We start from the raw sequence: 144179 nt of genomic DNA on the forward strand, positions 1-144179 counted from the left end.
ATACCATCTATCCAAGGAAACAAACATTCATACGATTATAATAATCGTAGTGTTTGTAGTTTATATGCTGGCATGGACAATAATAATTTAACAGATACAACAGTTACTCCAGAAATTTTGCCTGTTAGTGACATATCTAGCCAAGGAAGAAAACGCTCTTATGATCACTCTAGTCTTAATTTTAGTAATTATAGCATGGATAATAATAATTTAACATCAACTGTTATTTCTGATTTGAATCCTAGAACTGCAATAGACCAAGGTAACTACTTTCAATTAGCCCGTTATGGTTACCATTATAAGATTTATTACAGATGAAAAATATTTTAACTTTTTATTGATATTGTAATAATATGACTTCATATTATATTTTAGCTTGGTTCATTTAAAATACTGATTTTGTAATTTTCAAATCCAATTTCATAGATAATTTAAGACCTTTATTAGAAGATATTAGATCACATTTGATGGCTAACCAAATGATGGGTGATAGACTATGGAATAAATTGAATAATTTGGAAACAGAAATAAAAAATTTAAAATCACTAGCAACATTTCAATCTGCAGCTATATTTTCAAATGATAGTAATGAGGATCAAGAATTTATGAAACAATTTCCTATTTCTAGTGAACAAACATTAGAATTCTGTGAGAATATTCTTAAAACTGATGAAAGAGTTAAAGACAAATTGGTATAGTGTTATACTGTTATCCAACTTTATTTTTTTATAATCATATCTAAATAGTTGTTTCTGTAGGTATATCATTAAATTTTTATTATAAAAAATTTTATTAATAGGGAAATTTATTTCGTTCCATTGGTGGAGTTGATTATAAAAGTCATTCTAGGAGAATTTTTTCCAAACTGTTTACAAATGAATTTGCTATACATTGTAGTTGGACTGGTAGAGGTTTTGGGAAAAATGTTACTTGTGTGAAAATTAAAGGAAGACAAATTATATCCATCATGCAAGGTATATTTTAAAACAATATATTATATAGTCATTTTTATTCATAAAATAAATAAAACTTTAATTTAGATGTTATAAAAAGTACTCACAAATGTACTGACACAGAATTTGAAATTTGTCTTCAAACGTGGTTCAAATCTGCGAATACTAGATTTAGCCGAGAGTAATTATTTATTAACTCTCCCTTGTATATATACAATAATATAAATATTATAGTGGTAATTATAATATAATAAAAATTATAAACTATTAATACTATGACAATAAAAATCAAAAATAAAACTTTTAGTGTTACAGAATCAACCACTTATCAAAAGACAAAAGAATATAGGATTAATTTCTAACCGTCAGTTTCATAGGCGTGTTGAAACTGAAAAAAGACATTTTCAGTTTTCACATTTATCTAAAGTTGTAAAAAATCAAGAAACTAAATGTTCAAAGGACCTCCCTTTGATGGAAAAAGATAATTCCAATAACATAACCGAAACAATTATTTCAGGAAATAATATTATTTCCAGTACTATGGCTGTAAGTAAAATATGTATAATTTTATAAATATATTTTTATTTTAACTATCATCGGACTTGGGGCAGTTTTGAAATTAAACTGTAAATAACTTTAAGATTAATTAATCTAGATGTATTTTCATTGCAACTTTTTTTTGTTAAGTTTGGTTCTTTAATTTTTGTTGGATTTGAACCATACATTTTTTTATTGTTTAAGGTGGGAACAATAATGGAGAATCTTCTATCAACATTTCTAATGTTAGCTATGAAAAGAAAATCTTTTATGAATTTAAAACTGAAAAATAGTTTGAAAATTGTCAAAAATTAAACTTTATATCTTGCTTTATATGCATATAAAAAGGGGTCTAAAAGCTTGAACAATTAATAAAAGTTTCCTCATAACTTGTTATAATATCAATTTTGATACAATGAAGATTTGTACAAAATTAGTCAATATCACGAAAATTTGGAACTCATTTTTTGGTTACAAATTTATAAAATATTAAATTTCTATTGCTAGAGATTGGAAATTTAAAACGATATTTCTCATCAGTGGGTAATATTAATATAACCAAATAATATAAAAATATATATAAGCACAGTTTTTATTATAGTAATTTTAAGTTGAAACATGGGCAAAATTAGATGTTTTAACGGAAATTAACAATATTCGTTATTTCATTACTATTAGTAAAATAAATTACTTAAAAACTTAAATAAATATTGAACATAAAATTAATTAGTAAGAATTAATAACTACGTTTAAAATGTTATACTGTGACACTACCAAAGTGGTTTTAAATATTTTTAAGATTACAACACAATAATTGTTTTACATAAATTAATTTATAAGAGATGACCGGTGGTGGTATAACTAAAAGATAATATATTTGCCGCCCCGTTTGATGATACTAATATGCTTTAAATACAAATAATAAGCGTTTATTTCAAAAATATTTTTTTTTTTTAGAAATTGTTAACTGCTAAAAATGCTCTACAAATCGTGACTTCTGATCATTGTGCACCACCAATTAAGACAAGCACTAGCACAACATCTGTATTTTCCATTGAACAAATTGAAAAAAACATTTGTGATTGGAAAATTGTTCATGGTGTAACCAGAAATTGTGCAAATGATGTATTGAAAATTTTTAAAAATGCTGGAATTAATATTACCCAGGATATCAGAAACATTCTTAATACACCAAAAAATCAACAAATCACAGAGATAGAAAATGGTACTTACTTAAACTTAGGTATTTTATTTATAATTAAACCACATTTAGAAAACATTATTCAGTTATTACCTTATAATATAACTCTTAAACTGAGTTTTAATATTGATGGGATTCCATTAGCTAAAAGTTCCAAAACACAATTTTGGCCAATTTTACTATCAATTTTAAATGTTCCAATACTTTCAAATACTATTTTCCCTGTAGGTATATTTCATAGTTTCAGTGGAAAACCAAAAGATTTAAATCAGTTTTTAAAACCTTTTTTAGATGAATTAAAAATACTATTAATAAATGGTATAATTATTGAAGATAAGCAAATTAACTTTGATTTATGTCAAATTGTGTGCGATGCACCCGCAAAAAGCTTTTTGTTAAATGTTAAAAATTTTAATGGTTATTATGGTTGCAATTCGTGTGAGGTCAAAGGCAAATCATCAGACTCTAAAATGTGTTTTTTAAGTACCAACGCTGCTTTACGAACCAATGAATCATTTAGAAACAAAACTAATAAGGAATACCATAAGGATGATGCTGATTCTCCTATTGTACAACTCCCAATAAATATTACTGATGTTGTTGTTTTAGATCCAATGCACTGTGTTTTCTTAGGTGTTATGAAACGTTTATTAGAGTTCTGGATGAAAGGTAGAATAGGCGACAGGTCAATGCGTATTTCAGAAGAAAATAAAATTTATTTAAACAAAAAGCTTATACAATTAAGAACTGTTGTACCCACAGAGTTTGCAAGATTACCTAGAACATTAGACGATCTTCCTCATTTTAAAGCTACAGAATATAGAGAAATTTTATTATATACAGGCGTGATTGTTTTAAAAAGTTCTATAAAAAATTCCCATTATAATCACTTTTTACTATTGTCTGTTGCTATTCGTATTCTGTCATCTGATAAATGTATTTCTTTAAATTCCATTGCTTATGATTTGCTTATTAAATTTGTTAACAAGTTTGCTCTATTATATGGACCTGAATATTCCAATTACAATGTTCATAGTTTGATACATTTACCATATTTTGTAAGGATACATGGTCCTTTACATACTTTTAGTGCGTTTAAGTATGAAAATTACTTACAGCAATTAAAAAAATTTATGAAATGTGGCCGATTCCCGCTGTCTGAGGTTTATAATCGTATAATGGAATCTAGAATAAATATCCCGGAAAAATACAAAAATATTGCTTCTCAAAGCTGTGCTATTAAAACATATAAAATTGACGAAAAACTTTCGAATTTTAAATTAATTTACTATAGACAAATAATTTTAAATGACTCTAATTATGTACTTAGTCCTAACACACCAAAAGATCAATATATCATTTTGGAAAACAATGATATTGTTGTTATTCAATCAATTCATCGAAGTTATTTTAATAACATATTTAAATTAACTGTTACAAAGTTTTTTAATGTAAAAAGCTTATTTACACAACCAATAATGTCAAATATTGTAGGCATTTATTTAATTGACCATTCATTAAAATCAGAGCCATTTGATATTATACTAAACAACTTTAAATACAAATGTTTTTTTGTAAAACTGTGTGATAATCAGGGTATTGTTATTCAATTGTGTCATTAACTTAAAATTGTTTTTTTTTGCTATTTTTAAATTGTTTAAAACCAATATTTTTATAGCACCTAGCTATACGAGTATGTTGTATGATTTATGGATATATCAATTTAATCATAATAATTCAGGATATACCTAGCTATATATATATATATTATTATTAAGTACATACAAATATATATATGTGTAATACTTTTATCTATTATTATCAACTGTTTAATATAATTATATTAACATAAAATATTCTATTTCTTAATTATTATACTATGTAAATAATATTGCATTATAATATTATAATATATATATATAATTTTATAGGTATCTATAAAGTAACCTAAATATACATTTTTTTTTTTTTTTTTTGGTTAATAGGTGCAACATGTGTTTATATCCTAGCTGTGTTTTTTTTGATCAATTTATCATCATGTCCATAGCATTAATAGTTCAAAATAGTAATACTGCAGCTATATATTATGTGAAAATAAAAACATTATATAAAATACATTTTCATCTGTGTTATTTTATTGTTATAAACCTATTTATGTTGTATTAGTTTTTAACCGTTATATGTATCTATATACTTTATACAATATTGTTGAAGGATTTTATTATTAATAATTAGATCATATAATATGTGTTGTGGTATACCGGGATTTCAGTATACGCGGTATAACCAACTAGGTAAGTTTTACCCCCGTATTCTCTAGTTAATGACACTCTCTAAAATGAATTAGAATGGCACTGTTACTAGGGAGGTACGATGTGTTTGCGGTAAATCAACTATGCCTTACCCTCGTACTCTTTAGTTAATGACACTCTCTAAAATGAATTAGAATGGCACTGTTAACTAACGAGGTACGATGGTGTGCGCTTGTCGATTCTTCGCGCCTTTATAGTGGAAATGACTCGAAGATTACTTATACTCGTGGTACGTATATCTCGGCGCTGTTTCCTATATAAAGGTAGGAACGCAAGGAAGACTTAAATGATATCCAACTCGGGTTGTCCTGGTCGGAAACACTTTTTTATTAAACTCAAAAACATAAAATAAACAATCAAAAATTCTATTAATTTAGTCCGTACTATAACCGCCGTTTCACACGTGCGATCGTCGTACCTACACTCTCGCCGACTCAGCGACAGCGGGACTCCCCTTGCCCGTGCGTACGGCGGTCTTATATACAAAATTTGTCTTGTCGCCTCAGCTCATTATATAGATAAATAATTAGGTCATCTGTGGAACCGCTGTAGGTTAATATTAATCACTTAATACTTATTTATAAAACGTTCCTGAAACTGTTAAAATAATGATTATGCAATGATACTTTGAAACATAAAAGGTATTTTGGGATTGTTACTGGTGTGTTCAACTAATAGTTACAAAAACATAATATTTACGTTTTTTTGAAACATCAAAGGTTTTTTAGAAACGTTTAATGAATGATCCAAAAAAAAGTTTAAATTACATGTTAAATTTAACAGTACAAATACGATTTTCTGTTGTTTAATAAAACACGGCATATTGTGTTCCTGTTACGATCCAATAACAGTAATGAAACTATTAATGTAAACGTTTCAAGTTTTTATGAAACAACACAGTGAGGTTACATGAACATAAATTTGTCTAGTGGGATGTCCTACTGTCCTAAACAAATGGTCGAAGTACACTTAAATGTACTTATTTTTAATAATTTAATAATTCCAAAACGTTAAATGTCTGAGTTAAAATAATATGTTAAAAATTCTAAAGTTATTTTTGTATTAAGTATTTATTATTATAATTTTTGTTTTTCATGACAATCACATGAGTTTAGTTACCTATATAAAAACACATATTTTATTTTTCACTCTTAGTATGATTAAAAATCTGTGGTGCATATTTATGTTTAAAATAAATAAATGAGTTTAAATTGATGTTATATTGTTAGGTATTTGTATTGATATATATAGACACATAATATATTAGCCTATATTATTATGTACCTACTGTTTTTTCTTTTTTAATATCCGGTCACAATAATTATAATCAATACATTCGTCGCTCTGCTTGGAAACTAAAATGTATTTGTTAAAACTTAAAATGTTATGTATTTTCCGTTGGAGTTGGAAACAAACTTTGTTTTAATAGTTAATATTCATAAAAAATACATCAAGTATTAGATATTTTTCAAATAATTGACTAAATATAATTATAATTATAATTGAATATATTTTTTGGTAAATATAAAATAAAATGCATGCTATTAACGTGGGAGATAACAGTTCAAAAACACACGCGCTTTTAATTCCAAAAAATGAATGGATACGACTAAATAAGATTTTGACTAAAAAGGACGATGATAGAGCTATGGTTGAGATGATGAAGCGATTGAGAGACGAACGGCAAGCTACATCCAAAGCCATAACCGAATCATGGGAAACCACTGTATTAGTACGTACTTACCTAGTTACCTACATACACATAAGCGCCAAGTTTTGAAAATATCATGGGGGGCTCACTACACAGAATTTTAATCTATAGCTCAGTCAGTGATAAAAATGATGATTTTCGGAAGTTAATATCTAAATAAGGGTTTTAGGTGTGTTTATGAAATTTAGATGTGTGTTATTTTTGTTTTTGTGTTTGTGTACAACATAAATTGTCGAAATAATACTTAAATTTCAAACTTCGGGGGTGGTTTCCGATGGCAAAGTGAATATCTTTGGTGCATTATAGAAGTCAAAAGTTAGAATTTTCCAACGGTTTTAAATTAATCGAGAAAAACAAAAAAAAAAATGACGGATAAATAGGAATTTTTACTCAAAATCAGTATTTGACTAAAACGATTTTTTTATATGGTTGTAAGTCAGTGCTGTAATATATACGGCAGTAATATACGCTATATACCTTCTGATCATTATGACTAAACACAGATTACCTTCTTGTTCCCCCCCCCCGTGAGGTTAGATCAAAACCACCAATGGTCTCGTATAGTAGTGAAATAATATAAAATTATACATAGATATATAATATATATTTATAATAATAATTATATATTAAAAAGTATTTAATTAAAAGTTAAAGTAATAATGGTTTTTTAGACTCGTATTTGGCAGTATTTATGTGGTGATCAAAACTGAATAATAGTGATTCATTTGAAACCATTTTAAAAGATATAGCAGAATTTTGGGAATAACATAACGCATAAACATTTTTAATTATATCATTGTTTTATGTATTTATATTATTCAATTTTTTTTTAATATTATATCAATATATCGTTAATAAATAAATATTTTTAATAATAGCACTGTTTTATATTTATTATTATTCAATTTTTTAATTTTAATACATATATAAGTATATATATTTATACGATGTATTTATTGTTATATGAATGGCGGGGTGATAACAAACCTGAGTGGCGGGGCTATAAAGTTTTCACCTGCCACGGCGGGGCTATAACAAACCAGTACCCATGCACATTTAGTAATTTAGATATAAGACATAATATAATATTTAAAAAAAAAAAACAACAACTTTTAAGGAAGTCACCCATTGGTGAAACCTACTAACTTTTATTTGGATTTACGATCATTTAAGAAGATCTCGATTCCAATTACGTTTGAGCCTGCGAGGAGGGTTGTCTGGGATGTGAAAAAAAATTTAAAATATATTTATTCATATGAGATTGAAAATAAAACGTTTTGCCAAAATTTAAAAGTAATAGGTTAAGTATCTAAAATCTAAATGCTGAAATTAAGAACAAACCAACATATATACTTTCTGAATTTACATTTTATTCATCTTATATTAAATTATTGTTTGTAATCAGTGACCTACTTACAAAATATATTATATACATTAAAAACATATAAAAATAAATTAAATTATTAAAACTAAAAATTATCTAAGTACTACTTTGTGTACAACATTCCTGGTTAACCTGTCTTTCGCTAACACGAAGAGATTTGATGGTTTTCCTACACGTGAGCAGGCAACATATAGCTGTCCATGTGAGAAACATGTGTTCAGTAGTTTCGGAGTTTATCGCGAACATACATCGTGACACGAAATTTTTATATATATAGATATTATATATAATAATATAGCTATATATTTAAATATTTTAAATATGATGTACAATACTACAATGTACACTCTTTGCTTGGTTAAAAACTATTTTAAAAATAAAATCAAAAACATAATCATATTAACTTTTTTCTAGAACAAACGAAAGAAAGAATTAGAAAATAAACAAAAATTAATAGCCATTAATGAAGCCAGACAACTAAAAAGAGACGAAATTATAAAACAAAAGATTTTGGAGCGCAGAAATGCTATTGTAGAAAAGGCCTTGTTGAAAAAATGGTCGGATAGAGATTCAACGAAAGCAATAACCAGAGCAGTGCACAAGATGGAGGTACGGCTTGTATATAATTGTAATATAATAAATTACTTGTACGTACTATACTTATTATATTAATAAAATAATAACTAATAAAGTAACAAATATCGGTAAATCAGTAAATGTTATAATATGTATTAATAAAGTGATGAATATGATACCTACTTATAATTATTATAAGGTGAACGTATTCATAGGCATAAGTAAGGCAGGGGATTTGGGTGTTCAATTACCCCCCCCCCCCCCCGAAATTAAAGATAAAACAATTTAAAATAAATATTGTAAATTAAACATATATATATATATCTAAACCAAAAACACCCTCCAAAAATATTTCCTACCTACGCTCATGAACGTATAATATAGTATTCAGTATATGCGACGGCTGCATACGAACTGAGTCCCAGTAAAACCTTTCATGACGAATTGAGCCACGGGTTGTTTTAGGGTACCTATATACCAATTGAGTCCAATGAAATTTTAGGTATAAAACTAATTAAGTCCATGTTTTAATACTAACTGAGTCCTGTCAAATTAAAAAAAAAAAAAACATTTTCCTTCCCATTTTTACAGACTTTCAAAAAATTCTACAGGTATGGTTAAAAATGTTTTTTTTTTAATATTTTATGATATAATTATATAATATTATAGGGGTAAAATACAGTATGAAGAATTTCAAATTTGTGTATAATTTAATAAATGTAGATAATGATAAAATAACATTTTTTATATTGGTAAAAATTTATGGGATAAGCATTGTAGGTATATATTCAAATCTAGTTATTGTGTTTAATTGCAACAGCTGCATTTGATGTTGGATTTCTTTTTCTTTTATATAATTTTTTGTATACTTTGATATTTTTCTTTTTCTAATTTTTATATACGTTGATTTTATATTTTACTCAAAATAATATTCGAACTCAATTCGTATACTATTAGTTTCCTAACCCCGGACTCAATTAGTATATGACCCGTTTGGACCAGGGACTCAATTAGTATATTATTTTTTTCCCCTTCAGGTATAAGCGTATGCGACTATGTAATACATGTTATTATAATATGTAGGTATAATATATTTTTTACATATTTACCTACAACACAAGTTTTAGGACTTCTTAGAACCTCTTCTTAGAGGTTCCAACAAGGGTGCCTCGAATTAATTTTTAAATATATTTTTTTTAATATGTGTATATATTTATACTATTATAAGTTATTAGCCACTATTAACTAAATAAAATCGAAGATACAAAATATAAATATAAAAACACGATATATTATTATTACCTACGTATTCAATTTAGAGAATAGACCATAGCCAGGCGAGCCTTCTGATTTTTAGAAAATAACGAAGGGTGCCATGAATAAAAAAAGGTTAGGAACCTCTTGCTTAGATTGTATAATATCTACCTAACCTAAACTTGATGGTCAAGGAACAATACATAATATTATATACAATTTATAAATGCTAAATATTAAAATATCCAATAATACACACAATATTAGTTAATATTATAACTAACTTAAGTTATCATAATTATGATTTTCCACAACTTGATTGTTATACCATTAAATATATATATATGTTATGGTGGTCGGTCTCTTTATTGAAGGTACTCAGAGAAAGAAATTTACAAATTGTATTTAATAAGGCGGAGAGAGCGAAAGAACTGGAAGCAAATCGTTTATTAAAGATAGAACAAAATTTAGATGCTGAACGATATAAGAAAGATCGATGGGAAGAAAAAATGAAGCAAGCTGAAACTAAAAAAGCTAATGCTGGTTTCTTCCTAAAAGAGTGAGATACAACATTTAAATAATGTAGTTCCTATGTAGAAGTTAAAACACTAAATTAAACGTATAGGTTAGGTTGATAATATATGAAGTTTGAAACAATTTTTTTTTTTGAAAGTTCTGTATTATGTATATAAATAAAACTGCCGACTATTATTTATTTATTTGATTATATAGTTGTACATAATAATCATAATTATTAGAAGATACTGGCGAAATATTTTTTTGCATATTTTTATAAAATTTGAAATGTGTTGCATAATAAACTGAAATTTTTCAAGAAAAAATATTAAAAATAATTTTGTTGGCATTAAATAATAACTAAAATAAATGTATGGTGAATAAACGATTAGATACGATAAACGTTTGTGTCTATCTGTAATCTTAATAAACTATTCTTGCTGTATCTATTGGTTGTATATTTTCATGATTTTTACTGCATATTATATATTTATATGGCATATTTTGATACTTTTTAGCGCATAAAAACCCGAGCTCTATTAATATATGTATTATTTTTAATTATAAGTTATTGTTACTCATTAATTATTATGTTGATAATGATTAATAATGTGATTATGTTATAAGATTAAAAAAACGAGAAGATATAAAGCGTGACGATGATATTGAATTAAAAGAAAAAGGTAAAGCTGAATTACGAAGAATTGCAAATGAAATTAAGAAAGACAATGAGAATAAAAGAGCAAAAGTTATTGATTGTGTTATATCATGTATACATATAATTCTAATGATAATATTATGTCATTGTATTTAAGGTTTTAGCAACCAGAGAAAATTTAATAAATCACTTAAATGAAAATAGAAAAATCGTGGATGAAAACAATAAGCAGCGTCAATTAAAAGATGAAGAAGAAAATGTAATAGTTTCTATAATGGCCGATGCAAAAAAGAAAATGGCTAAAACAAGAAAACTGAAAGAAATAGAAGTAAAATTATATACTTACATGACATAGGTTTATTTTTAAATGTTTTTTTTTATAGATTTTAAAAAAAAAACAAACATTACTAGAGAAGATGATTGAAACTTCTAAGAAAAAAGACAATTATAATAACAATAAAAATAATGAGATTGCACTTCAGAACTATGAAGAGAAAGAGCAGAAGTTCGAAAATTTGTTAAATTTTTAAATATGTTTATAGGTATTATACATTTTTCTAACAGGGTCAATTAATAATTGTTTAGGTATCAAAGAGAAGAACAAGAAAAAAATGATTTAAAGAAAAAAAGAGAAAAAGATTTTGAAGACAATAAGAAGATCTTGGATGAAGAAATGAAAAAGGAAAAAGAACGTTTAACACTGAGTCATCAGTGGGAACTAGAAAGGCGCCTACGTGAGACTGAGATGTTACATTCCCTTGAAGAGTCACAGAGACTAGAAAAAAATAGAAAGATAAACAGTTTTCGAGAAAATCTCAACTTACAATGTGTAAGTATGACGTGGCAAATTCAAATGAATATTTTATGTTAAATTAACTATTTTACTTACAAAGGAAAATAATAGAGCAGCTACAAGAGCTAACAAACAGGTAGATCTAGAACAATATAATGCACACATAAACTTATGGCAGCAACAGGACGAGGAGTTTATGACGTACACTAATAATCTGATAGCTAAGTATCAAAAAGCTGGGATATCTGTGATACCTCTCATATTTGCCATAGAGGTAAATCAAATTTATATTTTGTGTTCAAATCATATTTTATGAAATAAAATAATAGTCTCAACAATCTTGTATAATATTGAGTAATATCATTGATTAACTCTACAGAATTATAAGAAAAACAACAAACTATTGATAAATGCAGCAGTCAACAGGAAGTCCGAAGTAAATTTCTAACAAAATGTATGTATAAAGTAAAGCGTGGTTTTAAGTAAAAATAAAATATAAAATATAATTTAATGTACTATAATATTTTAAAACCTTTACTTTGTCATAATAAACAACTTAATCCTATAACACTTATTTAACTGTCATAATAATTTATTGTAATAGCAGTTATAAATTTTAACCACTTTTTTTTTTTATAGATATTCATGCCGTTTTTTAAACAAAAACACAAACAAATATTTAAAAAATATTTGAATATGTTCATTTAAATAGTTAAATACTTTTAAAAAAAATATCTCTTATAACTTAATGAAATAATTATCAATATGTGAAATGAAATACCTATTGAATGAATATATAACCAGCGAAAATTTAATAAATTACTTATATGAAAATAGAAAAATCGTGGATGAAAACAATAAGCAGCGTCAATTAAAATATCAAGAAGAAAATGTAATAAATTCTATAATGGCCGATGCAAAAAAGAAAATGACTAAAACAAGAAAACTGAAAGAAATAGAAGTAAAATTATATACTTACATGACATAGGTTTATTTTTAAATTAAATGTTTTTTTTTATAGATTTTGAAAGGAAAACATTTACTAAACATTTTAACATTTTAGTCATTTAACTAGAGATAATTTGATTGTGGAGGTAAAATGTCATGATAAATTATTTTGGTTATACCTGAACAAAACTTTTAAATAAAAATTATTACAAAGTTATCTTTAATATTAAAATTTGTTTTCAATTAAGAGTAGCATAATGGATAGGTCCATTATAATAAATTAATAATAACACATAAAAAAAAACAATACAACTATTTCCTATAGATTTCATTTCTTGATCATTGTCAATATTTGTCACACAATTTATTTGTTTCAACAATATTTTGTTGTAAAAATTGAATGCTACTTTAAACTTTTATTAAAATTCATTTTTAACAATTTTTAAGAACAAGTAAATAATATTTTTAAGATGGATACACATTTGAAATAACTTAAATAGAAAATTATAGCAAAAGACCGAGAACAAACTAATATGATTATGATATAATAAAATATAATTTCAAATATTAAAAAGAAAATTTATTATTATTTCAATAAACATATCATTTACCTTAAGTCCTGGTAAGTCTATTACATGTAAGTGGTATGTAAAGAAATATTGATCATGAATATCTCATTTTCAAATAAAGATAGTCAACTTAATTACAACTGGTAAAACATGGTTTAAGGCTGTGTTTCCTAATATCTTTTCAAGAACTAGAACATTTTGCAAAATTCATTTTTCCTGTCTCAACAAAAAAGCCTCTTGTTTATTGTTTGAATCATATTTCATACACGGAATCCCTAGCGTTTGGTAAATAATAGTAAAAGGCTTGGCAAAGCGGTTACAACAAACAAGTACATGTGATATAACTGAATAAACAGACAAAATAAAGTAACATTTAAACTATTAGTTATAATAACATGTATAACACATAAAATAAAATATCAATTTTTATTTTTATTTTTTTCTATTTTGTAATTCATTGTTATTAATACTAACCTATGAGAATCAATTAATTTAATAATACATAGTTAAGATTGATCACATGTGGTTAGGATATAAAATAGAACAACAATGCAATTAAATATACTAAAATCTACAATTTAATACTATTCATTGTGTAATAAATATTAAATTATTTTAAATAGGTAATTTAATTGCAAGCATAACAATAAAGTTGCATTAGACAAAATTAAGTCCATAAATGAGGTAATATTGAAAAAATATAATAATATTAACAATTAAGATGTGGAATAGCCATACAAGCAAATCTAGGAATACTAAATGAAGCAGAATGTAAATCTGGTGAGTAATGCTTTAGTTTGTACTTATTAAGTTCTTCAAGTGTGAAACTATATGCTGGTACCCTGAAATTTACTAGCTGAAATAACATGAAAAATAAATAATGATTCAATTAATAAATAGTAATACACCAAATGTTATGGATAATTATTAATTACCTCATTGTCTGTAGCTAAAATGAAACTGATGTTTCCAGTTGGGTAAGATGGGATAGATATAGTGGCTAGAGTGACCTTTTTAAAGTTTGCGGAACAATCTTTGGACAATCTATTCATTGTATCCTGATCTTCTTTAATCCAAATTGATCCGACTTGGGAACATATGATACCACCAGGTTTTAAAGATCTTTTCAATGATTCAATATAAGTTTTCTGAAATAATGACTCATTCGGACCTTAAAAAAAAGTTAATTTAAATTATACCATTATAAAACTTATTTAAATAACATTTTTACTCTCTAAAAATACTTACCAACAGGGTCTGACGAGTCCGTAATAATGACATCAAATTGTTGGACATTGTTTTTCATAAACTCAAATCCATCTTCAATATGTAGTGTCACCTTATCATGCTTAAAACCACAAGCCATAAATGGTAAAAATTGTTCTGAAAGTTTCACTACTCGTTCATCAATTTCAACAACATCAACGCTAAGAACTTTTGGATGTTTAACAGCTTCACGTGCAACACCACCATCACCACCACCCACCACTAAAACTCTTTCTGGATTAGGATGGCTACAAAGTGGCAAGAAACTTATCATCTCTTGATATGTAAACTCATCATATTCTGTACATTGAATTATATTATCCAAAATTAAAGCTTTTCCAAATGATTTTCTATTAAAAAAATGAAGTAGGTATGATTATTAATACCTAGTTTTGAATTTTAAACAATCTGTCATATAAGTATATATAGGTATAGTTTAGAAACTTACGTTTGTAATACCATGATATCTTGGTACGGGGATTTTTCTTTGTGAAGTACTTTTTCTACTTGTAATGAAAGTCCAGCACCTGGCCATGTATCGGACTCAGTGAACCAACCATGTTGTAAGTGATCCATTGTCTTTATTTAAATGTCTTGATCATAAATCTAACATAATATAATGTTAAGTATAAATTAAATATTTTACAACGATACATTATTTTCTTTTTAAATGTATTAATAAGTTATGAATAGATTTTAACATTGGTAAAACAATTAAAATAATTTGTATATATTTACTTTTTTGTCAATCTATTTGTTTATATTTGTATCACGTTAACCATTAACTCAACTACAAAACGAGAATTAAAACTAACAGTTATTCAATTCGTGTTTACTGATCCGTGGTCGTGATCGGCAAATGAATTACGATAGCAAATTGATCTAAATTCTAAATGTCACGAGTCAATAAGTCCGAACATCGAGTGCCAATAAATTAAACATAAATTGTGAAGTTAATGAACATCTATGATTGTTGAGCACTTGAGCCAACAATTAACGTAAATTAGTATTAACTAGTATTTATTGTTTCAAACATTAGCGGATCGAGATGTTCAATAATTGTTCATATAACATGTGTTTTTTTTAAAATTGTTTATCGTACTGATAACGGTTTCATAGCATCAATACCATCAAAGAACAAATATATATATATATCACCTTGCATAGCATTCATTTTTATCAATTTATCATAATCATATTGGTAATTTGTATAATAATTGTATGTAGCATACTTCTACGATATAATAAATGTACTGATCACGAACTAATCTTAGTTCGTGGTGTACTAATGGTAATATTGATTATAAATACATTGTATACATTTTATTTATAATCAATGGTAATAGTATTCAATTAATATTTATTATTCACAATTCATGGCCCTATAGATAGTTGGACACTGTCTACGGTCCTAGATTACTATTTATAAATGTAGTATATTTATTTATAATTTATGTTTACACATTCTTTTAAAAATATCGTAGAAAAATTCTAGGGATCAACAAATGTGTTTCATAACACCAGGAGATAAAATTTTAAATATTTTTATTTTGCATATTTTTACATATTTTGTCATTATTGCATTAAATGCATATTTAGGTATAAGATAAATTAAGAACATTTAATAATTATTTGATAATATTTGGTAATTTTCGAAATAAGTTCTTAAATTAATTCAGGCAAAAAAAACAAAATGGTGAATTTTTCGTTTAAAAATAATAACTTCATTATATACTAATTTTACAGATTTTTACTATCTAGTATCTGATCGATAAACCGACAAAACTGAAATGCGTATAGGAAGTGAACTTTAGTTGTCCGTCATATTTTATTATTTTAGCGCGTACTTGTTTGATCATAGCGCGCATTGCATGAAATTCAAATATTTTCGTCGCGTAATAATTTCGTCTGTTTCAAACTTTCTTAGTAATATTTTTTTGGGCGATTGTAAATTGCGCCCATAGTGAACAGGTAGTAAAAATAGTATAGTAAATTGCGCCCGGTAATTTTTATGTAGTTAAATGCGCCCATCGTATCTAATCTAAGTACGACTTAACCGTTAATTATTATAATATTAGCGATTTTATTTGCTGACTTTCCTTCGAATATTTGGGCATCAGCTTCGGTAACATTAACACGGACTACTAATGCCTGTGAATCTTTCCAGTCATTTTAGTAAAAGCTTTTATACTCCTCATCTTCATACTTATAATTTTATGGATAAAATATTAGAGTTAGGTACAGTCCGAAATTTACATAAAAATTAATTGTATAAATGTCAAAACACCAAATCAAAAAAAAATTTAAACAATGGAAAAAAATATTCAACAATACAATTAAAATACTTTTACTAGAGCTGAATATTATATAAAAATGATGTTTCATTACTAAGCTGATTATAACTTATAATTTTATTATACTGTTAACTCTACATTATATAATTTATTTGATATTTTAGTACCTATTACATTTTTTTTATTATTACTTACTATAAAAATTAACCTAAAAATATTTAAAACAACTTATTAATCCCATAATATTAAAAATAATGTTTGGAGAATACTGATACTCGCCTCCTCGTGGTGTCCTCTGGGTAACTCTAAATAATTATAATAAAAATAATATTTTTATTGGGCGCAATAATTTACTACATAGAATTTTATACCTAAAAAATACCGGGCGCAATTTACAATTTTTTCCCTTCGTTAGGCGCAATTTACGTTTGTCCATTTTTTTTTCATTTTAAAATGTTATGTCAAAGGAAAAACTGATTTTTCGTTTAAAAAGTTGTAAGTCGAAATTTAGTGATTCTCTATATAAATGTTATAATTCGACAAAATAATAAAATAAAATGGGTTTTCAGAGCATATTTTAAGCGAATATTTCTTCCTAGTAAAGTAAAACAATAAATATAGATGTTTACCGGTAGCAGCCACTAGCCAGTATGTATCTATACTAATTAGTTATTAAAATTTGACAAAACTGTTAATTTTTAAACATAATGATTACCTATTTATTGTATTTGAATTAATTTAATTATCTTATAACAAAAATTTAATTTGATGTTTATTTATTTTATGACTAGAAAAACTTAAAAAAGTAAATAACTAATTTATGAAATATTTATGAAATGTATTCAAATCTATAGTATTTATAGGGTATTATAATTTATAGGTATATACAATGTTTCGGCGCCGCGGAATATTGTGAAAATAGTCGATTTTAAACCAAAAAAAAAAAGGTATTATAAAAAATATACAATGAACCAATATGCCAATGCAGGTAGGTACCTAAAAGAGTAAAAAACTATAGGTATATCTACAAGTTACAACTATCGGCTATGACTCATATAAGTTAGGTATCTATATTACTACTTACTATCTATCTTACTTACTAACCTATAAGATATTACCCATAATTAAATTTAAGAACACGAAGTCTAGTCTGGTGTATAGAATATGATTCCATTAATTTATTATTTGACTCACGATTTTTTTTAGTACATTTTGTTTGTTGTCAATGACAACCAAAAGTGTACTTACACAATCAATGAATTCTTTTGTACATCCAATACTATAGTACTATAGTAGCCAGTAGTCATTAGGGAATACACCTTTTCGATACAAAAGTGCTTTTATAACAACTTTTTTTTATTATTCTCATCAGTCTAAGTATGGAAATTTTTTACGTTGGTCACCGAAATCCTAGTAATCGTGCACTTTTAATATCCAAGAAAGAATGGAACAGATTGGGAAAAATTTTAACAAAAAAAATTGACGATGAGGAATCAATAGAAGCCAGCAAGCGACTAAAAGAAATGCGTCGAGAAACGTCAAAAAAAATGGTAGATGGTTGGGACAACACAGAACTGGTTAGTCATAAATAATAGCTCATCTCATTTTTCAATAATACAGACGTATAGCAACTATAGCAGCTATGCTGAGTACACACTTGACACTACATAATATATTAACATTATAAGACACATGATTATATTTAAAATGATGTTAATGCGTGTGTACAGAACAAGACCAAAAAACTATTGGAACAAAAACGAAAGGCGCTTTCTGAGTTGGAAGTCAAGCGGCAGCAGAGGGATGAGGAGATGAAGAGAGAAGCATTAGATGCCAGAAACAGGATCATCGAGAAAGCATGCAAATTGAAATTCGAAGAGAGAGATGCGACGAAAACATTCTATAGAGCTTTGCTACATTCTGAAGTTATTATCATAATTGATGATCATTACCGTATTATTAAAACTAAACGTAGCATAGACATAATTGTATTGTGTGCTAGTGACCAACTCGACATTTCAGGTGTTCAAAGAGAGGGCGATACAATTAAAGTTTAACGAAGCTGAGAGGGAGAAAAGGATGCAAAAGGACCTCGAGACGGCTCAAGAACAAAACAAGGAAGCGGAACGGTACAAAAAACACCGAGCAGACGAAAAACAAAAAGATAATGAACTAAAAAGATCTAAAGCCGAAATTTTGTTAAAAGAGTAATGTACCTAATTTGGTAGGCTATTTAATGAGTCTCGAAGTAAAATTATCAATATGTTTATAAATTGCAGGCTGAAGGAACGCGGGGATAAGAGAAACGAAGAACAGATTGCGTCTCGTGAGTCTGGTAAGGCAGAACTACAAAAACTCGCCGAAGAAATCGAGGAAGCCCGAATAAAGGCCGCTGCCGAGGTGTGAGCTATATATATTAATTATGCGATACTATATTAGTGCAATTTTTCGTCGAGTATCTATATGAACCGTTTTTAACAATGATATTCTTTACCGGTATATTTGTGACTTATATAGGCACGGGTAGCGAAGGAAAAACTTCAAAAGGACATAGCAGACAACCGCATAATGATAACCAGACAAAACGACATACGTGAGATGGAAGAATGGGAGGAGGACATGGTTACTACCATCATGGCTGAAACAAAAAAGACTTTAGCCAGAGCACGGAGGTTAAAAGAAATAGAAGTAATCATATATCTTTATGGATAACGCATGTATAATAGATTGTTTAAAATCCAGAATTATGTGTTTATTTTATATTTTTATTGTACAAATCAAAATTTCAGAGATTATCTTAGATAGTTAGACGACTTAGATGATTTAACTTCCAATTTCCTCTTTCAAGCTCTAATTAACATTTATGTCTTACATTGTTTTTCGTATAACTGTATGCAAACAATGTAAACAATAATTAGTAATTAAGTAATTATCATTCACTTAAGTTCGATTTTATTCTTTTTAACAGCTGGTGGAAGTCAAACAATTGGCGTTGGAGGAGATGAGAATGAAATCGGCGGCTTGGCCGACGAAGCGAAATGGATGGTCAGAGTCTGACGTGCAGGACGCTATTGAAACTCAGGAAAAACGGTTAGAAAATGTTCTAACAGCACACGTTGTAGAATGCAAATCTAATAAAATCTGGGAAATTATCTTCCATCTACGTAATTATTTTAAATTCCTCTGCCACGTAGCAGTACCTATTGCAGTAAAGTTTCAAATTAAATTTCAATTAGGTATTAATTGATTTTAAGCGCTACTGTAATACTGTAAACTGTATGAGAAATACATTTTGCATATTATTTTAAAATTTCCTTCAGCATAGGTAAATGAACTTGTCACAAGTGTCAAGTCTATACATTTGATTTTATTAAAGTCCGATTAATCATTTTCGCATAACCAAATGATACAAATTCCAATAAATGTCAATAGTTATAAGCTATGATCCATAGCGTATCAATAACTTTTTACAATCTATTTATTAGAAATTTTTTTACCTTATGGTGGATACAGATTTTCACAAAGACACAAAATTGTAAATTTCTATATCTTTTAAAAAATCTATTTCTGATACCTACACGTATATACATGTGTCATGTGTGTATGATGTAAAAGACTCGTTTAATTAATAGTTACAATTCAAAATTATTATAGTTGTATATTTGTACGATTGGTTTAATTATTTTTGTCCAAAGGCAACGGTCGTCCTTTGTCATCGGTTTTTTGTTTTTGGCACTCATACCGTCCACTTACCGCAGGTATCGAGAAGGGGAGCGCAAAAAGAGAGAGCTTGCCAATAGGAAAATAAAACACGTGGAGATTGGCAAAAAACTATGGGAAGAGGAGATCTGTAGGCGACGAGAGCAATCGGAACAGGACCTTCGATCGGAGATGTACAGACGCGAACGCGAAAAAAGGTTGCTGACAGAGTTTGTGGACTTGCGTAGGCGAATGCAATTCGAAAACGCTAAACAATTTCGTGAGGAGCTTGATAAACAGTGTGTGAGTACTTGTATTTGTTGATGTTTCTACTTTTTTACTTTTCAGCTTCTCATGCGTTTTCTTTTCTGTATAACATACTAGTTCAACCGTTGTAATGTTGTGTTTCTCGTTTCGTGGATCAAGCTTAATTTACAAATAGCCCGACATGGGTATTATAATATAGTACTGTTACAATGTGTCTACTGTCTATCTAGTTAGTAACGACATATTATGCTAATAATACAATTAATAATACTAAAATACCTTAATATTTCAATATAATATATAAAATAAGTGGGTGAGCTATCCGAATTTGGCTTACCTAATGGCAAATTAATCATATAAAGTATAAAAATTATTATTAAGACTTAAGAGGACGCCCAATGTGTTGTCTCCGTCTTACATACATACAACATAGCAAATTTTCGTTCAGTGGAATCAATTTTATACCTACTGTTAGCTATAATGATAGAGTAAATTTACCTATTATCAGACTTAAAGGTAAGAACATTATCTAGGGCATCTCATAGGCTTTTATTGATATTTTAATTTTAAGTGAATTATAGTTATGTAAAATATTTAAACTTTAAAATGCTTGTTAAGTCGTAACTCATTTCAAAATTAATGGTTTTGGCGATACCTATGTATTAAATCTAGTCTGACACATCTTGTCTTACAATATTTTTATTTTTAAGTAAAGTTTATAAACAAGCAATAGTCTATACTAAAATATTGGTTAAATAGGTACCATACAAAATTTATCATTAATATTTTAATAAAATTATTTAATTATTTTATAAAGAATTTTAACAGGATTTAAGTAAAATCATTGATTATAGAAATGACCTTTAAAAATTAATGACCTTTATAGTCTATTTTATAATCAATGACAGTGGCATGGTGAACGGTATTTCATAGCACTTTGGCGTCATGGTGGACATTTTTTTTGGTGGTTGGGATGGTTAGATACATAATTTTTTACCAATAACATAAAACAATAATTAAAATATATAGTCACATAATAATTATGTATATTATATATTAAATTAAGAGGATAAAGAGTAGGTAGGTACTGAAATATATGTTGTGCATCATGCCATCATGGTTCATAAGGATTCACCATGCCACTGATCAATGATAAAAGTAAAACCACAGTAATATTATAAAATACTATATTACTTGTAGATGATACAAGGTAAAAAAATAAATAAATAAATAAAATTGATTATGCGTTTTTTCTTCTTTAAAAACTTAAATAATATGATAACTATATTTTTCCTGTTGTTTTGGAGTAGGACGATAAAAGGATTACATTAATGGCCAATAGACAGGCTGATATAGATCGCCACGAAGCATTTGAACGTCAGTGGCAAAGAGAAGATGAAGAATTCCTCAAGTATGCTAAAAATGTGATTGAGAAAAAGAAATTAGTTGGAAATCCAGTTGCGCCACTACTTAACACGGTGAAAGTTAGTATTAATAAAATATTTAAAATATTTAAAATATTTTATTAAAAAAAAATATTCAATTTTTAGGATTACCTTGAAAAGAATAACTTATGTGTAGACAAGGACAATAAGATATCAAAAAAAATTGCAAAAGGTCCAATCTATACGTCAAGAATAATACGCCATGTTGAGTAATAATTAAAAAAAAAATATATGTATTTAAAAATACCAATTGTAAAAACATATTCAAAACATTAAAATATAAGGCACATTTTCAAGTCTTTATCTTTTAAAAATATTATCAACTAGTTAATTATATACAAATATCACAATCAAGGTACAATGGTACATATATGATAAGTTACATTTAAAAATCCTACATTAAATACTTAAAAATGATTTATGTATAAAGTATTATAATAAAATTATATGTATACATATAATTAATCTACTAACTATAATGGCATAAAATGGGAAACTTTGTATTATTAACATTTAATCCATGGCATTTTTTTTGGTAAATTGTAATGTGTTAGATTGAGTTGAGGCTGCGTGAGATCAATTCTGGGTTGTATGTGTTTCGTCGCTATCAATCTCATACGATGAATTGCTATTAAACTAATAGCTACAATTCTAGAAAAAATAATTCAATGAATATACTTAAAATAATTTACATCATATAAGAATTGTTTTTGAACTCACTTGAACTTGGACATCTTTCTCTTGGCACATATTTTTTGCATCATTGTTTTGACAATACTATCATCTAAGTCAGGCCATTCTTGAATGACAAATCTTAGCAACTTGTCTTTACCTCTAGCCAACTTTACTAGATACATCTTTTGCCAAACTAATGAATGGTAGAGGGCTTCTATTCGTGAAATTTGCTGATTACCAACTACAGGCCAATGGTTTTCACTCTATAGTGTATAAATTAATACAGTTCATAGAATTATTTTTTATAAAATTAAATATTTTATAAAATAGCTGTTACCTTTTTTTCCAATAATTTTCTATTTAAATCTTGATTACAACATTTTAAATCTTTAACTTCGTTTTGTAATTTATCCTAAAAAAATATAAAAAAATTAATATTATACAGAATATAAAACTCATCAATGTACTCTTACTCTTGTATTGCAAAGTTCCAAATTTCCCTGGACAATATTTTTTAAATTTTGGCTTGTTAACATAGTCTTTATGTCCTCCAGATGAGCTCTACACTTATTGTACTTTTCTCGAGTTTCTGTTAGTTTTTTTGTTAGTGATACATTTTCAGTTTCCAAATTGAGCTACATTATTTGTAAACATCATGTAAGTTAATAAACAAATAAATATGTCAAATGTATAAAATAAATTATTACAATCATTTTTGAGTATTTTAGCTCCAAGTCTGCAGGTGTAGTTATATCCTGAATATCGATCTTCAATCTGTTTTTATAGTGATCACTTAATATAAGCTTGTTCTGCAATTCTGTGATTTTGTTTTGCAAATGACTGCATTCAGCATCCAGACTTTCAAACTAATAAATAAATAATAATTAATTTGTTATTATTTTATTAAATAATAATAATAATCAAATTTAAGTGTTGATGTTACTTTGTTTTTTATTTCACGGTTTTCATTTAGCAATTCATTATATTTTTTCTGCCATTCAATTGCATTTTTTTCGGCATCGTTCAATTTCAATTCCAAATTATCCTAAAGTTATTAATATTATTATTATTATTATTTGCAATAAATAATAATTAAGTCGAGCTTCTACTTCAGAAAGAAACAGTTTTTTTTTATACATTTTAGAATTTAGATTATAAATAAATAAAAAACAATGAAATTCCTTATAATAGGCTTGGCTTTTAATAATGTTTATAACAATTGATCATTTTTTATTAAAATTTAAAATAATTAACAATTTAACGCAAATTACTATTCTAAAAAAATGTACATCTAACGATATAAAATAAAATCTTAATTTACAAACAAGATTAGATTATCGGTTGAAATAATAACATACATTTCACTGTGTAAAATAAATTTATTAATGAACCGTGTACTATACACTACTGTCAGTGTTTGTGCTATTCCTCAAAGGAAAATTAAATATTTAAAATATTTTTAAATTTTGTAAGTATAACTCGTAGGTCACTATTGATTGGGAACCTATTATCTAAAATAACTAACTTTAGAGGGTCATTAGCCATAGTAGAAATAGACTAGAGTTTAGAAAATCAATCTGAAGCCGACTGTGAGTAATTGGTGCAAAATCAGCTGTTGTTTGATCATGCTCTTAACATGCGGTAAGTATAGACAGAGTTTTAACCAAACCAGAAGAAAACCAGCTGTTGTCTGAGGTTATTATTATTTTAGATAAGAGTACTTATACATTTAAATAAGCCATTTTTAGTTTTTAGTTTTATACATTAATTAGCTACTTAAATTTATTGCATCAAATGTATGAGAAAAACAATCTAGGTAAATCAAAAATGAATACAGATAGATAGAAATAAAAATAAATGTATATGCATACAATATAGCTATTAAAATTACAACTTTTCTAACTTCATGTTAGATGTGATTTGTTAAATGATACTATAGTCTGTATCAAATAAGAGCGCACCGGGCTGCATGCTTAACAATTAGCACAAATCGATTGAAACTCATGCATGATAGAGAGCACAAACAATGACAGAGCAAATAGACTCGGCCAGAGGGTTCTGTGGTTCATTTGGATTCACCAACGGTATAGATGGGTTTTAAATTAAGTAAAAAAAAAAAACTATTTACATTCGTAAAATTAATAATATTTAGATATTGAATCAGTAGATCTATTAGAACAAGTAATTATTTAGTACAATTGAAGCTCATATGGTTAACACAAACTAAAACTTAAAGTAAAATCAATACTTACACTCTTTTTAGAAATCAATTGTAAACCTTCAGTTTTTTTTTCTCTTTCAATCACATAGTTCTTCATAATTTCAAAATCATTTATTATTTCTTGGTACTTTTGTTTACTTTCCTTCAGTTCTTTTTGCAAGTCTAAAAGCTATATATTAAAATGGTTTTAATAAATAAATATTTTAAAGTAAATAATGTTAATTATTTTTTATTACCTTTAACTCAAATAATTGCTTATCTTCATCAGCTCTTGCTTGTTGATCTTTTATAACACTTTTTGCATTATCTAGTTGAAGTTTAAATGCTTCAATCATTTGATTTTTACTTTCTAATTGCTCCTAAACATTATTTATAAAACATATATATTTTGTAAATAACAAAACAATTTTAAATAAATACCAATAAAAGTGAATTTTGATTTTTATGAGTTTCAAGTTCAGTAATCTTTTTATAAGCTTCAACTAAGTGTTGGTCAGTTTCTTCTTTAATGTCTAAAATTCTAGTTAATTCTTTATCTAACATTTCATTTGTATCCAATACTTTTACTAAATCATTTTCCAGTTTCTAAAAGGTTATGTGAAATAATTAATAAATACTATATATTATGAGAAGGTAAAATGTATAATATAATTTACAGCTTAACAAAAATATTACCTCTACCACATTATCATTTGCTTGATGTAATTCCTTGGCCTTGAAGATTTCAATCTTATTTTCTAATTCTTTAATATGATTTGCAAATTTTGTTAAATTTAATTCAAGTTCAGTATTTTTATTCAATTCAACTTGTATTCTATGCCTACAAAAATAATTATTGAGATACTACTTGTATAGAGTATATTATTAAATTTAATCTTACATATAATCAGCAATTTTTACTTCTTGAATTTTCTTTAAATTATTCAAATGCTCTATTTCAGCATCTTTATTCTGAATACTTATTTGGTATTCAGAAGTTATTTTTCGTTGATTTTCAATATCAATTTCAAGTGTTTTTATGTTGTCCTTAGGCTAAATTAAATTTAAAACATACTCTATTATTATCTTCAGTTTTGTCAAAAAGTCTATTTTAAGACATAAAGTTGGACAAAAAGACCATTTTCAGTTTTTATTATCGGAAAATACAAAATATTCTATTATATAATATTGTTTTTTTATAATTAAATAATTTATTAAAATTTTTGTTAGTTTATATTTATTTTAATTTTAAACTATACCTCCCTACTCTAAAATAAGAAAATAGAAAAAAATATTATAATATATATGTACAAACATTTTTAATTTTATTTAAACAAATTAATATCAATTATATTTATTTTATAATATATAGTATACACCTATATAATAAATTCTATAATTATAAATGAAAGATTTAATAGAATATTTAGTACTTTTGTACTTTTTGTCCTAGATTCGTCTATAATAGTTCGAATAGTACAGTAGTCGTTAGATGGGCAAGGGATTTTAAGAACAAATGCAGCATATGATAGAATATAATTTTTGAGGCGCTATTAATATACAAATAAAGTTATAAATCTTACTTGGTTACTCAGGTAAGTGGTAAAGTTTTCCGAATCAAAATCTGAAAATGAACAGGTCACTTCCACTGAAATCAGATTTTAATAAATATTACATATTTTTATCCCACTTATAGCTATTATCTTAAAGCAATTTTTTTTTTAAAAGGCTTACATTCCTTATTCTCTTGTATACCAGACATCAAATTTTGTTGTTCTGAGGCTCTACTAGTCAATTCTTCAATAGTTTTCAATAGTTCCATATTAACTTGATGTTTTTTATTTTGTTCTTCAGCTAATAAATTTTGATATCCAATTAATTCATCAGCATGCAATTCTTCATTCTTTTCCAATTCATTTTTTAAGCGATGTTTATCCAATTTTAAATTTTCAATATCATTTATCAGAGCTAGATTTTTACTTTTCAACGTATCGTATTCGTTTTTCAATTCCTCTATTTTTTCATTGACTTCTACTTTAAATTTTTCAGTATTTAATAGCTCATGTTTTAGTGTCCAATTATCCTGCTGTAAGGACTTAATTTCTTCTAAGTCTTTCTGATTTTTTTTTAAGTGATTACATTCATTTAAAAGTTCATCATTGATGTTTTCTAAACACTCTATCCTCTCTAATTGTATTTTATTACAATCTTTAATTGCAGAGATTTTTTTTTCCAAAATATCTTTCATATAAACTAATGGTTGAATTTCAGCTCTCAACTTTACACCTAATGTTTCAAGTTCAGCCAATGTTTCTTGCTTTTTATCAAGATTTGATAATGCTTCATTTAACTTATCTGTTAATAAGGTTTCATTTTCTACTAAAGTATGATTTTGATCTTTTAAAGCATTTTTTTCTAAATTCAACATTTTTATAGATTCTTTTAATTCTTTAAGTTGCTGATCCATACGTTCTGTATCCTTTTCCATTACTTTTATTATAGCATTTTTTTCTTCCAACTCCAATTTAGTATTGGCTAATGTTGATTTTAATTCTTCCTAATAAATGAATTAAATCATGTAATGTCAATACAACTTTAGTACGGACAGCAAAACTAGACAGGTGACCGTGAAGAACCCAGTGGCTCTTATCGTGAAAACCAGGGATTCTAAAAGTTTTACCAACTATTTTTATGAATGTTCATAAAATACATATTTTACGCGGTACACGCAGTTATAGAAGCCCTGTAGATAATTTGCCACCAGGTGTACAGCGATTATCTGTCTAGTTTCATTGGCTGTACTAAATATTTAAATTAATAATAAAATATTATTCTTACACATATAGAACTGTGGAGATTTGTATTGTCTTTAGTAGTGTGAGATGGAAGACTTAAATTTAACATCGATGGCTCACGAATAGAAATATCTTGATGATTATAAGACATTTGTAAAGAAGGTAAAGTATTGGATTCATTAGGAATTGCTCGACGCATTTGTTCATTTTCACTTATATGCATGTCTGTCCCAATACTTTTAGAAATACTATGATTTTGTTTATTCACTATATTTTGATTCTGTAAAAAAGCAACAAGTAGTCAATATATTTATAATTGTAATAGATAATTAACTAATACAATTGTTAAGACTTTGTTATAGTATTACATACCAACTCTTTATGTTGTAAATTATTTAGCTGAGTAGATAATGTTTCTATTTGAGATATTTTGTTAGCTAATTCAATCTTTATAAAAATAAATAAATAAAATATTAACTTTTATTTTAAATAAAATAAAAACAAATAAACAATAATAATAAATACTTGTAAACTTATGTTTTCTTCGGCAAGACGTACGACTTTAGATTCAAGATTATTTATTGTATTAGGGTCAATATTTTCTTTTTCAGCAAGTTTTGATTCATAAGTAGATAATATATTCTTAAAATGTTTTGTTGAATCTTTTAAATGTTTTATCTAAAATTTTTACTCAGTAAGTCAAAATATAAACATAATTTAGTTAATGTATATTAACACACCTCAAGATTTTGTTCTTCCATAACTTTAGAACATTGCTTGTTTTCTACAGTCATTTTTTGAAGTTTTTCTTGTAACTGGGAGGTGGCTAAATGAACGTTGTCATTTTTTAATACCCTAAGTTCATCAATTTTCATTTTAGCAGAAGTTAATTGATCACTCTTTTCAGCCAATCTTGTTCTCAACATATCTATTTCAGATTCTAAACTCTAAAGTAAATAAAGGTTATTATATTTTTATTAATCATGAATATACATTTGAAAATATGGTTTTACCTTAATTTGTTTATTGAGTTTATTAACTATGTTTTGTTGATCTGATTCATGCTTAAAAATGGCGTCTTCTGATTTAAAAAGTCTGTTTAATCGCTCTTGTAATCTAATGAAAACATCATCTAATGTTGCAACTATACGAGCAGGGGAACTATTTTTCTCAATACTTATTTTATTAGGTAATTCACATCGTTCTCTAAAGGAAAAAAGAAATTATTTGACAAAAGAAATTAAAAACTTATAACATACCTAAAACTTACGCAACAGATATATCCTCAGACATTGGTGAACCACATTCTTCAGTAACCCAAAAAGTATCAAGATCTTTAATTCGTTTAGAAATGGTTATTTCAACATCTTTCAACTAAAACAAGAGTAGTGATAATATAATTACACTAAATATTTAAATGAATTGATTTTCTCACCTGTAACCTAATTTTATTAATAACAATTTCAATATCAGCAAATTCGGGATAATCACTTTGAATTTGTTCTTCTAATAAGTTTTTCAACCGGTTTAACTAAAAATATTATATTTTTACATAAAAATTTAAACATACGTATGATACTTAAATATAATATTTTAAAATTACTTCAGTAAGCATATCATGTTGATTATTTTGTTCCTCTTCTAACATATTAGTTAGTTGATTAATTGAATTTTTTTGAGAAATTTCATTTTTAATCAAATTTTCTATTCGGGTTTCTTTGTTAAGAATGATATTTTTTAATGATTGGATCTCAAGTTTGGATGTATTTAATAATTCTTCAGTTCTTAAACATCTATTCTCTAATTTAATGTATCGTTCTTCAGCTTCAGTCACCACTTGTTCAGTCTAAAAAAAAAATAATATTTTAATATTAGGAGTTAAAAAATTATTTAAAATAAAAATACATGTGATCTAAGATCTTCAGTATCCAATGATTCTCTTTCTCGTTCTTTCAATTGACATTTTAATTTTTCTAATTTATAATCAAATTCTTCTCTTTCAACTTCACGTTCAGCTATTTGATCTTTTATAAACTTTTGTGATGACTTAAGACGCCTATCAGCTACAACTAACTATAAAAAAGTTATTAAAATTTATGAAGTGTCAATAATTTAGAATAACAAACTTGTTGAGCAAGATCATCTTTATCATTTTTTATGTTGTCAATGATTTTATTATATTCAGTAGAAAACTCATCAAATAAAATTTGTAAATTAGGCCAATCATCATAATTTTTAATTAATTCTTGGGCTACAACATATTTATGTATAATTAATTAAAATCGATTTTATAATAACTTTTTTTTTTAATACCTTTTTTTTGCAATAATATTAAGTTTTCATTATCAATATCATAATTGTAATTTTCTTTTTCGTTAACAGAAGAAATTTCTTTTTCAAGTTGCTCTTTTAATGATACATTCTCTTGTTCAAGTGCAGAAGTTTTTATAAACAATTTTTTAAAATCTGATTTTTGTTTTTCGAGCTCCTATATAAAATAATAAATATAAAAATATAATTTTACTACATAAATATCTAATATGAAATTTGATAAAAGAAAATACTTACTTTTTTATAATATTCAATTTTTTTGTCGAAAAATGTTTTATGGCATATATTATCTGAATTTATACAAAGCAATTTTTGTTCATCGTTTATTACATCTAAAAAAATATATAAACAATATTAAAACAAGTAAATATAGTATTGATGTTAATATTATGGAGTATCCTAAGAATTTGAATTATTATACAAAACATTAAATCCTCTGGAAATACTATACAGTGTGTTCATGCTAAGACGTACCACTAAAAAGTGAACATTGAAATAAATAAATTTTGAAATCTCCCCTAACAGATAGTGGAAAGTATACAAAACATATTATCTAGCATATTTGTCTATTTTAAGAAATATAAATTTATTTATTTATGAATTAAGTATGTAACTTCACGAGTATCGAAGATTTTTGTTTATAATGTTTTTTTTCAGTTCAATATTCATCATTGACATCAGGAAATTAGTTTTCTTTAAATCAAATCTTTATTAGTCATTTTTTCATAAGAAAAAATTAAAAATATATAGTTTTTAGAATTTTAAAATTATTTTGCATGTTTGATGTATTTTAGCTCCTATAACTTCTAAAACTAATCTATGAATATTAAAATTATTTTTAATAACCATATTAATTTTGAGGATAAAATTATCTTGACATGGCGGTAATTAACGAGATAATAATATTATTGAGTTAAAAATAGGAATACATTCAATTTTGAAATACAAACAGAAAAAGTAAACAATAGTTTATTAATACTTATTATAGTTATCTACTTTTTAAAAATATTTTAACACCACTCAATATAAGCAAAATAACAGAAAATATTGTACATACCTACTTAAAGTTGGTAACAATTTTTTTTTATACAAAACTTGCACAGTGTTGCTAGAGTAAAATAGTATTAATATGAGTTGACAAAAACACCAGGCAATAGAACACATCATGTAATAGTCTACATTGCCCATAATAAATATTCAACATACCTGATAAGGCAGCAGCTTCTTCATTTAGCTTTTTCAAACATGTATTTAATTTTAAATGATTATGTTCTTCAATAGTTCCTTCAGTATTAGTAAAGTCAGCTAATACAGAATTTTCATCAATTAATGATACAATCTCTTCAATATTTGGTACAAAATGTACTCTTCTAGGACTTCTAGTTCCATCAATAATTTTTTCACAACCATCTGTTGATTCAACCCCATACTTATCACCACCGCCATTTAAAACTCCACCACATTCCATCCCATTCATACGCTCTACAATTGAGTTGTTTAACTCTTCTTGTTTGGTTAATAGAAAAGAGCATAAGTATTTGGATAATTGACGGAGGGTGGTTGCTACTGAACGCAAATCATCTCTAAAATTGATTTTTTAATTTAAAAATATAACTATTTACATATAAGTATACACCATAATTATAATTTTTCTACCTTTCTTGCACAATGTCTTCAAGATCTTTGATTTGCATATCAATACTATCTTGGGATAACACCTAGGAACAAATTAAAAAAATAAAAACATATGATATAAACTATTAATAATTTACAAAATTTATTCTTAAGCATACATAGTCTGAAGTTTCAATATCTGTATCATGTCCATTTAGATTATTTTGAAACAACTTTGGATCAAAAGAATCTATAGATGAAAATCGATCAGCATCGTCAAATGAAGAACTTATTAATGTCTGAAATAAAAAGGTTTTGTGATAATTTGGTATAAAATATTAATTACAAAAATAATTATTACTTTTTTAAGTTTATATATTTCATTCACTAAATATGAAACTATCTTCTTATGTTTTGCTTGCGTTTTTGTAATATCATCTTCAATACGTTTTGTTAATGTATCTAAGTCACAATCTTTAAGATCATTCAAACGTCTTTCAAATTGTTCTTTTAATTCACAAATTTCATGTTCGTGATTATTCTTAATTTTTTCCAATTCAGTTTCAAATAAAGACTTAAGATTAGATACTTCTGAAGAATTTTCAGCGCACAAACGTTGAATCTCATTTCGATGCCGTTGTTCAGTTTCATCTAATTCAATTTGGTGCTTTTCACATACACGTTCCAATTCTTTTTTATAAGCATCATGCACTGATTCCAATTCCATGGTGTCTTATTTTGTCTAAAAAGAAAAATAATCTTTAATATTGGCTTAAACAAATAATATAATTTGCATACAAACAAAAATCACTATGGCAACATAAAATTACTATAGAATTATTTTACTATTAGAAAAAAATCATAAAATTAATTCTGATACTCAATTTATATTAGATAGTAAAATGTTACCCAAACTAGTTGTCGATATAAGTCATCATAAGAGTTGTACATAAATAAAAAATAATAAAAATAGTTGTTAGGTGTATTAAAAATTACATTTTAAAACATCATAAACATTCAATATAAAAAAATAATATGTCGAAAACATAGAATTATATGCAATTTAGACTTTGAACTTAATTAGTTCAAGAAAGAACTCAAAGAACTAAAATTATTCTAAAACGTTGATAAAATATATTTTGTTTACTTTTTACTTATTACGACGATCCACACCGTTTCACTATTTAAAATTACGCAACAAAATGTTTTATCTCTTATCGCCGTTGCTATAACAAAAAGTATAACTGTCAAGTATGGAAGAATATATTTACATCATGGAAGACTATATACCTACTATGATAAACAAAACAATGCCCGTCTTTAGATTTTAGATTTACTTATTTACTTTAACTCGCAATAATTTGATTATAAAAATTTTAAATTGTTCTAATTTAAATAACTATTAATTGTAGAGTAGTATTAAAGTATTTACTAATTATGTCAATTACTATGTAATTTGAAATAGCTGGACGGTTCTACTCATAGACATAATATTATGTCTATGGTTCTACTCTCAAGGGTAACTGATCGATCGGCATTTACCAAAAATATACTTTGAAAATTTGAAATACAAATTATAACCATAAAGACATAAATTTGTCATTCTAATCACAACGATAAGGATTCTTCTAATAAATAACCCGAAAAAACACGGAAAAAATAAACTAGGACAATTTTTTAAAAATAACCGTGAACTCACTGCTGTATATTGTATAATGGTAAGTAGTAGGTATCGACTAACGAGTAAATCTCGTATTCTCGTGATGGCAGAATAATGCTTGTATAAAATAAATACATATACTTGTATTTACTTTTGACCCCCAAAATTACCAACTACATGAGATTTTCTACCAGAAAGCTCACCTTAAGTTAAAAATTAAAATATTTTTATTGCTCCGAAATGTGACGAGACAAAAAAAAAATAAAACACATAATATTAATAGTCAATATTATAATAATATATTAATATCAATAATATAGGTATATACATGGCATATATATATTAAGTACCTTCAATTAATAATAGTATCCAAAATTAGTTCATAAAAATATTAAAAAAAATTATAATATTTGTAAATATTTTAATCGCTCTGTATACTTGAATTTACTCACTAGAGACAGCTTTATAGTTTATACACAATGATATCTCTAGTAGGGACATTTCTGTGTAAAACTAAGATTTACTAACCAATAGTTACGATATAGTACAAATAGCATATCTTGATTAATTACAACTTTCTAGCATTTTGAAATCTTTTTAAATATTATTTGCATATATTTTATTAAGCCCTGGCATACTAATCTCGGGTAGCGAACAACAAAAAACTAGTGATGTATATAAACTAATCAGGTCTTCGGGGATCATAAGCTTTATAAAGCTCAACAATCAATCTTTATTTTAATTTTTAACATACACACCTAATGAAGTGATAAAGACGAAGGATGATATTTGGTCTAAGAAAACTACAGAAGCGTTGAGAAGCCAAACACGATTTTAATTTTGGTTTATTGTTTATAATATGCATTATCATTAACCGTAATTTTGAATTAAAATTGCTGTATAATGCAACTGGAAATTAACTATATAAATTAGAAGTAATTAAAGTACCTAGTAAAACTAAGTAATAACTAATTAAGTTTTTGTTTCCTTTCACTTTTCTTCTGATTAAATTTTTCATGATTAAAATACAATTCTTATAAATGTAGTGCACTTATAAACATTAGACACATTGAGTTTTTGAGTGTACTCGTGAATAAATAGCGCGGACTCAATGATTGAAAAAGACCATTATTATTTATTGTACATAATAAATTTATTTTTAATGAAACAATTCCCTCTAATGGAGAGTTTTCATGTCTTGTAACCACGATTTAAGATGTATATTATCTAGGTATATCTTAAACCGTCCTTGTGACAAACATATTAAAAAAAATAATAAAAAAGAGGAATAAGAATATCAATATTATGAAGATTGGAACTTAGCCACATAGGAACCAGGAAGGTGGATCGTGGTTACGAACGATGAGTCGAGGAAGGAGGAAGCGTTGCGGAACATTGCGGTACAATCAGTACTCAGTAGTCGCCAGTCGGCACATTTTCATGTTATAGAATTCGGAAATCGGAATGCCAGAGAATCGTAACCTCAAAAAACAGCCAGAACAACAACAGCTGTAGCCGTTTGGTCGTGGAACAGAAAACGTAAAACACGTTTCCCGGTCGACCGGCTGACGAGTGTTTACGAACGGAAGAATCAGGAAAAACGAGTATGAACGAGTGTACGACTGGAAAACGCATTTGGCGAGCCGCGGGCCGGCGCTTTCCCACTTTCCCAGTCGCCGACGCGTTTGTTTTTTTCTCCAAGACAATCTTTGCGTGGCTACCACCGTGACGGTTTCACCAATTGGTCGGTCTATACCAAGGTCGGCATCTGTGGACCAATCGCATATCGCGTACTGTCAGCTAAATGAGTGAATTACTTGGAGGGAGTAGCACCGGTGTGCGGCGGTGACGGACAGCGCTGCATGCCGTGTCGAGCAAACGAACGAAAAGGGCACACACACACCGACCGGTCATATGCGTATATTGGACTGCTATTTACGCACACACACATATATGCCTCTTTACACGTACAATTTATATATATATATTGTGTAGTTTTTTTTTATTTTTTCTCCACTGCATTCCCACCCTATAAGGTCTCTGTCGCACGCATACCGCACACTGCTCTCTCTCTTTCCGTCTGCCGCTCGCGTTCGTACACCGTACACGCCACAATCATTTTCTTCGTATTCCTTGCGATGTCTCATCTCGTGTTGCGCGCTCACGTTTCGCGTCGTAACGTATCGTTTGCCGCTCTGCAAGTCGTTGCCGTCGAAGATTCCGCCGCCGAAAGATTGTGAAAAACGATACCATGGAATGGTAGTGTGGAACACCACTGTTACGGACCACCGCCGCCGCCGTCATCGCCTCCGCCACCGCCGCCACGATCACCAACGCGGCGACGACAATGGACAACAGTTCGACCCAGGTACATAGTTCTTTTGAATGCATTTATTTCACCGTACATATCGTGTACACCGTTGTGTGGACGTTTTGCCCCCCACACGAGTGTTAACATGTCCGGCTAGAACACGTGGTACCCCTCGACGTTGGCGGATTCATCAGCTATTGCTGTCACCGCCGCATGACTGTCGAGTAGGCAAAGCATGCGTTTAGTGTTCAAAAGTCCCCACGGTGCTTCTATCGCGGTCGACGCCGATCGTGATGGCCGTGGTGTAAGCCGTAATTGGTAATTTCATCAGAGAATTGCCTAGAACATATGGTCACCGGCGGGTTAAAGGTGATCGATGAATAATCTACTCTTGCTGGCCGGTACATTTCACGTAAATCGTTACGGAATTTATTTTATTTTTTGAGGTTATGACGTATTCGTTGCATTGGTAGTCAGAAAGAATCATTAGTATTTAGTATTGAAAGCTCCTTAAATCGGTTACTAAACTGCTTTTATTTCGAATCTTTGTGTATAGACTTCCACATCAATATATTATCCTACTGAATATCTAATTCTCTGATTTAACTCTTATTGACGCTTGTTGGATAGCAACTCGAGCTTCAAAATTGACAAGTATACTGTCTCACTATCCTCGAGTTCTACCTATACATTGTTTTCTTCTGATATTTAATATAACTTTTTAAATTCTAATATCAACTTGCCACAACTTTTATTGGCTATTGGCCATCAATTACATACCAATGGCTATTGTTCATAGTCATAAAAGTTAATTTTAACTGTAGGTATTTTATATGTACATGCATTAAAAATACTGTAATCTACTACTAGTAAATTTTGTATTATCCGTGTTTCAGACTTACGTTAATCTAATTTCATTATAATATTCAATTTTTAAACTATAAATATTCGGTAGAAATGTTTTTAAGGTTATGTTTTTATAAGTATGTTATAAATCATTGTAAAACTTGTTACAATGTCTGTTGTATGTATATAATTAGCCGATATATAATGATTACCAAAATTTATGGATATAGTTAAATCATTTTTATTTCATTTTTACTCAATATTATGCAATTAGTTTACGAAAATGTTGATAGCTAAAAGACTTCCTACATTTATCTATAATACTATAAAATATTCATCCACATTTGAGTCAGCATTTAGTAATAAAAATTTACTACAAGCGTTACAAAAGTGGTAAACTAAGCTATACTATTTCTTAGGTATCGTTTTGGTATTTGAGAAAGGTAGAAGATTTTCTGACAGTTGACCTTCACTAAATGTGTTAGGGTCAGAATAGCGAAAATTACATTTATTATTATTACATTTTTACTTATATTTGTTGTACAATTAATATAGGTACACTGTATATAAGCTATCTAATATTGTTAAAAATAATACTCATAAATATTGTAAAAATTATAACATTAGGTATACCTACATTTATAATTACTTCTAAGTATTTTTTAATTAAAAAACATACAGTAAAGCATTCCCGTCTTTATATATTTTCTATACTTAGATAGTAGCTTTTAAATCATAAATACCTGATTATTAAGTTGTTAACAATGAAACTGTGATTTCTAGTATAATAGGTATGTGGGTAAATACACCATAAACCAATTTTCTCATTTTAAATTTTTGAACTATTTAGAACAAAGCAAAAATTATTTAATTATGTTGGTACCTATCGATAATAAAAATAAAACAAATTATAATAATATTCCAGTTTTTGTCAGTTTGGTTTTGGTAGTATAGTTATAGAAATATTGGTCATCTCTATGAATATAAGTAAAAATGTGTGCTAGGTTATGTATTTAAATTCAAAGTTTTTTATTTTATCATCTTTAAACTTATTTCTACAAATGTATTTAATTTGTATTTATTTATGTAAATATTTATAAATATAAAAATAACCTATGCCCATCAGACTAAATAAGTTGAATGTTCTAAATGGTTATTAAACAAAATATTGAGTATTGGTATAATAGTTACATTTTATATAATCTATATTCAACTCTTCGTTTTAACCATCATTTTGTAGTTTTTTCATGAAATATTCATGTACTTATAAATATCAATCATGTTAATATTAATATGTTAATTTTAACTTTATGATTACAATATTTTCATTGAAAACTATATAAGTTGGAACAATACATACATTTTTTTTTCAGTTTATTTTCCATGTAATTAATTATAAAAACATATTTGTAAATTTATAATAACTGTATTATACCTATATTGTATTATATTCATTTATTCTTTCAACACTCACTATTTAAATTATAGGTATTATATAAAAAAAAAGTGTTATGAAAGATTCTTTGTATTATATTTTAAATATTATAATTAAATAGGTAAGTTAATATTATCCACGTTTGAGTCAGCTATTTGTAATTAAAATTTAACTATTCAGCGTTACAAATGTGGTATACTAATGATATCCAACTATGTATTATCGTTTTGATAATTTAATAATGGAAAAATTTTCTGACAGTTGATATTTCATTTATCATGATATATCATAATCATGAAAATAACATTAAACTTAGGTTATGTTAGCCAAATTTATATTTTTAAATATTCTATTAAACAATATTTACTAAATATTTTTTCCATGTTGCGTCTAATGTATTGTCACTAGATACTTTTAATTTAAAATATGTGATGTTTTTCTCCTTGGGTTAGATGCGGTGCATCAGTAAATTTCGTAGTATGTCCAAAAACCAATATTGTTAAGAAAAATTGTTTTTTTCTTCAACAGAAGATGAAATATTAATATTAATAATTTTAATTTAATTAAATGGGAAAATTTTTGATAGTGCTCCTTCAGAACTTATAAATAATCATTTAAAAGAAACACATTTCATCTTAGGGCAGAACAAAATTAGTTGACATTGCATCACGATGAAGATTTCTAGAAAATAATTTTAAAAACCTATGTCTGTACTAGATCAAGGTTAGGTTAGGATTAAAAAACATAACTTAAGGCGTCAAGATGCATGTATAGGAAACGGACCTTTAAGTAACCAAAATTTCTTAATTTAAATTTTTAAAAAGAAAAACATTGGATATGCAACATTATTTTTAATATTATTAATGTGAAACAAAAGTTCCTGTTAAGTATAAATCTACTATTTGTACAAGTTATTATCTTTTTAATGTGAAAATTTGGTTGTTTAACTTGAACTAAAGCCCAAATGTATTTTGTTCGCGTGTAATGGATTTTACTATGTTGTACATTTATAAGACTAACAATGTGATGTATCTTCTTGACAACAAATAAAATAAAATGAATTTAATATGCTCTAAATTGTTTAAATTTTGTTGTGCTCATTGCTCATAGTACCTATTTGAGTTAATTTGCATTCTAACTTCATTATTGACAATTTTTTTAATTGTTTAAATGTCTTAAAGTTAACCTGATAAATAGGCAAATCGATATCAGCTGTTAAAGAGTATTATTGGTTAGGTTAGGTGAATTCACTGTACACAAATAGTCATAGATATGTGTTGTGTCTATAACATTTTACTGAAATAGCAAAACACGTGGTTTAATTGTTTTGATTTCTATTACTATTATTATTATTATTATTATTATTGTTTATTTACAAAATAAATTAAAATTTAATGTAGAAGAATAATTAAGCTACCTAACTAGTTTATATGTGTAAAAGTGTCAATTTTTGACAATTGTGTTTTTAAATTTATTTATGTTTTACAATTTTCTAGTACATATTTTAATTTGTTGTAACATTTATTTGGTAAGGATTAACCTCGGGATTAATTTACATTTTTAATACATATTTATTCATTTTGATATTATCAATATGCAAGAAATTCTAAACATTTAAGATATAAAAATATTTGAAGTGGTTTGCTAGTTAATTTTATTACAAATTCTAGTATGATTTCAGAAGTTTAATCTATTAACCAAAGGGGGTATTTGGTATAATTAGCTAAATATATGTCTTATTTTTGTAGAATAGCTATGATTGAATTCCTATGCTAATTTTTTTTCTGTATTTCTAGGAGTTTGAGTTCCTCGATTTCACAGACATCAATGACATGGAACGTGGTCGATTGCTGCATATGCTGTATTCTGCTCGGAACGAGTCATGGGTGTCTGGAGAAGATGGATTCAAACATCCTGATTTTCCATGGACTTTTCGCGGTACTCAACCTCAGGCACTTCCTCCGCCAGGTTTAATGAATGAAGTAGGCAACATTACACATATTTCTGATTGGAATACAGCAGCAGATGAATATGGTATGTTAACTATATTTTCTTACTTTTTTTTCATTTTATTAACTTGAAATACAGTGTTTGAAAACGCTTAATAATAGACTGTGGTTACTCTACAGTTAATGGTGATGCAGAGCCTGAGAATCCTGTTATGATAAATGGTGGAAATTTTGTTCCTGGCCCTCCTCCGCCAGTTTATCAAATGGTGCCAAATCCTCCAGTATATATGGGTAGTGTACCTCCGCCAGTACATGGATATGTACCATCTCAAATGTCGCCATATCAGCAACCAATGTACCCCGGACCAGAACCCCCTATGGACCCAAATCTTAGGAGGCCAAATATTTCCAGGAATCCGAAAGGTATTCCTCCTCTGCCAAATGTGAAACGGAATAATGATATAGCCTATCGACATCCAGACAATATGGAAATGGCCAATTACCAAACACCACCAACATATATTGCTGTCCCTCCTCCACATTATTATTATTCACCTCAAAATAGTCCATTATACCTGCCACCTCATCATGGACATCCAACATATCCTATGTATACTCATCCACATCCTACTTTATACAATCCATACCAACAGCCAGGTCCTCCTATGTACCATTCACCACCAGCTGGTCAAGTACCACAACAACCTCTTTTAGTCGAATCATGCAAACCTAATGTTAATCAAATTCCACCAGTGCATAATATTTATCCTCAAGTACCAGAAAATGTTAATGAGTCTCCAGTTGACCCAGAATTAATATCAATACCTCAAGATAAAGAAGAAGAGTTACAAGTACAACCAGACCATGTGGAAGTTATTGAAATCATACCTGAAGAAACAAAAGATGAACGATTAGTTATTGTAAGTGAAGTGCCTACTGCTGTAGAGTCAATTCCACCGATTGAGTCTTGTGAAAAAATTAAAGAATCCCCTTCTATTAAAACAAAAAAAAAGAAGGAACCTGCCCCTAATATTCCTTCAGATGTGATACAAGAAATCCAAAAGCCTGAGAAAGAAGAAACTAAAACTGAAGATGTTACTCCTATTGTAGAATTTAAAGAAGAAACTCCTTTAAGTCAAGAACAGGCTTCTTTACCTTCTAACCCTCCTGTTTTACCTGAAGTTCAAGACACTGAACCTGTAAAACCTGTTGCAAAAACATGGGCAGGACTATTTACTGGATGTACTAGTACGAGTAGTGATAAAGTTTTTACATTACATGGTAGTAGCCAACCAACTACCAATACAAATACAGAATCTATAATTATGCCATCAAGAATTGTACCTGATAATACAATTCGGACTTCGGTATTTATTACCAATAACAACCAAAAACAAACATTACCAGTTAAACCTAGACCATCAAGCAACAGCTCCATTTCTAATATTGATGATAATACATTGCATTTACAAAGATTAGGTGGTAAGTTACTTTTTTGTTGTATTTATACTATATATTAATATAAAGATCATTTTATTTATTGATTTTTGTTTAGAATTCCTTTCGGTTTATAATTTGGATCATAAAACTGCTCATCTACAACCTAGGGGTCTAACTAATCGTAACACTCGTTGTTATATAAATGCCACACTACAGGCTTTGTTAACATGCCCTCCTTTTTTCAACCTCATGAGAAGTGTGCAATTTAAACTCAAAAATAGGAACAATCGAGGACAACAAAAAACCCAAACTCCAATATTAGAAAGCATGTATGTGGTACATAATATTATAATAAATACTTTTCAAAATAAAAAATAATTACTTAATTTTGAATATCAGGGTTCAATTTATTGGAGAATTTCAACAATTAAGCATTAAAAATGGTAGGACTACACAACAGCAACGTCAAGCTACATCAGTTGCTACTCAAGAAATGCCTGATACTGGTCCAGCCTTTGAACCTAGTTATGTTTATAAGATATTACCAGCTTTTGAAGAAGGCCGCCAAGAAGATGCAGAAGAATTTATGAGTTATCTTCTTAATGGAATTAATGATGAAATGATTGAAGTAAGCTAGATATTTTTACCTACCTATACATTTGTTAATAAAAATACTATTTTCAGCTAATTAAAATGAGTAAATCTAACATAAGCAATGGTGAGACTCAAGCTGAAGTTGATAATATTGATAATAACAACGAATGGAAGGTTAGTACTGTAATTTTCTTCATAAATAATAGTGTGCATTTTTACATATTTATATTTATGTACATTTACATTTTAAGGAAGTTAATGGTAAGCATAAAATGGTAACCAGGAGAACAGTTATGGAAAAAACTCCGTTGTCTGAGATATTCCGTGGACAGCTACGTACTCGTACGGTAAAAAATAGTGAAAATGAACCGACTGAAAACATTGAACCTTTCTTCACACTTAAACTCGACATTGAGGTATAGTATTGTGAAATTAATAAATAATTATTATAACTACAACTTATACATTATATTTTAACTGTAGAAAGCAAAATCTGTTAGAGAAGCTTTAGACATGCTAGTCAATAAAGACACGCTTGAAGGATTAACTTGTCCAAAAACCAATCGTGAGGTAGATGCGTACCAGCAAGTTACTATTGATGAACTACCTTATGTCTTGTTATTGCATCTTAAATGTTTTGAATACAAGCAACAAAAACTGACTAAAATTGTGAAAAACGTCGAGTTCTCAGTTGATCTTAAAATTGAACCTAGTAAGTGCTAATTTTTTGTTAATTAAGAATATTCCATTTTTCTATTTGCTTCAGATCTGAATGTATTTCATACGATTTGTTTTTGAAATTTGGGTACATAAATTTGACTCTTTAGAGTAGCATTTGGATAACTTATATTCAAGGGCTTAGTTTAGTGTCATACAAATAATATAATAATAATATAATATGAAGTATGTATATTTCCACTTTTAGTCTATTTTTAGTTAAATATTGATACTTAACTTGTGTGCAAAAGTGGTAAATTAAAACTATTTTCTGACAGTTGATCTATGCTAAACAACAATATTATATGGTCAGAATAACGAAAATTACAAAATCTTTCACAAATTTTAATATACTTTATAATTAAAAATAAAAATCTATGGATTATGATTAGTGTTTATATCTTCATGTAATGTTTAATCATTATAGTGATGTTGAATTTAAATTGTTTTTTTTTCTTGCAGGGCTCATATCAAAAAATTCCAAGATCAACATGAAGACGAGGCAGTATAAGCTCTTTGCAGGTAAACATTCTTTTAATGTAGCTTTGCACAACCACTTAGCCCCGTTTTATTTAAGCCGGCCTATATAACTACATTTTGTTGTATGGGTGTGCTAAGAGCGGGCATATTATCTTCAGTTTGTGTGTATGGAATTTTTCTACTTGTGAATTTTTCTAAAGTAATAGCTGAAACAGTGATCAATATACATTAATATATTAGAAATCTAGCCAGATTATTTATTTAACCCCGTTTTATTTAAGCCGGCTCATATAACTACATTTTGTTGTATGGGTGTGCTAAGAGCGGGCATATTATCTTCAGTTTGTGTGTATGGAACTTTTCTACTTATGAATTTTTCTAAAGAAAAAGCTGAAACAGTGACCATTATACATTTATTTGTTAGATTTCCAGCCAAATTATTTATTTAACCCCGTTTTATTTAAGCCGGCTCATATAACTATATTTTGTTATAAGGGTGTGCTAAGAACGGGCATATTATCTTCAGTTTGTGTGTATGGAACTTTTCTACTTATGAATTTTTCTAAAGAAAAAGCTGAAACAACAGTGGCCATTATACATTTATTTGTTAGATTTCCAGCCAAATTATTTTTTTAACCCCGTTTTATTTAAGCCGGCTCATATAACTATATTTTGTTATAAGGGTGTGCTAAGAGCGGGCATATTATCTTCAGTTTGTGTGTATGGAATTTTTCTACTAGTGAATTTTTCTAAAGAAATAACTGAAACAATAGTGATTTTAATGCGTAAATGCTGTATATTAGATTCTTAACTAAATTCTAAGAACTAAAGCCTTGTTAGTTTGTTTTTATGGAATTTTCCTGAAATTTTTATTTTTATTTTAATCTTTTATTATGATAACTAACTAAACTGTTTTCCCCCATTTTATATAAATGTTTGTTAAATGATGTTTTTTGGAATGGGTGGGTGAAGAAATTTTTAGCTTCTTGTATGGAAATATTTTATAATAAAACCTTGCTATATTTTACGTATTTCTTTTATTAAATTACCATATATTTTTATTCGTTTTTGCAGTTGTTTATCATGATGGTAAAGAAGCAAACAAAGGTCATTACTTTGCTGATGTGTTCTATGTGGCACTCGGTAGATGGTTACGGTTTGATGATGCGTCTGTACGTTTTGTCACTGACAAAGAAGTTTGTCAACCAAAACCTCCATGTATGCCGTATTTGCTGTACTACAGAAGAAATGACACAATAGCTGCACTCTCAGCATTTGATAATAAAGGCAGATAGTTCGTTATTTTTACAGACATTTTGGTATGTATTTTGCCACGCTTGGGCCACATGTGCGAATTGCAAGAATATTTTTTAAATATATATAATTTTTTTTTATAACTATAATTTATGTTAATTTATTATTTTTTAGATGTATAGTTATCAAAATGAAACCCCTTAGTGAGATACATAATATTTCTTATGGATAGATATTTATACTTAGTTGGCCTTCATGGACATTGGGGGTTTTTTTCTTTTTTTCTCTATGTTGAATCATATTAACACAGGGTTACTTTAAACAAAAATGTTTATTATTATTATTATTATTATTATTATTATTTATTAAAATATAAATAACAATAATAATAGTTGTATTGTCTGATGACAATTTTGTTAGTTTTTCTCTTAAAAAATACTGTCATTTTTTTTTTTTTTTTAAGGCGTATTTAAAACGTGACAATGTGTTAATGGTTAAGTGAAGTATAGTTGTTTTTGCCTATTTGTGCAAGGCGTTTGTAACATATTATAAATATAAATGATACGAGACTAAAATTACTATTTTTTATTAACTCAATTATTTGTTAATATAAATAAATTTTTTAATTACATATATTTTTTCTTTGTAAAGTATTAAATTATGTTTGTGTATATAAATAATTAATTGTAATGTAAAGTTTCTTAGAGATTATTGAGTCATGGTTGATTTTTTTAATAATTAAAGAGAAATTAATGTGTATAATGAAAATATCTAAGTGAATACTGAAACCCAATGGAAATGTTGAATATATTTTTCAAAAATCATTGGCCTATTTTATATACAACATATATTATAAATAATATGTGTGTGTGTGTGTGTCTGTATATTTATACATCATTTCTTTTATTTTTTATTCATATGCTTCTAAAACCATTTTTAATAGTTCAAATTGTTTTATTTGCTTATTACTATCATGTTGTTTATATATATTATTTTTGGAAACTGATGTTTTGAATTTACAAAAATAGGATTGTAATGATCTACTCATTTATATATTTTTTTCTCTTGATTACAGTTGTAAACTATTTAATGGGTTTAATTTATGTTTCTTTTTTATTATTATTATTATTATTATTATATTATACTTTGTAATTACACACAAACTCAATGGTCATCTGTAAAATAAATATAAGTGTCTTAAAATTATGTAAACTGGGACTATTGAGGGGAATAAGAACTAACCAAACATGTCTCATTAAATTATATAATTTATACTTTATTTAGTCACGACTGCAACTTTTATAACAAATTGTAAGCATAATATTAAATATATGCTTTATAAATTATTATGTTAACATTTCAACTGTTTTGATTATTTTTTATTACAAATTCTACTTTTTCTTGTAGAAGTTTACCAAGTTCAAATTACATTTAAATATCAAAACATTCAAAACTCATTAAGGTCAACAACAAAATTTCATTGTAAATGTAGTTAATTGTCGGTCTTGGTAAACTTCTGTATCATTTTTTTACTGAACATTGTGTCTTCTTTGTTTTTTGTTTTATGCAAACTGTTGTTGAATACCAGGTATGTAGATCCGTCATCTGCAAATTGTATCATCTATGTTATACATCTTCCTGCATAATCCACACTGTACATCATATAAATTATTGATTTTATATGTATTATGGTTTGGAACTGGTATTTGGTTATTTTGAATCTGGCCTGAGTGTAAAATATATTGACAATATTTATACTTAACTAGTTAATATATAATAAGATACAAAAACAATATAATATATATATTATATTCACGATTAAAGATAGTATATTAGTATGATACTAAATATACTTTCTTTAATTAGCTACGATTTATTTATTAGAACTATCAAATACTAAGTTTTAACCGTCAGTTGTATTCTCTCAGTGGAATATCTTCCTTTATAGCCTTAAATGTATGTACACTTGTCTACCAATTAAACCTTTAATAAAATTATATTTAGTTAATTGTTATCTACTACTATACTTTTAGGTATTAGACTTTTATTTGGAAAAATTTATTCGTGACTTTAATTCTCTAGCATTTTGTAAGGAGTGAATTTTAAAGACTTCTGATCCTCATGTTTTGTCTTACGATTAGGTCATTATAATGCTATCTAAAGATATTTCATCTATAAAATAATAACAAAACATTCATTTTTAAAGTTATTTATCAATGTAAAAACTGTAATTATATGAAATTATCATCCCATATTATAACACATTGCAGCAGACGCAGAACCAAGTGGCGACAACCGTCTCTAGAGACCAGTGAATTCTAGTATATCTGTTTCCGGCAACAAAATAAATAATAAACCTAGCTTTGAATAACATATTTTATTTATTTATTTTAAAACTGCTGGCTATAGAACTCCGTTTTAACGTTCAATACTTTGTTATACACTATACCTACAGCTGTACTTTAATCAGACTGGCTAAAATTGTATCCATGATTCTCTCTCCCTCGTATTTATTTTCTGGATTCGCGCTTGCATTGCGATGATAAAAGTAATGACATTTCACACAGTAAACGATAAAAATGTTGGTATTTAATACAATTATCTATTTATCCGATTCTAAAAGATATAATTATATACTGACTTTAGTTTGGCTTTTAGTATGTCCAGTAAATCTTCTTGTTAATCTTTAATCCATTCTCCAATATCATTAGGTGATAAATTTAACAACATTGACGTATCCGTTGGTTCCAAACACGAGGTCACAATCCGCAAAAGGGTACTTCATTTTCTATATGTAATAGTTTATAATATTAACTATATCTAGCATAATAGCTTAAGGTTAAAATATAGACGTATAATTTAATAGGGATAAGTGAAATAATTAAATCCAAAAATTACGCTACATCGGTAAGTATATTTAAAAAAAATTGTGGATGGTTATTTAAGGTGCGACATTTCTATTCCTTACGATTTACACTGATAAGAGTGGGAAAATATTTCAAAATTCCAAATGTACTTAAACATTCTAATTAAGAAGCTTACATAATATTTTGAGAGATACCCTTCTCATAAGCTAATTATTATTAAAACGAGCAAAGGAAGTATTAATTTTAAAATTATCTCTTTTTTGCGTATATCTAAAAACATTTTATAGTATAAGAAATACTTACAAAACTTTCAAATTTAATACCATTTTTCTGTTTGAAAAATGATCCAGTTTGTACTTTTGGGGGATCAAAATTTAAGTTTCCAAATTCCTATTACAGTCGATTCCGCTTTATTAGGACACGGTTGCGTGTTATTTTGTCCCAATAAAGCGGTTGTTCCAATTTGAAATTTAAAAAACAAAGATATAAATCTATTGGAAAAACTAATTTTTATATTTTTATTATTACAATGATATACCTTAAATACCTATTTATCAAAATACACGCATATAAAAAATAACATTTAAGGCTAGGATCATCACACTGCGTTTTGGGTGCTAGTTTGGTATGCGCTCTACATCTGGTGAGTGGTGATATACCGTCTTGTACAAAACCTACGATTGTGAGAAACCTATAACATAAAAATAACGGCATAAAATACAATTTCGGGCTCCTGTATTAAATGTTTGTCCGGGTCTTTGCCCTTTATTAAATTTCCAAAAATACAATTTACCATCTATTTATAACATTTTTTTTTTTTTTAATTATACCAATTCAAATTCAATATTCATTGTTAACATCTGTTGGGTCAGCTAGTAAATTATAAAAAATCAAGATTCGTAAACATTTCAAAATTAATAATGACTTTTCTATTTTGTTATTACAATATTATCTCAATTAAAAAACAAGTATATTTTAATTTATATTGAATATTTTTCTTTTTAAGTTAAAATTATATTTTGCAGGTTTTGAGCTCAGCGTAATCAATGACTATAATTATATATATTTCACAAAATGTTATTTTACAATATTATTTAATATAAAATAAGTATTTCTACAAAAATTTCAAAAATTAAAAATAAATTTCAATGAGCCGACAAGGTAGCCGGACCCCTGTACTCGAGGTCCATCAGACCCCCCCCCCAAGTCGAGGCCCTGCCAGTCGGTAGCACACTCCTTGCTTCTTCTGTTTGATCTATTACCACCATCACCAAATTCCCGTACCAAACGTAGATCGAGAGTGAAGAACGGCAAAATTTGTAGAGCGCATACCGAATCGACATCGCGTTTTGTCGGTGCGACCGCAACATGCTGCGGTCGCGTCCCGACGGCTTTATACGGTTCTGCAAATCGATCTAGTCTGGCTCTGTCGCTCTGATAACGCGTTTTATTATCTAAACCTATTTTATTTTAATGTGTTGCGGTTCGGCTCCGGATGGTCGGGAACCGACAAAACGCATAGTGTAATCCTAACCTATTATCGGTTGGTACACCCATCAGATTTGAACATACGATAAGATAAAATGTTAATAAAATTAAATCTAATAATCGATTACGCATTTACGCGAGTCGGTCGCGATTGTCGGACTATTGATCTATTAATATACTCGATGAAAATGTCCCAATTATCCGGATTTGCGGCCCGAATAAGCGGTGAACATTTACCCTACAAGTATACGTTTGTGTTCGTGATTGAAAAATTGTCCTTATTTAACCGGTGTCTATTTGGAGACTTGGCTTTTTACACGTTTGCATTAGATCTATTTCATCTATTCCTAACTTCGTGCTAGTGATTAAGCCGATTAAGACTCTCTACAGAAAATTATGTTAATAATTAAATAATCTAAATTGGTGTCAATATATCACTATTATAGTATTATGTATATAATTATAACGATAATAATACATATTATATACCTAAGATTTTTGCTTATATCAGACACTTCATTATACAAGTTGACATGGATTACTTTATAATTATAAAATATTATAAAACAAAAATGAAGGTTTTTTAAATCTAGTTAAGATCATACATCGTAATAATACGCTATTACGGAAAAATATAAATTAATTAATAATCTACATAATTATTTATTTTTTTTATTAGTTAATTTTTAGGGGATTGGACCTGGACGTGAGTAAAGAGCGACAATTATAAAATAATCCTGTATTATATTATTAGACTCAAGAAGTTCTGTAAATTACAGGTACTTATACTCTAATTCTGCAAATCGAAAAGTTTCGGTACGTCTAAGGCTACTCTTTTAAAAACATAATTTACGTTTATAATTCTTAATTTTTATAATAAATATTCATCAATATAATAATAAAATCAATAACTTGTGGTGAATAATTATTGAGAACAATAAATGAATGTTTAATGATTTATTGCAGTAAAGTTACCTTGGAAATAATATAGGTAAGTACTTGTAATTATAGAAAATTCTGAAATTTATATATTCATTATTATTGTTTCATTGTTTGTGTCTAGGTCAGGGACGTACACAGTGGGGTGTTTTGAGTGTTCAAACACCCCCCGAAATATTTGATTTTTGTAATAAAAATGTAATACTAACAAATTAAAATAATTTATATAATTTGAATAAGAAAAAAATACTTAAACAGGATTTATAAACAAAATAAAATTATACTTATTGTGCATTGACGTGATGGAAACAAAAGAATTAAAAAAAAAATTTAACTGATAACTGATTTTCAAAAACATCCCCCAAAATTTTTTTTTGCGTACGTCACTACTGGTCTAGGTAAATAATATATTAATATATATTCTTCAGACAGCCAAAACTTGATTTAACGTGCAGTCGCATGTATACTTGTATATAACATGTGCAGTACTGCTGTTCATAATAATTAATATGATTAGAATAATGTCTAGGAGCTGATGACGTATCAATTTTCCGAAATTATTAGAAATTATGACTAAAATATTAATAATAAATAAATATTTATCTATGAATATCAAGAGATCAAAAGAATAAAAAACAGTTTAACAAAAACCATAGTCATTAGTTCATTACTCATTAGTCATTAGTCATTACCGTTGCGTTATGCCGCCAAATACTACATTTTGATAATATACCTAATTGCTATTAATTAATTATTATCATAGTTATTATTTATATTTTATATTGGTTTTTATTACTTATGAGTTATGATAGTATTTGTTATGTATGATATTACTATATGTATATAATATACGTAAGCCAGTAAGCGAAAATTTTTTTTTCACTTCCATAAAACAAACACGATGTGCAGTATGAACGCTGGGCGTATTCATTTTCGACCAAAAACGTACCCTTCACTCTTAGGCCAAAACAAAAAGTTTGATAATAACAATAATAGGTATTATTATTTATTACAACACTATTAATACTTTAAGTCTTTATGTACGACACGTCGACACATAAAATTATTTAAAATATAAACTCACCTATAAAATGTGTTCCATAATAACAATATAATATATACAAATAATATTATATCATTTTTGTCAATAATTATTTAATAAAAATTTGAAAAACATTAGTTGTATAAAATGTAGAATAAAATATAGATTATTATGATATTAACTTAAATAAAGTAATATATTTTATTTAAACAATAAAAAAAAAAAAATCATGCTCCGAGTTACAGTAGAACTTAGTACTAACTCGGATTAAGACCTTCAGGGGCCCAGGAACTAATACATGATGGTTGTGACTTGTGGGCCCCCATCAATGAAAACAATTATTTAAAATTATAAAAGTATATAATAAAACAAATTTAACATTTTTATTTAAGTATGATAAATATTAATGAAGATAAAAAACATATTTTTTTTATTAAACTACATATTTACAAAGAAAATGAAATATTTTTTATGTAAAAGTTTTTTTTCTAGCTTTTTAACGGGCCCAATCGTCCGTTAGTTCAAACAAGAAAATAATAAAAATATTTTTGTAGGTAGGTACTATAAAATGTACTTAAAAAGTTAAAAATATTTTAAGACAACGACACTATGGGCCCTTTACGTAGGCCCCGGGGACGTGCCCTCCCCTCCTTAATCCGGGCTTGACTTAATAGGTATATATTATTGTTCGAAATTCGTTAAGATGTTCAAGAGTACTTTTTAGGAAATTGTATATGTTTATAAATAGGTACCTATATCATATATGTTTTGCTCGCGTAATAATTTCAGCTCTGCGTGACTGTTTATGTTAGTATGCTTTTTCTATGGAGGCTCATTATTTCTTTTATTATTTATGGGGTATTTGGAATAAGTAGGTAATTTTGATTTTGTTGGGTGATATATTGATAGCTGGTGTTGGCCGTTGGGTTATTACTTTTTTGTTAGGCTGGAGCTATACACGACGAATTTCGTTGTCGTCGAAAACCTTTATGTTTAAACCATGCAGGCTATACGATTTCGCTGCGAATTAAATCGCCGCGATATTCGTTGGGGGGCGACGATTTTTTTTCAAAATCGCACAATCCATAAAACCGCGTGACGGAATTCGTTGCGTATAGCCGGACAGAACGATATTCGCTGCGAAATCCGCTCAACGAATTTCGCAGCGAATATCGCCGTGTATAACCCCAGTCTTAAGAGGACACCACACTCGCGTGCGTGTTCAGTGTTGTCTCCGTCTTACATATTTTATACATGTAACATGGCAAATTTTCGTTCAGCGAAATTAATTTTATGCCGTTAGCTTTAAAAATAGAGTAAATCGATCTACTATCAAACTTTAAGGTACCTAATAATATTATCTATAGGGCATCTCATACCCTTTTATGGATGTTTTAATTTTTAAGTGAGTTATAGGTAAAATATTTAAACTCCAAAATGCTCACTTAAAAATTAAAATATCAATAAATGCCTATAAGATGTCTTAACAGTTTAAAATTGATTTCGCTGAACGAAAATTTGCAGTATGTTGTACGAATCATGTATGTAAGACGGAAACAACACATGTGGCAGTGGCGTAACTAAAATACTTGGGCTCCCCCGCAAAAATAAAAATGTTAAGAATGGGCCCCTAACATATTGTTATATCAAAGAATTCAAATACCTATAACCCTATAACCAAAGGCCCCAAATTACCATGGGCCCCCCCGCAACGCGGGGTCTGCTGGCCCTCAGTTACGCCACTGACATGTGGATAACCTGGATATAGTCTAGTGGTGTATAGAAATATCAACTGTATTCCTAGTTAGACTACCCCTAGTTGTGTATAATAATAGTTTTAATAATCAAAATGTTTTGATTAAATCTTCGTTTTATGTGAGACGACCCGCTGTGAATCTGGAATCAAATGTGATGACTGATATTGCTTTGTTTTTTTTTTGATTATTATTAATTAATTATAATTTATTACTATAAGTCTATAAATAGTTGAGGAAATTGTTCTGTGATATCGTTAATATCCGTGTCGGTGGACTCGGTGGAGGATTTGTGATTAAATAACTAATATAGATTGCAAAATATAATATATAGTATATCATTATTTGTTAATTTAATTCAATCACTTCTATATTTAAAGTTATAGCTAAATAATTGGCTGCTTGGAGAAGTTATTTTAACATATTATCGGCCTTTCATCACTAGCACTTACACTATCTAATCTGATATTACAATAACTATCATAATTATTATCAGGTAAGTTTGTTATGGCGTTTTTAAAATTGGTTTCTGGCCTTCTGGGACGCATAAGAATGACTTAGGTCTTAGACCATTGACGATAGCACCTTAATCTTATAATCTACCCATACCTACCAATTATTTATAAATATTCCGTCAACAATGACGTTCAGTGCTGGCGATAGGTTTTTCGCAGCCTTTATAAAATTCATAAATTTTTATTTATTAACAATACCGCCACTAAAATTCTAAAAAAATTAACGCATCGTGCGGTCTCACATGCCTTTCCCACCTGCACAGATGTCGCTCGTAGTTATTTAGTCAGCATAAGCTGTGCAGGACACTTATGATCAATAATAACACTAAATCGGATTAACTTACTTCGAAGAGGATCAGGAGTAAATTGTATGTTGAAAAACGGGAAAATTTTGTGTTCTAGGTACATATTACAGTACAAAGATAATTTAATTGTAATAAATATACAACAGGAAGAGGGGAAATTCATTATCGCTACCTCTGTAATAGTAAGTTTTTGTACACTTGACACCTACCTACTAAGTACTATACATTATGAACCATATACTTGTACATTTTGGAATAAATTCATTTTTTAGCGAATGTGAATGCAGCGCATTAATCTTTTAAATTAATATTCCAAACCCTGCACAACATAAATTATTAAAGTACAAAATATATTTTGCAGATAAACAGTATATAAAAACAATCAATTAGCTAATAGATTGTAAGGAAAACAATTCTTGAAAAAATAAAGTTACAATTATAAGTAACACGCTTACATGTAATAGATTATAAATTTTACATTTGTGTTTCACAAACCCAGGGTGATTAGAAGGGATATTATAAAACAATATTACAATCACATTTAATTTAAAGTTTAGGTTTTATATGTAATATAAAAATATGCATTTATATCTGCTAAAAAATATATGAGTAATTAATTTCCTAAATATCATAAATTTAAAAAAAACATATTTTAAAAATATAATAAATCAACAGAAAACTTAAAATTGAAATTATTAATACATTACGAAGCTGCATGAGGTCTGCACATAACTTGTTATTAATAATATCGTATAATATATACAAGATTTTTGAGTTAAGTCAAAATATGCAAATAGATAGTTTGTAATAAGGAATTACCAATACATAATAAGCTATATTATGATTTTGAAACGTTTGGCTATTAAGCCACAGAATAGATTAACTTTAATCTATTCTGTGATTAAGCATCACATTGATAATATATGACCATTGATTTGAAATTTGAAGAGGGAAAAAATTATAAAAACAAAACAAAATATATAACTTGACTTGTTAATTTTTATAAATGAAAACACTTGATAACAAAAATTGCTTCCCTTATAATTATCTTAACTTATTCGTATCAATAATGAATTAATTTTATTATAAATAATATACTTTGAAATTTCATTCATAGAATAAAAGATATGAACTTTTAGTAGGTACATCTAGTTAAAATTTACAAATTTATCATATTTTTTTAATAAATTCTCACTTTTAAATTGAAACATTTAATAAGTTTCTTATATTCTAATTAATTGATAATACTTCTAATAAAATTGATGTGATTTATTTTATCCCGTGGAAAGATAACGTTAATTAAAATAATTTTATCTAAAATATATAACATATGTATTCAATGAAAAAAGTAAAACCATTTTCAAAAAAAACCTTATTTCTATTGTAATACAGTCGACGAAGATGAGAAAAAAAATATAATTTAACATCATTTATTTGGTCTATACCTAAAAAAAATTTACTCAAATGCAAACAATATATACATTTTGTTTGACAGAAAAAAATGTCCAACTATTTCTGTGACACAATTACATATTTTTTTTTTAAATTTTATACACAAATAAATTGAAGTACTTAATATTATAACAAATGGTATTTTAATAAAAATATATTGTAATTTCAACTATATCAAAAAAATTTGCAAATATTAGTTTTAAAAGTTTGGTATTTGTACTAAAGAATGAATTAATTGTTAATTAAATTAATTATTACTATAGTCTAAAGAAAATTTGTTTCATAATAAATAATAAATCAAATGTTTTAGTTTTAATTTTTTTCATAAATAATAATAAAAAAAAAAATACCAATTTGTGTAGAAAAATGAGTGCAATACTTAAAAAAAAAAAATTATAATATACCTCAAAGCAGGTTTTCAATGAAAGATTTGATATTGAATAAAAATTATTAAGTCATGAATGGAAAAAAATAGTAATAAAATAAACGCAATAACAGTCAGGAAAATACAAAAGCAACTTTAAAAACAAATGAGAAAGTAACCTATGCAGGTGCGTATGTTGGTTCGTTAAGTTCGGATGTTATATCATTTCGAAAAATACCACTTGGAGGAGCATAGACGGCAAATCCATACTTAATCAGTTCATCGTTGATAGAAATGGTCTAGATAAGAAAAATACAATTGCAAGTATAAATACAAAGATATTTTTAAAATAAAAAAATAAAATACTTACCACAAAGCCATCATAAGCTAATAAATTAACATATTGTACACTATCAGACTTGTAAACTACTTGAGCAAATAACATTTTGCCAGTAGTCAGTGATTCAAACATTTTTAGGGATTCGTCACACCACTCACCATAAACTAAACACAAATAAATAAATAATTATTATGAAAATATGTCAGAGAATATAAGTTAATTTACTTGGAGCAATATTCGCTAAACTACATTCAATAGCTTGGAAGCTTAATGCTATTAATGAGTCATGCATTGGCCTCATATCACATTGTTCAATTTTTTTGCAACCGCCATAATCCAAAAAAAATACATTTGCAGATTCATATTTCTTTTCATCTACATCAATCACTTGTGCACGGTACCAATTATCTTCACTAAAAGTGGCCACTACAGAACCTAAAATTAAATATATTAGTGTTAAGATGTTCAATTTTTAATGATTGGTAAAGAAATACCATGAGTAACAGTGCGTAAATCAACTTCTGGAATATCTTCTTTGCTGTTTCCAAATGTATCGTTCATGGCCAAGTTCAAAGCAGAAAGCATTGCATAATCTGGACTGGATGCATTATGTACAAAAAAATGATCGGTAGCTACTAGGTCGGTGACAATAACATGGTTATTAACACCTTCAATTAATTCCGACTAAACATAATAAAAAATATAACTAAGAATACAAAAATAATTTATTTAATAAAAATTTACCTTAAAAAGTTGAGAAATAACGGGTGAACCATCTAACATTGAAGAAATGCATTCTAAAGTAAACTCTGGATAAGCTCTTTCAGGAAACTTTGTTCTAATTAACTTGAGTGCTTTGTTAATATTTATTTCAGATCCTATTGTCAATTAAGAAATATATTAGTATACTAAATATACAAACCAATTTTACTAATAATACTCACCAACTAATGTGCACATTTTATATTTATCTTCTGGACTTTCAGTCTTGTTTTCGACAAAAAGCCTTACATTACTTTTTTCTTTGATATATTTAACAAATGCTCCTTTTTTACCAATAATTGGTCCCACTAGTTCAATTGGAACTAAAAAGTCATAATTAGTTTGCTCATCAGAATCTGATACTGTACGGAGTTCTCCAGAGAAAGAACTACCACCTTTTCCACTGTCTTGAGAACCCTGTTTAAAAAAAAAAAAAAAAATCAAAACTATTAGGAATGAGAAAAAAAATTTAACTTAAGTGTATAGATTAAAAAATAAAACTCACAACACTTCTAATATCTGAATAAATTGTATTTGGTGCATCATTAGTGTCAATACTGTGGTCTATACTATGCGCTGAATCACAATCTTCTTCTACAATTTGGTTTTTTTTTACAGATTTTACAATGCTATTAGTTTTATTTTTATTGTTTGATTCGGAGGGAAGCTTGATAATATCTTTAGGTTGATTCTTTTTTCTACCTTTTCTCTTTTTTCCTTTAAATTTAATTCCTTCAAATATCATAGGTTCTTCATCTTTTTTAACTTTTTTAACAGGAATGGCTTTAGGACATTCACAGTGATCTTCTTTTTCTGCCATTGTTGTCCAACAAGCTTTATCTTTAGAGTATTCTTCTATTTCTACTTTCTCGTTATTTTCTATTTGATGAATATTTTTAGAATCATCAGTATTAATAACTATTTCATTTTCTTTTTCATTTTCAATTTCTTTACTTAATTTCAAATTAGATAAATCTTCAGTTAAAGAATCTATTGAGATGATTTCAGATTCTAAACATACTTGCTGTTCACTACCCATTGTAATAACTTTAGCAACCATTTCATGTACTTCTTGGTTATCTGTAAATGATTCTTTTTTATTTACTTCTATCTGACCAACAGTAGGTTCCATGATATCTTTATGAATAACAGAACTCTCAATCTGTTCTTCTTCCACAACTTGTGATACTTCTAATGTACGAGAAGCTTTTTCTAAAGCCTGAAACAATTCTTGATCATCAATTTTAGTTAGTTCTGAAAGTTCAGAACGAGGTCTCTTCTTGTCACTCTGGCGATGTGACAAAGTTCTCTTGCGCTTGTACCAAAGATAACCGAGGTATAAGACGGCTGTCGAAAACGTTAAAATTCTCCCCAGCGATACAGTCCTCACCTTGAACATATCGTATGATATCCACTTTGATACGAGTGTAAAACCTATAAAATAAAAAATATACATTTAAAATTATTTTTCATAGATTATTTAATTTATAATAGTATAAAATATAAATACATATGATTTAGGTTTTTATTAAATTTACTTCATATACTGTATAGATAGTAGGTATCTATTAAGATACATTTATGAAGTTGGATTTAATTTTTGTAGTTAGTTTAAATAATAATGATATACAAATAAAAAAAATTGTTTTATTTATTACCTAATAAACAATTTAAATTAATTAACTATAATTGACAATGGTTCTAATATTGATAATTTAATAAATTCAATCAAAGAAATAATAATAATCAATGAATATTATTTCTATTTTAGGTATAGGACCATTAAAAAAAATTGTTATTTTAAACATCAATATTACAATTAATATTTTGGAAAGTATGTACAAAATTTGAATTGTTGGTCGAAATAATCGTATTTACCGATAAAATCAATGTAAAACAAAAAAACCATGCTAACTTACAGTAGTTGTTGTCATGTGTTAAGCAACAGATGTTAATAGATTTACACCATGCAGAATATTACAAATTTACATCTTTATTTGTTTTTATATTCAATGAAACATATAACAAACTAGTCTATGTGACAGCAGACACAGATGGTTAAAGATACGTTTATACAATTTTAAATGCTAAAGTAAGTACAGCGAGATATATATATATATATTACATAAGTGACATTTGACACATGGTAAACGAAATTATTTTAGGAACAATATTGTTCAAAAACCATCAACAATCGAAATAATGATATTTTATAGTAAGCTGTTGACAGAATTTTGTATATTTTAAGGAATTTTGTATTACATTTTTAAGCCTTAGGAAAAATTTTAAAACGATGAATTTCTTTCATTATTTAGCCTGTGCAATATAGGAACTCAATCTTTTTATTTTCAACTTATACCTTAAGATTTAGTTAAACGTCTAAAAATCAATTTTAATTCGCCGTGAAGTTTACCTACTAGAAATCGACTTTTCCACATTTTTAATTCTAACTTTTTTAAAATTAAAATATATTTTTTTTTAAACTTAAGATGCAATAATAAAAAATGTGTAAAAATGGATATCGAGTAGAGTAAATATCGACAAAAGTATATTACAGTACTCTAAATTACTAAACAAAATTTATCAAGATCATTTCTTTTAGTAGTTAATTTTGCACTACACGTGTCATGAAGTATATTGTTTAGGCGTTGCCGGTGAGCGTACAGAATAGAATCTACTGGATAGAATGATTGCCGGTGGCTGTGTCTGAGAAGAAATCAGACCACATACCTGTTTTTCCATGAACCTATGACGTATTGAATTGTACAAAAAACAGGTTTAGCTAGTTGCCATGCCATGCTCAGCCAATAAACTTATCTAAAATATGTTTCAATATAAGTATGGGTCATGAACGAAAAATCAGTACTTATAAAAATACGTAAAAATATTACACTTCCGACTCGTGTGAAATGTAAAGAATCAAAATATTTTTTTTACAGTAGGACGCTTAATTAACTAATAATTGTTTATAGGACTGATTTGCTATTATGTGTAGTAAAATGGCGAAAAGCAAAAATTAAAATTAACTAACAAGTTCCAAAAGAATTTAATACAGTCACAAAATAAATTTTTATTTATTTTTTCTTAATAAAAACAAATAACAATTAATGTCAACCTTCGTAATACCTAATAAATTTACTGAGTTAACATATTAGAAACTTACATTATAAACACTTTAAATAATAGTGAATATCAAGAATCATACATGTAAAAAAAAACTTCAATATGAGAATGTAGTTATATTAACCTTATTAGTTATCATACCAACATAGATAATACTTTTAATTAGATAGTCTACAATTTAAACAACTATATTGAGATCAGCGAATTGCCTAAATACCTAATAATACATTCTTTATCCTACCTACGAAACGAGAATATAATGGCGTGATTTATAGGGAGATCGTTCGATTGTTACTGTAACTGTTATTCGTAAAGCTGTAAAATTCAAATTATTTTGAAAAAATTGAACACACATAACGAAAACAACGCTTTTCATGGCTAAATAATTATATAAATAATACGCATGACTTCGATAATCATACTATAATACTATAATTAAATGGACACAAGATAATGAGTACTGTAAAAGTATAATCCAAAATATTATGTCAAGTTAAAACCGATTACAAAAAAACATCAATAAGCGCACTTTACTTTAAATACATTATATAAAATCTTTGTCTCTTCTATCATGATATTATTAACTTTTTTCTTTTTTTATGAAAATGACAGCAATTATGATTTTAACAGTGTTAAATTTAATTGACATTCAAGGTTTGATACTAAAACGACCGGGTCATCTATTTCATTGCGGATTAAAAAAAAAATCTATGTATATAATTTCAATAATATATTCTGATTTTTTCTAAACATAGTAAATTTGTCAATACATAGATTATATTGAACATAATATACGAAAGGAAAAACTGAACAAATAGCTTAATCACAGGTTAACATTCTTAAATTTATTGTTGCAATTGTGCAATATTTAAATACACAAATTACAAATACTTTGTTGCCTAGGTTGTAATTAACATTCCTAAGAATTAAAACTATATGATCGATAGAAGTATTCACTATTATACTTTCTCAAAGCGCCTCCACATATATTATACGGTAAATAATAATAAAATAGAAAGGTAATTAGAGCAATAATAGACGATTGGGTTTTGAAATATAGTCCTGGCGGCGACGATTTATGCGGACATTTCTCGTTGTGATTATATAAGACGCGGTGGTTACAAGAGTATATAATAATCACTCGATAGTTAATTAAGTGCATTCTGACACGGGAACATAAATAAATAATTATTAAAAGAGTTGTCCAGAACTAGAAATAAATAAAAAAAAAAACCAAATTAATTAGAAATAATAAAACCCGATAGAACAGGTAAATGACCGACTGACTACCAGCGTAAAATCATATTTTAGTGTATATAATACATAAATAACAATTTCCATAACAAAAACCCCCAGGTGAACTGCACTTAATCACGTCCTGGCAACAGGTAAAAACTGTAAATCGCACACACCGCATGACCGTCTGGGTCAGGTTTTTACCGCACGCCAACCGGTCTGTTATAATAATAATAACGTCCGCGGTCTTATCGCGACGACAATCCACGTACGCAAGCTAAACGACTAAAATCGAACTTGCTCATTTAGAATTGGAAGGAGTGAAATTTTCTGTACGGAAAATTATAAGTCCGGGTCGTAAAGGTGAATAAAATATTTATATTATGATCATAACGTGGTGTTAACAGGTAAATATCATAGTAGGTGACGTAGTACCGCCACAGACATGAGTACATGCAGTGGCCGACACGATATTATATTGTTAGGTTATGTACGTTTGTACCGACACGTTACCGAATCAGGCGACCTCGCGCGACGCACACGCGATCCGCGGGCGTCTACGGACACTGCCACGGCGAAAATCATCAGCGGCGATGACGATAAAGGCAATCACCCACCCACACACACGTGTGTGAATGTTCATCTCTCGTGATATCGGACGAGGGAGTGATCATATGATTTTTCAGTGTTGAGGGAAAACCGCAATGGGAAAGCAAATCGCAGACGTTGACTAAATAAAAGTATATTACTTTCATAAGAGGCCGTCCCGAACACATGGACATGCGAAGGCAACAATAGAAACCACGTTGTGAAGGAGCATACTCGCGCCGTCGCATGCCGAAACCACGAGCGCGCTACAAACGTCACTCGTACGAACTATACTATAGTAAATACTAGGAAACTATATATTTAGTACTACTATTACTACTATTACTACAATTACTACTACTACTACTACTACTATTAATAACAATAATATTAACTTAACAACAATACGATTATCTATTTATAAAAATCGGTAACCAACCTTGTCAACGTTGTCTCCTCGTGCCATAATAATATTGAAACCGCGTCAAATACAAATTAAAATATGTGACGATATAAATACTTCTAAATTAATTGTGTTATTTTTGGGGGGGAAACACCACCACGATAGGCATAAGACGCATGAAATGCGTGTCGCGAAAAATCCTCGCACGACGGAGGTTTCGTTTCTGGACGAAACGAATAGAAATAATAAATTAAATAATTAAATTTTTTTTAAAAAAAAACCACTGCCCGGTGACTCGAGTTAGGAAGATACCTATTATATGAGATAGTAAGCGAAGAAAAAAACCGAACACGGAGTTACGAACACACGAAGAAGAAGCAGCAGCAAGAGTAATGCGGTCGGCAGTCGTCTCGGGTCCGCACTACACACGAAATTATGAAAACCACGGCGCAATATTGCGGCGACGGACAGATTCCGAGCAACGTGGTGGTAGGTAGCGGTGCTCACGAATGCGCGTGCGCGTAAGTACTTTTGCTAAGCGAGTTGAAGGGAAATGAACGATACGGTGGCGGGTCGTAGAGGAGAAAGCAGACGCCGGGAAGGTAAAAGGACGGTGAACGATACGCGGGGTCGAGGGGAACAACGTCGCCGTACCGGCTTCGGACGGATGGGGAGATGGGTGGGGTGGGGATGAGCCGGCCGGCCGTCAGCGCAGTGTTGCCCGACGTTCGAGGCTGAATTGAATGTGTCGCGCTACACGACCACGTGGCGGTGGATAGGGCACACCGCGTTTTCTTGTGCGTATACCGCCCGGCGTTTAGTTCACGTACGATAGTTCTTTCTTTCTCACATTTTTGCTACCGTCGTATACAAACGACGGTATTATTATACGGATATCGGTTACACCAGGACTCCCCCACTACTACAGCTGTTGGATAAAAAAAAAAACGAGTTATGATTTGAGCAGCGTTTTTTAAGTATGCTGTATGCAAATTCTAACGCGAATTTCGAAGTTTTCACGCAACGCGTTCTCATGATATGCGGATTTCAAATCGAAGTAGTTAAACCTTCATAAAAATTTAATATCGTTGTTATTAATGTCGTAGTAGACAACCACTGAGTCGCTTATGTAATAGCCAAAATAACGTCTTAGTAGACAAAGACGACGAGATGTGCGTTTCATTTTTTTCTTTTTTAATAGTGGTGAAATAACATTCTAAATTATTGACACACATTATGTGATTTTTAACTAGGATTAATAAATACTTTAACTATTTAATTCATAGTTCAAGGTATTTCAAAGATCTTTTAACACAATTGTAATTTGATATATTATATTTTAATAAATAATCATAGATAACTGTTTATTTTCAGTTTAAAGGACATTCTACATTATAGGACGACTTTGTACATTGTTGTAACAGGACCTATACCATAACAATGTACAAAGGAAATAAGGGCGATCTTACACGTTTCAGCTGCTTGTATCTACATTGTTCAAACATCTGCTCGATGCTTTTACTTCAACATTTTATAAGAGTTGGACAGATTTAAAATGAAATTTAAAAATGTGATAATACAAAATAAAACATCAAATGGAAAAATGGCAATGAAATAATTTTTGAGTTTCTTCTTTTAAATTATACTAATACACAGTCAATAACCAGTCTTAAATATTAAATTATTCAAATATTCGATTACACAAAAATGAAATATAACAAAGTACAAGTTGCCGAAATATTGGGTATTGCTTGGGATAAATTATAAATATTTTAAATATCTCCAAGACGACCAAATTATAAGTGAATATTAAAATTTAAGATGTACAATTAATGATAATATCAGGAGTTATGTAAATTGTCAGGTACATAAAGAAGATTAAAACAAAGTTTAAGATTATTAAATACATTTTTTCTTTATATGTAAACTACCTAATAGTTTTAAATGTATGTTATAACTTATAATTATAAATAATAACCTTTAACTTTGTTTTAATCTTCTATATGTACCTAATAACTTAATATACAAAATATATGCAATACATTATTGAAGTGCATATATTTTTTTAACGGAATAACGTGTATGTATATACTATACATTGTATACGCACTATAATCGGGAAAGGCGAGATTAGATAATATTTAACGTCGATTCGAAAAAAGGTGGTACCATAAATTATCAAGAACGTTTGTAATAATAGTTTAAATTATAGATCTAATAATAATTATAATTTGAATATTAATTAAGTGTTAATTTTATACAGTTAATTTTTATAACGTGATACTATTCGTTAATTAATAGGCATCATACTTATTTAAAACATTTTTAGTAAAAACTTGTATTACGACTCGTATTATGGTTTTATCGTATATGCATATAAATCATATAAACTTATTTTTTCAAACCTATAGGTATCTCAAACCTTTTTGAGCCATCGAAATTAATAATTCATTTTGACCTTCGAAAAATCTATAGATATAATAATCTAGTATTTAGAGCAGTATTTTTTTTATTGCACTTTAATCTAAGTTCAATAAAAATAATAAATAAGTTAAGATAATTTATTTATTTTATACCTAAATTGAAATTAAAAGAAAAAATGTTTTTTTTTTTTAAAAAAAAATCGTATGTTTCAATAAACAAATAATATACCAAAACAAAACGGAAATAAATATAATGCACACAATTTTGTAGTACAAGCTTGTTCGAATATAATATTATGATTAAACAAATAAAAAAAACGTGCATAATAATATTTTTCTAGAGGTACAAACAATAACACATCGTTAATATGAAAATTAAAATTATAATTTTAACTCAAAACAAAGAACTATAGCTTATAAATAATACGATTTAAGCAACAATACGACCAAGTAAAATATCAGCTACAATTGTATTTGTAATTTAGAATTTTAATAAAATAATATTGAAGTGCTCATGCATAAATAAACAACCATCAATCAAACATGTGTTATTCATCAAATCAATAAAAACCACCATCTACTTACTGTAGAGTTGAAATTTTAAACGCTTAGTTAAGGATGGTGTAAATTGTCAACCACTCGGTTCTGCCTTTTAGATAGGAGTACCTAACAAAAATTCAAGAATTAAAAATAGATAACTGAAGCTGTATGGTTTAATTTATAAATATGATAGTAGGGACGTAATATTAATATATATTTTAGCGTCAATGTAATTAAATTAATTTTTATAAAACTCAATAGTACATGTATGTTTTTAATATTTTCATTAAAATAACCAAGAATAACTTAGATATATATGGGACGAATATATACACCGTAATGTTTTACATAAATACGTAAATATAAAAATGTCAAATATTTAATAGATTTGTATAGTATGCGTAAATCACATTATTTGTATATAATCATGGTAATAATTTCGTATTTTCAATTTTGTATGTTTTAAATTTTTTACTTGAAACTCACCGCCAAATGGTTTATTTGAATTTGATTTAATATATATCTTTATAAGTTAATTATCAGTAGAGAGACCAGACTTCTGCGCGATTTATAATTAGAAATAAAAAAAAATGCATCCTTAGCGTAATATACATTCAAAGGACCACACAACATGGAATATGAAACCCTTATAATAAAATAATATAAAAACTGGATACGATCACCAAAAGCATTAGTAAAAAGAAATCACGTTGAGATATAATATATGAAATACAGGTACTAGTAAGTATTTTTACAGAAACACCTGTTAAAACACCTGGTTAGGTCAAACCTTAATATATTATGCACACCCCTCAATTTTTCTTAACTTATATCATATATTTGGGATATAAAAATGACAAATCAGTCAAAATAAATAAGAACTAAAATACAATATCTTCGATAAGAATTATACCTTCATTTAAAGCATTCTTAATAGAATAAATATTAAAAATAGGTAGAATAAAGGTAACATTATATTAATGCTATGAAACATCTGTATATTGTAAACACAACAAACTATAATTAGTTTATTTGTATTTACTAACATAACAAGCCAACCTTTTTTTAGATTCTAAATAAAGCAATGAATTAATTTTACAAAAATTTATGTTTTTTTTGTGTGCTTAAATCTTTAACTTCGAAAGTGATTTCTGATAATAAATTAAACCTTGTAGAAACTTATAGGGAAAAAAAAAAAAATTTTAGGAACTTTTTATCATAATTGGGAAAACTAAATTATAAAAAAATGTAAGTTAAATCCGGAGTATTTACACACCACCAATATTTTTTTGTGATTCAAAAACAAATAACTGTAAAATTATATTAAATTTTTAACAATATTGATAGACTTGAAAACTTAAGACAAGATTCATCTAAAGGTTTCTTAATTGGCAAGTTACTGAAATTAAAAAAACTACTATGACAAAATGGAATATACTTAAATAAAAATTTCTGTTGTATTGTTGGAATTAAAAAAAATTATCATAGAAACTTTGATTACTAGGTAATAATTAAAAATGTATTTTCTACAAACAAAAATGTTAAGACTACCTACTTTATGTTAGATATATTTATGGACATTATTTTTTATTTTAAGTATTGACCAATATTTTGCTTTATGATTTGTTAAATTTTCGATAATTTAATACATAATATGTTAAAAATATGTAATGTTGGATATACCTAAGCATAATTTAAATTATATGAAATATTATCAATTATTTTTCTACTGTAGTTGATAATAATAAAACGAAAAACCTTTGTGCCCATTTTGACGAGATAATACAATTTCTTTACGAAAATTAGTGTAATATATTTCATACCTATGAAACATGAATTATCTTTAGAAACTTAGTTACATACCTTCTCTAATCAGAATAATTTTATATTGAGATGATTTAAGATAAGATTAAACACATAATTTACAAATAAAAATAATTATAACATAATATTTATATTTTTTTTAATTTAGTTTTTAAAGAAAATTGATTATTATTCTCCAATGTGGTACTTATAAAACATCTGATGAAAATAATATTTATCATACAAACCTTGGTTAAATATAAGCTACACATAAATAATAAATATGTGTAGGTTATTACATTACCTGTGGATTGTTGACTTGTAAGATATAACTTGTGAATAGCAGTGGGTTAATTAATTTCCAAAACACTAGATATAATGTTATATTTGTGAAATTATAACATAATTCATATTAGTATATTATATTCGGATAGATACTTAGAAATAATAGGTTAGGTTTAGAATTATAATGTATCATCTTCAAAATTGAATGTTATTTAGGTAACTTAATTACTTTTTTATGTACAAAATTTTAAATATAAATATATTTAATAGAATTGCAGAATTAGTACTAGCTTAAAAGTCACCTAATGATAAAATATAGCAGATTTGTATAAAAATATAATTTTTTAAGGAATCACAAATCAGTAATCACTGTAACAGACTAATAGCTTAAAATTGGATAATATGAAATATTTTATATATAGTGTACACAAAGAAAAATCACAACAGAAATTACATATTATTTATTGTTAATATACATGATATATATATTTATACTTTTTTATATTTGAAAATGAGGTGAATTATAGAGATCGCCGAGGAAGGAATCAATAATCCTATAAGAAGAAAGACAACACACTTAAACAGCAGACTTGCTATTGTTTGTCAGAAACTATAGAGTGATCGCACCCAGTATACAATCAAGTATTATTCATTTGAAGATTAATGTGATATTGCCGATGGGTGAACACGATACTCATACATACGTATTTTATTTCAGAAGTACTCAAATTAGACAATAACTGATGAGGGTCTGAAAAACTGTAAAAAGAAAACGAAAGTATTACGAATCGATTAACTGTATGAAGACCATCACAAACTGTCAGTAGTAAACAGTTAGGGTATTGGATTTTCAGGGACTACGTTTATTGCCGGCCAAAATGGCTATGAACGCATAGGCCGGCACCGGCTGCCGGACGACCCACAAATCCGAAACGCCGGGTCGTGTAATATTCCATGTTCTTTTCGCCATCATCTCCTCGTCGTCACCAAGACGCGTCGGTCAAGTCCCCGTTCCCCAACGTACATATAATAATAACAATACCATATACGTACAATAATATGATCGTATAGAGTATCAATCACTCCACTCAGTCGCGACACTTCATCGCTCGTACTACTAACCTGAAGATTAGTTCGTCACGTTTCGTGCGATTGGCTTGTCGGTGTCGGTTGAAGTTCGCCGACTATCTTTGCCGCGTTTATTGCGTCAGGCGCATCCACACGACGATGGTATAGCAGAAATTGCGTTAACAGCAGCAGGAAGACGCTCTCATGTGCGTTGGTCAAACAAATAAACAATAAACGTACAAATATATAATACACACACACGCACCGCAAAAAGCGTGTTTCACTGACAGACGGACATGTTTTGTGCACAGTTCACTTGTGCGCGTTTCAATCATTCGGCCGACCGTAACAAGTGTTGCCAAAAGTCATGCGATAATTTACCGGCCGGTAAATTACTGTTAAGCACTTAAGCGCGGCTCGTAGAAACTACGTCGCCGGCCGGCTATGGTAGTGTTACCAATTGGACGGACACGAACCCGCCAAACTTCCCGCCCGACGACCATTTTAAACGTTTCATTCATAGAATCATAATATTAGATTGTTAAAATGTATGATATCATATTTAAATATCCGGACAGTGAAAACGTAGTGTTAGTTATACTATTATGTTAATAACATAATATGATCTAATTACAATTAGATATACGTATAAGTGCGGCACTTGTCACTATCATTTGACTAGTGATTACATTATACGAGTTGTGTGTATAATATATATCAACAACAATATTAATTATTATTATTTATTTAAACTATTGTGTCAACATACTTAATGTTATTAAAATATGTATGATGTATCATTGGAAGATGTCGTTCTAGTGATAAATTATAAATAATTATATACCTATTCAATATTGGATAATAAAAGAAATACATATTTTGTTTAAAAGCTGTATGGTCTTTATGGTCTTTTAAGATGAATTGGTTAATTAGTTGGTTTTGGTTTAGGTTTGAATATTTTTTCGCTAATTTTGAAGTGAAAATTTCTTTTGGTTTACCTTAGATTATTATAGAAGTTTTTTTAATTATTATTAAGTATTCATGTTGGTAAGTATAGGGTATATTCTGGTATTATTATGTAACATATGAATTTATTTTAGAAAATTTGTAATTTGTAATTTTTGTTTAGAAAGCGATAACCCATAGGTACTAAGTATGCATGCATAGACCTTTTTTTCGTTCAAAAAACAATGGGTGAGAACTGTTGACCACAATACAGCCACCCGATTCAAGCATAAACCAAGACGTTTTATTATTACAATATAACAATAGCAATTAGCAGTAAAAAAATATTATCTATAGAATTGAGCTATGATTTAATAAAAATAATATAGGATTTTTATTCTTGAGTATCCTTGGTTTAGTTTTTCTGATAATGTATATATTAATTTTAAAAACATCAGTAGGTATAATTTATTCGCTAGCGAGAAACAGAATTCAAACCAATCGTCGTATTGCCGTAAGGTCGTATATTTTAGTCAAGGAATGGGTCTCCAAAAATTCGTCGACAAATTATTTTGAACATCATCATTCATCGCAATTCATGACCTGCATTATAGAACATAATATGTAAACTATAACATAATTTACTATTCTACAATTAATTTGTGGCTACCTATATGTATGGACCTTCTCTCAAAGATCAATTAATTCCCTGACCTCGATTAGCTGATTACACGCAAGGTGAGCTAGTCTCACGCACATTATTGGAAGACGGTTATCAGTTATTGTAAATATTAATGGCACCTTTTTATTCGGATATAATTACGACGTAGTTTTTAGATTATTATAAGTTTATACATATCGAGAAATGTATATTATGTATTGTAATATTGTATTATTAAATTATATATGTTTGCGATTCTTAGTTTTTTTGGACAGAATCCAAAAGTATAATAAGATCGTCTATATCGACCAGGAAATGGATGCCAAACATTGGTGGAACCTACTCTAAACAATTATTAGAATTGAATTAGATGCTCTCAAAATAATAAATACCTAATAATAATAATTTGACTAAGACTATAGGCTGTAAGCTATTGTAAAATTCTAACAAATTTATTTCGTCGGTAACTGGTTTAATTATACGCAGAAAATATCGTTTATACTTATACATCATAATTTTTAATATCTAATTGAAACAATTATGTACCTATGTATCATTTTAACCAAATTAATATGAGGACTAAAAGGGAAGAATTTCTGAAATGTTTAAAATTGAATAAGTCGAAATAGAGAGTCTTTAAATAAGGAAGACGTTGAAAAAAATTGTTATTACAATTTACAATATTATTATTTATTGTTTAAACAATATATTAAGTAATACAACACCAAAATGAACAAACTGTTAATTTTAAACCAATTATAAATTACAATAACATATTAGATAACGAAAATTAATAACGATATTATATTATTAATATTTTTTACATAAAAATATAGTAAAACAAAATCTGAACTGTGATATATTATGTTTCATATAAATAGCTTAAATTTTTCCAATATTTCCACGTCTAACAGAATGAAAAAAATCAGTATTTCGAATTTTCGACTACATTTTTTCACAATTATTTGTAAACTGTATATTTGGATGTTTACTGAATTCACTCGCCTCGCTGACTAATTCAGACACTGCCGATTCGCGCGCGGCCTGCAACTAAATTAATTCTAAGAAAACTTTAAAAAAATAATTTTGACAAATTTATATGTTTATATATATATTCAGTGCCGTAACTAGAGGTTGGCGACATGGGCGCAGTAATATAAGGGGCGCATTTGAGTTAAATAAAAATTTTTTTTTATAACTTGGTTTTAAGACTCGATTATTTAAAAAATATGGCAGTATTTTGATATACACTTAAAAATGTAATATTATTATATATTTTACATAAAAATTATAGATACCAATGAAATAAAACAAAAATAAGCACCAAAATAAAATGACTTATATTAGTCATATTATCTCCTGTATAACGCTTCACCACTGGTCAATAACCATGATACTTATAAAAAGAATAGGTATTCCAATATTATACTTGTTTGAGTTGTTTGACTGTAATTGTAATATTATATACTATATATTTACATATAATACTTAATTAATAATCTAGTTGCTCAGTGTCAGCTATCAGGTCCACTTTGTCTTGGCCTCCGGATTAAATACCTGGTGCTTTACTAATATTTGCATTCCTTTGTATAAGTATTATATATTTATATTATGATTATTTGCCTGAAGGAAGTATCTCACCTTCTTTAATCTAGCTTTGTCGCTATGGTTCTTATTATATTTAACACCAATCTGTAAGAATATGTACCTATATTAGCTAGATATTACATAAAATACCTATATATATTATTACATAATAATAATTTATGCTGAATAGTATATGTATATATAGCCATATAGGTATGTGACCTTTATATAAAAATAAAATGATCGATTTAAGTTTCAATATTCATTACAATTTTAATATTTTTAATAATAATATAATTTAAAATATAATATATTCTTACAATTCTTTTATTATTATTATTTTTCAAAATTGTTGTTTTTTAAATTTAAATGACTAAATAATACAGCCAATAGGTACATTTTTTATTCATAGTACCTATACTGAAGTAGAATATATTTCAGAGAAATTAAAATTTCGATAGGTATACCAACATAAAAAAGTATGTTGTTAATAAATTGTCAATAAAAATTAAAAAATATAATTTTTTTTCTTCAAAAATTGAAAAATGTAGTTTTGTATAATAATAATATTATATAAAATTATATAAAAGTTAACATTTCAAAATAATGAGTTGACACCTCAATGTATTACATTGTAAATAAGTCTATATTGTCACCATTTGTACAATGTATATGTACCATATGTCACCTTTCATCAAATAATATTATGACAATATGTTATATTATTTAGTATCTGCCCTTTACCTATATTTCATTAAGATATATTTTTCAAATTGTTTTGTATTGGTTGAGCACATTAAAGTAATAGTGTAATACACTTATGAGTGCACCGCGCATGACTTATCTCAAACAATACAATAGTATAATTATATATCTACACAATTATTTTGAAATGTATTACTTTTTAGTTTTTAATTTTTTTAATAATATAATATGCTTAAATTACTAACAATATAATATTACTACTGCAGTACTGTCTAATGTTGTAATATACTATTTATTTTCTTGTAGTTTTATTACATATTGCATAATTTAAAGTATCTATACCTTAATATTTCACATATTTTCTTTTATACCAACTGATTACGACTTAAATATAGATTTTGTTTTTTGAATCTAAAATAAATATTTTATTTTATAAAGTAGGTACTGAACAATAAAGATATGATTATAGTTTTAGATAATAGTGATGTAGGTAGTCGTAATGAGTATATACGAGTGTATACGCAAGCAATTCTTGAAACACTTAGGACTTTGCTGTATCTTATTTTTTTTTAACTTTCATTGAATGACTGTATATTTCTGTATATTTCACAACAATCCTATGATTTTTGTGATATTAGTACATTATCCTAAATTATTATCACAATGCGCCAAACTATTGTTCTTTTTTAAAGTTACTATTTACTAACATTCCTTTTGACATCCAAAATATGACTTCAACCCATCAAACACACTATCTATTAATCAAGTTAAAGGTGGATTTAACGTCAAACAGCGAGTTTTCAAAATTTCAAATTCTCGAGAATAGTTTTATGTTCAATCTTTATAATTTCACGAAATTCTTCAAGAGTCTCAAGAGATTAAATATTTGAATATGAATGTATAATTATAATTTATATATATTATAAGATCATAAAACACTGCAAAAATAAAAACGTAAAATTATTTATACTTTATAAAATACAAATAAAATAGGTATTATGAAGAAATTAAAATTACAAAAATATTATAATGTATAATTTATTTTTTTGTGGATGCAGTTTAAAAACGAGATAGAAACTTTTAAAAAACAGGACATTATTATGTCCAGAAAAGTTACTGAGACAACGGGACAGATAAAATGAATACCTAGTACATTCCCGTATTTTAGTAAATAAGATGGCGTCGTCTAGAATCTAGATAATGATAGATTTTAATGTCTTAATAAGAAAATTAGAATTTATCGTGAATACAAAATTATTCAATTTATTAACATTTTCTCCGAAAAATGAAGCTTGACGATTAAATAATTGTTTTGAATATTATCATTCATCCAATAAAATCAACAATCCGCATACTTCTCACATGCAGTAACTACTCACTACACTATACTGTATAAGTAGTAGGCACCTACTAAAGTATAAAGTTAATATTGGTGTTGGCCAATGATATTGATAATTCGATACGATACCGATATCGTGGATATTTTCTTAATAATTTCGATAATCTAAAAATAATTATTGAAAATATCGCAATATCGAGATGTTTAATCTGGGCTCATTTTTATTACTTTTATCTTCTAGATAATAAATTATGATGGCATATTGTGTTAAATTTCAAAGAAATAGTTCACCATACCCAAGGTGTATTGATATCAATACACCTTGACCACACTAAACAATTCAATCTAAATTAAAAATTCAGTTTTGATCATTGATATTAAACTATGTTAAATATCTATTCTATGGTTTTGATTTAAAATTATCCAATTTGCTTATTGTGATGTAAAATACAGATTGTAAATATCATTTATATTTAAATAAATAAAAAGCGGGCAAGTGAGTACCGCTCTGCTGTACATTAGGTGCCGTATGGATCATTATTATATATTATAGGAGTGTTAAATTTGAATCCAATGATAGTTATCATTGTATACGAAAAACGATTCTGAACGAAGATGATTTGTCAGCCTAGGATATAATTTCCAGTTGTTGGTGAAAAAGGTGGTTTATGTTTTAATGGCCTGAATACACCAAAATTTAAGTTCTTTTATAATTATTGTAAGCTAAACTTATGAAAAATCTTGTATTAAATTTTCAACTCTTAGCTACCTATACAAACATTTTTATGAATTATACCTACAAAATAATTTGCAAATATTCATAATTTTGACGAATTTTTGTCAAAATTTGAACTTTAAATGCTAAAAAAAAAAAATTGTGCCTATGTATTCTTATAATTTTTTAATCACTATAATAATAACTTATGAGGAACTTTGCATTAAATTTCCAAGTATTTTGATAGCGCCAAAAAGATTTTATCGACACATAAAAAAATAATTTTCAGAAAAATTGAAAATATCAGTTGTCTATAAATAGCTCAAAAAAAGTCAAAATATTTTGAAAATTAAATCACGTAAAGAAAACGAGAATCTTAATAACTGGTAAAATTTTCAAGTATCTACGACTTATACTTTTTGAATTATAACAAATATCAAAAATCGTTTGAGGCTAAACCGTTATTTAACGCGGTTTTGTAAAAATTTAAATTTCAAACACTCATAAAAATTTTTCGTCTGAATCCGGTAGAGTTTTTTTTACAGATATTTGAAGAAAAATGTATGGAGAACCTTGTACCAAATTTTCAAAACTTAGTTATAAAAGAAAAAAATTTTATGGTTTTTCAATTTCAAAATTACTTGCAAATTTTCGCGTTTTCGACAGATTTCGTAAAAATTTGAACTATTAACTCTTATAAAAAAAAATTGTGACTAACGATTTTTAATTTTTTTTAGCTACAATAAAAACAACTCATAAGGAACCTTGTATTAAATTTTCAAAACTTTTTGGTCATCCAAAAATTTTTTATCGACACTTTAAAAAAAATTTCTCAAAAAAATCGAAAATTTCAGTGGTCTATAAATAACTCAAAAAAACTCAAAATTTTTTGAAAATTTAACTATGTACGGATACCACTGACATTAACATTTGGTGAAAATTTCAAGTATTTTCAGTGATTAGTTTTTGAATTACAACCATAAAAAAAAAATCGATTTGGTCGAAAACTGGTTTTGCGTAAAAATTGCCGTTTTTCCGTCATTTTTTTTTTGTTTTTCTCGATTTTTTTGAAAACTGTTGGAAAATTTTAACTTTTTACTTCTATAATGCACCAAGGATATTCACTTTTACATCGGAAACCACCCCCATAGTTTGAAATTGGAGCATTATTTCGACTAGTTATGCTGTACACAGACACAAAAACAAAACAAAAAAAAAAAACACACATCATTGTAAAATCAATACATTCATCACTTCGTTCAGAATCTAAAATGGTTTTGATTGTTTGCTCGCTGTGATACGCCGTAATCATTTTAATTTGTTATTAAATTTATATTTGTGAGTGAACATTTTTATTACAACCTAATTTTCTACATTTATATTTACACTTATTCATATTATTTGTATTATTTATTTATATTTAAATTTTAATACATAATAAATTATTATTAATAATTAGTAGTAGTAATAATATACATATAATTAATAATATTAATTATTATGAATATACGCAAATCAATATAGATATCGAGATTTTTTTAACATCGCGATATGGTATTGAAAAAATAAAGACGACATCGATAATTAAAAATATATCGTTGGCCAACACTAGTTATAATATCTATTATACTTACCTATATTAATATCGTGTATCGAAGGTAGATATTAATACATTTAAATATTTTTATATGGAGTATCAGCTCACTTACCTATAATATTATCTTTTTTGTTTAACTACTTTATTAGTTAAGTATATATCATCTATCATACATTCGTGCATTAATAAGTGTCATAGTTTCTCAGAACATTTGAAATTGGTTTCACTACTTCCACTTACACATTTTTAATTTTTGATGATTAACGGTTCCTGTAATTGTTTTATTTTAATAAAAACGTATGGTTAAATTTAGATTAAACTACGTATTAGTCGAAAATTGGCAATTAAAATATTAAATATTACAAAAATGTGTTTAAACATCTATTTTTTAGGGTGTTTCACGACATTTTAACTACCTATTGGACATTGACTTACAATTTTTTTTACATTTTGTATAGGGCCCTACCTTCTAACCAATATTAATATAATAATTTAATGATAGGTTGAATGTTGATAGGTATGTATATCATATAAGTTTGCTATTTCTATATTTTATGAGTATTTACTTGTTAATTGTCTCGTCTTGCCCAATTTCTTTAGTAGTTTAGTGAATGGTAGAACAATTTCGGGTGTATTATTTTAATTTCTGGCAGTTACAATATTTTGTTTGACGGTTATACCCTGTACAATACTACTTGTACTAGTTGTACTCCATTTCATTCATCGCTGGAACTTACTATTCTATTCATATAAATCAGGGGTGGCCAAACAGTCGATCGCGATTGACCGGTCGATCTCGGACAATTCCTGTTTAATATTTTCCCCAACAATACTTTCCTAAGATAAAAATATTCCAAGTAAATATTTTCTTAGAGATTGTTGTTCCTCAGCGATAATTTCCCGTGTTGTGTGCGCCCCCTCCCACGCGTTCTATATGTTTCTCAATAATTATAGTTATTAAATAATAAAAAAAAAAATTATGGAAGTCGATCCTCAATGGAGAAGTATATTTTTAGTAGATGGTGATCAAAAAAAGTTTTGACATCCCTGAATTATAAATCATTGATTAATTAATATAATATGTATAAACTATAAATTGATCAGATATATTTAGTGTCATCTAGCGAACAATGATTTTATACCTTAAAGTTTTTTTCAATAACGATATTGTTTTACAACGCTAGCAGATCGCGCTGTAGTTATAATATTTGAACCGAATAATGTAAATTTTTAGGGAAAATACGTCACAGTATAGTTAGTATACCTAGAGCACTAGGTGTACAGGTATACAGTTCAGTGACCTAGAGAGCCTATATAGGCTCTCTCTAAGTATACCTACTTAAATAATATATGGTCGTAAATTATTATCATTAGATGTTGATAAGAGATCAAAATTTAAGAATAAAATTAAAAGCATTTTCGAATTTCGGTATTTCTGTACTCTGTAGTACTGTAGTAGAGTAATCTTATTCTAACTATTCCTTATTTTTGTATTTTTTCCGTGTGATTCCGTGTTTTGATTGTTTTCCAGATCTTGTCTCTGTAGTATAAATGTTTATCGTCGTCATTTTATGTGTATTTATTAAATTTTTATAGATGTTTTACCACTATTTTACACATTAGTGTTATTAACAATTTTAATTTTTTTTTAATTGTATACTTATAAATTAAAATAGATAGCAGTTTTTGGTGATTAAAGGTTAGTAAATTATTAATGATTAATGATTTTGATTATTTTATAAAGGTTCATTTAAGTTATACTTCATAATATTGTTATAAATAACAAACTAGGTAATTTTTTATTCGTAAAAATTTATAAGTTTAATTTTATGTATTCACTTAGAGTTTTAATCTTTAATATTTCATACAATTCATAATTGTAATTATTTATAGTTGATAATTATATAATTTTTTAGTAAGAATGGGTACTAAGGATAGAGAGTTTGAGACCAACATAAACCATATCAATCAAATATAATATTGACTGGTTTTGATTATGATAGGTAATTTTTAATGTTTTCAATCTTATTTCCTTACTAAATGCTAGTTTAGTAAACTAAGTTTTTAAAATATGTTTTGCTTGAACAAAATAAGAGTTAAATTAATTTTATCTAAATTAATTCTGCGATAAGAACTCAAAATCAATTTTAGAATCATGTTTAATAATTGTTGACAGTTTGCAAAATGCTTTATTATTGTATCAATTTAAAAAAAAAATGAAATAAAAAAATAGTTAGAATCCACACAAATTGAAATATGTTACTAGTATTCTTAGATATTATTATTGTTATGTTCACAATTATAAAAATAGTTCTGTTAAATATCAAGTATCAGAAATTTATCTTCTTGCTCCTTTTTTATTTACAATTTAGATATCAAATAATTTATTACCTATTTAAGTTAATATTTTATTATCAAATACTATTCAAAAATTCATGCATAGGTACCTTAAAGTTAACATTTATGATTAAGGCTTCTATTACTTTTATTCCCAATATGACCCAAAAAAATTATAATTATTCTCATTTTGAGAAGCTTATGAACTGTAGTGTGACATACTATATTAGTAGTTAATAAATGATTTGTTTATAATGTCTATAATAATTGTAGTAAAATATAATTGTTCAAAACTCGCCAGCTTATCTATTTATTTGAAATGAGTTATACAAAGTTGTAAAGTGTAGTGTAGTTGTGTTAAAGAATATAGTTTCAAAAATAAGAAGTTCTGATGAATATTAATATAATTTACAGAATAAGTTAATTCATGGTTACAAAATTCTTGATAGCGTGAATACGTCATAATAAGTTATATTCATGTTTTTATTAAGAATTCATTAATTATTTGAAAAATTTAAATGTTAACTATTATACTGCTTAGTCTAATATTTAAAGTTATGAAGTTATTGTACTTATCAGGAATGATATAATGTTAAATGTTAAATTCAACTTAGTATCAATAATATTAATAAATCTTTAAAATATTTGTGTCCATACGAGTATATTATATTCATTTTGTTAATATTATGCATACTATTTAATATAATTTATTATTAAGGCTAGGGATTTCTAAGAGTTTTCTTGTTTTCCAATTATCATTCAAATCACAGCTATGCAATATAGAAATTTGTTTCATAGCATTACAAGATTATTTTCAAAATGTATAGTTTCATATTTTACATATTTTACTATTTTTAATATAGAGGTTTTAGTTTTATAAATATTTTATACTTTTATAAAAAAACGTAGTTTTAAATAGATTTCCTAGACCCGAGATATTATATTGATAGCTTTATTTATATAAAATTAGTGTTTGTGTTATCCTCATTGTTTCTTATTAGTTATTAATACATTGCACACAATTCTTGATATTTAAAAAAAACTATTATAAATTATAATTATGAAAATATTGAAAATATTATTTAGATATTAAAATAAAAAAGGTTAAGTTTTAAATACTATGAAATTTATGTTTAAAATGCTTACCTATTTTAATAGTTAATTAGTGATTTATTAAGGTATGAATGCATGCTTATTTTAGTTTTTTAGGGCATGAAGTCCTTAGTCCTTATAATATTAGATGAAGAATACTATATGCACGTTATGTTGCATTTATAAATAAACTAGACACATTATTCAACTATTTATAATATTATTATTATATTACTTATATAGTTATATCAGTGGCGGCTCAAACTTTATGAGTCTTTGAAGCAAATTGTATATTTTTAATATTTTCACCATCGACCATTCTCTTTATTACATCAAAATTATATTATAATAAATTAGATTTTATTGATAATAATTATTTGTCATGAAAGTTATAGAATTGAAGTGTTACAATTATACCCACCTATATTAGACATGTAACAATTGCTTTAAATTGTCTTATATCCTGCCAGCACTGACTTATATAACAATAATGAAATTTGTACTCTATGGAATATTGAATAATGAATATTTCTATAAAAATAATGTAATAATTAAACTTACTAATTTTAACTAAAAAATTATGATAAATTGAATTTCTTCAAAAGTAAACTTTTAAACTTCAATGATGAAAATAATACTAAAGTAAGATTTATTTGTTAAAAGAAGTAATTAAAACAATATATTTTATGGCTTTAATTTTATAATTTAATTTATAATGTAATAATCATTCATTTACAATTGCATACAATTTATTTTAAAATATAAATTTGAACTCATTCAATTTTAATGAAAATATTTTTTATCTGTTATATACTTTAATATTATATACTTATTTGATAATTTTCATACCATCTTTTAATTTAAAATAATTATTAACATGTTGACTGCCATATGACCGTCGGCGGTTATCTGTAATTCTCAAATTGTATACATTTGTGACCGCCGGCGACCATAAATGAATTTGGTTTTATATTATTAACTTTTCTATGGCGCTTCAATAGTGCATTAGAATAAGGAATAGTAGGAATTATCATAACTTTTTTGATATTTTAAAAATGTTTTTCAAATACATATTATAAAAAAATTTGGAAGGCATTGAAAAATATGCTTGGCTTAAAACAAAAACCTACTTTATGACTGCTGTTGGTCATATAGTAGTCAATGTGTTAAATGATATTATAATATTTATTATTATGATATTAATGTCTTATTTATAATATCAGAAAAGTCATTTATACTAACTTATATAAATAAAAAAATTCATGCTGTACATTGTGTATAATAATCTTAAGTACAGACAACAGCGATTAATGGTAAGCAGAGATATATTTTGTTGATGTACTTCAATTATTCAAACTAGGTTTCAACTAGGTTTTGAATGCACTGCAAATTAAATATTGCTGGTTTCACTTCATACAAATTTGGTATAGACAAATTGGAAAATTAAAACTAATTCAATACGATAAAATGAATTAACAATTTCACATTAGTTAATTTTAGATTCTGAACGAAGTAATGAATTTATTGATTTTACAATGATGTGTGTTCTTAACCACCTTATCAATTGACCAACACGGGTTCTTTCCAGGGCACTCGACTCTGACCAGTCATTTAGTCTTTGTATCTTACCTTCACGCAGTGTTTGAATTGGGTAATCAAGTTGATATGATATATACAGACTTTTCTAAAGTGTTCTACTTTATTGACCACAATGCACTTCTTTATATCCTCAACAGACTTGGTGTTGGTGAGCCACTTTTATCATGGTTTAGTTCCTAACTTGGTGAGCGTCGACAATTTGTCAGCCTCTTCGGGAAGTCATCTGATCTCTTCCACGCATCATCCGGAGTTCCACAAGATAGCCATTTAGGTCCCCTATTCAATATTTTCATCAATATTATGTGCTTAGCTGTTTTTCCTTGTCGTCTTCTACTTTTTGCTGATGATTCTAAAATTTTGCACACCATTACCTCAAATAATGATTGCCTCACTCGCCAAAACTCTCTTGATAAATTCATCAATTGATGTAATACGTTTAATTTATCTCTTAACATCTCTAAATGTAAAGTTATGACTTTCTATCACTCTAAGCCAGTGATATCTTTTGACTATAGGTTAGGAGGAATATATATTTAACGTGTTAGCCAGGTCCATGATTTAGGCATTTTTTTTGTACCTTCCCTTAATTTTAGCCCTCATATTGATTAAATGACCAACAAAGCTTTTCGTGTTTTTGGATTTATAAGACGTCACTCAATCAATTTCAGTTCTGCCAATTGTCTTCTAGCTCCCTATAATGCTTTAGTCCGTTTGATTATTGAATATGGGTCTGTTGTTTGGTCACCATCTACCACAGTTAACATTTGTTGGATTGATCGTATACAAAATAGTTTTAAGCGCTTTGGTGGTTATTGCCTCAACAAACTTCATCAACCATATGATTATGGGCCAGTAAGTCAAGCACTGAGGCTTGTTCCTCTTTCAGTTAGGTGAGATAATTTTGGTATTACTTTTATTCAGCGTCTGATCGAAAGTCGAGTTGATGCCCCAAGGCTTCTTGAAGGCACTAGTAACATTATGCTTCAATGTAATTTTTATAAATCCACCAATAAATCTAACTTCTCCAGATATGCCTCACTTTTAAGGATGATGCATAATGCAAATAATCATATAGACTATTAAATCATATTTAGCGGATTCTAGTACGCAGGCTCACATTTAAAAAAAAAAAAAACAAAACTTTGTTAAATGTATTTATACCATGTTGTTTTATTTCTATCTCTCTTTCTTTCTTTTTGCTCCTATCAATTAATTTTTCAGATTTCCTAACTGTATAATTTTATAAAAGCCATCTGGCGTTGATTATAAAATAAATAAATAAATCGATAAACCCCCTTTTTCACCAACCACTGGAAATTATATCCTAGGCTGACAAATCATCTCTGTTCAGAATCGTTTTTCGTATACAATGATATCTATCATTGGATTTAAATTGAATACATCCATTTTAATAGTGACCTAATATACAGCAGAGCATTACTTTCTTGATCACTCTTTTTTTTTTTTAATTGGCTTTTATGCCTTCCACTGAAGTTCTGGATACATATGAACTGTTTTTTAATACTTTTTACAATTATGAGATATTAACATATTCTGATTATAGTTAAGTAAAGTTTATTAAAAATGACAGCAAATATTGACTGCACATGTGGGCTGAGTCACCTTGAAACGAAACTAAGATTACGAATGAGTCGTAATTCATAAATCATGATCATATTACCATTATTTTAAAAATCAATTTTATAAACCACAACCATAAATTTATAATTTTATTAAAGTGCTTTTAGAATACCTTGCAGAAGTTAACTTAAGACTTCAATTTAATAAGTGAATAGCTACAAATCTTAGAACTTATATGTAGTTAAAAAATTTCAGATTGGATTTGAAGACTATGGGCTTCAAATTAAATTTTAAAATACATAACTCTTAATTTAAAATAATACTCAAAATTCTAATTTTAATTTTTAATTTTATTATATCACTGTAAATGCTCAATTAATAATGATTATTGTTTTAATAAAATACACTAATTTTGTAAAATGGGTTATAGTCTAAATTATTACTGCAGTTAATATGATTTCAATATTCTCATCAAATAATGTATATGTTACAGTCAAAGTTTATAATTTTGGCATTGTGTACAGTGTTTAATTGTTTGTGGGCAATGTAAGAAAATATGCTAGCACCTGATTAACAGGAAATAAAACTAATAAATGAGGGACTTACATCCATTCAATTTATGAAAAACAGAAGTTAACACCAAGCTGACATTGCAGGAAGAAAAATTGTTAGTTACTAACAATCTTAATTTTCTCTTAACAAAAGATTGATTTGAATATTCCTGGATGTAGTGTCCTAAGGAAATTATAATAGATGATAATAGTAATATTGACTACAATGAAGATGATGTATGAATGTTTTATTTAAAAAAATAATTTTGTGATTTTTGAGTATTTTGTAATTTATGATATAAAATCGTTCATTTTGTTATTTTAAGTTATTTAACATTTTAATTGCTTGATATTTTATTATTATTTGAAAACAAAGATTTTGTGTTTCAATAAAAATAAGAATTAAATATTTAATTAATTTGATTAATGTTTTTAAGTTTTATTGTATATTTTATTTTTTATTTTTTTATAGAAAAGCATGTTTAAAGAAATGTACGTAATAAAGTAATAAAGTAATCACTTAAAAATTTTATTTTTCTTATTTTAGAGCAAAACACTTGATGGATGAATTTGGAAAGAAGTAAAATAAATTAAATAAATATGTTTTTCTCCAATTTCATGTATAACAAACTTTTTTATAAAAATAGTATGGTTTGCACAAAATGTATTATAATATTTTTTTGTCAATTGTTGTCTTTTAAAAAATGATAGAATTTGTATTGATTAAAAATTAATTCAGACAAAGTTTGTTTATTTTAACAATCAATTATCAATGGAGAAGATCATGGTTAAATGATAACAAAAAACTAATTATCACAAAAAGTTCTCTGTAATCATAGATAATAGAAGAATTCTTCTATTATCTATGTCTGCAATAGTATGTGATAGTTCGTGTTATGGAATATTACCCTTCATATTATCATGTAACCATCAAAAAAAGCAAATTTTTTTCCATTTGAGTGGATTTAAAAAAACGTATAATTATTATAATTTAAAGTAGTACATATTTAATGTTAGATTATGGGCTTGATTCATTTTATTTTGGGTTAGGTACTTAAGTGTATTTATAGTTGCTACGCCAAATCTTAGATTCTTACACCTATTAAATTTTATCTGTAGAATTTAGATTGTAAACAATACTAATATTATTATATCATCTATGTTTTATAGTGTAAACATTGCCTAATGTCTAAGTTGTGCCTAGTTAGGCCCCGACTGAGGCCTTTTTCCTTACGAGTTATGTCTACTTTCTTGCGAGGCTTTTCGCTTTCTATATAGTTTTTACTTGAGAACCTATATAATAAGAGAGTGGCCAACTAGCAGAACGTTTTCTGTTGTTTGACTGTTATTCTGATCATGGGCACCATTTTTCGTCCAAAATATTCAAATCACGATTGAAGATATACTAAGGTATGATTCAAATCTATAGGGTAAGAACTCTATGTTCAAATCATAGATATTATACCACAGAATTCTGTGAATATACTAATAATGTTTGGACGAAAAATGGCTGCTATCACCTGGCCACTCTCTTATTATTTAGGCTCTCTAGTTTGAGACATTTGAGTAGTTTTTACTGTTTCTAGTTTTCTACAGTCCATTCCACGAGAGAATGTATTAGAGAATCTCGAATTCTCGACTGACGACGAGTGCCGACGTGAACCGAAACACTCCGAGCGCTGACGTCGTTTTGGGCGTGTCGATTTTTCTAAAAACCAATGGGCCTCAATATTTGATCTCTATTACTAGTGCGTGCCACTGATTTGACAGGACAGGTACTATACAGTATACATTTTGGAACAGTTTGGATACCACTAACGAAAAATGGCTGCTGGGCGCGCGGCGGTCATCCGCACGTTTTCGTGAAGCGTACTATAACGGTTTTTTTTATATAAAATGTCGAAAATTTAAGTACCTACACTGTATTTTACTAATACATCAAGCTGTTATTGGCAAACCTGTTTCTTTGTTTGTCCTTTGGATTTGGCAACGGCGCGGCATTCTTTTATTACCACGTTGCCAGATTTTCGACAATCAAATTATAATATTTAAAATATACAGTATTGATTTTTAATGTTTCTATTGATTTTGTGTCACGAGATTGAAATAATGGAATCGATAGAACTATACTCCGGTCCATAAGAGACCACTTCTTGGCGGCGGCTACCAAATTTCGTCCGTTCTCGCGCATTTCCACCCCTAAACCCTCCAAAACACTGGCCGCCTAAATTTTGTATGCGCAAAGGAGTAGTGCTCTCTCGTGGGCCGGAGTGTACTTAGATAATGTAGAATATATTTTGGGACGTGATAATTGTTTTGCCTTTGTTATATTTTCAACTTGACAAGTAAAAAATAATTAAAATAATTGCTTGCAAATTTGCTTGCAAATTCGGCGTCATTCAAGTTGGCAACTGTTGATCATAATATCCCACAAAGTAGTCACACTGGTATCACCCGGACTGCGCGTTCCGTATTATTGTTTGTCTACCGCCCCACTCCTTTTCTTTATTCATATCTCATACTATTCCCCCTTTTTTTACTTCTCGTTGACGTTCGTCTGGTAGAAGCGTAATCCGCCGTCCTCTTATGTTTTTGTTGTCCGTTCAGCGTTCCTCGTTCATACCGACTGTCTAGATCTCCATAAACGGTTTGATAACCGAAATCTGTCGCGGGCTCAACGCCGTCGTCTTTTGATCGTTTCGGATTTACATAGGCTGCTTGTGCGCGGCTGTCAATTTTGCGAAGAAAAACACATCGTTTGCAGTAACACCTTAAGTATCCGTAAGTGTCGCTCATTCACGCTCATTTAACGTGGTTGTTGCGCGGCAGGGTGTTCACGTCTAACCGTAACACCTTTTTCAGCGTTCTTTTCGTTCGATCTTTTTTATTTGCATTCCTTGAATAACTCATCGCCCTCATTGTTGTGGTTGTATGTATTTTGTTGTAATATCCTGTTGAGGTACGTGCGATATATATATATAATGTCGGAGCGATGTATTGAACTAAATGATTACCCTATGCGGGCTTAGCCAAACATCTCCGACTAAAAAATGCACGTTGGGTTTTCCACCACACATTGATTATATGTATTATATTAAATGTATTTTTGATGTTTTATTACTCAAACTGCGATTTTGTTTTCTTAGGCCAAGGCTATATACGGTGTTTTTCGAACGCTGCGTATTCCGTGTAGTTTTCCGTCGAATTGAATATGCGTTGGTTTATATCGGATACCTATAACTATACGCTGCATTTTTATTACTTCGGCGTTCACCCGCCAAAACACAAGCCGACACTCGACAGGCGTTTTCCGCCGCGGATTAAAACGCGGCGTATTACGTCTATCGTGTATACCTACTCCTATGTAAACCGACGCATTTCAGAAACGCGGCGGAAAACGCCATGTATAGCTCCAGCCTTAAAGTAGATATGATATATTTTTAAGTTGGTATTAATTGTAGGCTTGACATTTGATGGCTTATTGAATTCTTTTTAATTAACTTTTAACTTGTTTTTGAACCCCTTGGCAATGGATTTAAGCACTTGTTGTTTTTCAACTTGTGTATGTTCTGTAGATATAGGTTAAGTTAAGAAGATGTAAAGTCTATGTATATTTTATTAGTCTTAACATGTAACAGTAAATTTGTGTTCAACTGTCTTAAAAACTTAATTATTAACTTAAATATTTGATCATTAACTGTGTTCTTATGTCAAGTCTTTTACTATGTTTTAATTTATAAATTAGTTATAGCATTTTTAAATAATATCTATTTAGGTAGGTACTTAATACATTGATTAAGAGTAATTATGTTCCAATTCATCTCAAAGTTAGTTTAAAACGTTTTGGTATGTTTTGCTGGTATATCACTTAACTATATCTTAAAACGCTTAGGGTAGGATCACACTATGCTTTTGTTGGTTCGACCGCAACATGTTGTGGTTGTGTCCCGACGGTTTTATACAGATCTGTAATTCGGTTAGGTTAGTCTGTCCCCAATAATGCGTTTTATATTTAAACCTATTTTATTTTGAGGGTTGTGGTTTGGCTCCAGTTGGTTGGCAACTGACAAAACGCATAGTCTGATCCTAGCCTGTAGAGGACATCATACCCGCAGATGTTGTCTTCGTAGACAATATTTTCCAGGGTAAGGCGGCCCTGTGTCTTATTTTTTAAAAACATTTAAATTTTGAAAAGTCTAGGGTCATTTACAAATGTTGACATTTTTGTTATTTCTAAACAATAATGTGTGTACTTAAAATTATATTCTGGATTATATTATTACTTACAGGAAAATGTCTGGTATTGCAATAACTCGATTGTCGGAGGAACGTAAAGGATGGAGGAAAGATCATCCATTTGTAAGTACTACATACTTACTACTTTAAAATATATAAATTAAAGAATTCCTCGAAAATTTTTTTTTATGATTTGAACGTTTTTTTTTTTTTTTTGTTAAGGGTTTTGTTGCTAAACCAGGCAAAAATCCAGATGGTTCATTGAACCTCATGGTTTGGGAATGCTATATACCTGGCAGAAAGAATGTAAGTATTAATAAAATAAATTTAATATTTGTAAATTAAAATCAATTTTCCTTCTAATAACTTAGAAGAAAACTCTAGTGTTATTTTAGGAAAAATGTTATCAACGTCTGAATTTTAAATTTTTACGAATAGCAATTTGTTCTCTAACGGTTTTAAATATTTATTATTATTAGAAAAGTATAAGTTGTAGGTATCTAAAACTTTCATTAGTTGTTTAGAATGGCATTTTCTTTGTTTACATAATTTTAATTTAAAAATGTTTTGCTTATTTTAAGGCTTTTTTTAGGCATTTGAAATATTTGTATTTCTTTTTTTTATAAATGTCAACAAACATTTTTTAGCTAAGTCAAAATACTTGAAAATGTAATATAACTTTGTTTTGAGTTGTCTTATAGTGATTTGAAAATTATAAAATACCATATTATTCTATATATTATGCACAATTTTTTTTTTTATATGAATGAAGTTCAAATATAGACAAATATTTTTTTTATTTTATTCAAATAAACATCTAATATCAGTCGCATGACTGAAAAAAGGTTCACTTCATCCCCGCGTACTTGATACACGCACACATTTTTTTAAAATATTAAATGTTTTCAGACAACAACACGCTCTTGATATTTTTTCTCTTCAAAAAAAATCTATGAACCTAAATTTAATAGTATATTTTTGATGGAATAAGCATTGGATTATAAATTATTTTACTGTGATAAAATTTTATGTAAATAACCAAGGACATAACAACTACATGGTCTTATAAAAATCAGTCAAAAAACAAAAAAATTATATTATTCAACCCTAATTTTAAAATCCAATAAATTTATTGCTTTGCTTAGAATCTTAAAATATAATGTCTGATGTTTGTATAAAAAAGTAATACATTTTAAATACTTTTTTATATTGATGTTTTTATTATTAGACTGCATGGGAAAATGGAATGTACTTTTTACGTATGATCTTCAAAGATGATTATCCATCCAGTCCACCTAAGTGCAAATTTGAGCCACCATTGTTCCACCCTAATGTGTATCCGTCTGGTAAGTATAAGCTATATTCATTATATTCATCTATAATATCATTTTTAAATTAACTAAATATCAATAATGATTATTCATGATTAAAAATTAGGTACGGTGTGCTTATCATTATTGGATGAAGAAAAAGATTGGCGTCCAGCTATTACTATTAAGCAGATATTGTTGGGAATACAAGACCTTTTGAATGAGCCCAATATCAAAGATCCTGCCCAGGCAGAAGCCTACACTATTTATTGGTAACAATATTTAAACATTAAATTAAAAATTAAACTTAAGTAGTATTAACTATAAAGTATTAGACTCATTTAAGTGACTTAAGATAAGTCGGGAGCAGGTCATGTTTTTAATGGTCATATTTTCAAATGACAAGTGTTAAAAAGTTATTTGTTCAAATAGGTATGTGTTCGAAGAGTTGTATTTACAAAACAATTAATTTAATTTAAAAAGCGATACCATGTATTAAAAATAGAATACAATAATACCTTCCTGGTCGCCTTTCTGTATGAAATTTCATTCCACACCATATTTTTTCATCTTTATTTGATGACCTTTATTTTGATTTTATTTGATTATTAACATTTTAATCTTAGATTCTGTCTCAGTTATAAAATTTTATATGATAGTATATTTTTAAAGCCCTGAATAAAGTGTATAAAATTTTAATTTGATTTGTAATATGATTTTTATCTGAATGATAAAATGTAAGTTGATTTAACTTCAAATGTTATGTTATAACAGAACTCATTTTTGTTCTACATTTAGTTGAACATGTCCGATTAAAAAACGTTTTGATCATAGCTTTTTCTTTTTTAGTTATTAATTTTTATTAAATATATATAAAAAAATATTTACACTTAAGACTTTGTAATTAATTTTATTAAAATAAAGATAAAAAGATAAATTACATAAAACATAATAACAAATTCTCAACAAACTAAACTTTATAGTCCGGCCACCGAGAGAAAATGCTTCTGGGCGGCAACCAAAATTCGTCCATTCTTGCTAATTTTCACCACTAAACTCTCCAAAACACTGACTACCGTTAATGCGTCCCGCCACCATCGCCGCTTTATGGTGATAAGGTGGTGGAGTGGGAGAAATTTGGGTACGGAACCGCAGAGCCCAATCATTTGTATGCGTGAAAGAGTAACATTCTCTCAGTGTACAGAATATGTAATCACTTGTTAAATATTAGACCACACTATCGTAGCCTATCTAACTTATAAGCAACATCATACTATCTATTATCTTAATTACTTTGGATAAATTATATTAATTGAGTACATTGTAAACATATATGTTACAAAATAAAATAATGATAATTAATATATTATTTTGTTTATACAACTTTTTGAATACATATGCCTATTCAAATAAATATTTTTTCTAACTTTCTACTTTCAAATATTTGACCTTTGAAATCATGACATTTATGGACATGTATCATAACAAAGAAAGTTATATCTACATGAAATATTGTCTCCATCTTACAAACAAATAACCTTTTATAACAAATAACTAATTTTGTGTTATTTGCATTTATATTTGAGTGAATTAATTCATATATGACCTATTTTTTTGCAGTTTGTAAATATTTTTAATTGAAAATTTGCATAAAATTTAAACATTATAATAAAAGGTTACCTATAAACACAGATAATGCTCTTAATATAGACAATAAAAGAATTCATTCTAATATTAAAGCTAATTTTAAGTTAAATTGAGATGCTAATAGTAATTTATTAATTTTATCGTATTTTTTTTAGCCAAAATCGTGTTGAATATGACAAACGTGTCCGAGCACAAGCTAAAGCGATGTCCAGACCTGAATAAGAAAACTATTTGGCAGAGAGAGAAGAGGATGAATTTATTTCTGTACCCTATTAAAATAGTAACAATTCTTTATAAGTTTTTTCACTTCTGTTAATCAGTAAGAAATATCCATGTGTATCATACTCAACATTAAAGATCAGTTGCTGTCTTCTCTCATTTTTTTTTTTTTACATTAAAAGATTATATTCTTTTTTTTATTATTATTATAGCTGTATTATTTATATTACTACTTTATTGTATTTATAAATATTTTGAGATCAAATTGATTTGAATTGCTACTTTTTCTTCTACCAAAAAATTAAAACAAACAAAAGTAGATATTGATTGGTCATAATTTTGGGCTTTCATAGCTTCATGAGTCAAGACAGAACTAAATTGTTAATTATTTTTAAAACTGTTCAATGTAATTTTCGAATTATTTTTCTTCAAATTTTGTGTCTGAGACTCATTTTGTATTTTAAAATTTAAAATCACCAATCAATTTTTTACTTTTGATTGAATTTCTTTTTCTAATACTGTTGAGGCGTCTCTAAAGATTGGTTGAACCAGAAATTCAGGTATATATTTCCAAATTGTTATGATTATTATCATTTTTATTTCTGGCAAATCCCCTACTTAGTGACACCACAGAATAGATTAAACTCTTTAAGGAAATACACTGATTATATACCTATGGTGACCAGATATAAAAATCGTAAAAAAGTACATTTTAAAACTTGGCTTCTCTATTGTAATTGCCCAATGTGTATATTATTCTACCCATAACCTCACGTCAAAGTCATCTATAAAAATTATTTTATTTTTATTATTATTATTATTTTATTTTAAAATTAATTATTTGAAATTATAATATAAACTCATTTGGTGTGGTTCTTTATGATGAAAAATTTTTGAAATTATGTAAACTCAAACTGAAGTATAAGTATTTAAATTATTTTTAATTCTGAATGAAGTGATAAAAGAATTGATTTGCAATAATGTGTGTTTTTTGTTTTTTTTTTATGTCTGTACAGCCTAACTACTCGAATTTTAAACTTAGGGGTGGTTTCCGATGGTAAAGTGAATATTCTTGGTGCATTATATATGTCAAAAGTAAACATTTTCCAACAGTTTTAAAAAAATCGATTTTTTATATGGTTATAACTCAAAAAATAATCACTGAAAATACTTAAAATTTTCACCACATGGTTATATTACCGATATTAATACATGGCTAAATTTTTAAAATAGTTTGACATTTTGTTGAGCTATTTATAGACTACTGAAATTTTAGATTATTCTGATTTTTTTTCTGAAGTATCGATAAAAAAATTTTGGATGGCCAAAAAAACTTGAAAATTTAATACAAGGTTCCTTATGAATTGCTCTTATTGTAGTTAAAAAACTCAAAAATCATTAGTCACAATTTTTTGTTATAAGGTTTTTATAGTTCAAATGTTTACGAAATATGTCAATACCTATCACGAAAATTTGCAAGTAACTTTGTTGTTGAAAAATCATAAAATATTTGTTTATATCTAAAGTTAAAAAATTCAACACTATGTTTTTCATAAATTTTCCTTCAATAGCTATAGAGAAAACTCAAAACATCATAATAGGAAAAATGTTATGTGCGTTTGAATTTTAAATGTTTACGAAATCGCATAACGATAATGATTCATCTCCAAACGAATAAAATATTTGTTATAATTCAAAAAGTCTAAGTCATAGATACTTGAAAATTTCACCAGGTATTTAGATTGGAATTTTCTTAATATTAATTTTCAAAATATTTCGCTTATTTTATGCTATAAAATTTTTTTGTCCGAGTGAAAATATTTAAAAATTTAATATCAAATTCCTAATAAGCTATTCTTATAGTGATTCATAATTTATAAGAGTATATAGGCACAATTTTTTTTATTAGCATTTGAAGTTCAAATATTGACAAAAATTCGTCAAAATCATGAATACATGCAAATTATTTTGTATTTATACTTCATAAAAATTTTGTATTAGTAGCTAATAGTTGAAAACTTAATATAAAATTTTCCATAAGTTAAGCTTACGGTAATTATAAAAAAACTTAGATTTTGGTGTATTCAGATCATTAAAATAATAACCTCCTTTTTCACCAACCACTGGAAATTATGTCCTTTAGGCTGACAAATCATCTTCGATCAGAATTGTTTTTTGTATAAAATGATACCTCTTATTGAATTCAAATTTAATACATCGATTATAATGACCTACTTTACTGCAGCAGAGCGGTATCTACTTGACCGACTTTTTTTTAACGTAAAAATAACAAGTATACAATTTAAGAAAATAAGTATAAAGCTTTATTAATATGTATCTTACATATAAACAGGTAAAAAATTAAATAAAGTATGCTACTACTGATCAGAATGCATTAGGCCGAACCATCAATTATTAGATTATAAACAAATTATATAAGATTACAAACATGTAATAGCCCATAAAATTAATTAAAAACACATTCATCACTTTGTTCAAAATCTATAAAAGGAAAAGAGTATAGTGTCATGTACTTTGCAATATTGTTAAAGATACAGCATCAAAAAAAAAGTACATTTGGTCACCATACTTATAGTTGCCATAAAATATGGTCGGCCATATTAAAAGGCTTATCAGTTAAAAAATCGTTGAAAAAACATGTGGAAATGACTAAAAACTGCATCCTAGCAATGTTCTACCTTTAGAATTTACCAAACATCGACGTTTCAATATAATCATCTAAGAAACATAGCCCATAGGTCAAGTAGGTAAAACTTTTATCGCATGTTTCGAGGCACAGATTACGACCTAGAGCAAAGCTTTGGACAACCAACTAAAATTCAACCCACTAAATCCAATATTAACATCCTGGCATTTTGCTACTAGTAAAGTCTACCATCCTAGAATAGTTAATGGACGAAAGCCGTTCTACCAAGAAGCAGTAGTAGAAATTAGTCGGTCTACTTTCCCCCTTAAAACCGTTAACAACAACTTACCGCCATAACTAAAGGAATTGAAGAAACGAGATTCGGACGATACGACGAGTCAGTAAGGATACGTGCGACCGGACGAAGACAATCAACCGTAACAGTACGCCATGACTAGAAAACACTAACGAAAGAAGTTTTGGTCCAACATCACGGACTAGTACGGGATTAGACAGCCATTGCCGCTGTTTCATCGTGATTCGTGAATGTCAGTGATGTCACATCGTCACCTACTGGCCGTGATATGATGCTGCGGCCTTGCGATGGTCTACACTAGAGAGCCTATATAGGCTCTCTAGTCTAAACTCTAAAATTCTGCACAGCTGACTGCTATTGCGTCGACGTACCGAGCTAATCGGTTATCGGGATCATTTATGGACTCCCGATGAACGTTCTCGACGTATCGTCACGATAATCGTTCCTAAGTATATTGCAAAAACGTTCGCGGTATCATATGCTTGTCGCTCAAACGTCAACTGGCAATTGACTCCGACAAGTGTTTCAAGGGGTAATTATAAAATAACCCTTTTCAGAGCAATAGGTTCTCGTTATGCCCCAAAGTGCGTCGGTTTCGGTCATTCTTTTTGACGAGACCTATGATATCGAACCCCACTTTAATAAGCGTGTCCGACGTACCTATGGGGTATCGTACCCCAACCCGATAATTGTATGTTCATATCATTTCCGACTTTTAAGGGAATTACGTTCGTTGCACCGTGTTCCACAGGGTCGTTGAATAAATTATTCTTGATTATATTTAAATCAATTATCTATGGCAATCAACGAATAACTGATTAGGTAGGTACTGAAAAGTGAAAACACCAAAATTTTTTCCATTATTACAAGATGATGTCTCGCTCAGTGTGAGTATCGTTTCATTTATTTTTTAAACATCATTCATTTAAATAACCAAAATTCTATATTTATAAATAACAATGCCAGATTATTAAATATTTGGATGAATTTAAATCAATGACAGTCCTCTCTTAACTTTCCTTATTAATCTGCAATTAACAAAAATGTGATTTAATAATATTACGTCCTTTCTCATCCTAAGTTTGCGGGTGACTGGGAAAATGACAGTCAAGAGGTAATCGTATTCACCTTATTTATTAAATTTCATGATAACTAAAAAATCATTAAATTGTTCTTCTAGAATTATTCTTTTGTTGTTGTTATAATTACCTTATATTACATAAATTTAAGTTATCAGCAGAGTTTTTAAGGATTTTAAGAATTAATTTGTTTTTCTTTACTTATTTGATTGTATATTTATATGACTATCATTAGTATTAATATCAATAAAATATATTACAATTTTCTTTTGATCGACAGTTTATCAATCCTGAATTTTGTTTACAAGCGTAAAAATTAAAGTTAGAGACCCTTTATTTAGTGTGATACTTGGGCTCTTGAAGTTTGCCTAGTTAATAACGTCACGGCTGGTTGTAGTACTCAGTGTCCATAAGTATGTTCTGATTTTATTTCATAGAGGATGCATTTCAAGGCAATAATCAGGTAGGTACTAATTTTGGAAGGGAAAACATTAAAAAAAAATTTTATTGGTTAAAATTTCGTTAAATATGTTTTTATGTTATAATATTAAAAATCTCGAAAGATTTAAAATTGTTTATTAAAATTTAAAATTTTGAATTTAAATAGTTAAGGTTTGATAATGCGATAAAATATTCCACAACGTTTTATTTTAATTTATATATTTAGAACAATTTAATTATAGTTATCGTTATTGTTGTTTTTGTAAGGAATTCATGATGGAAAATAAGAACTTTTTTCCAATCAACAATCAACATATTATTTACCAAAGATGAAGGAGTCGTTGAACCCCCTATTATCAAAAATATATAAATTGTGTTTTCATTTTTAATCGATTATATTAAATATTTTATAATCTTACTTATAATGATAAATTATTTTGTACATTTTATTTCAATCCCCTCCCATTGTGAAATCCAGCGCGCGACCCTAGCTGAAGTTATAGGTGCCCATATAATATCAAGAAAATATTATATTTACTTAGGAATTTATTATTATCCTAAATTTTTCTATAGGTATAATATTTATAAAATTGAATTGTGTCCAAGTTGAAATGCTTGAATGCTTATAGGAGTATTATAATAAAATATATGTAATAAAACAATAAAAGTATTGACTATTGAGATTTATTTATTTTTTGCCAAATACCTAGTGTAATTAAACAACGTGATTTACGTCGTAATTTATGTCATCAATATTACTATTATTGTCATTTATAACAACTTCATATTGATATTAATCAATCGTTGATTGTTACCAACTTAATGTGATAATGAATACCTACTGATGTGTCTATTTACCAATGTTTCTCAGACAATAATTTATAAGATGGGTTAAAATAATAAATCACACACTGTTAAATTCGATTTAAATTAATCTTTATTTAAAATTACATCACATTGAATGTTACAAAATAAGAAATTTCGCATCGTAAATTTGAAATAAAAATACATAGTATAAGTTTATTGAGAAATAGGAAATAAAGAAATAAATAGTCTATATAGGTACTAAAAAAAATGATAATAATTGTAATGATTTTGGAAGACGAGTTTATAATATATATATATATATATATGTATAATAGGTAATATAGTATATCGAATAAAATCGTGCAATAATGATAAAGTACTACAATGGCGGCGAATAAGTTATTTATTATTATTGTTATATTTCGCTGCAACTCGCAGTACATAATTTATAATACTTATATATATATGAAATAGGAGTACGAGTTTTGGTAATTTGATTTCACTCGCAATGGCCATATATGGTATCGATAGGTAATTCTGTTCTATTGAGATTTATATATATATATATTATATTAATTAAACTATCGTCTATATATAGTATATATAGTAGGTAGATATCACATATTAAAATATATTTTATAGTATATAGGTATATTATATATAGTAGGCTTATAAGTTATAGATATATAGGACAAAACGAGGATGTGAGTTTGTGTGAGTATGGTGCAATTTTTTTTTTTTTTTTTTTTGTTTTTTTTTTTTTATAGCAGGCGATACATATCATAAATGACATAAACTCGCGAGTCGTCTGCACTGCGATATATTATCTGTCTGTATATGCAAATAAAACGCCTTAAAAAAGGTTCATCGTAAAAGGTCGTGTCCGTATTGCACCGTATTCGTAAAATATTTTGTAGTGCACACACGCCGAGACGGGCAGCACAGTACTCTATTATTATATAATGTATATTATAATATCATTTTATCGTTTACTTATATTATAATATTATTATTGTAAATTGCGTATGTATCGCGTGCGACGTCTTCGCGCGTTCATCAGATCCAAACCCATTCGACGCCCTCCACGTCGTAGTCCCAGACGTCCGGGTGCCCGTAATGAGGCAGGTGCCTGATCGGGCTCTCGGACCACCGGAACGGTTCGACCTCGGCGCGGTCCACGGTGAACGGCGGCCCGGAGGCCGCATAGTAACCGTTGGTGTACGCCGACGTGATCTTAAGGTCTACGGTTCCCGTGAAGCACTTGTCTGTCTCGTCCGACTTGTCGTCCGACCCGGCGGACGACGGTAGCCGATTCGTGACGATCGTGGTCCGGTCGTCTTTCAACGGCGCCGTGCCGTCGGCCGACCGGAGCCGGTTGGCCGCGATCAGCTGTTCCACGAACGACTGGTTGGCGAACCGCCGGAACATGGCGTTGGTCTTGACGCCCAACAAGTCGGTCCGACCGATCAGCGACATCTCGGTGCCTCGCATCAGCTCCACCAGCGTCCCGATGTCGGTGACGTTCCTCTGTCCGTTGCGCAGTATGTTCGTCACCGGGTGATCGGCGTCCCGTACGTCCGCTCCCGACATGTAAACCGTTTCCTGCAAACCGCACGAGGGAAGATTTAACAAAAAATAAAAATATAATTTATCGCGCAAATCAGACACCGAGTACCAACATATTAAGTATAGGTATAATAATATATATAGGTGTGCAGAGGCCTGATATTTATGTTTCTTTTTTTAGCGGATCTCAGGAGTTTCCGAAAATATATTGAGCTAGGTAGGTACTTATGTAGGTAATAGCTGTAAGTACCTATAAACGTTCGACGTCCTGAAAATTTTCAACCGATATGTTGATATTAAACGTTTAATATTATATAGATAGTGAAATGTTGACAGCAAAATGTGTATCTTACATTTTTTAAATTATAGTCAGTATAGTTTTTAAAGTTATTTAAATCGTGTTATGTAGAGACTAGAGACGAAGTGATAAATGAAACGCGACACTCATTATTTCAAAAAATACATTAACGTTTTTGAAAAACATTACATTTTTTATCGTTATTAGTTTTTAAATTTTCACTTTTTGAAAGACAATCATATTATACATTTGAAATTTCATTTCCAAAGCATAATATTATAACGAATATTTTTATCTATAAAAATCCAATTTTGGATAAGTACCTAGGTAGTTACTGAGTAGTGGACAAACATTTTGCGGCAGTGGCGCAACTAGAAAAAAATTTCGGGGGTTGGGTTACATTGACACAATATATATCGTCAAGGTGTACCGACGTGAAGGAGTACTGTGGCCTTGGAGAAATTACGGGAGAGTACAACTCCTTGACCTCTCCCCTAGTTGCGCCACTGTTTTGCGGGGTACCTCTGTATCATTTGACACTCCGTTATTCCAATTAAACGTTAATAATATATCTTACGAACTATTTGTCCAAAATTCGATTTTTATGTATTGAAATACTGTGAAAAATATTCTGTTTTGAAATGAGAAAATTTCACTAAAATTTTTATAAATTTTTTCACTAAAAATAGTAAACACTTATTGTAAAATAATGTAAAAAATATATTTTCAAAACCATTAATATTTTTTTTAAATAATTAGTGTCTTACATTGATTTAGATATATCTATACTGACTATACTATTATATCATTTATCAGTATAATATGTAGTTTTGTAAGGAAAATTAAACATTTTTAATTCAGTTGTTCAATGATATTTCTATAGATCTTTAGAAAGCGAAAACTAGCCGTTACATTAACCTAATTGTATAAATTATACCAAGATATGTGGTTATATATATTATTTGCATATATGGTGTCGTAGTGACTAGTGCGAAACATTTAACCTGCAGATGCAATATTTGGGGTTTTTTTTATGGCTCTGGGTAGTGCACATTCGTCTTGATGTCTAAATGTGCGCGTACTCGTGCCAAATCTTCTTTGGAATTGTATGCCGAAGGGTTAGCGTACTTTTTAGACCGATCGCGCTAGCGTGAAACCTAGAAAAGACATTCACCATAGTCCATAGTGTACGACCTAATTACGTGAGGGTGATTTTTAAGCAACTGACCTTGAGACTTGGACTACTATTGCTGATCCAATAGCCGGTGGACAAAAGTTTTTTTGATTGTTCTTCGTAGCTAACAATGCCCGGCATTTGTTCGATGACTCCAAATGCAATTGATGTGCTATTCGTGCTGATGATCAGCCATTGTTTGTTTCCAGTGCCGCTGTTGTTTCTCGAGAACACTTCGTACCATTTCTTACTGTTACTCGCTAAACGATTGGCTGCCATGATTCTAGCTCCCAACAGGACCTGTTTAATACACATTTTTATACTCAAAAATTTAATAGGTATTGTATTATTAATCACTGCGAATGTTTAAATACTTGATCTTTTTTCATAATCTTTTCCCAGAGCTGTCGGTTGTTATTTTGTAATTCTGTCCCTACAACAGTAGTTTCCGGTTTAGAACCTTTCCTGGTGACTTTATAAAAATCGTCTTGAGAATAAATTGATCCAGGATATGAGGTGAACTCGATTATCTTTCCATTAACGAGTGCACTGTCTTCGCTTTCCGTTTCATGAAAGCCGAAATTATAGCGTTTCTGTATGCGTAACATTGACCCATAACTACAAACATCAATGTTATAATTTTATTTTAACAATTGCCCATTAAATTATTGAAATGTATAAGTACTAAATAGGTATTAACGTGTACTTACTATCCAGAAGCAGATTGAGCTAAAACAAAGTCAATTGGGTTAGTGCCGACAATTTTTACTAATGTAGCAGATACCGGTGGCTTATCAGGGTTAAAATCTTTTGATGCGTTAAATTTTTGTTCGAAGTTTTTTAAATCCGGCATAATGTTCATCCATCTGAGAACAATAAATTGCATTTTTCATGTGAAATTAAACTTTATATCAATGTCTTGAATATAATATTATATTTGGTATTCATTTATTTGTTTGATATGCCAAACTGTATAACTCATTGTGATCTATTCAATTGGTATGTAATGTTGAACTATTTCGAATAGTAAAGCTAAAAATGATATTATAGCTAAATTGATATAATAATATTTAGTAGGTACCTATATCAATAATGATTTATAAGAATTTAACTGATTAAAATATTATTATATGAATGCCTATGTATGAATTATTTAATAACACTCATGGCACTCAAATTGTACAAACAATAAATGTGCGTATTATAATATTATGGGTGAAAATTTCTCAGTTTAGTATGATAAAAATAAAATAGACTTACAAGAAGTCTACCGATGGTATATCAATGTCTTGTCTGCTTCTTTTTACTCCAAATCTCCAACCATCCTCCAATGCTCTCAATTGCATGTAAAACATATTTACCTAGGCGTAAATAAAGTTTAAAATATATATTTTTTTAAAAACAATTTTGTGTTTTTTTTTTCATTTATTACTTGGTGCCAAAATGGATCTGATTCGCCTCGCCTTCTAGCCGTTTGTTTGATTTCGATAGAATTTTCTTCCAAATATTTTCTTATTCGATCGCAGAAGGCCTTTCTCCCGATACATGTGTTTTCTACTGTATTCTTCCAGTGCCAATAAATCATACGCCACGTCAAACTGCCTTCCAAATACCCAGCAGCCTTAGCTTGTACGATATCCGGGTATTCCGCCTGAGTCTCAATTTCTAAAACTGCCCATCTAAATTTAGTTATATAAAATACACATATGAATATATATTACCGAGTTATTAATAGTTATGGACGTGAAATGTGTTGTTACCCGTTTTCAGATAAATCCGGTCTGTAATAAGCTCTTGCCACCCCTTTTCTTACTTTAAGCGGGTCGTTATTTTGACCACAGAAATCAATTCTCATTCCAAATTCTTTGCTCCAAAACGCTGTTGCGGCATATTTACCATCATATTCATTTCTGAACAAATACATAATAATAGTCAAATATTTATGAAACAGTTGATAAACATCAAAATTTTACCTGATCGATCCTCCGAAATAAAATGCTAACAAACCCAACAAAGTGATTGCAATAATCAAACACCATGACAGTTGTGTTTGAGCCCATGATGCTCCTACTACTTTCAACATTTCTGTATCTATGGTAGAAATAAAAGTCTATTTCTTCGGGTAATAAAATTATATTCGATTGCCAAATTAAATTATTCTTTTTAAATTTGGCTCAAGTTCAAACCTTGCGATCTGACAAGAATAAGTCAATTTTCTTTCTTCAAAAATCTCCAAGATATGTCTCCTTCGGCCTTTGAACCAACTATTATAGATAGGTTTTCAGGCTCTGGAAACTCGTTAGTGTTCGTCTCAACCCATCGAAATAGGAAACGACGATCCGGACCGACAACTGTTATAAGCTTAGATCACTAGAATTAGCCGTCTTTGGTAAGATATTTGGATGACTCCTTAAAAAAAAAATACATACATATATAAATAAATCATTTTATTTATATATATTACAGAATATATATGGACTCAGTGCTTTGTTACAATAGTTAGATATAAACAAAGTACCTATTGTAAAAATGATCGACTACAGTTTAACTTACACTAAAAATAAATATAGACAATAAATGATTATTCATAGTTCAGAAAATATAAATTTAAATTTTTCAGTATTGAATATAATTTTAATCAGTAGCAGTTTTAAGAAACTAATTATTTTTTTAATTTATTTCTAACTATTATAATAGTTTTACTATTGTTTAATTATTGTACATATTTATTATTTATAATACTAGAACATATTACACAGTACGTTTCCGAGTACATATTATATTTTAACATACAAGAACCTATTGTTAAAAGCGACTCTGTTACAATAGTAATGTGTTAAATCAAATGTATATAGATCAGTTCAACAATATTGGGACGTTATTATAGCTGGTCTGAATGATTATTTAACTATTTAAGTATTTAAGTGCGTAACTGGTATATTGAACTGGCGTTTATTATACCGTGTACGTTAAGTTGCTGTCCCCCTTCACTAATATGTTTTTAATTAAAATTGTAAGTTAATAGTGGTTCTAATGCATTAAAAGATTGACGAAAAGATTTTAGTTATAGAAGTTTTTGTTAAAATTTTCAATTTTAGTTTGTTCGTTAAAAATATTCTTATTGTAATACGAGAACGGTGTTGTAAGCCTACTCAATGATCACCTACCTATGGTTTTACTCAATAGAAATAAAAATTTTTTTTAAGAATTTTAAGAATTCGATTATTTTTACCTCAATTTCTTAAGTATATATAATACTTATTTACTGAGTTTTAAACTTTGAATTATTTACTACACTATGATCTACGGCTATCGCCAACCATAATAATATCTTAAAATATAATAATGATAATAATATTTTAATATTTATCTATACACCCATTCTTATATTCATCATTAATGGTAAGACGGTAAATACAATACATTTTTATATTTTGCGTGTATTTTAGATATATATATATATTTAGGTAATAAGTCACCTACATATTATATGTATATACCTACATATATATCAACCTGGACATTTTTCACATAATATATTAAAACGGAATACGCACTTATGCGAGTAACAAACTAGAGGACCTTGATGAGTTTCTTGTTCCATGTGGTGTCTATGACCTTAACGAGGTCGATATGTTTTAGTTTTATACATTATTATCATTACTTATTTTTGTATTTTCAAAAATATAATATTTGCGTCTTATTTCTAAGCACTGCATTGACATCAAGTTTCAACTTTTTCACAATAAATAAAACTGACAAACTTAAACATTTTAGTTAGAATAAATATATTTAAATATTTTAAATTGAAGTATATTTTCTCTGATTTAAATATAATATATATTATAATGTGTTGAAAATTAAAATACAATGTGAATACGTATAATATAGTCCGATTTCCTATTTTTAATACTTCATATAGATTATGTAGATGGAAAAAATTATCTATTCCCGTTTTGAAGTAGAATAATAATAAAATATAAGTCTTATTTTATCTTTAATAAATTAATAGTAATGATAATAGTGTTTGATTATTAACAAGACGCTATAGCCGCAAGTGTTTCTCCATCTTACAAACATAAAATATTATATTCTAAATACAACTTTACATTCAGTGTTTACAATAATTGATTTTACTCTGTTATTTTTAAAATTAAAGTAAATTGACTTATCATAACATTTAAAGGTAAGATTATTATCAAGGGCATTTCAAAGGCTTTTATTTCAATATTTTAATTTCAAAACCAATTATAATCATTTTAAAATTTACAAAAAATATGTAGGTATGTATTTTAAAATGTTTATAGCTTAGCTTGTAATTAAAATATCAATAAAAGTTTCTGAGATGATAAAAATAATAATTTTATAATTAAATTTTAAAAGTTATTTACTTCAATTTCATTTTAAAAATGCCAATAAAAAAATGGATTGTTGTAATCGTAATATTTGTGTATTAGGTAATGTCTTCTTAAGTTATAATATCTATAATATTGGTTATTATTTCAATTAATTATTAAATTTTAATTTAGAAAATACAAAGGTATCAACAATTAAGTGCGATTTTACAAACTGAATTTAATTTGATACCTTTGGTAGAAAATTATTACCAATTCACTTTTTGAAATAAAATAATAATATTACGTACGTCATATTACTCATATTTTATTTTTAAAAAATTACCTACCTTCAAATATCTTAGGTTATTAATGATCAGAATGAATTTTTAGCTTGTATAATGTATACCACTAAATACTAATCATAATTATCATAAGTATATTCTTAAAGATATAATTTTCATAAGAAATGTTAAGACTTCAAGAGATAATCCTAAACAGAATACACGTGCATAAAATAATCTAACGACAATTAGCTGATATGAACTCTTCTAGTTAGATTAGGTTCTTTCTTATTACGATTTATAAATTTATAATGACATAATGTATAAACAAAGTAGGTACCTGAAGGTTAAAAAACTAAATGTACCTAATGTTTATTTTAATAATATCAATAATATAATAGTATAATATAAATGAGTGAGTTGAGTGAGCTGCAATGTAAAACGTTTTAAAATTCAAAATTTAATCATTCAATTATTATAATCAATGGACCATTAATTCGTCATTCAACAATGTGCATTGAGTTTTATATTAGAATAATTCGCATTATCAGTTACTATCTCATTTTAATAATTCATGAAATACAAATTTATATATCATATAATACTAGCCCTTTGTAATACAAGGCTGCAGTTGTAGGCACCAAGGTTTTTTTTGTATCCATAAATTGAACCATTGGAGAGACAAAATAAAATATAAATGTAAGACTTTGATAGATCTTATACTTGGTTGTTCTGATTACAACTTTTCTTAAATAAATCGACAACTTTAGAAATTGTTCTGTTTTAATTATAATATGTTGGAAAATATTATTGTTATACTGTAAAAAACTTAATTATGAAGCAAATGTCTCTTTAGGTTCCTACCTTTCAAATTTTAATTAACAATCTAGTATGCAGTATTATATATGGTTATTATTTAAAATTTAAAATTGATCGTTATTGCTATTTAATATTTAAACCAATTAAACCTATACTTATAACACTATAAGAGTTTTCGAAATTAGATAAGTATGTATTTGTTTTAAACCCAAATGTACATGTTATAATTTATAATTGCAGAAGTATAAATATATAAGTATTAAATAATAATCTATACTAACCTGTAATCTGATATTATTAAGAACCTAAGACAGGGGCACCGTTTCAGGTCTTAAGGGGCGTGGGTGCCAACATTTATGACAGGCCAAATAATTTTTTTTTTGGCAGGCTACTTTGAGTTTACAATTTTAGTTAAAATTCTAATTTTATTAGTTTATTACATTTAAAATAGTGTTGATACCTACTTGAAGCTTATATAATCAATATATTTTATTATGCCATTTATACAATCAAATTTATTTATATTATGAAATTAATGATTTAAATTCAGATCATCAATTTACCAACCAAGGCAATTTGAAGCCTTGTAACTTGAAATCACAGGCCATATTATGGTACATAAAAAAAAGAGGTTCGCCAAAAGACACCTTGCTCACCTCTCCCCAAAAGGACCTAACCTGACCAGCGCCCCTGCCTAAAACCCACCTAATTGATTTATATTGAAATAATTGTAAATATAATCAAATTTATTCACACAGTCGTAGACTGTAGTTATACATTATACATGTATATGATAGCTTATAGCGCGTGTTATTATTATCTTAGTTCTTATTTATTATATATGTATATTAGATATAGTCTATATAGACACATAGTTCATTTATGGTGTATACAATTCTTAAAAAAAATAAAATAAATAACAATAACATATTCATATGTAGGTAGGTACGAAAATATGTTCTAACCCTTTTTGTTTAAACAAGTCGAATGCCAACGTGTCGTTTTAAACTTGTATGATAAATGATAATTATATATGTAATGTTGCATAGACCGTGAAAAACCGTTAACATTTTCGTTTAGTTTATAAATAATTCAATTGTTTGAATGGATATAACATATTTTCTGACTCCCGAAATATCGTTTTGCTTATGGCTGTGTGTGATACGATGCATTAGGTATGTAGAATACACGCATGGCACATCCACACTTAGTATAAACATTAAACTCGTACAGAGTACATAGAATATATTTATAATATATAACGGATTTATACTTCAAATATTATGGTCTATAAATCTATTCGGTAAAATAGCTGTATCTAATTATTTTTGCAACAAGAACTTCGATTGGCATTTAATTATTATTTATTATTTACATTTTGTTATTGAGAATATTTCATTGTGTTTCATTGAATTTTATTTATTTATGACTTTATGAGTACAGCATATGTTTGTTTACATTTGTAACACTTGATTTTTAAATTAAGACCACTGTTTTTATATTTCAAAAACTAAACAATGTATCGAATATTGCTAATTGATTTGTAGCTATTCATAATAAATAGGTATATAAAAACATATTTGAATGATTGAATCATAATTATTAAAGGTTTGAAGCCGGGCTGTATAAAACGGTGAATACATTTTTATTCTTTTATTATAAACCAGTATGACGCAATTTTTATCGAGTGAAACCGACTTAACTAAAATATATGATTTCGATTCATTAGTTTTCTAACACAATATATTATAGATATAGGTTATAATAAATAATTACTATACAAATATACAAGGTTACGTCATTCTATGTATGTATAATATGTTTTAATATACTTCTATAAGTACCTACTTATTTTCTTATTTCCGTATTCTTGTATAACAAAAACAAAACATATATTATGTGCGTATAATGTGTGTAGTAAATTAATAACAATTTGATTTTGTACAGTATCTATATAATATACAGATTACAATTTAGTTAGGTGCGATTAGTTAATTTTATATTCTTGATCTTCAATTATTTAATGACCAATTAGCAATGAACATTGAATGCCGAAACCGAGAAGATTTTTTCTTTCCATAATATTAATCCTCAAAAAACTATCCAGTTACTTTATTTTTTTATTTTTTTTATGAGAAACAAAGTGCAAGAGAGTTAGAATTTAGGAATTTAGGATTTCTTTCCAAAACACATGATATAAATTTTTAATAAATTGTTTAATCACATGTAGTAATTAGTAACGCATATTATTATGTGAAAATTACTAGAATCACAACATATTATATGTGTATTAATATATGATAAATTATAATAAATGTTTTTTGTAACTGATTCAAAAACGACTGCCGATCAATACTCAATGTCAAATATTAAATATTGTATAGCAGTCATTAGAAGTTTTGCAATAAGGTGTTTATGCGTAAAAAAAATTGCTACAATTCCAAGTGAGTTATTTAAGATTATTATTGTAGCCCACAGGGGAGACGCGTGTAAATATATTGCAAGTTCGTTCCGAGAGTCCCAAGGACAACAGATTGTCTTTTTATTGTCATGTGCCAAACATTGGATTTTTATTGTTGATTTTATGTTATTTTTTCGTTTTTATTTGTAATTTAATTCCTTTTCTAATTTAGGGACTTTATGTATAGGGTGTATAAGGTTATATTTTATGTATATCTAAATTCGATCATAACTTAAAGTTTATGAATAAAAACATTCTGATAAATTCTTAAACAGTTCAATAATTATAATATATAACAAAGTGAGACGTTAAAACCGTTTTTCGTTGTTTATTTATTTTTCATAAATTACTGTAGGTACATAATTATTTGAAAGTTCTGACGGCAGAGCTGTTTATATATATCAGCATGACTGTATAGGTACACCTTATTTATAAATATATGTAAAGACATTATTAGCGTAAATACATAAACGCACGGGGCACGGCTCTCTCTAGTATAACGCCAATGATTACAACATTTTTACATGCAATTTTCACTAAATATAGAATATTGTGTCATTCAATAAGACGTATACTTTAGTGTTCGAGTGGTAAACATTTCTTTAATTACCTTCGCATGTCTTATAGTCGAGAAATGGTTTCCGTTTCTTCGTATTATTCGATTATTATTTACAGCTGTTGCTATACAAGTCATCTCTACAATAATAGTGTATTGATTACAACTTTTAAAAAAGTATCGATAACTTTGCGAAATCTAAAACCTACTCTAACGAGCGTAAAACATAACATTATACTAAGACACGTGAAACTTTCTATAAAACATACGGATTCTCCGTGGAAATTTTTTTGTTGAAGTGGGTATAAAATTACTATATATATTTGCAAAAATGATTAAGACGTTGTGTACCTATAATAGGTATTGAATTTGATTAATTGGAATATTAATTATGTTTAACTGTAAACGAATTACACATTCAAATCAAATCACGTGGTCTAATTGCCTAAAAATTATAATCACGTCATTAATCGATTATATACCTAATGACTATTATATAAGTTCTAGTAGGTACTTATAACTATACATTATATACAGAGTATTAGTGTATAATTATTGTTGTACAAGATGATTCATTTAAATTTCTACAATCATTGACTAAAAAATGTCAAACTTTTCTTACGAAAACATTTTTTTATTACAATTTGTTATATCGTTACCTATTAAATTTTTATTTTTGAAAGAACGTTAATTTTTAATATCATATTCTAAATCACAATATTTATTATAGGACAATCTAATGTTTGATGCATAACCTCGATGTATAAGTTAGTTATAATTTAAATTTAAAGTTTAGATGAGCAGAGTAAAGCAGCACACTTGACTGTATGTTAGTCCGTCACTTTGCTCGTTAAAACTTTAAAAATGCCAGTAAGTAATATTATAAGTACCTACCTAATTTTACTAATTAACTCGTGTAAAGTTATGTTCTAAAGTACTCCAGAATAATTTTGCATTTAACTTAACTAAAAATGTACGTTTTCATTCAATAAGTAAACAATTTAAATGTCGTCAATGAAAAATATTATAAAAGCATTGTTTAAAATATACATATATAATAGTAGTAATAAATATTATGTATAAATATATAATAATAAACAGTCATGTTGAAACAAAAAAAAGATCTTCGGAGAACGCCATCATACTTGCTGTTAATTATCTAATTCATCCTGCAGGACGAAACACACATATGACAGTTGTATGCTGTGTATGTTTATTTATAATTGGTCATTAATCATTCATTATTAATGTAGGAATTAAATTGTACAAAGAATTCTATAGGGTGGTTATATTATTGTTAAGTAACTTGTTTTGTAACTCTTCAGTCAATCTGAATTTTTTTTAATATGGTTTTCCATATCATATTATGTGATAATTGTTTTAATAGTATTGTAACATTATTTATTTTTTTAAGTTTTTTTTATCTATGTAAATACAAACATATAATATGGTGCATTTATTTTTTAATTTTAATTCTATATAAATTGAAACTGAAATGGTTTTTTTTTCTAGAAAACCTCATCGATTTATATAATATCAGGGACCTATACTAGTGTTACAGTTTAATCAGATAATTATTTAGATAAAACTATTAAAGTACTATGACGACTAAGGCGGCGTAAGTCATATTTTTAGCTCTACCTATTTGAAAAATAAAAATTTGTTTTTAGAACAAAAATTGACAGAAATTGTTTTAAAATAATGTCTTTTATTAAAAATATTCCGTGTATAATATAATATTTATTAATAATTAAACTATTACAAAAATATGAAAAATGTAATTTAATAAAAAAACATTATAAAATAGATATTGTATCGGAGATATGACTTTTTGATTGTCATATCATAAATTGGAGTTCGAATAATTTCCTTATATTATGTATTATAAATTGAATGGAGGATAAAATTACTAAATTAATGTACAATTTTATTATACTATGTATGTGTTTTTTTCTTTTAATCACAAATATATTAAACTAAAAAAAATAGAGTTACGACCTTTGCGATTTAGACAAACAATCTACATAATTTTTGTGGTTATTGGGAATAATAATAATAATATCGTAGTAATTCATTGGTTTTTCAATGTACCTATGATGACGCACGCACCAAGTTCATTAATGTTCTCAAATAGGTGATAACTTCATAAATATAAAAAAAGTTTCAATTTGTTTAATTAACATTTTTTAGATTTTAAGTAATTACCTACGTATCTATTTAAATAACACTTATAATATAATACATACATATATATATTAATAAAAATAGTTGTTGTCAAGCCAATAGTTTTTAAGATATTTATGAAGCCGTATGCAATTGAAGATAAATGAGTTGACTTATAATATTATACCGATATAGGTCTTAAATTTTTCACTATAGTAGGTTTTCCTTGAAAATTGTAGTACCGCGTTTTAAAATTGATAAGTATTATGTTCCACACACACACAATATAGCTAGTGTGTTTATAATTGCTTAAATTTTAAATTTTTTGTCGCTTAAATCTTAGTTATGGAGTTTACAATTTTGAAATTTTTAGCTGACTTATGCCAAGAAAACTCTTACGCGTTATCTACTTAGTCATAATGATTTAATGATAATCGGGCTGAAGTAGTAATACATAATAAAACGAAATTCTAATAGTCTAAACAATAGATTTTAATAGAATCTAGAAAATTATAAAGTGATATGAATTATAAAAATGACTTTAATATTCACCTATTTATCATCTATTTTTATAATCGTAAGAACACAATGCCTTTAAGAATGATGTATAATATTATGTACCAAAGACATAGTAATATGCTTCACTGAGCAATTCTTATAATTGCAGTAAACATTTGTATCTTGAAAAATATATTTTTACATAATTTAAATTCGTTACAAAATATTTTTCAAAAATCCGTACTTTTATTGCTATTATTTTTTATTTCTAATTAATTTTAATCAATATATAAGTATTTATTACAAATTATATTCCTAAGATATTTTTCTGCTAGTTTCGATACATAAAAATTGAAACTTAAATAAATAATTAATTCGTTTTAACACTTTTAAGTTATAATTACCTAGTATAACTTAATTATCTCAACTTGACGTATTTATATTGTTAAAAGATTTAATAATAAATTACACTGTGAGTATAATTTTATGTGGTCTTTTTTCCTAATTATTAATGAATGCATTTGCATCAACGAATTAGAATTTTCCGGGTTTTTGTTAAGTGTGATGCGTTTTATTTTTATTTTTTTTTATATAACAGTTCCTGTTGCAACATTTTTTGAATACAATATAAATGCAAATAATTACGGTAAATTAGTAACTATGCAACCATACGTACCTATATTTAAAAAACATATGTATATTATAAATAAATGTGTGTATATAATATGGTATTATTATACCATGCAATCCAAAATAGTATATGATTAAATATAAAAAAGGGGCGATGGGTAACGCTGTGCTGTACAGTACCTAAGTATCCAGTGGATCTCGGACGTAGAAAAGGTCACTATAATAATGGGTGTGGTAAATTTGAATGCAATGATGGTGTCATTGTAAACATTATTTGATTGTAAATATGGCAAATTAATTAATAATGTATAACTACAAATATACTCTAAACTTATATCAAACAAATACATATCGTGTATTATTATTTATCTATATATTATATTTTATACTAAACAATTAGAAATTCGTCAATCGTAGCATTGCTGTAGTTGTAAAAAATCACACGAGACCATATTTATTTTATACTTTATTGTTGACAACCTACTTTTGGCATACTTTACTTCCTGTTACTTTCCTCTTAGTATCTAAATTTCAAAAGTCCGCATTTAATTAATTAAATAATTACTCCATTTAAATTTTTTACAACCTGCAGTATTTAGGCATGTTTAGATATGAATACTTACAAGACAAATAAAATACTTATTTTACATCACAAAATATTTGGACGATATAATATATTCTACTTATAACAGTATTGAAATGTATACTTAACATAAATATTTATTATTGTGACAATTTTTTTTTCTATAATAGTATTAAATTTTATTTTCTAAAATTCTTGGGAAAAAGTATATGTATTACATATAATATTAACAATGTCCCAAAAGTATTCAAAAAATATTTGTCCCAGTAAAATACTAAAGTGTATTCTTCCATTTAAAAGATATACCGTTTTTAAATTCAAATGACCCGAAAATTAAACGGAATAATTATAATTAATGTACTCTCCCTTCCACATGCATATAATTTGAATAATAATTGTTATACAGATTGTTACACTTCAAAGAATCTGGTTTATTATTATTATTATTTATTTCTTAGAGATGAAACCATTTACTGTGATTATATAATGTATTTTATAGCATATCCGTTTATAGATAGTCTGTTTAGTCTTAGTCATTAAGTCATAACTCATATCCTATACTCACAAAATTATAACACGCTTTCTATGTTTGATGAATAATGAGTATGGAGTAGAGTATAGGCTATAAAATAAAAATAAAAAACCAAGTAAATTTTCTAATATGTATCATTTAAATTATTTATCATAATTTTATGAATTAAAAAAGTTAAATGTTTCTATTTTTCTCTTTAATTTGACTTTCGATCGTTATACTATTTAATAATATAGAAAATGGTTGTAAATATGAAGTAGGAACATTTTTGTACCTATGTGGTTTTAGTTTTTCCAAACAATGCTACACTTTCTTCATTCAAATAAAATAAAATAATAAAATGATATCTTAGATGTTAATCAAATTTGGACTTATTTTCAGGTTTCGGAACGTTTCAAATTATTGTTTATTGATTTTATTAAATATATATAGTTAAATTTCATCCTTTTTCTCGTAGAAAAACACTACATGCTTTTCTTTGTTGTAATAATAATATACCTACATAATATTATTATAAAACATACAATACATAAATAAGATTTTTTACAGTTTATTATATATACAATAAAAATTTAAAAGAAGTGCCTTATATAGATATTACACTCAGCTGAAAACATGAAAGCGCGTGTCAATAAGAACAACAATAGCAATAATAACAATTTGCATTATGGTTTTGTTTCAAATCGCTTATAAAAACCGACTACGTTATACGGTGATTTTATTGTGTAGTGTGTTTTTAACACCATTCTGACGTATAATTAATATGACACGTCTCGTATATAATGATAATATTTGATACTTATATGTAGGACTGAGGTACACTACGACGGACACAACGGCCAAACCTATATAATTCTATAGATCACCGAAGTATAGGTTATATCCGCGTGCAATACAATAAAGTAATTTTATTTTATTATAACTATACCTACGTGGTTATATAATATATATACGATAATAATTAATATAGCTGAGACATTTTTTTGTGTTCATGTATTTTATTGATTTTTTTTTCTATTGCTGCAGATGCATTACGGTGATTGGAGACAACAGGAACAATATTTATATTTTTGTACATAATATATGTTCGTGATTAAGCAAGATACATTATGCGCATATATTGATCTATATTATGTACACAGAACATTTTTAATTTTAGATGTTTTATGCAAACGTATTAAAGACGTTTTTTTTTGTAAATAAGTTTACATGTTTACATTTTATTTATATGTATAAGATTTATATAAGATTTTATTTATATGTGTAATAAGATTGAAAATATAATGAAAAATATATTATACTGATTTATTTATTTATGTAGGTAGTTAAATTGAAATAAAATAGTTTTCTTAAATTTGTCCGATAAAATATTTCACTGAATATTTCAACAACTTTGTATGACATAATAAATAAGCTTATTATCTTATAGGCGTTTTATTGCAATCTATGTCGCAAATAAAAATGTTTTTGAATTTGGTGCACTGTATTATGGGTGTGTACCTAATACCTATTGATAATTAATTATTATAATTTATATACAGGTATCGTTTTAATGGATTTCTGTAACCACATAATATACATTACAAAAATACAAAATATTTGCATTATATTATATATTAAGTAACGGCAGAAATTTGAGAAATTTTCGGAACATGTAATTGTCAATAACCTTTTTTTCTAACAATATAACATATTATTTTCATATTCAACACATTTTTACAAAATTCTAATTGTAATAAAAAGCCACAATTATTATTAAAGACATTTTAAGTTTGCTTATTCTTAAAAAAAAATATATTTATTTTCACATTTTTAAAAACTTGTGATGCCAATTTATAGGGTCCTTACATACATTATAGTTTTCGTTAACTATTTCAATGTTAAGTTTGCTAAGTTTTAAAATGTATACAGAAGTAAGTATTAGAATAGAATAGAATAGAATTGTATGTAGGTCGGTTATACATAATATACACTCTACATATTAAATTAATTTGATTTTATACTGTAATAACAGAAATATTATAACACAGCTATTTTTAACGCTGTTAATTATAAATGGCTTACCGGAATCTCGACAGAATAAAAAGTAGAGGGCTCTGTACATAACTCTATAGGATGGTTTTTTGTGTGAATTCGGTTCAAAGTAAACCATGCATGTACGTTTTCTGAGATTTCGTAAATCGCGAGCGGCGATCCGCGACTAGAACGTGAGAAAAAAAAAAACGAAAAAAAAAACACAGAAATAATAAAAAAAATTAGCACGTGTGTGGTGGGCGAACTAGCCGTCGATCGTGCAGTCGTCGTGTTTCGCGTTAACCGGCGCAGTACTGACTGAGAATTGGTTCGGCATTGGACTTTTATATTGGTCGACCGCGATGAATAAACTTCGACACTGATAGTAATACGACGATTATGCATGTATGTACACGCGTCTGAGTAAGTGTGTGACTATGTGTGTGTGTGTGCTTGATGCGTTATTTAATTATTATAATTATCTAAACTGCAGATTTAATATTTGCATGCAATGGATACAAATAGGTATTATAATATTGTACGTAGAAGGAGGTAACTGTTATCTATTTGTAAGTACATATGTATAAAATGTATCATACATTTTTATACGAAACTCTTGAGTATACGACGTAATGGTACATTTACGAAATACACGTGGTACTTATATAATATAATCGAATTTGGTTTATATCACGTGTTCTCCTTTTAATATTGCATTTCACGTTGTTTGTTATTGCATTTTTATTTTTATTTTTTTTTTTCTATAAAAATTGGATACGTGAAATTTCTGTCTATGTATATTTACGCGGGAGTCGTAAACGTGACATAAACATTGGTAATTGATTTCAAATAATCTAACTACAATGTCTACATATCCCGTTTACGATTACCACGTATATAGGTATTAGGTATACATACAGAGAGTATAATAAATAATATAATAATATCTATAATATTGAAGCCGATATAAAGACAAGTGTGCAGTCGAGAACAGGCGTATGACACCATATCGGAATCAGTAACTAAATTTATTGGAAAACATATTCATTTATTATTAAAATGAACATCGATAAAAAAAAAATGATTAATATTTTAAAAAAAATGCTTTTTGATTAAAATAATAATGATAACTTATTATTGACTGATAGTGTTAACTATTACGCATAGTTACTTATAAGTATATACTATATCCGGTACACGATGAGTAAATAAGTTAACCGAGTTTCTCGTGTACTTTCTACCTGATTATAATATTTGAATAATGATAACTTTTTTTTTTACAGAAATAAAGTGTAGAAAATATATTTTGTCTGTTTAGCCTGGTACGTGATACTATATCATGGTTACACACTTATATTACATCTTAAATGTAAGATTGTATATAACTATGTAATGTACGTAACTATATAGGTCATCAAGTTTAAATACATCAAGTCCTTTGTATAAGTTTAAGGTCAAGGTATTATTTAGCATATTTTGTATTAATTACATTTCTAAAAATATATAGACTTAAAAAATGTACGATGTTGAACCTGCAACTGCAAAGGCACCATACGTTTATGATAAAATTAAATAAAGTCAAGAATCTTTAACCATGTGCTGATTTTATTTGAGAATATTTATAGGTATATTTTTAAATGCAATATATTATCGAAAATATGCTGGATATTTTAACACTGTATAATGCATATTAACCATTAACTAGGTATATAAATGCATAATATTATCTATTTCGTATTTTTTTGGAACCACTTTATAACAAAAAAAAAAAAATACAAAAAATACAAAAAAAAAAAAAATAATAATACGAAACATTCGAATTATACGGAATGAATGATGATTATTGTTATAACACAATGTAACTGCTAGTAATTAGTAACCTATTAATTTAAAAACATTATGTGATTATGTTAAGTATAAAATATAAACGATTTAAATATTTAATTAACTATTGTGATGCATCCTGCACGTATGTTTGAAATTGTGCCGAGTTTTGACACCGATGTCATACAATATAATACACTGTAGGTTTTTTTGTTTTACAATTTTTTTATGTGTATGTGTGTGTGAGTGAGTGTGTGTATTTTTAAAACATTTTAAACACTAATACTGTCTGCACGATTTTAGTATTTCAAAAACCAAGTACTTAACCATGCAATTCAAAACCCAGTAAACGCGGTTATATAAATGCACGATTTCTCGGGTTATAGATCAGGGACATGAAACTCTTTTTACCTAAAGCTTTAAGTCGCAGTAAATTTATATATCATGAATAAAATGCGAAATTATTGCGATTTACTCGTCTATATGAGTGCCGTGTACGTATATATGTTCTGCAGTCTACATAATAAGAATATGTAAAATTAGTGTTATTTGTTTACGCTGAACGATCCGAGCATATTGTCGACAGGGATATGTAAAACGCAAACTGAAGAATATAAATTTCTTGAAAAAGAAAATAAATTTTTATACAGTGTTTTTGTGTTAAATTGTATACACGCTGTACACTTAAATATAGTAGGTATGATGTAGTAAAATCAATACTCAATAGTATAATTTAGTCGTTTGTAATCTACTGAAGTCTGAAATACGTTTGATAGGTTAGGTAAAACGTGTTTCATAGAAAGTATTTTTCAAAAATTAAATGATCGTTAGTTAATAATTGATATACCTACAGACTCATTGGCGCAAATCCTTATTAAATCTTGGGGGTGCTATTAATAATTATAGTAGGCATAGGTACTAGGTACCTATAAAGGAATACAGTGAAAAATAATAGGGGGTGCTAAGCACCCTAGCACCTCTGGGATTTGCACCAATGCCTATACAACTGGGTATCGACTGTATAAATTAAAATACCGTTCAAGCTTATATACTTTTATAATATAGTTGTTTTACAGACAAAACCATTATAGCTATTATATAGTTATAGGTATGTATTACAATATGTTCATGGATATTATAAAGCGTGTATATTATATTGCACATTAAAATAAGATAAATCACGTACAAAAATAGACTGAGCATTTGCAACTTAACCCTAATTTATTAATATTTTATAACGTTGTAGATATAATGAGATATTACCGATTGTATTTTATTATATATCTATTTAATTACCGTTATCATTGCTTGCGAAAGTTTATGTACACAGAACACATTAATAATTTTAAATACCATATTTCTATATAACAGCAGTGTGGCGCATCAAAGAAAGATAATTTTAATTCGTTCAAGTTCAACAGAAGATTAACCGTGCGGTGTAATACAGACACAATAGGTCAGGTTTTTTTTACAAAATGAAAAGAAGCATCAAATCGCACAATACCATAGCATATATGAATAAACAATATTGACAGCGTTTTATCTAAGTAATATAATATATTCACAATAGAGTTTAAGCTTTAAAGTGACTGTTGTTGATTTCCGAGAAACAACACAAATAACGCATGATTGTAAATTATATAACCATATCATCTAATACTGCAGGTATTATTTAATTAGAATCTGATCGATTACTCATCACATTCTAAGATACAATATTTTAAGAATATCGCAAAAAATAAATCACTCATATAATATCAAGGTCGAACGTACGAATATTTTCACAAAATTTTCCAAGTCATCGACTGTCAGACATTCAATACCTATTTTTTTTTCATTATATCATCGACTGGCGCTTGGTAATATATTACCATTTATCCTCTATATAATAAAAGCAAAACAAAATATCCGACCGAGAAACACTATATACACGTAAATAAATTATGTACGCCATATTTATCGCAAAACTATCTCACTCCGCCTCGGCTAGGTACATGATGAGTCGATGAATCTCATTTTAGATGTGATGGATATTTTGTCCTGTACCCATATATTGTTTTCGAGTAATGCAAGGCTGTAGTATATATAATACATAACTACGTTTTGATCGAAAAACGCATCGAGCTATTGCGTAGGTATATAGGTATATATGAGATACCTACTTACTATATGGCCACTGTATATACATAGAATAAATAGGACTATATAATATATAAGTGCCTATAGGCTACAACACAAAATTAGTATTTGAAGGTCGACGCGCACTAAACTAATAATGTACCACGCATACAATATATGTGTGTGCAATGGGTGTAATGGTGTGTACATGTAATTATATAATTTTGTGTATTATAATATAGTCGTATGTGTAAACCCAGCACCCATTCAATGGATAACGTTTATAATGTCACATTAATATGATTATTCTGTAGAAAACAAACATAAAGATATGGTTTTTTTTTAGTGTTTTTACTATTGTTTTTTTGGTATTTAACTGTCCGTAAAATGTCATATTACGCTCACATGAAATAATAACATGTAGTATATTATTTTTTAACGTGTCTATGCGCTGTTACATTTTTTGCCTTTAAATACATTTCCTTAAGATGACCGATGTCGTGATTTTTCAATAATATACCTATAAGAGTGTTGGATAGAGGTGCAGTACAGTAGAATCATCACAAAAGTATTGCAAAATAATAACATATGACAATATTCAATAATTGGATTTATAAAAAACAAATATAGATATTGATTGATCGATGCTAATACCTCGATACTAATGATGTGGGCAGTGTAAAATATATATTACCCTTGTGCTAAAAATAATGAGTTCTTTATTTAATATAATATGTATTTTAGTTGTAATTTAAATTTATAATAATATGTTTGTCAAAATGTCAACATTGTCAACGTTATTTTTTTTTTATTTATACTTCATAACTCTATGTTTAGCCGTGTGTGGGTTACCTACCTTTTACTATACATACAGTAACGTATATTAAGGAGACGCCAAATCATCATATTATCTCTGTCTAGTAAACGTAACTTCTATATGAGTATGGTTTAGTAGAACAAATGTTATATTATTATCTTTAAATTTTTTAACTGACTTGACTTATTATTAAATTTCTTTAATTTAATTTTTAAAACATACAATATGTAAATCAGTAGGTATTAGATTAGAGCTTATGTCCTACACATTTTAGCGCAAATGATGTAATTTTTGCACATTTGGGGTTTGGTGCCTATATCTGTCTTTATTACTTAAATCAGTTAAATCTTGAATCCTTTGAAAAGCGCAGTATGATTGATTTATATTTAACTTTTAGATCAGTGATTATCATAACTTCTTAACCCTTCTATCTTTCAAAGTTTACTCAGCTAATCCGATCAACTAAGCTTTTTTATTTAAAATTTCAAACTACCTACTATAATTATGCTTCAAACAGTTCAAACACCAAACACACCCTTTTTTCATGAAAAATGTAAATAATTACAACGATGAACTGTTTTATTCTATTTCATTTTACCAGTTTTGTTTTATTTTATTAGAAATAAACAATCTATACACCTAAAGCACAATAAGTTTATGTGATAAGAGAAATAACAGAACGAGAGGTATTACATAAGAAGTTACTCATTGAAGACGCTTAGCATTTTACGCATTTAAAAATCATATTTTAGCTAATCTATCATCTATAGTCTATACTTATATATTGACATATTTACAATATAATTGTTTTTTGTTTCTGTTTAATAAATAAATTATTTTTATTGATAAAAATCTTTTCGAATGTCTTGTATAATAATAACAATAATTAATTCATGTAATTGGGTCCGTTTAATATTCCAATAAATAAATAAATATGCGGACAACATAGCAAATTTGCGTTTAGCATTCTAAATTTTGTGTTTTAAAATTAAATACTATAGTTAATTGATTTAATATCAAACTTTAGGAATATTATCTATAGTTTCTTGTTGTTTTTATACAATATCTTAATTTTTTAAATCAGTTGTGTGACTTATGAAAACATTTAAATTTGTAAAAACACTCTTAATTTGCTTAAAAATTAAAATATAATAAATACTAACGAGAGAACACAAATAATGTTTTTAACTAGCTTAAACATAACTATTGTCAATAAATGGTCAATTCATAATAATATTTAAGTTAAATACTAATAAACGCTTTAACAGACTATGAGTTTTAAGTAAATTTTCGTGTTTTACAAAAAAAGTAAAACGTTTCTTTTAACTACTTTTAAATTAAAAATTATCAATCTTTATAGAAAACTATTATTATTGGTTTTAAATAAATATATAATATAATAAAAACTATAAATTATTTTCTTTTGTAAGCATTAAGCTTTAAAGGTAGGAATGTTTTATGAATATGTGTATTAAAAACCATTTATTTTACTTTTAGTATTCCAGTAGGTTGATAGCATTATTATTATTACATTTTATTATTATAATAATATAGACATATTTATACCATATTAATATATCAACTAATTTAACTCAAAATTGTATAAAATATTTTTGTAAATACTTTAAAACAATAAAAATAGGTTCATAGTATAAATAGATAATATCTTAAAATAAATCAAAAATGTTATTACATAGGTAATATTAAATATATAATAGTAATACATATAACTTTAAATTTATTGATAACTAACTTCGTCCGAATTCGAAATTAAAATGTCTACAAAAAAAATTTGAACTTGAAATGTTCATTAAAAATAAATTTAACTTTCCGGTACAACTTTTTTTTTATAAATAGCTAGGTCGAAAAAGGTGTAAAGAAATCTTGTATTAAAATTTCAAATCTTAGGTAAATAAATTTTTTTTTATAAATTTCTAACTACAAAAAAAGTTTTCTAATTTTTGCAATTCTATAACTTTAAATGATTTTAACAAAACATAGTGGGACTATAGATTTTTCTATATTTTTTTAATTGAGAAAATTGACAAGTTATGTAGAACTTTGTAATAAATGTTCAAGTATTTCTATAGGAGTACCTCGTGAATAATTTTTAGTCGATAATTATAAAACAAATTTAAAAAAATATATATAAAATGTATGATGCTTTTAAAAAGTTAAAATATTTTAATAACTTTATCTTTGATAGAAAATGCAGGTTATACAGACATTTACCCAAAATTTTAAGTATCTAGAGTTATTTGTTTTCGAATTACATAATAAAAAATCAAAACTAATTAGTTTAAAAATTAGATATGCGTAAAAATTCCTGTTTTTCCTTAATTTATTTTTAATTTTTCACGATTATAAAAAAATACTAATTAATCAAATTAGATCCAATTTCCTATCCATAACCACCTTCAAAGTTGAAAAATTTAGTATTTTATCACTTCATCAATTCATTATGATGATAATGTTTTATATAATTCAATGTTATATTATATAGGAGTACAAAATCGACAAAATATTTCGTATGTAATTGATATGAGTATATAATATAACACAATACACATTACGTATGATGTATCATATAATATACGGATAATAATTATGTATAGTTTAATATTTTAATATGTAGCTTTAATATGAGTACATAAATATTAAAATTAATCTTATAGAGTAGATTAGATTTTTCAAACAACAATATATCACTATATATCAACTCTAAGCCATAGTATACTATTACATTATATATAACACAAAGAAATCAGAACAATAATAATATGCGTGTTTTACGATCGTTTAAGAAAAGTCAAATTTAGCATTTAAAATTTTAGTAGGTAGTTATTATGGTAGTAGAAAATATTTTATCAATAAGTTATTTTATTATTTGTGTATGTCATTATAGCGTAGGTACTAATGTTTATTAAACGTCTTTCTTTAAATGTATAGTACCTACATATTTGATTCAAATCACATACGATTAATACATTAATGTCTGTTCCAGCATTATATTTAACAAAAAATAATTAATTAAAATAGATGAATTATGTAGAAGATTTTACACTTATCGTGTTATTTTGATAAATCTTTAAAGTGGGTGGTCGTACCTACACGGTTTTTTTTTTTTTTTGATCTTGTTATTTTATGGTGCCAGTATGCCACGACTGACAACGAGACCACCCTATTCGAAAAATGTTGAATTTATCATGCGAGTGCAATTATCTGTATTTGCATGCGATTTTTTTTAGGCCATGCCTATATATTGATTTCAACTGTGCTATAGGCACATAAAAATATTATTTTAAAACGCTATGTATTTTTTGATTTTTTCATAATATGCACTTCTAAATTGCTTTAAGAGGAAACAATAATTTCTTGATAGTCAAAATAATGTATATTTTTATTTGTTTTACTTCAATTTATAATTAACACACATCTGTACGTTTAAGAACTAACTGTTACACAGTGTATGTTTTTAAGGTTGTAAGTATAATTTTAATGTGCTAGACACATATGAAAATGTAGTTTATTATTTGTAAAGGCTATTTGTATGGTATTTTATTAAAAATGGCTTTAGTATAAACATCGTTCTATTATATTTTATTACAATGATAGTTTATTTACGAATTACCAATAGTTCATGCTAAAATGGTTATTTCAGTTTGTTTAACAACACAAAATTAAATTTAAATATATGACTGACTTCAATACAATTTATTAACACAGTTTAACTATGATAGTAGGTAATTATTGAAAAAGAATATTTACATAATTTATTTCAACCAAATTAAATTTATTAAATAAAACAATAGGTATTGATTAATGTAGTTACCGGTCGGCCACTTGACCATATTTTGTTTCTTACTTGTACTCTAAATTATATTGAAAATGTTTATAATTATAGTTTAAAGATAGAAGAAGCATTTTTGTCCAATATATATATTGCACGTGCCAAAATAGACTGTAACACTAATATTCCCGTTTTATCTTTTTAAATAAAATATTGAATAAAACATGATTGCGCTTCATAAATTAATATAGGTGTCATCCTTTCAATAATTTTCCAATAGTTACACTATTTAAAAATATTAATGTATGGCATATAAAACATTAATATTTTCTTAATATTTATAAAAAAAAGATACATTTTCAAGACTGATAATATAGCGATATCCTGTAAACTAGATATAACATTCTAACTGGTTATTTAATATGAATTATAAGCGTATATAAGCGTTTTATGTACTAATGTTTTTAAATAGGTAGTGTATTGAGTGTACTAATGTCATAATATAATATTATGAAACAATTTTTAACAAATTAAATAATTTACTTTTGTTATCAATACTAAGCATGTAATATTTTGAAACAAAAATTATTTAAAAGGACGACATTTACATTTCATTGAGCGAAATTGTGTTGCGGTTTTTGCAGTTAAAAAACGAGTAGGTATAATTGTGTTGCAGTGCCAAAAATTAATTCTGGCAACTTCACCGGCTTGCTAATTATTTTACTAATTTATTGTAAACATTATTATTACCTATAACATTTTGTAAAGTTTAGATTGACAAATTTTACAATGTTATTTATATTTCAGAAAAAAAATTTTGATACTTCACCCTTTGTGGTAAAAATAATAAAAAGTGCTTTATATTTATAGAACAATTGTTTTACATTATGATTAAAATTTTAATAAGTTGCATAATAAATAATAATGTTTTTTCTATCACTGTTATTTATATTAATGGTTTTATATAAAAATATGTAAATGTAAGAATAGTTGGAATATAATATAATATTATGTTACAATTATAATTAGCTATCTAGGTTGAAAGTAAAAATATTGTAAAAGGATAGAAGCTGAAGAACCATAGAATTTCTGCAGAACGAATCGAGAGAAAGGATCAAAAAATATTGAAATCTATTTGCTTATTAAAAAAATATTATAAATTTCTTGCATAAAATCACATAATACATTTATACTATTGTACGTTTCACTTATTAAAGACGCTGATGTAAAATATCAATAGTGATGTTTATAATGTTTATATATATATATACCTACATAAAAAAAAAATACTATTGATAAATAATAGATACTTATTATTTTCATTATCTATTATTTTAATTTCTAATGATGCTGCATATTTAAAAATATACTAACTTAAGTTAAAATCAATTGATACAAAAGTTCTCGCATGTTAATGTTATTTTATAGTAAATTTAAAGTTTTCAGTCATCACTAATCGGTGTGTACTATAATGTATGTAGCTAATTTCATTGGAATCATAAAATTTATTAAATATAAATAATATAATATACTGTATTTTATTTATTATTATTATTATAAAACACACTGTCTAGATTTTGTTTGAACACGCTTGAAAACTTAGTTGTTCACGAATAATAAAAATAATGTATTAAAATCGTAGTCATGAAAAAAATTTTAAAAAAATACAAGTACAGCAATATTTTTGGCAATATAACTATCAAATGAATAACACAAGGCATTTATCTTTGTTTCGGTACTGATGATGACAACACTATATTGTGGATGTATAAGTGTCCGTTATTATTTTTTTTTTTTAATATTTTTCGTCGTCAGAATTTAAAAATAGTTAAATTATCTCTGATCGATAAGTTACATTTAATCTATTATTAGTAGGTACTTAAATACGTATTGACTAAGTTTTTTATGAAAAAATAATACCCAATCTAGTTGTTCAAAATTAGATAAATGTATTTTTTATATGAGAAATCTTTAAAATAAATTTAGTTTTTTAGATAGGAATTTATTTTATAGTTATAGATTTCTTTGTATATGTTATATTATAACTAATATACCTAATATAAATGTATATATATTTTATTATTTATTTGAGTTTATGTCTGGAAGGCTTTAAGTACAGAATATTATACATAGGTAATAAATTATATATATATTATATATAAATATGTATAATAATAATCATAACAAATAATAATAATAATTTAGTAATGATGCTTTAGGTCAGGTAGACTAATACAGAAAACAATTTATGTTATAGAAAATTTGAATTAATTACTATTGCAATTTATAATGAACAATTATACTTTAATTTTAGAACTAAAGTAAATATTCGTACAATAATATCTGATTATATTTTTCTATATGAAGAACGAATTAAATAATGATATTGAAAGAAGTTCTACAAAATGTGTATGGTAAATTGTATTAAATTACCTACCATATTTGACGTAACAGTATATTTATGTAAAATTATGTACATATATCTATAATTGTATGTACCTAAATCTGCTATTTTCATAATAAATTATATAATAATAATTTTAAACTAACGTGGAAGAAAATTTCTAATATTTAATTATTCGTATAAATATTATTATTATAAATATGTAAGCCGTACATGCAATTTCTTATTAATTATTATTATCATTTTCTATCTACCTATATTATTTATGTGCAGATATCTTATAATCGAATTGGTATTATTTTTATCTACGATAATGTTATTTTTGATTCCATAATAATATAGTCAGTTATTGTTGTTAAATAGAAAAAAAATTTGCAATCTTTTTAGTTATTTCTGTTTACATTTAATTTACATGAACATTATATGAATATATTTTCTACAACTTTCTTGTTAGGCGATATAGGTGTCTAAAACCACGGATATACGGGGACCTACCTTGAATACCTTCTTTCAATCGTTATCAATCGTAATGCGTTCATGAATATTATTCTCGTCATATGAAAATTAGAACACTCGTCGTCGGTCTCAATTAAACCAAATATATATACTATCACTGAACCAATCTCAAATCATATTTCTGATCACGAATTTCACATCAACTACCTGAATGTTGGTGGCGTTTAACACATATAATATAAACTACAATCCGCACAATGAAATTTAAGGTTCCTACACGACTATATTTGTATATATATTAAACATACCATATTCTACCTATATATAGGTATTAGGTATTGTAATAATGACATGGGCATATATAATACACGCCTGATACCCATCGTGCGAACCTTGTGCAGGAATAATAATAATAAAACATACGAGTATAATAATGAAACTTTTTTGCAGCCCAAAATCGGTGAACCGTCCGTGTCCGACCAACCGCAACGGCCACGTGTGTGATACGCGTTTTGGCAAATTTTTTTTTAACACTGGTCGTACCGAGGACAGCGGAGATTCGTGTGTGCAAATATAAGCGTATCATGTGTATGTGTGTGAGTATGCGCGCTCTAAAAACCTAATTTCTCGACCAGCTGTTATCGCGTACACAATACACTACATATTACCTATACACTCATTATAATATTACGATGATATATATATATTACACTATATGATACTGCACGTGCGAGATTTTACCACCTCATCACAGCTTCTTCAACGTTTCAATTCGTCGAGAATTGTCAAATTATCTACATAATATATAAGTACTACAGTCTACAACTGAAATATGACTATACATAGTAAACTACATGTACCTAATATATATATAATAGGTTTACCGGTAGTGCGGTACGATAATCGCATTATACCTGCGTATTATTGCCTTGTTATATGAACAATCACTAAACATTTAATGAATCAATATAGTGAGCTAATATACGTTATTTAGCAGTCTACGATTGTTCCATTAAATTTTAGTGAACAATTAAAATAAATTCATACACTTTTCATTTAACCCGGCATAAGTACTTATAATAAAATTGTACATTTATATTATATATGTATTTGTGATATTTAATATCTATTGTATTATTGCATAAAGCCATATAGGTATTTGTATTTTGTAGCATTTACCTGTGACTTCGAGAAATCTCTGGTAATGAGATATACTGTCTTGACGTGCGTTCTTCATTCAAAACGTATTTGGGCGACGAGGAAAAAGAAATGAAACCGAAACGAATAGGAAATACCTATACAACCCACCAAGGGTTGTACACTTCTATATATGTATATATGTTTGGTGGTACCTGCGATAGGTATTTAACATTAATGGAAATTATGTATCAAACACAAATTATAATACTATGCGTTGCGTTGTGTATCGATGTCGGTGAAGAGAGCAATGGAAACATAAAAATAGATACGAAGAATATGCGGACGGAAGACGACGACGACGCGCGGCACAGCGAGCGTGTGCGTGAAGTCCGTACGCGGGCAACCGGGTGGGCAGCCGGTCGGAGGAGTCGGTGCTGCTTAGCTGGTGTTCGGACGACTGAGGAGAGAGAGGCCTGGCTGCGCGCTCGCAAGCCGCCGCGCCGTCGTCGCCACCGCCGCCATCGCTGACTGTGTCTGGACCGCAGCAGACGGGACCCCTCTATATAGGGTTACGCGCGCGGTCAATGGTGACCAAAATGGCGATCACGCGATTAATAATTATATATTATTGTTTTTTATTATTATTATTATTATAATTGTCAGTCGTCACGCCATTGTATATTTATACCCTTCTCGATAGGTGCTGTCCTTTTATTCCATAGTAACGTTTCAAGTCGATCGCGGTCCGCAACGGCAGCAGCATGCTATTTAGGATATTACAGCTCATCATTTTATTTGTCCACGACGTCCTACGCTTATCGGGACATACGCCACCACCTCGTAGTAACGTATATAGGAACACTGCGTCAATTCCGTTGCTTGGTATTTATGGACAGGGGTGCAAGCGTATTTTATATTATGTGATCCAGTCAAAATAATCGGTTTGATAGCTGATAGGTATATAAATTATATAGGTATCAAAAAAACAATTGGACCACGCATATACATGTCAGTTTTATAACCGTAATTATATATTTTGTTTGAATATACAAACCAATCGGCCCGGTACCAATTCCACTAGTTAACCTAGCTGTGAGAGTTGGAGCTATCGAGCATATACTTGGCACCCTTGAGACTATCGCCATAGTCGAGGCACTGTGACAGCATAGTATCCATCATGGTCGTCAAATTCTCACGGCCCCAATGATCCGATCACGCTAATACCCTTACAAGAGGGCGACGACGACGACTGAACTCTGTCTTATAGTGTTTTCTTGGTGCGGAAACGTCCGTGTTGTGTCGGGTTGAACGACCTACCGGGATGAACCCCTGTGAACCCGTATCTCGCGCAAGCGCGTGTGTACGCTTTTTGTGTATCGCTCGTACGTCTATTAATATATATAAGACATTTCCATACACGTGACTAAGAGAGAATCGAATATATCGCCTTGTATGTGCGAGTGTGTGTGTGTGTGCTGTATGAAGAGTACAACACACACATACACACTAACGATCACTTCTCTAGGTCAATCAATCTATATATACTAGCTCCATGTGCGTTCGGGTTCGCCTATTGAACTATATGAACATTATATATTGTAATATACTATAGGTACAATTGCATATTACCTATACAATAGTCTCGTCTTGATATCACATGTGCGTGTACCACACACCATGGTATAGGTACATGTATATGACTATATGTATATATAGGTGCAGCACGTGTAAAACCAATTTTGCCCCCCGGGTTATCATTGTGTCAATGGATTTTTAAAGACACGCACGCTTATATAAAATTTAATTTATACTCACCTACATAATTTTATAGAATACTCACTGCAGACGAGGTGTCGGAGAATTAATCCTGTTTTCTATGTTACGCGTGATCGTCATGATATCATGTGTGTGTATAATACTCGGACGACGAGTGTATAATATTATTATATACAGGAGTGAATAGTTAAACACATGCAAACTTGTTATGTATATAACAGCTATAATAGTTCCGCGACTACCACAACCGTTATTTATACAAATTTTGGTGAGGTATTAAATTTGTTTTCGATATAATGTATGATATTATCTAATACAATATAAATTATTACTTTAGTAGTAATATATATATATATGCATTTTTTAACAGGTTTGGAAGGTTTAACCCCTAAAATCACCCTTCGAGTATACGGTTTGTTACATACATTATACACATATAGACGTATACAATGCAGCATACGTTAGTATAGGTAAGTTATATTGTAAATATACGCTGTCGAGTATATTATTGTACGCGCGATATCCGAGTGTAGTTATATACAGTTGAATATAGTGTCGATGCAAGACAGTGTGTATCCACGTGCACGTATACAATACGATAACTATGTGAGGGGTGTACGCGTACGTCCATGTTTCGAACCCCTGCAGCGTGTTTGACCACCAGCTGTACTGTGTGTGCCATCCAATTATTATATTTAGTGGTCTCCATTAGAACCCGAATATGCTCGTCTGAATATAAGTTTATTACATAATGCCAAATATAATACAATAGTAGGTAGATAATATCGAGTGTATTTAATAATATTTGTAGAATACTATAATATTATATGATTATAATACATTTATTGCACTATTCATTACATAACTTTATTTCATAATCAATACAGTAATACTCTAACTGTGGTCAGTGCAGACTTAAATAAAAATAGCACAACTCTTTTTGGTTGTTTTATAGTGTTCTGTAATTTAATAATGGAAATGTGTGATATGAATTTAAAAAGGATGTGATCACAACTGAATTAACATTTTCAAAAAAAAAAAACTATCCTCTCACCCCATAAATTCGACATATTATGTACAGAAAAAGTGTTTACTCCGATTAAAAAAAAAAGAAGCCGATCGCTGATATTATATAAATATAGTTACGCATAAAGTTTTTTAGTTAATACTAGGGTTGACAGTAGGTATTATAATACTATGGTTAATACCGATATAAATCAATAAACCGCCGTTTAAATTTTAAATATTTTAGTTTTTCCGTATTCGATACAAATCTTACATCGTAATTCACGTAATCCGTAATATCATTGTTTAACTAGCATTTCCACTTCAGATAACCGATACAAAAATACAAATAAATATTTGTTTAATATTTAGTTATATTTTCAATAATCCAGTATTTTTAGTGTGCTCAAATGTAAATTTTTTTAGTTTTCTGGTTTTTTTGAAGGTAGTTCAAAAATGCCAAAAAAAAAAAACCGCACCAACTCTGGACCTTCATCGCTGGTATATGTTTACAGTTATACTATCGCATTGTAATAAAACTTAGATACTCCGTTATTTGAATATTATGTCCAATGTCTAAAATGCGTAACCATGTTATATTTTATACTTAAGTTGGAATTAATTAAAAGGGAAATATCTCTCTTATTTTGTGTATTTAAAATATAGGTGGTCAATTAATACAGGGGTACTGTATTACATTAAGAAAATTTATGACAATCGTACTTAATTCAGTTAAAATATTGATAGTTATTGTCTACTATTATTTCGTATATTATAATATACATGTATATATACATATATATTATATATGCGTATACTTCAAATTAATTATCAATAATTATATAGCACTTGAAGTTCTATGGAGAGATACTATAGGCCACTTGCATTTAAAGCTATGATACCGAATGGGGATTTTTCATTATGTTTTTTCATACTACGATAAAAAAAAATTACGATTAAATATTTATTATGTTAATTTTTTTTATTTTACTCATAACATTTAAGATAATTATGTAGGATGAAATTATACATTTTACAATACGATGATTTTCAAATTAGGTAATCAATACTAATTTTTTTTATTAAGATCCTTTGTTAAGTTGAGATAATGTAGTTAAATACGCTTTAAATGCTGAGATTAAGTAGTATTACAGGTTTTCAACCGTTTATAAACAAACTTTATCATACTTGTAAAACTATTGTTATAACTGTTATAAGTAATTAATAATTAAAGACAACGCAATTGTATGTATTATAATATAATAAATAATGTATACAACACATTATACGATGTACACGCACGTGTGAAAACGTTATGTATACACCATACATTCACACACTCTATACAAGTGCAATAGGTGTAAATATATATGTACATTATGTATAGTAAAAACAGATTCAAGCTAACTTAACTTGAACGACTAATTACCATTATGTCATTGATTAAGCGGATAAAGTTCGTAATATTCATTGTATGAATAATTTCTTTGTAATAAGAAATATTTAATTATAATTTTTATTTAGGTAGGCATGTGGTGTACTTGCTATTTTTTGTTAACGCCATGATGTATCATATTCTATGATTTTATTTTCATAAGTAAGTAAGGAAGAATTTACAAGTAAAATAACCATAAAATAAATATTATATAAAGTAGGTAAAATTTATATTTTATCATTTAGTACCTTAAACATTGAAGTAGTGGTTTTAACACAACATTTTTAAAGAAAATTAAAGTTTTCAATTTTAAAAGTGCATCGAAAACATCAAAGGAAGTTTAGACTGAAAATACGTGATATTTATTCATATAACAAATTCCTAATTAATAATTCAGCATAATACAACATGCAATAAATGAGATATTTATTAAAAGAAGATTAACGATATGACAATTAATAATAATGATAATATTCACGAAACAATGAAAGTATATTAATTAATATTTTAATAAGAAAAATGTTAACATAGTTACGAGTGTTTAATATTATTGACTATAGTGTACAGTGTACACTGTACATAATATAATATATAATTTTTGATTGTTTATATTATAAATTGTTTGTTTGTTTTATGCCTAAACACAATGATCGCGTACTTATTTAATATTTATACAAATATATAATTTGACTGTAAAAATCTTACAAAGTAGTCATCGAATTTTATTAAAATATTCTATTTATACATATATACTCGTGTAGGTATATCTTCTTATTTTCTTAACAGTATTAATAGGATGTTACCTTACTATTTTGAATTTTCTCTTTGACCTACGACGACCGACAAGGCGATTTTTCGATCATAAGAAGCAACTTTGTATTTTAAGTTTTAGAATTAAATTGAATTCACCTATATCAAACTTAAATTCACGAACATTATCTATTTTTTTTACGTTTAACTTTTCCGATATTCCAATCTTTATGCTAGTTATGAATATGTAAAATGACAATTTAAAAATGCTCATTTCTACCATTAAAATTGAAGTATATCGTAGTAAAACCAACGTACGAACACAGATAATATTCTTAACTTTAAGTTTGTTAATAGGTCAATTCACTCAAATATTAAAGCTAACAGCACAAGGTTTGAGAAAAAAAATAGTGCACTAATATCCTCTTAAGTCTTAATGCCATTATTGTGCTAGATAATCAGTATTACCTTAATTCTTGAATGTTGTTAAATTGTTTTCTGTTTTAATAAAACGATAATAAATATACCTACCTACAGTTTATTTTTTTATTTTTGCAAATACTTATAGAAGTTAATACTCAATGTTCGGAATTTCGTATATTTTCAATTTTCATCAATTGGGAACTTATTTAGGTATATACCTCAATATTTATTGAAAATTATAACTTTCCATTATTATGAAATAAATATAGTTGAAACAGATATTGGAAAAAGATTTGTTAATTTTGAAATTTAATGATAATATATATTTTCGGGAAAAATCGATAAAAAATAAGCTGTTATAATAGTAAATAAAATCATTGATTTATTATACATGGCCGTTTTTACGAAAATTGGACCGACTAGTTTTAAACAAATAGAGTTTCGTTATTCGGATAAAAATTAATTATATGGTTCTGCAGTAGTGATGTGATTTTTAAAATTGAAATAATATTGCTCTATATTTTAAATATCATTTTATCAGACAGTAGTTGACGTCCTCTTTCATGACAAAATAATTTTCTTTTATTACGATTGTCTTGTTATAATTTTATTGTTTATCTTATTAAAATATATTAGTAAATATTAAGTGAGAACTGAGAAGTAATATAACTCGTATTACAAGCCGGTTGGTTTAAAGGTTTAAACTATACAATCATCATTCGTAATTTAACAATAATGCAATTCATATTATTAGTACATTTTCAATATACATAAATTGGCATATACACGTGCTATTAATACACAATGATACGGTGAGGTTGATTATGTTTTATATTTTTATGCTTACTAAACCATGTGTTTTATGTCATCTGTTAGTAAAAAAATGTATAAAATAAATTGCGACCAGTTGCTACAGCGAGTTAAGGACCATTTAACGAAACAGCTGCAACATAAATACTAAATAGTAATAGGTACTATAAAATATATAATATTAATGACTTCACAGTCTTACGTCTAAATAATAGTATATCCTCAGTTTTTAAATTAATGTGTGAAATATCGTACAAGTGATGTATAGTAAGATATTATAATTTATAACAGTGTTGAATTGATATAATAATAACCACACGTAACACATGTGATTAATAATAATATGTATGAAAGTACTTAATAATATATTGAACTTTATTGATCAATATAAGTGGGTACGTTTGAATGGAATTTTAACGAATAAATATGATACTCAAATCAAATAAACTACAATAAACAAAGATTAATTATTTAATTAGGTTATAGTGTAAATTATTAATTTTCAAATCAAATAAAAATGTATTTATCTTATTAGTTTTAAATATTAACAGGTTAATAATTTTATTCACATCAATTATTTTATAAATGTTATGTTGTTTTACATAGCTAAGAGTTAAAAATATTTAATGAAATACATATTATTATATTATACATGGATAATTTATTATAATATTACAGTCCAAACGGTCATTAATATAATACAAATATATAGATGTTGTATACATATTTATGATAGGTATTATATTGCTTATACTTGCTTTATACTATTATAAGAGTAAAATTTATTTTAAGATTAGTAATACACTAATACGGTAGGTTGAATTAATTTTTGCTGAAAACATTGGATTTTAAAATATTATTGCGCGTGTATAAAAAATAATAAAATATTTTAAAACTTTAAGTGCCCACGAATAATATTTTTAAATTACAACAAATAACTTAAAGTAATATTCTTCGTTTAAATATATAATTTTATCTAAATCTGAACTAAAAATATGCATTAAAAAAATGTAAATATATATTTTTGACCTTTTAAGTTATTTCACTGGGAGGCTTTTTCATTTTAACATGTCTTTATTTTCTCTCATTATACATTCATTTATATTTTACTACTTATTTGAACAGATTGTGTAATAAAAATTATTTAAATTTTAGATTAATATATTTTTGAAATTGTTTGGTTATCGTATGAATTACGCTTATGAGAATCTTTGTGCTAAATGTTCAATACTTAAGTATAAGAATTGAACATATATATATATTATAAATTTTTAGCTATAGAATGATTTGCAATTTTTTTTTTTTGGTTTTGACGTATGTTATCAAAATTTCAACTTTGTGTTGTTTGATGCTTATAAATAAAAATCTACCAATGTCTCTTTAATATTTTTAAAAATCTATAACATCTTATGAGATACTTGGTGTTAAATTTTCAAGATTGTTGGTCCATAGAATTCTAAAACCTAGGCATATATTTGCCTAAAAATATTGTTTTGTAAGTGAAAAGTTAAACACTTTTAGTTACAGCTACTTATTTTTGTTTAAATATTTAATTATAAGACAAATAATGAATTAATTTATGTCACATTTTAAATATTTGCTGAAATATAAATATATTAATTTAAATTTTTAGCTTTAAACCGAGTTATTAGATTTTTAAATGTAAGTATAGGTAGTTGAACTTTCGATAAAATACATCTATAGTGATACGATTATATTTAATTATAATTTATATTACAATTACATATATATCAATATTATAAAATACTATAATAATATGAAATAAATGTAGTATATCCACACGTGTAAATTTCACATTTACCATACTAATCAACTTTAAATAATATTTTTTTCACATCATACCTAATACTATTAAAATTTTGTGCAAAGTCAGAAGTAAAAAAGTAAAACGTGAGTAAGAGTTATATTACAAACGTATACCAATTGACCCGGTCGTGTAAAATTTTTATGATGAGCTACACGCGCCAAAGACACGTGCTAAAAGAAATCGTAATTTTCTTTTTTGTCTATGATTAACTACTGAATAGTGCTTACTATAATTTTAATTATTTTAGTATAATATATATTATATGAGCTCAAAAGTACCTATTGTTAGGTTTTTTGTATTTACTATTATTATAGTATAACGTAGTCAACCATTCGCGCGGAAGACATTCGAATCTTATATAATTTTATTTTATAGTTTATTCTAATAATATTATACTTTATATATATATATATATATATATTTGCTGATTAAACCGTTCATATATATGACTATAAGCATAATATTGTATGTATAAACCGACGTATTGTTGGTATAGTGTCTAGACGTCGGCCTCCGCAGAGGTACAAAAGATCGGCATTATACTATATTATATTGTATTAGGTATTTATTTCATTTGAATTTATTTCTATTCGATTCGATCTCGGAGTCTCGGACATAGGATTAAATGTTCCAATTTTTTTAGAATGACAACCCCCTCATAAATCATAAATCATAATATTTTCTAAAAATAATATATAGGTACTAATGGTACTATTACTTAATAGTTAATACTAAGTATACTAACTATTTTAAATTTGAGCAAATGATTATACATCTAGAATATCCAAGAACTTTTTTTATTATTATATGATTTACCTATAGGCTATATAACATATAAAAATACATACATTATACATACAAAGGTGAGCAAGTGGGTACTACCTTGCTTTACGATAGGTGTCGAGTGAGTCACTAATGGATGTGTTAAATACATTTAAATTCAATGATATACATTATTTAATATGAAAAACGATTCTGAGCGGAGAGGGTCTATAATCACTGAGTAGATGTTATATTAAGTTTTTTGATTAGGTATTTTGATTTTTCGGTAATATACTAGGTTGAAATAATTTTGTATTGTATTGGATTTGAAAATATCAATGTGTATATGAAATATAATATAGTACATAAAAGTTGTATGTCCCTCCGAATAATATTTTTGAATTATAATTAAATATGAATATTGTTATGATTAGGCACTTAATTTATAGTTTAAATATGAAATTGTATTAAATATAAACTCCTATAAATATAGAATCAATTAAATGGAAGCGTATCTTTAGCTTATTTTTTAATATGCTTTAGTTTGCTTTAAAGTAACTCATACATGAATTTTGTTTTGGCTTATAAAAATAAAATTTTTTTATTTCTTAATGGTTGTTATTTCAGGTTACAGATTATATTACTATTATGGTTAATAGAAATGTGGCATATGAAAATGTTTAAAAACAAATCAAATATTTATAAACTCTATTACAGTCATTACTAACAGTATTTTCTCTTTAAACGATGGACATATTTTTTTATGTAAAAATTTAAAGACAAAAATTAAAAAATATTTAATATTTTGTAAATCTAATGGTTCATATTTTCAAAGCTAGGTTATGTTTAATAATAATATTATATTTTAATAAAATATGAATAGGTAATTGGTTAAAAACGTAAGCAATGCACATATGCATGATAGTTTATTTATTTACTGTACTAAAAATGCATATAACACGAAAAATGAAAAAAAAAATAGGACCTTAACTTTTCTTTGTATTAGTATAATACAGACCACAGTATAATATACTATATGTGTATATTATATTATGTGTTTAAAAGTCAAATATAAATTAGTATAATATATACTACCATATAATACCCGAGCCTATAATACGGGTAAACGCGTATAACATAGTATTATAATAATATGGTCTACGTCAGGGTTTCTTTTCGCTGTAACGAACTCCTGTGTATTTTATTTTAACGAAAGACTAAATGTCAGCTGATTTAGGTCGACGTTTCGTACTGGAACAGTAGTAATACACACATTGATGTTTAATATAGAAGTTATATAACTATTGTAATACTGCCCTATATACACACGAATACTATGTATATAATACAATTGTATGATGGAATGGGCTTATGTAGAAATTGTATACTGTACATATTATGTATAATATAATATACCTATCGTACAAGTGCTGTACAGCGAAAAAGTTCCATAGTATACATATTACGGGCACCCACACAAATATTTTCAATAAGGTCCATAATCTCCTTAGAGAATAAGTTTAATAATAGAAATAAATGAAAAATATTATATTACTATCGTACATATTGAATATAAGCACGAAATTTGTTAGCAATATTACAGTATATTTATATAGCTACCATATGTATATCGAACGGTCTCGGGTAGTGGGCGAATCATTTAAGTAGGCCATATATTAGGAAGAGTCTTTTATTGCATATAAGTCAGATATTGGCAAGAGAATTTACTGACAACCTGTATTATCCATATTGTAGCTAAAAAAAACATAGAAACTCATTCGAATACAATATAATTATTCTGCCTACAGAATCTTTTAAGTTTGTAAAACTGGCCCTTCAATAAATTTGAGTAGTCCAGTTCGTACAGCGTTCCTAGTATAAACCTATATGTGTATTGTTTTAAAAGATTTGAACTCCTCAAAGATTTTCGTTGTGAAATACTAGTACAGTATAAATTATGCTGTATAAGTAACACTATAAACACTTATAAATTATACGTTTTCATAATCATTTATAATAAATTGAATTGACACATTATTAAACTTTTAACATAATGTTAAGATCATTCATTAATTCATTACCTACATTGGCTTTTTTCACAATATTTCAATTTTTATACAAATATTCGTATATTCTGTAAGTATGAGTATAGAATATATTATTTTTATTATATCGTTGTTTAATAAAACAATTAAAAAATGATTTCTGTATCATAGAAAAATTAAATTCATTCTAATCATAAAGCCATTTTTGCATTGTATCAATTTAGTTAACCTAACCTCGTGACAGATCTAAGAAATAATGCAATTTATCAATACAATTTATAGTTAGTTAAAATGGTGTTTAAGTTAAACTAAAGGTGGTAGTGTCTTCATTTATACAGCAGTAGTCATCAATAACACTTTGATGTGTACGTCCACTATGTTACTATACATATTATTCACTCTTATTTTAATACAATTCTAGACGATTTAATATAATGTTATATAAGAATAATACCTATCTACACGATGAGGAGAAAAACATTAATTCCAATCAAAATTGCTGTCGGACTATATTGCAACGTATGTATTTCTCTTTTTTCTCCTCCTCTACAAACACACTAGACTATTTTCATAATTTGTACGCTTTTATAGATTACCTGTGTGTAAAGTTAAAAATTCCCCGTAAAACTTTGTTTGGAGAAATGTTCCAACAGGAAATTTTAATTTTACGCACAATCTAAAAGCGTTTAAAAATTACAAAAACAGTTGTAGAAATACATCCATATTCCATTAATTACATAAAAAGAATTATAATATTTTAAATGTGGGATAGTAAAAGAAATGTTTGTGGGCAAGTGGCTTTGCATTAAACGATATTAATCTCTTATTATTACTTACGGGTAACGGACTATACTACCTATACAATAAAATTTAATCATTATTTAATGCATTACGATTTGTTTAAGAGATTCTATACTTATTAAAATATATTTCCCTGTGAATACCATTATAAATTATTTTTAGCATACCAAATGTGGACACAAAAATATCTTCTCATACGAGTAAAAACAAGTATGGATAATTTTGTTGTACTAATATAGTAATGCATCGAACTTTGATGGAAATTGTTTTTTTTAATCTGACGATTTATCAACGTGTTCAATTTAAAATAACAACACTGCTATCTGCAGACTGGCGCCAAAAATATCATGGTGCAGCATAACGATTGAACACTCCCTGCTCCCCAACAACCAGTCAATGTATATAATCCTGGTTGCTATTATAGTAATGTGCATACTTAATTTTTTTTTTTTTTATCTTAAAACCTATGTAGTTTGTAAAAAAAAAGGTTCAGAGTTGTGTACGATTTTAAAATATGCATAGTTTTAATTACTTTACACACAATTAAAATCAAATTTACAGATAAAAACTACAAAATAAAATCTGGCTTTTTCTTCTTGCTTAGTAAGTTAGTAAATTATAACTATATATTCCTTCTATATCTATGGTGTAATTCAAACACACATCATGGCGCTAAGCCATCATTTAATCTTTCCTGCTGTAGTATAACGTTGAATAGATAACGAAATTAGTTCTTATGACTTATACATACAGTAAAACAATATTTCATCATTTACTTAGTGTCTAATAGTATATACTCTCTATAAATAATGTATTTATATAATAGTTTATTTTGTATTATATTCTTACTAATGCTTAATAATTATATGAATATCTATAAGATTAAAAAAATCACCCATCATCTTATTACTAATGACTATTTACTTTTGAAAGTAATACTTCACTATTTTTATCACTAAATTGAAAATTAAAAATAAATGTAATAACTTATTTGCTAAAAAATTAAAAAATATATATTATAAACCAAAGATAAAAAAAACGGAAAGGTGGAGGACTAGGAATTTTAGTTAATTATAATTTATACTAGTACTAAAAATTATTGAGCAATAGGATTTATAGATATGGTTATTTATCAAATATTTATATGCTATATAAAAAAGTTAATGAGAGGACAGTATATAAGAATTGGTTGAACTGAATTTTATTTTACAGTATATGTACATAATTTTACCATAATATTTTTGATTTTAAACACTAGTAATTACAATCAATGTTATTACTTAATAAATAATAATTATTAAAAATAATATTAATTCATATCTAAGATTAAATGATACCGATTTTGTATTTTTATTATTTTTAGTATATAATATATTATATTACCTATCTAAATAACTAATAAGGAAGTTTTTTTTAATTAATTAATATTTATGAAACTGCTTCATTATTATTATAATTCATAGGAAAAAATAAAATAAAAATACGGCTAACTATTAAAACAAAATTAGTATAGTATTTTTTAATTAATATTAAATTTTATTAAATACGTAAGAAAAGTATTTCATAAATAAAAAAATGTAAAAGAAATCATTCAGTTAATGATTAATTAAATAATGGGGTAAAAACTAAGAAGTAATAATTTATACGTATCCAATATCCATCCATATATTATTACATGTATATGAATATCGTTTTTATGCTTATAGCCGCGAAGCCATAATCTGCAAGGTTATACACTTACTTATATTATATTTCTTTTTCAGTTTCATTATATTATTTTTACCTAACATAACTAACTCATTTTTGGTTTAAAAACATATACTGCAGAGAAGAAATGAAAAAGTGTTCCGTGTTGTTAATTTTCGAGCATATTTTAAAATAATTAAAACGGCAGTGTTAATTATAAACAACGATCTTAAACTGAACATTTTTTTAAAAATAAGGTTTTGTTAACACATGTATCTTCATAGATATTTCAATATTTACTTAAAAATAACAACCTTATATTATTGTGTTGTCTAATATTAGATTGTTTTGACGTGTTAGCTACAAATAATGCCTGACAGTAGAAAATCAAGAAAATTTGAATTTTAACCAACATTGAATATTATTATGAGCTCTAATTTGATTGAGATTTACACGTAATGAAACACAGTGACTAATGACTATAACAATAACTATTCACTAATATAACTAATCAGTAATCACAATAATTGTAGAATATTTTTACTATTTTAATTTTTATTATTTTTAGAACCAAAATTGCACAAAATGACACTTATGATACAAAAACTATTTGCAAAAAAAAAAATGGTCAAATATACATTTAGAAAGAATAAAGCTGATGAAAATGTACGAGTATGTGTTTTAATAGCATACTTGAATTATGATTTATGAACTTATTTCTTTCAAATAATTATAACCTACATTTTGTATTTTATAAGAATCAAAACTGAGACTGAAATATAACTAGACTGATCAGTTAATTTACATGTATACGGTATACCTATTTAAATATATTTAACGTGCTTGAATACCTATATAAAATGATTGTATTAAAGTGGTTTATTAAATTATATAAACATGTATTTAAAAAAAAAACGATTTTGCAGAGGAGTACCTTTTGTGAAAAATATAAATTAATGAAAGAATTTGTTAACATGCAGAAAATAATAATAATTATTTTGACAGGTTATATTATATAAGTTAACTATATCAAACTAACAGCAATGAGTAAAATCCATATTTGTGACGTATAAATTGTTTGGATAATAACATAAGTTTGAATAAAATAACTATTGAATGTATCGTGTATCATTAAATTGATCAATATTTGTTACACTTTAAACTTTAAACTCAAGTATTGTTCAACGTAACACTGTTTTTATGGGTGAGTCTGTAATTTATATATATATATATATTTGGGATTGTGTATTTTATAATTATAACGTCGTATTTAATATAATAATAATATTAAATTATACCAAATGTTTGTTGTAGGTATTAGCTATTCTAGAATATTATATTGTATACCTATATTAACATATTGTACAATGAAACGCTCTTATTTTATGTACAGAATATTAACTAAAACACATCAATTTCAAACATCATTCCGTTCAAAATTTAAAATTGCCAAGCAAACACCAGTGAAAATTTAATATTTTAGTAGATATAGGTGGTGTAGTACGTACCTATACCAGTTTATCAATATTTTGGATCCGTTTGATAGAACAACCACCGCATAATAATTAGTATTATGATGTTATATATTTACATGTCGACCATCATACATTGTAAGTACCTACATCAAACACTGTTGATTTCGTGCAGTAACTCTGGCTGGTGTACTCGTATAGTCGTATGTATAGGTATGCTATTTAATATATAATATAATCATAATAACGTATGTTTTACTTACGTGTTATTTCTTTGACAAGTTAACGGAATTATTTTAATGAGCTATGCATAAAATAACAAATAGGTATATGTGCAATAGATATATGTATATTGGATGTATATTATACATTGTATAATATTAACATAATGCCATAATCACAATCATCAAATACACTCAAGGTAATAATGTGGAAGGTAATTGCATTTGACATTCACTCAAAGACAAAACAAATACATATAAGATCATCATAGTTAATAATTAAATAATTATTTTATTGTTTTAAAACACTTCCTTTATAATATGCCAATTGTTATTACAACAAATTGATATACGTATACGTATATGTATGGCTCAACTCATTTTTTGATTATTATCATATACATTTTTTTTTTTTTATATTATATATCTATATTCTATACATAGAAATAATTTAAAATCTATAATACTTCAAATATTTTTTTTAGCAGTTAAAGTCAATCATTTGATGTTTGATAATCATAAAAAAAGTTAGTATCTTCGCAATAAATTATTAATTATAACGATAACGTGGGCATACACTTGTTTTAATTTTATGATATTATTATAGTATTATAATATTCTCCTTTATATGTAATAATAAATGGCTATTGGCTATAATACATTGTGGCGATATGGTTAGGTAATATAGCAAATATCAATTTTGTTAGTACTTACTATTTAAAGCTTAGAAACAAAATCAATTTCACGAGGAATAAATGAAAAAAAAAATGAATTTTCAACCAAATGTCACTTAAAACTGTTAAGTATACGTTCTTCAGCTTTAATTTTAAATTTATCTAAAACTAAAATTGTCAATTTATGAGATTTTATGGACCTATACACCATACAGGCATACAGCTACCCTTATCAATTATCAAAACTTTTAAAGGACGTTTATTGCGATAATATTATGTTATGTATTAATATAGTCATTTTGTATAATATTAATGATCATCAGTTTTGTATAGTTGAATTTTGATTATTTATCATTTTCAGAGCTATCGAGAACACAATACTGTGCATTATATTATGGTGGAAAAAAGATTGGCAATAAAATTCACTGATCTGAGTAGGCCAAACAAGGATTTTGTGTACAGGTGTGGGTACGTGTGAAACGAGTATCGAGCGTATTATACATTAAAGATTATAATGTAGGTATAAAGTATCAACATTTATGAAACGTGCAGTATTACGTTTTTCTAACACTATTTCAAACGACAGCATTTATTAATATTATTATATTACCGTTTATATCGTTACTGTGTGTATGTAGTTAGTTATATAAATCACTTTAAGTCTCGAGGTTTTTATTGGTTTTTGAATTATATAAAAAATAATAATGCATATTGATTTTCAATTTTATTTATTACATTATGTTCTTATTAAAATTAAAAACTTTTGCAAAATATTAAATAATATGAAATAGACTACTCGATTGATACCTTTTAACTTTACCACTCTTATAACACACACATATTCCATGTCATTATTCATCGACAAAAATACTGTGGGTAACGATATAATTATATTAAGTACGTATAATATGTATTATATATGTATACAATTTTTTGTTTTAATCTTTTGACGTCAATACTTCATGAAATCAAAATATGTTTTATCTCATAAATATAATATGTATACTGTCGCTGTGTGGTACAGTAAATATAGCGATAAATAAACCATAATCATTTATATTTTATTATGTATACAATGTATACATATTACTGACACACGTAACAAAATATAAAAAATTATACTCTATTAATTGTTATATGCATATATTTCTAAGATAAAACATAATTTTATTTTTGAACTATTAACGTCAAAAAACAAAAAATTATAGATGTCCACGCAGAAAAAATATCATCAATACAGTCATTGTTAATATCTATTTTTGAGTTAACAAAAAGACGACACGGGAAGTTGAGAAGTGAATATTTCTAATGACGAAACATAAAATCATACCCGAGACGAAAAGACGTTCTGCAAGCTGTAACTTTCATCTACCTAAGTAAAAAAAAAATTGGATTTTCGTCCCTCGATAGTGAATATTTTTAACTTTATCCTAAGATCATTAAATTTTTAATACATAACATGTTTAAATTATATAACTCACTTTGTGAAGTTATAATTAACTTATTTTTTATTAGATTCTATATATCAAAATATTATTATTATGAATAGGTACATAATTTCTATTTATTCTAGTGTTTATAAAAGTATTAAGTATTATTATAAACGTGAACAATTACATGAAATAAGATTAATTTTTATTGCCCATATGGCTATAATGCTATATACCTGCAGTTAACCTATATGTATAATTATTATTAGAAAATTCCAACATATATTATAGATTAGATATTATAATAAGTTACAGAGTTGATTAAGCTACCTTATGTAAGCTAAATATGCAACTTGAGTTGAGAAATGGGGAATTGTATTATTGCTAATTATTGTATATTAGTATTAGTAATTTACTAAATCATACAATGGAAATACATTTAAATACTTTTTCGTCGATTTTATTTATATTTAAAAATATTCCAAAATGCAAATCAGTCAAAATTGTAATCTATGCATATAAGAGTAGGCATAGCCGAGTATGGTACCGACAACAGGTGTCAGTTACCTATAGCCCTTGAGCTCGATATGTATTGCAAGTGCTGTGCCAGCTGCTTTTGGCGTGCTGATAAAATATATGTAGTATTGCAGCAGGTAACGCACTAACGCTATCGCTGCTACTCGAATAGATGCAAATGTAGATAGGTTCACCGTTCAGAACAAGCAGCCTGCAGGCATGCGTGATAAATGATAATATTGCAAATATAATTTTGGCCATTTAGTCAAAATGAATTAAACCTTCATCTGACACACGTTAATGTATGTATACTTGTATTTAAATATAATATATATATATATATGTGCTGGTAGTAATATCTGATATAAAAAACCATATCAGTATACAGTAGAGAAGAGAAAATAAGACTAATTTTGTTTTAATTTCGGACTAAAAGTACTAATATAATATGTGCCTACTTAAAATACTTAAATAATAGATAAATAGAATATCTCAACTTCAGTGTAGTAAATAGTTATTGTTGTTGTTTTCGTCTTCGTCAATCCACGTTCGTGATCTTTTAGGGAAAAAATAGTATACCTACCAAAAAACACCATTCTATTAAAATACCATTCTAAAAACAGTCTGATTACGTGAGTAGTGCACAAATAAATTCTGTTCGTCGATTAGATATCGTTTCCACGTAAGCAAAAA

General features: G+C 27.2%; 8 protein-coding genes and 1 long non-coding RNA gene across 24 annotated transcripts; 5 read left to right on the forward strand and 4 right to left on the reverse strand.

The window, feature by feature from the left end:
• The first annotated feature begins 6344 nt into the window (after nt 1-6344).
• LOC114121884 (calponin homology domain-containing protein DDB_G0272472-like) lies at nt 6345-13214 on the forward strand. 3 transcript variants are annotated; one of them, XR_007603695.1, is made up of 11 exons: nt 6345-6735; nt 8513-8707; nt 10303-10487; nt 11072-11192; nt 11260-11430; nt 11486-11607; nt 11688-11931; nt 11996-12169; nt 12275-12349; nt 12535-12856; nt 12917-13214. XR_007603695.1 is itself a non-coding variant. In XM_050199195.1 (10 exons), exons 1-9 carry the CDS (start codon nt 6538-6540, stop codon nt 12341-12343), a joined length of 1479 nt encoding a protein of 492 aa, XP_050055152.1. In that variant the 5' UTR covers nt 6345-6537; the 3' UTR covers nt 12344-12349; nt 12535-12915. The 3 variants fall into 3 exon arrangements, 2 of the variants coding, with proteins under 2 accessions (XP_050055152.1, XP_050055153.1); XM_050199195.1 differs by lacking the exon at nt 12917-13214 and having other exon boundaries at nt 12535-12915; XM_050199196.1 differs by lacking the exon at nt 12917-13214 and having other exon boundaries at nt 12733-12915.
• Nucleotides 13215-13824: 610 nt separating this feature from the next.
• On the reverse strand, nt 13825-15764 carry LOC114121890 (spermidine synthase-like). Its single transcript, XM_027984387.2, has 5 exons — nt 15417-15764; nt 15127-15284; nt 14661-15028; nt 14348-14583; nt 13825-14268 (listed from the first exon to the last, which is right to left on the reverse strand). The coding sequence occupies exons 2-5, from the start codon at nt 15252-15254 to the stop codon at nt 14122-14124; spliced, it is 879 nt and encodes a 292-aa protein (XP_027840188.1). The 5' UTR covers nt 15255-15284; nt 15417-15764; the 3' UTR covers nt 13825-14121.
• A 2233-nt stretch (nt 15765-17997) lies between these two features.
• LOC114121879 (trichohyalin) lies at nt 17998-22672 on the forward strand. Of its 4 annotated transcripts, none has more exons than XM_050199193.1 (9): nt 17998-18549; nt 18703-18897; nt 18995-19179; nt 19252-19372; nt 19490-19660; nt 19941-20062; nt 20668-20974; nt 21056-21167; nt 22249-22390. In XM_050199193.1, exons 1-9 carry the CDS (start codon nt 18352-18354, stop codon nt 22254-22256), a joined length of 1419 nt encoding a protein of 472 aa, XP_050055150.1. In that variant the 5' UTR covers nt 17998-18351; the 3' UTR covers nt 22257-22390. The 4 variants fall into 4 exon arrangements, with proteins under 4 accessions (XP_050055150.1, XP_050055149.1, XP_027840173.2 ...); XM_050199192.1 differs by lacking the exon at nt 21056-21167 and adding an exon at nt 22489-22672 and having other exon boundaries at nt 18004-18549; nt 22249-22422; XM_027984372.2 differs by lacking the exon at nt 21056-21167 and adding an exon at nt 22489-22672 and having other exon boundaries at nt 18009-18549; nt 20731-20974; nt 22249-22422.
• Nucleotides 22589-33169, reverse strand: LOC114121878 (putative leucine-rich repeat-containing protein DDB_G0290503). 2 transcript variants are annotated; one of them, XM_027984371.2, is made up of 30 exons: nt 32908-33169; nt 32360-32740; nt 32178-32297; nt 32041-32102; nt 31591-31967; nt 30622-30716; nt 30367-30541; nt 30180-30304; nt 29959-30126; nt 29657-29899; nt 29489-29584; nt 29324-29427; nt 29067-29259; nt 28794-29000; nt 28579-28731; nt 28426-28500; nt 28097-28333; nt 26993-27815; nt 26842-26906; nt 26160-26311; nt 25955-26099; nt 25700-25864; nt 25516-25638; nt 25311-25448; nt 24002-24103; nt 23766-23924; nt 23532-23693; nt 23396-23470; nt 23104-23321; nt 22589-23034 (listed from the first exon to the last, which is right to left on the reverse strand). In XM_027984371.2, exons 2-30 carry the CDS (start codon nt 32723-32725, stop codon nt 22890-22892), a joined length of 5268 nt encoding a protein of 1755 aa, XP_027840172.2. In that variant the 5' UTR covers nt 32726-32740; nt 32908-33169; the 3' UTR covers nt 22589-22889. The 2 variants fall into 2 exon arrangements, with proteins under 2 accessions (XP_027840172.2, XP_050055148.1); XM_050199191.1 differs by having other exon boundaries at nt 33146-33161.
• Nucleotides 33170-35536: 2367 nt separating this feature from the next.
• On the forward strand, nt 35537-46041 carry LOC114121873 (ubiquitin carboxyl-terminal hydrolase 10). Of its 3 annotated transcripts, XM_027984359.2 has the most exons (11): nt 35537-36026; nt 40047-40284; nt 40362-41681; nt 41755-41968; nt 42039-42267; nt 42324-42407; nt 42485-42649; nt 42717-42945; nt 43413-43472; nt 44505-44749; nt 44859-46041. In XM_027984359.2, exons 1-10 carry the CDS (start codon nt 36006-36008, stop codon nt 44723-44725), a joined length of 2781 nt encoding a protein of 926 aa, XP_027840160.2. In that variant the 5' UTR covers nt 35537-36005; the 3' UTR covers nt 44726-44749; nt 44859-46041. The 3 variants fall into 3 exon arrangements, with proteins under 3 accessions (XP_027840160.2, XP_027840159.2, XP_027840161.2); XM_027984358.2 differs by having other exon boundaries at nt 35538-36026; nt 44505-46041; XM_027984360.2 differs by having other exon boundaries at nt 35539-36026; nt 40380-41681; nt 44505-46041.
• A 7657-nt stretch (nt 46042-53698) lies between these two features.
• Nucleotides 53699-68296, reverse strand: LOC114121875 (KH domain-containing protein akap-1-like). Of its 3 annotated transcripts, XM_050199917.1 has the most exons (9): nt 68036-68296; nt 64871-64951; nt 57018-57946; nt 56695-56929; nt 56495-56628; nt 56245-56434; nt 55976-56185; nt 55781-55914; nt 53699-55709 (listed from the first exon to the last, which is right to left on the reverse strand). In XM_050199917.1, exons 3-9 carry the CDS (start codon nt 57909-57911, stop codon nt 55590-55592), a joined length of 1917 nt encoding a protein of 638 aa, XP_050055874.1. In that variant the 5' UTR covers nt 57912-57946; nt 64871-64951; nt 68036-68296; the 3' UTR covers nt 53699-55589. The 3 variants fall into 3 exon arrangements, with proteins under 3 accessions (XP_050055874.1, XP_050055873.1, XP_027840166.2); XM_050199916.1 differs by lacking the exon at nt 64871-64951; XM_027984365.2 differs by lacking the exons at nt 64871-64951; nt 68036-68296 and adding an exon at nt 61899-62363.
• An 8785-nt stretch (nt 68297-77081) lies between these two features.
• Nucleotides 77082-90371, forward strand: LOC114121877 (SUMO-conjugating enzyme UBC9-B). 3 transcript variants are annotated; one of them, XM_027984368.2, is made up of 6 exons: nt 77082-77229; nt 86980-87049; nt 87149-87232; nt 88155-88272; nt 88364-88508; nt 90039-90371. In XM_027984368.2, the coding sequence occupies exons 2-6, from the start codon at nt 86984-86986 to the stop codon at nt 90103-90105; spliced, it is 480 nt and encodes a 159-aa protein (XP_027840169.1). In that variant the 5' UTR covers nt 77082-77229; nt 86980-86983; the 3' UTR covers nt 90106-90371. The 3 variants fall into 3 exon arrangements, with proteins under 3 accessions (XP_027840169.1, XP_027840168.1, XP_027840170.1); XM_027984367.2 differs by lacking the exon at nt 77082-77229 and adding an exon at nt 85206-85471; XM_027984369.2 differs by lacking the exon at nt 77082-77229 and adding an exon at nt 85563-85649.
• A 3716-nt stretch (nt 90372-94087) lies between these two features.
• LOC126549733 (uncharacterized) lies at nt 94088-95213 on the forward strand. Its single transcript, XR_007603847.1, has 3 exons — nt 94088-94179; nt 94425-94607; nt 94853-95213. It is a non-coding gene; the product is annotated as an uncharacterized LOC126549733 (long non-coding RNA).
• A 291-nt stretch (nt 95214-95504) lies between these two features.
• Nucleotides 95505-126359, reverse strand: LOC114121874 (putative phospholipase B-like lamina ancestor). 4 transcript variants are annotated; one of them, XM_050199847.1, is made up of 10 exons: nt 113355-113638; nt 100617-100839; nt 100404-100521; nt 100191-100340; nt 99863-100109; nt 99691-99791; nt 99141-99296; nt 98805-99048; nt 98485-98730; nt 95505-96994 (listed from the first exon to the last, which is right to left on the reverse strand). In XM_050199847.1, exons 3-10 carry the CDS (start codon nt 100511-100513, stop codon nt 96449-96451), a joined length of 1800 nt encoding a protein of 599 aa, XP_050055804.1. In that variant the 5' UTR covers nt 100514-100521; nt 100617-100839; nt 113355-113638; the 3' UTR covers nt 95505-96448. The 4 variants fall into 4 exon arrangements, with proteins under 4 accessions (XP_050055804.1, XP_050055803.1, XP_050055802.1 ...); XM_050199846.1 differs by having other exon boundaries at nt 100404-100540; XM_050199845.1 differs by lacking the exon at nt 113355-113638 and adding an exon at nt 125892-126359 and having other exon boundaries at nt 100404-100839.
• Between the last annotated feature and the right edge of the window lie 17820 nt (nt 126360-144179).

This window comes from Aphis gossypii, chromosome 2, assembly GCF_020184175.1.
Source record: "Aphis gossypii isolate Hap1 chromosome 2, ASM2018417v2, whole genome shotgun sequence".
NCBI lineage: Eukaryota > Metazoa > Arthropoda > Insecta > Hemiptera > Aphididae > Aphis > Aphis gossypii.

What these genes read in the sequence shown, in the direction of transcription:
- LOC114121873 (XM_027984359.2), top strand. Translation starts at nt 36,006, where the DNA reads ATGGACAACAGTTCGACCCAG. An exon ending in TGATCTTAAAATTGAACCTA is followed by an intron (nt 42,946 to 43,412) that starts GTAAGTGCTAAT and finishes TTTTTCTTGCAG; the next exon opens with GGCTCATATCAAAAAATTCC. An exon ending in GCAGTATAAGCTCTTTGCAG is followed by an intron (nt 43,473 to 44,504) that starts GTAAACATTCTT and finishes TCGTTTTTGCAG; the next exon opens with TTGTTTATCATGATGGTAAA.
- LOC114121890 (XM_027984387.2), bottom strand. Translation starts at nt 15,254, where the DNA reads ATGGATCACTTACAACATGGTTGGTTCACTGAGTCCGATACATGGCCA. An exon ending in GGACTCGTCAGACCCTGTTG is followed by an intron (nt 14,584 to 14,660) that starts GTAAGTATTTTT and finishes CTTTTTTTTAAG; the next exon opens with GTCCGAATGAGTCATTATTT. An exon ending in TTTTAGCTACAGACAATGAG is followed by an intron (nt 14,269 to 14,347) that starts GTAATTAATAAT and finishes ATGTTATTTCAG; the next exon opens with CTAGTAAATTTCAGGGTACC.
- LOC114121874 (XM_050199845.1), bottom strand. Translation starts at nt 100,513, where the DNA reads ATGTTGAAAGTAGTAGGAGCATCATGGGCTCAAACACAACTGTCATGG. An exon ending in TATTTCGGAGGATCGATCAG is followed by an intron (nt 100,341 to 100,403) that starts GTAAAATTTTGA and finishes GTATTTGTTCAG; the next exon opens with AAATGAATATGATGGTAAAT. An exon ending in ATAGTAGTCCAAGTCTCAAG is followed by an intron (nt 96,995 to 98,484) that starts GTCAGTTGCTTA and finishes TGCGGTTTGCAG; the next exon opens with GAAACGGTTTACATGTCGGG.
- LOC114121879 (XM_050199192.1), top strand. Translation starts at nt 18,352, where the DNA reads ATGGAAATTTTTTACGTTGGTCACCGAAATCCTAGTAATCGTGCACTT. An exon ending in GGAGGTTAAAAGAAATAGAA is followed by an intron (nt 19,661 to 19,940) that starts GTAATCATATAT and finishes TCTTTTTAACAG; the next exon opens with CTGGTGGAAGTCAAACAATT. An exon ending in AGGAGCTTGATAAACAGTGT is followed by an intron (nt 20,975 to 22,248) that starts GTGAGTACTTGT and finishes GTTTTGGAGTAG; the next exon opens with GACGATAAAAGGATTACATT.
- LOC114121884 (XM_050199195.1), top strand. Translation starts at nt 6,538, where the DNA reads ATGCATGCTATTAACGTGGGAGATAACAGTTCAAAAACACACGCGCTT. An exon ending in GCTGGTTTCTTCCTAAAAGA is followed by an intron (nt 10,488 to 11,071) that starts GTGAGATACAAC and finishes TTATGTTATAAG; the next exon opens with ATTAAAAAAACGAGAAGATA. An exon ending in GAAAACTGAAAGAAATAGAA is followed by an intron (nt 11,431 to 11,485) that starts GTAAAATTATAT and finishes TTTTTTTTATAG; the next exon opens with ATTTTAAAAAAAAAACAAAC.
- LOC114121877 (XM_027984368.2), top strand. Translation starts at nt 86,984, where the DNA reads ATGTCTGGTATTGCAATAACTCGATTGTCGGAGGAACGTAAAGGATGG. An exon ending in GGAGGAAAGATCATCCATTT is followed by an intron (nt 87,050 to 87,148) that starts GTAAGTACTACA and finishes TTTTTTGTTAAG; the next exon opens with GGTTTTGTTGCTAAACCAGG. An exon ending in GAAGCCTACACTATTTATTG is followed by an intron (nt 88,509 to 90,038) that starts GTAACAATATTT and finishes TATTTTTTTTAG; the next exon opens with CCAAAATCGTGTTGAATATG.
- LOC114121878 (XM_027984371.2), bottom strand. Translation starts at nt 32,725, where the DNA reads ATGGAATTGGAATCAGTGCATGATGCTTATAAAAAAGAATTGGAACGT. An exon ending in GAAGACATTGTGCAAGAAAG is followed by an intron (nt 31,968 to 32,040) that starts GTAGAAAAATTA and finishes AATCAATTTTAG; the next exon opens with AGATGATTTGCGTTCAGTAG. An exon ending in AACATGATATGCTTACTGAA is followed by an intron (nt 29,585 to 29,656) that starts GTAATTTTAAAA and finishes TAATATTTTTAG; the next exon opens with TTAAACCGGTTGAAAAACTT.
- LOC114121875 (XM_050199916.1), bottom strand. Translation starts at nt 57,911, where the DNA reads ATGTTCAAGGTGAGGACTGTATCGCTGGGGAGAATTTTAACGTTTTCG. An exon ending in ATTCAGATATTAGAAGTGTT is followed by an intron (nt 56,930 to 57,017) that starts GTGAGTTTTATT and finishes TTTTTTAAACAG; the next exon opens with GGTTCTCAAGACAGTGGAAA. An exon ending in TAAAATGTGCACATTAGTTG is followed by an intron (nt 56,629 to 56,694) that starts GTGAGTATTATT and finishes AATTGACAATAG; the next exon opens with GATCTGAAATAAATATTAAC.